Here is a 131,707-nt window from a genome sequence, read left to right as displayed (position 1 = left end):
TTATCTTTTATATCATATAGTAGTTGTTCTTCTAAGATCCATAAATATATTGCAGATAGCGGTGTGCATGACAGCACAGACAGGTGTGATACCGCCCGGCATATTCACAGAGAGCATAGCCTGGGGCTTGGCGTACGAACTACCTGACAATGCAACTGATTACAAAGAGTTGTACACCTCCACGAAGTATTTATTGAAGCGGAGACACAGGAGGGATTTATACGGGAAAATGGAAACCATTATGAATTCGTATGTTTATCTTTATATGTTTTCATAATCACAAACGATATTATCAAATAAATAGAAACTAAACATAAAGTGTCCCCAAACATAGTATATTAGAATAATTTTAGGGACAATGTTAAGGAGGTCACAGAAATATGCTCTTTTTATAATCGCTTCTGTTTCTAAGTTAAATAATAAAACGGTTCTCACTAAATCAGTTTCCTTATTACAACTTCCAGTACAGTTGACTCGCAAAGCTGATATTTTACGAAGATTCGAAAGTTACCAATGCACACATTCTTACATAGGTAATTATAATCTTCTGCAAAAACTGGAGTTTCTCTAATTCTAAGGAAAACATTCGGTGTAAGATTTTCATAAAAACTTGTATTAGGCTTTGTTCTGGAAAGTGTTCGAATAACCATCACCTTGCTAATTTGTTTTAATGGGATGAAGCCCCATCGTACATATACCACAAGCATCTCGTGCTTTGCAGGGATATATCCGCCAAAAACTCAAACATTGATGATTCATATTGTTGCTGAAATTATGTGGTAGTATAAATTCACCTCGAAATCTTTTGCACATGTTATAGCCTAAAAATTTTATTTAAAATGGTATTGGTAATGCTTTGTATAGTGACAGTGGTGGTGAATATTGGAAACTCCACGGTTGTTTCATCTGTAAATATAATTTTCAACAGACAGTCTTAGTTTCACGTTTTATAAAATCCGAAATGGGTAATCGAAAGATGGTATAAAATTTTTTAAATTCTAACCCTAAATGTTTTACTTGACGGTAACCTTAAACAAACCCCCATTTCTCTGACACTGTGTTTACTCAGACGATTGTAATTATGTACGTATACAAGGTGATTCAAAGCATATCCAAAAAAAATTTTTGAATGTACAGGGCACTACAAATACAATTTTGTAAAAAAAGGGCAGTTCGAAAGTGATTTAAAAATCTTCTGCCCGGCACTGGAAACTGGTCCACTGTAAAACCTGACCTTGCGCAAGGCATGAAGCACAAACAGACAAAAAATTTAAAGAATTTCTTTCCCAAGGAAAGAAATAAAATTTTATAACACACATTTTATACCAGCAAATTCAATTGCTTTTGCCGCTATTGTTATTATTAATTAATAAAATTTATTTATGGTTTTAATTAATAAAATAATTTCACGTACCTGATGTTACAACAACTGTTCAAACTTTGGTCCGCCGACGCGACGTGTAAACACATTTAAGCCCGTCTTACCCAGTTTCGAACTAACACAAATGTTGTCTTACTTCACCATAACACACATTTTATATCAGTAAATTCAATTGCTTTTCCCGCTATTATTATTATTAATTAATAAATTTTATTTGTGGTTTTAATTAATAAAATAATTTGACATACCTGATATTACAACATCTGCTCAAAATTTGATCCACCGACGTGTAAACACATTTGGGCTTACCCAGTTTCTAGGAACTAACACAAATGTTGTCTTGCTTCATAAATTAAAACGAATTGCTGTAATCGTAAGCCATTTTTGACACTTTAAAAACTAATGTAAACACTATTCGGAATCACCTGGGGCCACGTGGAAAAAATACATTGCGTACAGCGCATAACGCAAATGAGGCTAGAGACTACAGTAGCCTAGCGATGAAAAATATTTTTCTCGGAAACTATAAGGATTTTGCAATTTTTTTTACAATATTGACTCCACTGTTCATGACGCATTTATTCCCAATTTTTCTGGATAAGTTGTAAATCACCCTATATGCTTGTTGATAGTAGGTGAAATATCAGCTTTCCAAGACTACTGTAGTTGACATGGTAATAAAAAAACTGATGTGATAAATACAGTTTTATCTCGGAAAAAGAAGCGTTTGGGAAAATAAGGTTTCCATTTTCTTCCGGGTTATTAAAGTGAATAATTTTTGTTATTTCTAGGATGGGCTACGATGGAAGATCCTGTATACTGAGGTCGCTTTGTGAAGCTAGTTACAAATTTTTGCCGAGGGAGAACAACCTTTTGCATCATGTTTTGAAAATCATTTTTGGGTAAGTGAACAACGTAAATGTAATCAAATAAAAGATTCAGGTAGATACATAAGTGAAAACAATGAATAAGCTCATTTTGGTTGGTTGTTAGTTGTTTTTTGTACTAAACAGAGATATAGCTAGTTTTTAGTTTATTATTAAGTGGAATTATAACATTCCGCAACAAACAAAAGGTTATAGAAAAAGACAGTAACTGTTAAAAGGAATATTAAATTGGGAAATAGTTTTATTTTGATTAGTTGTTCATATTTTATCAATTTTATCAATTACCCGAAACAACTTGTTTAATATAGTGATAGTTTAATAATTTTAGTCTTGTTAAACAAATCTATTACAGTGTTTCATGCTGTTTTGTATACATTATCAGATGTTTGAAATTTGTTTTGGTAAAATTGCCTTTAAGCGTTTTGTATTAGTTTTATGTATCCACTTTTACTTTAGAAAAAGTGTTTAAATTTGGGCAGGTCTTTTTAAGAAATTCAAAAGTTGTAGCTTTGTACTGGACTCTTGTACCGCATTGGTTACCCATGAATCATATTTTCCAGGATTAGTGAGATAGTAATTTGATTTTTGGCACAAAGCTAACGCATTTTCATGGTGCAAGAATCATCCCGCAATAATAGTTCTGTTCTCTTTTTACTAATTTTTTCACATAACCATTGTAAAATGCGGTTCACTGATTCACCTTGTGGTAAGAATTCTATTAATGTCGAAAAACCAGTGAGCATCACTTTGACATTGGATCGAGGCTAACTTCTTGGGACGTAGAAATCCTTTGCTAATCTAGTGTGATGATTGAACTTTGTTTCAATGTCGTAGCCGTAATCCCAGCTTTCGTTTCCCGATATGATCCTTTGAATGAATGTTTCATTGTCATTGGATTGTTCAAGAAGTTGCCGACAAACGTCCACACGATTTTGTTTCTGTTGTTTGGTCATCAAACGAGCAAATTTTGCTGCAAATCGATGCATGTTCAATTTTTCAGTTAAAATTTCATGGCATGACCCAATTGAGATGCTAACGCCTTCTGCAGTTTCTCCGAAAATCAATCGGTGATTTGCTTGGATTCAGGATTCATCAGATGAGATCGAAGGCTTTCCTGATCGAAGATCTTCTTCAACTCTTAAATTGACTGACGACCACTTTTAAATCGTGAAAACCATTCGTAACATTGCGTACGACCCAGAGCATCATTTCCGTAAAATCGTTTAAAAAGTTCAAATGTTTTCGTGAAAGTTTTACCAAGTTTCACGCTAAATTTTACGTGCATCGTTGTTCCAGAAAATCGCACACTAACATTCAAACATGTTGGACTCAAGTAATAATGTCACGAAAAATTAAATGAGATATCGACAATTCAAGAACATGTGGTTACAGAGGAGGTTATAACCAATGCAATGCTGCCAACCGCATATAATTAAATATATGCATTAGCGCGTAATTCAAAAAGTTCTGATATTTTCTGAACAAACCCCGTATATTATCACGCTATGTTTCTGAGAGTTTTATTTAGGTGATTATTTATAAATCTATTAGGATACATTTTTCTGAGAAATATTTTTTAGATATAAACATAAATAACTATTTTTAATTTTTATCAGTATGTGCCAATCGTTATTTTTTTCTCCATGTAAGCCTAAGAATAGCTGAGAAGAAGATACATTTTAAATCACTTTAAACATTCTAAGACAAAAAAGTAGCTCAAGATTCTTGAAATATTCTTTTTTTACCTTTACTCTTTTAAATTCAACGTCTATTATTTTATAAACTTTGTGCCTCTTACATTTCCGCAGGCGCTTTACGAAAACTTCTGGCCTTTCCCGGCAAATCCTCCTCTTTAATCCTAATTAAATTTTCCATTTCATCCAATCTCAATTCCAGGCCGAAGGGGTCATTGAATCTAAAAAGATCTCTCGGCTGCCGCGGCTGATTTATCCCCATCTGACGTCTAAAAAGCTCACTCCTCGGATTCCGAGCCTGTAAAAATTAGCTTTTTCAAAAGGAAATATCTCCGCAATTTGTTTTGTTGCCAAGGAAACCGTATCGATTTTTCATTTCTCGCTTCTTTCGCCCTAGATGCGCCGGTGTTTATGTTGTTAGTTGAACGGATGGCCCGTTCCTGCAACAGGAAATACAAATAGAAGCGTTAAACGAAACGAAAATTAAAACTGAATGAGAATAATTATTTGTGTAACAAGTGTATAAACTTTCAGTTTATTTCACGAATGGAAATTTTGTTCCACGACTAAAATAGTATATTTCGTTAGGAATCTGGAAATAAGGATTTTTCCGTGTGCGTATGACAAATGCTTGGGGAAGAAATCACGGAAAAATCTATTTCTGAATATGTAGTGAACGATATTTTTTATTATACTTCTTTGAAAACGAAAACATAAAAACAAAATATAACAGAAAAACATACGGAAGAAACTTGGAACATTTTCATATGCATAACAGTTATAGGAATTTATTTTTAATTTAATTTATATAGTTATTAATGGTTATGTTTATTGTGCAATTTGTATTATTACACAGGTTTAGTCCTTTCATAGTTTCATTTTTGAAACTGCCGTTATTGAAGCAAACTCTTCGCAAATGTTTTGATTTTCTCGAACGAATGATACAATTATTGTATTTTGCAAGTGAGAAGGGTTAAATAGTTTCGTGAATTTTTCTTTATATGGATTCTTCTATAGGTATATCCTTCTGCTACATTGAAAGAATGCTATCCTCCGTGCCTTTTCAGGATGAGTAAATCAGCGCCACTTTCCACCAACACAGTTGCCGAAGAACGCCTTAGTCCATGCCCGGTGTATTTTCTAGGATCTTCTAGTTTTAGGTATTCTGCAACAATTTTCGGAACACCACTGATGTTCCACCACTGTTCATTTTTGGGTCGTAGAGCTGCATATTTACGATAAAGTGTGCAGGGCTCAAATGTACATCCTTCATTGGTAATAATGAAACTTATTGATGTATGGGATTTTGCATCTCGTAAAAACACGACAAAAAAGCGCTCATTATCTACCACATCGTCTAAATTTAAACGTATTAAATAATCTCTTCGACATGCACCAGAGATCCCATACACTAAAATTGCTTTTGGTAGTAGATATTGTTCATTTGGAACTTCACACAAAAATTTGGTTATTTGTTCTGCTGTTAAAACTTTGGACTTTTTTGGTATATATCCTATAGTATTCAAGAAAGCAATAGTTTTTGGATATTTGTTGATGTTAGCATTTTCTTTTATGGCCAAACAACTCTAGCAATGAGTTCCATAGGGTGGAAGATTTCATAGACTTAACTTTTTCGACAAAGTAAACTAAAACAATATCGTCACTTACAGTTTTGATTTTGTTCAGATTTCACCATTCAGTAAAAAGTTTATATTCGTGTTCATATCTTGACCTGGATTTTAGTGGTAATAAATTTGCGTTCGCTTGTTCCACTTGCTGTATGATGTTATCGGGAATTTCGGGATTTTCTTCTGAGTACATTTTATCGGCATAAATTTAATTGACAGAACATAAACAATGCTGACAATACACCTTTTTAGTAGTGACGTCACATACGCCAAATAATAGGCAACGCCCATAGTGCACATTGTCATGAAGAATTTCCCAATATTTTTACTACATCGATTTTCGACCTTATATACTTTGGACATGTGCCAAAAAATGTCTTCTTTATCATGACCTTAAATATCGCGATATGCTGGCAATATTAAAAATATTTAAGAAGTTTCAAACCCTAAGTGACAAACTAAAAGAGTTATAGAATTTATTTATTTAAATTTATAGAACAATATTGACTTTTATAGTAATTAATAAATTAAAATTATATTAATGTTACTGAGCATGCCCATTAAATATAATTTCATGTAAGCGAAGTAGCCTTGCAACAGGATATCATTCAAGAAAAGTTTGTTATTGGTTAAGATTTAAGAATACGTCTCTAATAAACCACTTGAAGAAAAAAAAACACTCGATAAACACGCTGACACAGCACAACTCCAAGAAAAGCAATAGTTTTTTGTAGCTATTTTACAAAACATGTGTTGGTTGTTCTTAAATACTTCTAAATTCATGTAAAAATAAATGAATTTGAAGTTGTTCATTTTTATCAGATTCGGTCTGTACAATTTCAACTATGACAATTTGTTGCGGGTTGCCTAAATATGTGACGTCACACTAAAAGAGTCTATTATACATTGGTGTTTGGCATGTATGACGCGTTTCCATGGTTATTCTCAAATCATTTCAAAAGTGATTTGTTTTAAAGTAGTATGTCAGATAAGGCGAACAAAACGTTACAGAAATGTATTCACATTTACGTATTAAAATACAAAATAGGTACATGTTAAATATTAGATAGAATACCTATGGACTTTCTTAAATTTAGTTTGCTTTGCTGTATACAGGGTGGCCAAATGAAAACGAAACAGAGTCATTTTCAGGAACTGCGTCAAGATTGTAGAAAAACGCTTAGACCCGTCGATTTTGGATTAAAGGTGGACATTCTTTGCTGGTATTTTTGACTCCGCCACTTTCACCACCAAGCAAGGGTAAGCATCACCCCAAAATATTTAAATGGCATTGGGGGTTGAGTAATATTTCTTCTAGTTGAAACTTATGTACAAACAATTAGTAACGGTAAAAATGTCAATCATTCGAGTTAAGTACGCCAATGGTATAAATTTAGTATTTCTTGCGTTACATTGGTTTTTGGCGATTTGTTATCACTTTCGTAAAAAAAAAACACTATTGTAAAAAACAGAAATGAATGCAATACACACACAATGAACGTAAAATTAGTGGATTCCAAATTATTTTCTATATTTGGAAGCGTTGGTTGGTAGTTTGATTCATTGTGTTTTTGAAAATTAAACACTATGGTTTATTCCATTGCGGAAAGGGTAGATATCATTCGCTTTACTTTATGAATAATAAATGTGCGAATAGAAGAGCTCAGCTATTTAATGAACAACATCAAGATTGACATGTCAGTAGGAAGTATGTTCTAGAGTTAGTAAAAATATTTCAAGCAATAGGGAACGTAGCCAATAAAAAACGAGAAATTGAAAAACTTATAGTTAATGAAGCTAGTGAAGTTGCAGATTTGGGACAAGTTCATCTTGATCCAACATTAAGTACGAGGCAGCTGGTATCTGTTCTGGGATCAATCGAACTAGCATACAAACCATTTTGAAGAAGAATAAATTTCATCCATACAAAATACATTTAGTCCGGGAACTTCATGAGGATGATTATGACCGCCGTTTGCAATTTTGCGAAATAATGAGTGGGCGAGCAGGGAACGATCCACAGTTCCTTTTTAACATCTGTTTTTCTGATGAATGCAGTTTTTTCTTGAACGGGACGGTAAATCATCACAATTGCCGCTATTGGACCGATTCAAAGAGTTTTTCACGAGGTGCATACACAGCAACCGGAAAAATTAGACGTATGGGCTGGAATTTTCAGTGACCGGCTGTTGGGTCCTTTTTTGTACCTGGTAATTTGTACTGACCAAATGTATTTGCAATTACTGAAAGACGCTATTGACCCTGCCTTGACTGATATTATTGAAAATGTTCCAGAGTATGATGAAGATCATTTGATTTTACAACAGGACGGTGCTCCTCCGCATTATGCGTTAATTGTCCGTTAATATTTGGACCAACGTTTTCTACGGAATTGGATTGGAAGAAGAAGCAGCATTGAGTGGCCTCCACGTTCACCGGATTTATCGCCCCTTGATTTCTTTTTGTGGGGATATACAGCGTCGCTGGAAGATTTGCGTCAAAGAATCGTCGAATGCCGTCGAATCACTCCTGAAATGCTTCGGAATGTGCGTGAACGTTTCGAACAAAATCTTTATTCTTGTATGGAAGCGGGCGGTCATCAGTTTGAACATTTAATCAAGTAAGTAATAAGTAAGCAACTAAACATAATTTAAATTTTAAAATGTAATTTTTTTTTCGTATTTGGCGGAATCATAAAATTTAAAGTCTTTTATAAAGAGAATTGTAAGAGCTTTCAAAGGAAATATTACTCAACCCCCAATGCCATTTAAATATTTTGGGGTGATGCTTACCCTTGCTTGGGGGTGAAAGTGGCGGAGTCAAAAATACCAGCAAATAATGACCCCCTTTAATCTAAAATCGACGAGTCTGAGCGTTTTTCTACAATCTTGACGTAGTTCCTGAAAATGGCTCCGTTTCGTTTTCATTTGGCCACCATGTAGGTATATCTATTTTAAAGCCATTTGGTATTTTTATTCAGAGCACCGAAAGAATCGGAGATCGGGAAATCTTTATGCGCTAGCCCGGAAAAGCCTTCTTACATTATTATTAATACAGATGAAAATAAGGTGTTTTCAAAGGATAAAGAAGAAGAAGAATAAAAAAAATAATTCGTACACGGGTTGCACACAGTAGATTATTTTTAATGTTGTGTAATATGTTAATAAGCCACTAAGTTTTATGATATACCCACACTTAATACGGATTTTTCCATAAAAATTGGACCAAATAAATTTCTTAATATTTTTAAACTATTTTTGATCATTCGTTTTGCCTCATTCATCCGGGAATTACCTACCATCAATTTTTCAAAAAACCCTGTATGCTATTTAATTTTTTAATTTCCTGTTGGTTTGAAGGCATCGAGTGCCAAATATATTTGAAGCTAAACAAGATGTGGTTTTCAGCATTCATTCATACGTAAAAAAACGTGCCAATAATTTAATAACAGTATACAATCATAAATGTTCAAAATGATTGCCATTTTTTCTTAAATTTCGTATCAACACTGAAAAATTCCAAGTACTTTGGTGGGGGGAGCAAACACATATCTACTCCGATCTGAATTCTCGAGTTCAAAACTGCGACGCTTGGAAAAATTTTACTTATCTCAGCTTCTAATGGACCAATTTCGATGTTTTTTTTTAAATCGATGTCTCGCAACTTAAAAAATTCAATTATCATATTTTCAACTACCTTTTATTATTAATTATTGGACTTTTGACATGCCGATAAACAATTACTTTAAAAATGATTAATTTATTATGTTTATTTATTTACTATGTTAATATTCACGACCAAAATTTTTGCATGTTGCACCAGGTAATACTAGTAAGTTTGTTTAAATATTATAAAATGTTTAAACAATAATTATTTAAATAAATAACTGAAAATTGGTATTAATTTTTAGTCGTACGATAAATTTCTAAAAATATTTCAAAAAAAATAAATTGTGAATAATTATAATTTAAATTTTTTCGTTTACTTTCAAAATATTTATCTAACATTTATTTTTTATTTATATAACAAATTATAAGAATCTTTTGGATACTTGAATAAACAGTATACACTTTTCATGATTTTTCAAATTTTAAACTATTTATTTCAATTTTTATTTATATTTAATCTAATCTAATTCTTTTATTAGTTGGTGATTTTTCACTAACATGCCTCATCTGTATTATCACAATCTATTTCGTCGTCGATATCCGCGTCCTGCAACTGCAAAATATCATTTTCTAACGACTCTGATTGCCGAGTTCACTTACACTTTCTTCTGACATGTCTTCTTCAAAATCGATTTCGAACTCGTCTACTTCCACTGTTTTGTAAGCATTTTTACACATTTGCCCTTGGCAATGAATGCAATACTCAAAGCATTTTTGAACTAGAGAATTCAGATCGGAGTAGCTGTGTGTTTGCTCCCTCCACCACTGATACCTCATTGATTTTACGCGGTCTTAAATATATTTGAGTGACATTTTAAATGGGACGCCCGTGATTGCAAATTTAGAAAATTTATATCTGGAAAGTACTCGGAATGGCAAACTTAATTCAGAAAACAGCCCTTATACTCTTATAGTTTTGCTGTAAATAAGGGTTAACCTTAACGGGCTATAACTCCGAAAATAGTGGGCGGATCATCAGGTTTTTTTTAAATACTCGTCTTTAAAATAAAAAAAAATTGAAAAACATTAAATTATTACAATTGTTTATAAGCGTGAAAATTGCGAAAATGTTTAAACAATCACCACGGCTGACCTAATAGTCCGATTTGAATTTTTCAAAAACCATTTTAAAGCTTGAGAGCTCTTCTTTTTGTGGTGAAATTTTCAAGTATTCAAAGGCTTTAGATTTTTAGAAATTTGATTTTGAAAATTTTTTAATTTAAAAAANGCTTTCGTTGATAAGGACCATATTTTGCTCCCTTGTAATTGAAACAATGTTTTCATTTCTGAAATGCCTAGAACTCGGAGAAAAAGAGTAGAATCCGCCAGACACGAAAAATAAAATACCTAAAGCCGCGACCAAGTTCAGGGAAGGTTATTTTCGTTTGTTTAGGAAAAGAAAATATTACACAAGTGGTGCCGAGTGAATATACAAAACTGTCTTTGGAGGTCTAATTTATATCAGCAGTTCTTAAAAGGTTTTAAATATTTACAAACACAAATTTATGGTTAGATATGGTAGGTTTATGGTAGATTTATTTCAATAAATTCTAGAATAAAATAGTGTACTTATTATTCATATGTTCTAATTAATCGTATGTTAAAAGCACCTAAATGAATGAAATGAATTTTTTTGCTATTTTTTTATACTTTTTTGCAATAACAATTAAGCCCACGTTTTTTTTATTTGCATAGAAAAATTATCATTTCTGATGTTATTTAGAAGCCGTTAAAACAAAAATCTCCGATCATATGCGTTTTACACAAGTATACCCTTTTTAAAACAGATACCGCCTGGACTATAAACATGAATGAACATCCAAGATACAAAGGAAAAGTAATGACTGAAGAGCAATATAAAATGTGTATGAAACAGAATGTGGATTGATGAGAAAAAAGTAAAATGTCCAAACCGAGAATCCATACGATACGATATAAATTATTACTACATATGTTTTCGACTGCAATAATTTTATAGTCTATAATCGAGCTATTCAAATATAGCACGTCAGTCGAAGCGTTAAATACAGCGAACAGTGTTGCCATATTTACTTTCATTGGAGCAGATGTTTGTTCAAATTTGTCAAAACGGTATATATTCATTCCATTATCCCAATAATTACATTGTAAGTACATATTTTTATTGTTTTAAAATGTTTAGTAATATTTAATTCTTTAATTACAATTTTATTTTTCCGATCCTAACCATTTTTAAGAGCAATATTCACGTTTGATAAAAGTTTTTTCCCAACTCGCATAAGAGCCTGTGTAAAAGAGCATAATTTTTAATATCATTTTTCAAAAAAACTATATTGGCAATAGATCTGACATTTTTACACGAGGCAGTTATATTTATTAACAGATTTAAATGATTTTGAAAACTTTCTTACCATTTTTTTTTGGTATCGAACCTCACTGTTCAACCCCTTAAATAAAGACGTACTGTTATGAAACACCCTGTATATTTATAGTAGAAAGTAGCATGTATTGCGAAAATATTTATTTTACTAAAATGTTGGATTTTTATGTAAAAGTTCTTTACACCTGTAGCTTTTACGTCTTAATGTTTTAAATTAATTAGCTTTAGTTCTGTTACATTATGCAAACATGTTCGTTTTGGTACAATCTTGGTTGCGAATAATTGAGTTACACGTTTATTTACTTACCATTCTTTGTTGCTTTCATATTTAAAATAAAACTCATGGATCACAGTTGTAGGAATGTTCTTATGATTTCAAAACTGTGCTTAGAAAAGCAACTGAACAACAAACCAAACTATTTTTGTGACAGAACATCCTGTATGTTTTTACATCTTTCACAAGAAAAATAAAGACGAACGTGTCTTTTGTTACTGCTTGAATTGTCGGACTTATAACACAGTTTTTACCTGCGTATCGACGTACATGTCGTAAGTATTTATTTCTCTAGGTACCTTACAACAAAGACTGATAATACTTATTTTAATAAAATACCGGTTTTCGAGCATAATAGAAAAAATAATAATGTTAAATATTTATTTTAGAAATGTTATAAAAAGTCTTTACATACAATTTTGTTCCATTTTATAACTACCATTTTTGTAGTTTCAGAAATTCGTGTTCAGTTCAATATAAGGGGGTTGACTCACCTCAATACAAAATATTTATTGTATTGTTGTCCAGATATTTAACATGTAATTATACAAACTGATTAATTTACAACGTTACATAGTTTTTATCATTAACATTTATTAGTATGTGAAGATAGACAACACAGCTTTCTTTGACGTGTTATTTGTAATAATTATTAAGCCGACTTTATATTATGATGCTGTTACTTGCCAAATATTTGTCAAACGTAAACAAATGCTGTATCATGTTGTCGGTACATATCCAATATTCGAAAGAATATGTTTACTTGTTCAATATTCGCTAACACATGTTGCTATGACTTCATCAGGTTCATTATCACAGACTGAAATTTATAATGCTTCTATTTTCGTAAAAAAATACTAAGTATATACAAGCATAGAATATCGTATACCTACAGCGTATCCCACTAGTGCGGGAAAGTCCAATATCTATGTTAAAATGAGGAATATATGGATTTTTCATTTTACTGTGTTGCCACATTTCTCGGAATGTACAAATTAAAAATATATTCAACTATACAAGGTGTTCCACTTTTCCTGGCCAGACACCAACTTTGGTTTTTTAAATGGAAACACACATTTTTTATATTTTTTTCGGATTCTACATCAAAAATAAAGGGTACTTTGTGTAGAATAGTTCTATTCTAATATTCACGGTTTTTGAGATATCTCGCTTGAAAGGTTTTTCTAGTCGATATTGGCTGCTTACATTTCTGATACTGACAGGTTATACTAATATATACTAAGCCCATTTTTTATCAGATGTTTAGTAAGGATGACTCTTCCGAATCATGCTCCAAAAACTGGCCTGCGTTATTCAGGGTGACCAAAATATCATGTCAAAATTGCCAATTGAAAAATTGAAAAATCTCGAATTTTTTAAATGCGACACCCTGTATATTTGCATACCATGAGATGCAGAATTAAATTCTCCACAACTTTGTTAAACCTGCTCCTATTCCAAAATTCATTAGTTTTTCTTGAAATCTCATTTCTATGAAAAAATGCGAAGTTTACATATAGCTTATATGTAAAATAACGTAGTAGGCTCATGTCAAAGGATAATCTGGAAAATTTTCGATTCCCATAAGGTTTAATAGAAAAGAGACAGTAATAAGTGTAATGAATTACTCTAAAGAAGAATTAGTAAATAAATAATAGAATAATTAGTAAAACTCATGGTAACTGTTTATTGACAAGTATTTACCAAACTAATAATCCAGATTTACAAAGATATCCTCGTACAAAATGTTTTGTAAAACTGAAGGAGAGGTTTGAAAGTACAACAAATGCAAATTATGAGAAGACAACAAGAACACACGCATGCAGTATCCTAAACAGTAAATTAACATCGTGCATTTCTAACAAAAGTAATAACGACCTAGTTAAATTAGTAATTAACAGGTAACCGCTCAAAATGTCTGCCATTTTTCTCTAGACATTGAGCAATTCTACGACGAAAATTGCTTGACACATTTCGCAGCATTTCCGGAGTTACGGTCAAAAAAGCATTTCTTATTTTTGCCCATAAATCTTCTACATCTGTCGGAGGAGTTTCATACACCCTGTCTTTTATATAGATCCATAAAAAGAAAATCAAGACAAGACGGGTCTGGGGATCGGGGAGGCCATGGAATTGGACCGCTATCCACTTATCTGGATACAAATCATTTAAGTATTCTCTAACCTGAAACAGTTTTTCTATGAATTTACATAACTTACATAATGAGAAAACTTACGGCCAGTGTGGAATGTGCAGGAGCACCATCATGTTGGAACCACTGACTGTTTCAGTCGTCCGGAGGAATATGTCCCTGCAATTGGAGCAAGTCGTTTTGTAAAAATTGCAAATACTCATTACCACTTAAGTTTCCTTCAAGAAAATGTGGTCCAATGACATATTCTCCGCATATTCCCGCCCAAACGTTGACTTTAAAGCGGTGTTGATGATAGTCTTGTCTTATTAATCTGGGATTATGATCGGCGTAATGGTGATAATTATGTCAATTCTCTCGACTAGTATTGGCAAAGGAAGACTCGTCAGTAAATAACACCTTTGAAAAAAAAGTTTCATCTTGTTGTAGCTTTATAGTTGCCCACTGACAAAACTGTACTCGCTTCTGAAAATCTTGCTGTGTTAAGAATTGGTTATGCTCAGAATGATAAGGGTGGAAGTGGTTTTTCTTTAACGTTCTATTAACTACAGTTTTGGAAATACTAACTTCATCACTAATTTCTCTGGCACTTGTAGATGGATTTTGGACTGCACATCCCAAAATGTCAATTTGACTATCCTTATTAATGCATGCGTGTGTTCTTGTTGTCTTCTCATAATTTGCATTTGCCGTTCTTTCAAAGCTCTTCTTCAGTTTTACAAAACACTTTGTACGAGGATATCTTTGTAAATCTGGATTATTAGCTTGGTAAATACGACTTGCCAATAAACAGTTACCATGAGCTTCTCCTAGGGCGTACACCATATTTACTAATTCTTATGTGAATCGAAAATTTTACAGATTATCCTTTGACAGGAGCCTACTACGTTTTTTTTACATATAAGCTATTTGTAAATTTCGCATTTTTTCATAGAAATGAGATTTCATGAAAAACTAATGAATTTTGATATAGGAGCAGGTATAGCAAAGCTGTAGAGAATTTAATTCTACATCTCGTGGTATGAAAATATACAGGGTGTTACATTTAAAAAATTCGAGGTTTTTCAATTTTTCAATTGGCAATTTTGACATGACATTTTTGGTCACCCTGTATAACGCAGGCCAGTTTTTGGAGCATAATTCGGAAGAGTCATCCTTACTAAACATCTGATAAGAAAATGGGCTTAGTATATATTAGTATAACCTGTCAGTATCAGAAAATGTAAGCAGCCAATATCGACTAGAAAAACCTTTCAAGCGAGATATCTCAAAAACTGTGAATATTTGGATAGAACTATTCTACACAAAGTACCCTTTATTTTTTANTATGCATCGCTGCCGTAAGTGGATTATCGAAAAAAAATTTTTCCCACATAACAAGATGCCCTGGATCAAATAAAAATCGACGGGTCTCACCGTTTTTCGAAAAAAAAATTGTTTAACGAAAATATGAATTTTATGCAGAACTTTTTTACCACGCTGCGCTGTATATATTTTCTGTCATATCTACATATTGCGCTGAACGATATTCACTTAATTAGAATTAGAAGAAAAAATACACCACTGGCGGTTTTTTGTAGAAATAATGTTAAATTCAGGTACTGTTACGTTGAATGAATGAAAAGTGTTAATTTACTTATTTGGGGACCATAAAACGCAAATTTAGTCCACATAGTCATATATTTTTTAAAATGCTTCTACAAAAATTTATTCTTTTGTCTACATTATCAGTTAAGCTTTACGATAATCTATAAGTAGCCTGATTAGAAGATGTCAAAAGTATATTGATGCGGAAGGATTTCGTTTTGAACAATATTTGTTGTAAGACTTGTTATTTCATTACTTACTCGACCTATTTGCTAATGATATTTTATTATTTAGTTTGATATTTTATCCAGATATAAAATTATTTCTACAAAAAAAAACGCCAGTGGCGTATTCTCTCTTGGGAAAAGTTAGTGGATGCTTTAGTAGTACGTCACTGGTTAAAATCAGAAGGTTTTTATCAAATAAACGAATTAATTTATTGGGAAAATTCAATAAAACGTAAAAACAAACCCAAATATCCCAACTATTAAAAAACACCAAGAAACATTTTTCATTCATTTAACGTAACAGTACTTGAATGTAACATTATTTTTACAAAAAAAAACTTCAGTGGCTTATTTTTTTTCTTGACAAAATGGGGCGGCACCTCCAGTAGCACGCCACTGGGTAAAGCCACAAGGTTAATATTACATTCAATGAAAGGTCTAATTATGTGAAAACACTGTAGTAAATTTCATTCAGTTCCGTCAGTGCATTATGAAGATATGGCACAAAAAATTTATTTTATTGTAAACTTTAACACCCTGTATTTCGAATATCAAGTCGCGCAGGAAAAAAGTTTATAGAACAAACTCTACTTATTTTCTGATAATGAATCTAATCCTGCAGCTTCTGTATTTAAAGTGAAATCACCCTGTATATTATGTTTTTATAAATTAGTANATATATATATACTGTAAACTTTAACACCCTGTATTTCGAATATCAAGTCGCGCAGGAAAAAAGTTTATAGAACAAACTCTACTTATTTTCTGATAATGAATCTAATCCTGCAGCTTCTGTATTTAAAGTGAAATCACCCTGTATATTATGTTTTTATAAATTAGTAATGATAACACCACTTGTTACATTTTATTTCCTTGAAACTGAAATAATTTTTTTCGTAGGTTTCCCGAGCAACGTGTGCTTCCCTCAGAACCAGATGAACATCACACCTACCACTGGGCCCATGAAAGAGGCAAGGAAACTGACAACTGTTTAGAAATGTTCCCGCAATGTCCATTTTCTTTGATAGATATGGCCCTTGGCCACTATTCGCAATTTGCAAATTGAAAAATTCGACATCAAACTTACAACCGTGAATTTCCTGAAGTTTATTTTATTACCCGTGAAGGGAAGAATACTCACCCTCGTTTGTAGTATGATAATAATTATTATAAAAATGTTACAGTCTCAGATCCCTTCAATAATTATTTTGACTTTGATATTTTCTGTATAGTCTATTTAAATTTCGTTATACAAACAAACGTTTATAAATTCTTCACTCAATAAATTGAGCTGAAGACAATAAAATGTTTTCGACCTGAATTGCTAATAGCCTTATTATAAAAACTTTAATATTTTTTTTACCCCAATAAATTAACCAAGAAATTAGACACAATAGAACTGGTTCCGGTTTATTGTAATTTCCCGCGTAAAGATATATTTTGTGTATTTTTTATTGATATAAGTAGAAACGATATAGGTATTGTTTTAAGATTTTAATTACGTACCTAATGTGGTATACGTATCAACATATTATATACTTAAAGATATTTTTACATTGTTTTACAAATTTGTTATTTAAAATTTTGTATTTAATTATTTAAATGCATGAAATGAATATCATAGTTGTTGGCTGTCAACAGAAGTTTTTTGACGTTTTGATGATTCTGTAGATATTTATTATTTTCATATCCATAATATTATTGTGTGTTTAGTTAATATCGCCTAATGTATAATTTGCTGTTGCGAGACAGGAATTGAGAGACGACGAGTACAGACGAATACTCCTCCTCGAATTGTTACTACGGTTATTTTCAAGAAGTTGTGTATTGTATTGCTAATTAAAACCCTAGACAAACATTAAAAAGCCTACAAATGTTAATAATTTTTTGCTAAATTCCTTGATTACAGTAATTACAAGGAGTAAAAATTAGGTAAACAATTTTAATGGAAAAGGGATTAGCCTGTTTGAACCCTTTTCAATACGGCCTGCAGACTATATTGTCTTCGTTAAATAATTTTTGGAATGATGACATTTTGAAGAGTAGATAATATTATTAGCATTTTACGAAATAAAATTTAAAAAATATTTATTAAAATTACATTAAAAACTATTAGAAAATAGTTAAGTTGAAACCAGTCCTTCAAAACATGAGTACATTTTAATTAAAGCACAAACGTGCCAAATTTAGCACTTGTTTTACGTATGGTAGTTTCCGTATGGGTTAAACGAAAAAAAAAATCGACCTCGTCGATTTTTTTTGGACCTTTGGAATGTTAACCTACTTTAAATTTTATGAGACCCGTGTTTTTTGTTTCCCCAAAAAAAATTTTTGGGAAAAAGTCTTACAGTATACAATTGTAATAGCAATAAATATAAATTTATTTTGGTAAAAGTAGCAGATATTAATATATCTTACTAAGTCTAATTATATAAAATAATATATTAAATGTGCCCTTATCAATTTTTACAAAACACTTTCATTCTATGTATCTATGTATGTATGTATATTTTATCATAGTACAAAACATTAGTTAATATAAAACTATACACGTTACTTTAACAATTTATATAATATAGTCTCAGATATTATCAAATATGTCCTTCAACACATTTTTTAGAACCTCACTTGAAAACTAGCTTTCTGGTAATTTTCGCTGGCTTTGAGCTCCGTTACTCTTTTTAGACGCGGCTACTTGTCTTACCTTCTTCGTTTTCTTTAATTTTTTTATTGGTATTAGATCAGGCATACCTTCTAATTTAGCAAGCATATACTCCAACGTATACGCACTCACATTATTTTGAAACTCGTCAAGTTGCACAACGTTCTTCGTCTTTATTGGATTTTTTATTGGTATCAAATCCGGAATACCCTCTAAATTAAGCTCCATGTAGTCCACCATATACGAACTCACATCATAGTCGTCTACAAAGCCTTCGTCTGTTTCTATTTCAAACATTTTGAATTACTTCGAGTATTTGGACTGACTGACACTGAATACTCTTTGAGAGACAGGTTAGATTTATTTAAATTTATTAGGTACTTCTTAATTTTATTATAAGCATCTAAGAGCCTTTTTTGCTGCAATAGGAAATCGTTATCTGGATTAAGGCCGTAAGTATCCCAAACAATTCTAATTAATCAATTAATACTAACTGTTATTTGCAATAAACTAATATCAGGCATTTTATTACTTAATCCCTACAATACTGCCTACAAAATTAGTTCTTCGTAATCATATCTCATTATAATACATTACATTAAAATGTAATTAATATTTTCAGTAAATAAACGTGTATAAAAGACGGATAGAAATTACGAAGATCAAAACGTTTTCTTGACAATTGATTAATTTTGATATATTTAATTAGCTACAAAAAACTTGAATTTAATTGTCGAAATGTTATACATATATGTATACAGATGAATTGAATTTTCACCAAAAGCTTTTTCAAATATATTTCAGAAAACGTTAACCGAAGTCCAGGTTCTATGTATTTCAGAGGAAGATTAATTTAAAAAACTATTAATTAAGTCGAATATTTTGGAAACGTAACATATCCCTGGAATAAAATTCAAATTTTCTCAAATAATTTTGAATCTGAAAAATCTGAAATAATTACCTTAGATTATAAAGGTCATGGTAAATACACTTGCACAATAACCAAACTAAAACTGTAGGGATTCTTCACTATACTCCCCACAGATTGCTCGTAAACGGTTAGGAAAATAGATATATAGATAAATAATAGATAGATAAATTTTTATTAATGTTACTTACACAAAAAGTGTTTACACACGTCAAAAAGAATAACAGGAATGGTATAAAGTTTTTAGGGAAAAAATAAATAATAAAACACAACACAGTATACACACACGTACAGCAATGTTGACACGTAATTAGTACAGAATACAAAGAACAAAAAAATGGAAATAAAATAACAGTATAAGTAGAAGCAATAAATGGTTGTCAAATGTTAAAACAAAAATGTTTGAAAGAAGACGTATCATGTTAAAATAATAATAAAATAAGATTATGAGTAATGTTTAATTTATAAGAAAAAACTGAAACAATGCAACTGAAATGTGCGAAACTACGTCTAACTTAATTATATTAGGGTGAGATCAATTTTTTAAAATTCTTGCGTAGTATAAAATGCGTTGGTTAAAGAAAGTGTTTTATTTTGCTTTTAAATAATATAGGGTTAAGATGACGTACTGTTGCTGGTAATACAATAAAAAACTGAATTAGTGTTTTACTTAAGCGATGAAAATTTAAATTTATGCCATTTTTGTTTCCAGTATTATGAGACTGGATTTGGCTACAGACAGTAGGTATACAACTCTTCATTTTCTTTAACGTATAAAAGACACTGGAGTATATATGAATGACCCCAAACCAGGATAGCATAGGATATTCGGGAGTGAGTAAGGCTATGATAAGCAGTAAACAAGCTGCGAATTAAATATATGCCTTTGAAGATTTTATTGTAGTGTTTATCCCATTGCAATTTCGGATCCAAATATATTCCCAGAAATTTTACTGCATCAGGATTGTTTACATCGTCCACTTCACGAAAGATGACCATCATTTTTTCGGTCTTGCTTAGATGCGTTTAGGCATAAGTTATTTGAAGTGAACCAATGTAATGCGTTATCCTCGATTATTGGAATGTCCACCATCAGATTATCCGAAACATTATTGACTACGGATAAGCTAGTGTCATCAGCGAAAAGTATCGTGAACACATCTTTACAGAAGTTGGGAAATCATTAATACATAATAGGAATAATAGTGGTCCCAGAACATAACCTTGAGGTACTTCGTAACTCAAATTTAATGTTTTTGATTTGTAGTTATTATGAACCACGGATTGTTGCTTATTACAGAGGTACGAATAAGTGATGTGCTTCGGGAGTACAACTATAAAATTGTAATTTATCAATAAGTACCTACATTGTGACAGATGCAATCGAAGGTTTTGTTGAGGTCAACAAACATCGAATACACATTCTTATCCCCATCAAACCCACTGTTTATAAATGAAGTCAACTTGTCTGTCTATTGCAAGTGTAGTTGCCATATTACTTCTGAAGCCGAACTGATTGGACCTGAAGAGATTGCTATTTTCTAGATATACAAGAAGTTGATTTTTCAATATTATTTTGTAAATTTTTGCGAAACAGGGGATGATCGATATAGCTCTGTAGGTTGATGGATCGTTGGTATCATAAAAAGCAATTAGTAGCCTATGTGGCACGCTGTGTTAGTTTTTTTAATATTCTATAATATTGTTTCTTGTTGTTATGTTAAAATTGCATTTCTGCAAAATCAATATTTTTCATAATGCTATATATCAACGAAGTACAGGCCTGTAACGTACGGTTAATTAGGGATCTACTTATTAAGTACGTGAACCACAGGGTATATTTAAATGAAAGGGCACAAATGATTAAAACTAGAAGAAAATAATATAAACTAAATGGCCAATGATTGTGAATCTATTATATGAGTAAGATTATATGATTTCACCAAGAAAATTGTCCAATTGGGCCCGTTGTTTCTTTTGTAAATTCTCCTTATAAATTTATAGTACAAGTTTTTAATAAATTTTTTAAAAGAAAGTTAAATTTTTCTTTTCAGTTGGCAATAATATATTCTTTAAATTTAACAGATAAAATTAAGAATGTATTTGTTTCTGAAATCTCTATCTTGGCTTCGCTTGATGTTTGTAACTGATAAAACATGTATGTACTAATGTCATTGCTTTTTGTTACAATGTGTTTAATTTATCTGATGATCTTGCAAATTGTATTTTTAGTTTACTTAAAATTTGTCCTAATCATATTTTTAATTTTAGTAATATGACTAAAAAACAAACTGATAGTCTTGGAATGGGTAATACATTAGCACCGTCACATTCGAATGTTTTTATAAATTATTTGGAGTTGGTTTTGTTTGTATCCGTTTTCGAATGTTAATATTCACAAAAATAAACTTGTATATTTTGTCCAGGCGGTAGAGCAGTAAAAGTAGGCTTTGGCGCTTGTGTTTGAAGTCATGTATTTTGTTGAATAAGAATCCGAGTTGGCCTATTCCAAAATACCATTGCTAAATTCAGGGGAACAACAAAAATACAAAAAGAACGAAAAAGGACCCGACTACGACGTTGTTTTTTGTGTGCAAGATTTGGTCGATGGCATAGAATATTTCTTGGACAATAAATAATTGTTTACAGAGGAAAATGTTAAAAAATTTAAAAAAATTCTAAATGATTATGAAAGTGTAAAAATAGGTAGGTATTTTTAGTATTGATCATTGTTTATTATTACAAGTACCCCTAAAAAGTGTGTGCCCTTTCTAAACCCTAATTTAAACCCACGTATGCGATAAACTTTTTGAAATTTTCTTAATAAACAATCCTGTCAACCCGCGCTATCGATCATTGGAAATTTTTTGGGGTAGAACTGAGAAATGTTTTACTATTTGTTCACAAAGTTTCATCAATATTAATTTATAAATATTTACTTACTTATTTTAAAAATTGCTCCAAATATAATATACATATTATGATTTTCTACTATTTTTCGCCCATTGTTAATACAAAATTTAACTTTTTTGATTCGTAGTTGTAACTTTATAGAAAATCGTCAAATAAACAAAAAATAAACAATGACCTCTTTTAGGCTTACTTTCAATGTTACAGTGTCGAAAATACGTATATGTCGAACAACGGGTCATTTTTCGTTCTTTTTGTATGTTTGTTGTTCCCCCGAATTTAGCAATGGTTTTTTGGAACAGGCAAACTCGGATTCTTATCCTATACGATATTAGGGATTTTTCTGTACAACAAAATGGATGACTTCAAATAAAAACGCCTCGAATGCTTTACCGCCTAGACTAATTGATACCGACATGTTGATATACTAATTTGTTAGAATGGTAATTTGGTTGAATTGAACAGTTTAGATCAATAACTCATTAAATTTTTTATATTAATTAATTTCAAAGGTTTCACATTCACATAAATTTAAAATATTTAGAAAACCTTCACAAATTTCTAATATAATGCCAATAGTCATTCTTTTTTTTCAAAAGATTTCTTCTCTTAATGGTTATATTTACAGAGTTTTTTATTTTTTATTTTATTTAATCAAGCTGTTTATAGTATTAATTTTAATTCGGATATCACTACTTATTTGTGTTTTTTAGTTCTATCTCATATAAGTCATATTATTATAAAGAAGAAACAGAAGAAAGTTAAGATTACACCTAAAACACCGTTTAATTTTAAAAAATGTTTTTGTACACACTGTAACCCTTTCTTTAGCATTAAATGGCTAATAATTTCTGGTGATATGATTACACTGTGCAACAACCAAAATCGGAATGGGATGAAACCAAAAGAAAATGAAAGTTGACGCTCTCCATAACAAAACCCTCATGGTTTTTTTCTAGTTCAGTGATCGTTTTTTTTTACACGCATTTGAAGTTTGTGATTTTGGAGGGCTGTGTAGCAAGTAAAAATCATTAAAAATTTCATAAAATAATGCTTATTTATTTTTATTATCCTAGAAAGTTGTAGTATTTTCCTGTTTTTGGGGTCGAGGAATCCATTTTTGCTTTTTATTTACATGAAACTAATGCTAGATGGCGCTGTCATACAAATTTAGCTATTTTTTCTAGATTTTCATAGGAAAAACGATTTTTTACTTTTTTTGAGGCTAAAAAATCAATTTTTGATGTTGGCTGTATTGTAAAATATATTTATGATAATATTACAAAGTACATTTTATTGTTATCAGTTTGTATGTAAGCAGTATGAAAGCAGTTTTATTATACCACAATAACAAAAAATCGAACATTCCAATAGCATACAATTTGAACACTAAAGAAACCTACGAATCAGTAAAATATCTACTGGAATCGTTGAACTATGAGAAGCATAAATAGCGTGTATGCTGTGATTTGAAAATGGTGGCCTTACTTTGTGGTTTACAAGGTGGCTATACGAAACACATGTGCTTTAATGCTTGTGGAACACACGTTACAAAGGAAACCAATATCGAAAAAGTGACTGGGAAAAGAGAGACGTTTTTCGTGTTGGAACAGCTAATGTTATCCATGAACCTCTTGTACCAACAAATAAAGTATTGCTACCACCACTTCATATTAAATTGGGTCTTTTCAAAAATTTTGTAAAATTGCTTTCTGTGAGTGGACCAGCTTTTACTACTTTAAGATCTACATTTCACGACTCAGTGCTAGCAAAGTAAAAGAAGGTATTGTATACAAATAAAATAAATAATTCAAAAAAATGTATTTACAATATACTTTTTTCTAATTTTACAGGTATGTTTAATGGTCCAGACATTAGAAGATTAATGAAAAGTAATTAATTTGACAATTCTCTGGATCAAAATCAATTAGTTGCATGGAATGCAATAAAAGATGTAATTGGGAACGTTCTTGGTAAAAAACGAGAAGCAGATAGTAAACAGAGAATTAAACGTCTCTTGCAAGCCTTTGATGAACTTGGTGTGAATATGTCTTTAAAAACTCATTTTCTCCATCACCATATGGATTGGTTTGAAAACTAACTTTCCACCGAGTCTGATGAGCAAGGTCAACGTTTTCATCAAATAGCTCTAACCATGGAAACTAGATATAGAGGAAAGAAGCTAGATTCTATGTTAGGAGATTTATGCTGGTGGTTAAAGAGAACCACCGATGAAGAGGATACTGACGATGAATAACAACCATACATAGATCCACAATCTACTGCTTTTGGAGAGTTTGGTACGTTAAACATGGAAATTCACATCATCATCATCAATATGATTTAGCGGATCCAAAAAGACAAAAATATTATTAAGATAAATGACCATTTTTTTAATAGTAGCGTACTGATAACAATAAAATGTACTTTGTAATATTATTATAAATATATTTTACAATACAGCCAAAAAAAATAACAAAATTTGTATGTCAGGGCCATCTAGCGTTAGTTTCATGTAAAAATAAATAGCAATAATGGATTCCTCGACCCCAAAAACAGTAAAATACTACGACTTTCTAGGATAATAAAAATAAATAAGCATTATTTTATGAAATTTTTAATGATTTTCACTTGCTACACAGCCCTCCAAAATCACAAACTTCAAATGCGTGTAAAAAAAAACTGAACTAGAAAAAACCCATGAGGGTTTTGTTATGGAGAGCGTCAACTTTCATTTTCTTTTGGTTTCATCCCATTCCGATTCCGAAAGTTCAATTTTGTGTCACAGTGTTATTAAACAAAAATCATTTTTGGCTAGTTTTCGAGATATCCTAACCTAAAATTGCCAAAATCACGATCTTTTGACATATTTGAGGTTATGTTAGCGCACCAAAATCCTTCGGAAAAGTACATTCTGGTTTCTGGTTTAGAAGGTCCGACAAATTTTGTCGGTCGGCCTGTGTTATTAAATAAAATAAAAAATGGATACACTTTAGAGCGCCAAGTGATTTCTTTAACTTCTAAGTACTCTCAACCAAGAAAAAGTATTAATTTAGAGAATTGTAGTTTTATTATAATATTCTCATAATATTTATACAGGATATTGCAACAGTTAGCAACAAGTCAGTTAGATTCTGCATATTGGGATAATATACGGAAGCACAATGAACAGGTAACGAAAAATCGTTATGTATTATCTAAAATCATAGATTGCATAAAATTTTGCCGAGCTTTCGAATTAGCACTTCGCGGATACGACGAGACAAAAAATTCAGACAACTCTGATGTGTTTCGTGGACTCATAAATTTTAGTGCAGATCTTGATGACATATTAAAAGAACATCTAGCCACATGGGTATAACCGGGATTTTCTGTGATTGTACCGGGAATTAGCTGTATGGTCCCGGATTTCGGATTTGCACGTATAACTCCCGGAATATAATATAATGTACATATTAAATAAAAAAAGATAAAGAAAAAATATATTTAGTTTATTTCAATTTATTTATACCGTCAGTAGGTAATTCGTGAATAGATATTTCAAAAGGGTATCGATTTCAAAAATCGTTCCTGTGAAAATCTGTATTTTTGTATAAATGGATTGTTCCTTGAAATTCAGAAGTGCCAGGAAAACGCGTGACCTTGAAAATTTTAAAATTTTTCGCCTGCGGCGCCATTTAGAAACTCTCCGGGCTCTTAATGTCCCGGGAATCAATTCAACAAATATAACAACCCTAAGCAGAACACATTCAATCAATGCTCACGCGCCGCCACTGCTTATGGATAATATTGATCTGTTGAATCGGTGAAAAAGAAGTCGAAATTATTAGGTATTGGGTATTTATCTTTAACAGGACACGTGATAAGCTGGCACTTTTTCCACGGGACGGGGAATGATCGCTGGCCGAGTGGGTTGTATTTAAACCTATCACTGCAATGGTTTCTTTTCCGACAGATCACAAAACTCTGTCTCGCAAAATCCATTCGTGAAGTTCTTCCAAAAAAATTGGGTGGAGAAAAAACCACTACCTCCCATGCAAATCGTATAGATAAAAATAAATAAATAATGTCGTTCTGTAATGAGTTAGGATTTTAATGATATTTTTACAAAAATTTCGTGCACGTTTACCAATAAGAAACTCTGGCGGACACTCAACTCAACCTTTTATACCCAACAGTAACGTCTTTTATTGCTAATCGTCGTTTCAATCCGAGTAAATCACGTATAATAATCATCAATTACAATTATTCCACCAACACCCAGGACAACTAACCATTTTACAAATCTCAAACAAAAACTTCCCAGAAACGCTCTTTATCCACGCGAGGCGACGTTTTTCGGCAACCGATAGTGTTATCTTCCTCTGTTTAAAACCTCTCCACTTGTCCATAGATGTAGTAGTAGTAGTAGTAGTAGTAGTAGTAGTAGTAGTAGTAGTAGTAGTAGTAGTAGTAGTAGTAGTAGTAGTAGTAGTAGTAGTAGTAGTAGTAGTAGTAGTAGTAGTAGTAGTAGTAGTAGTAGTAGTAGTAGTAGTAGTAGTAGTAATTTATTAATGCCAAATACAATTAAACATTGTTTTAAAAGTATTAAATTTATAGTGCCTGTATTCTTTCTTTGTCCGATTAGCATTTGTTTTCACTTTCATGGCAATCTTTGACCTGCTTATTATAATTTTTAGTTGTCCCATTTTTCGAAGTTTGGCACCACATAAAAAAACACTTAATACACATTTGTCGTTCACATTTGGTATATGGGTATTTTAATGGGTGTTGAATAGCCTGGTAATATTACCGATCTTTTTAATAAAAAATGCCTAATACTACTTTCTGGAAAAACGACCTTTTTAAAAAATCGTAGTAGGCGATATCAATAAAATAATTAGTAGAATACAACCTCCTTTCAGGGTACTATTTGTAAAAAAATTGGCTTGCGGAAAGTCCGCAGTCCGCAGTCCTTCTTCCCGATGACGGCAGAATAGCGGAACTAGTAGGCGGAAACATTATTATATTTAATTAAGACTCTAATTTACCCCATTATATCAGTCATATTATAACCTGAGGCTTATTTGGTAGCATTTAAATATGTACACTCTGTAGAAGACACGGAGGAATCTTAAAAAATGCTGACAGGAATTCTGATTGCTTTTGAAGAATTTACTGGCCTCTGTATTTCTCAAACGACTCGTACTGAACCTCCTAAGCGATGACCAAGTCCGGCAACATCTGCACCGGCCTATATCGCAGCCCAGGCCGATCCTCCACATCCTGCAGACGGCATCCGATCCATTTCCACTGCCAGCGATAATTCCGGCTCGTTCTCCGAGCCGCGCCCCCCTCTCCCCTCCGACCTGGTATTGACTGACTCCGTTCGGTCGACTCCGGTCTCCTTCGGCACCCCACGGCAGCCGGGGGATGCTGCACCCCAGTAGCAAGGGATGCTCCATCGGCCGCAGAACGCACCGACCGCGGCTCCTTAGTGACTACCCGCGCGATATGTGTGCTGCGATGCGGACTCTGGCTGGTTTCCCTTCTGGCGTTCATGGTCTGCGGAAAATGTAAGAGGTGAGTGGGTTGAATAGGCTAGGCACGGGAGGGTGGTGGATTTTGGCGGAGGCGCGGGCTTTTTTTCGGAGGTTTGGCGAAGTGGGCGTTCACTGGTCCACAGTCCTTTCAGATGTTCCAATTTCTGGTGCACATAGAAGCCATAGATCTGTTTTATTACTTCGGTGTCCCCTTTCATAATAGTCTGTGATAATTATTTTGTTTATGGTTTTAGAAATGATAAAATTATCCTCAGGATAAGGAAAATTGGACATAGTACTATAAAGTTAATATATACTCGGCCAGTAAAATAATTGTAAAACAATAGCAATTGCATTTTTTTCTTTTCTATATAGAAAAAAAAAACAATTTTTTGAAATATTTTAGGAATACGTAATAACAGCTTCACAAACACGAATCACACTTTACGAGAGGGGCTGGCCCTCGTATCTACGGCACTAAATGCAGAATTCTAACATGGTTTTGTAAGTACTTAGTGAAGAAATTACCGTTAATATATGAAATAAGTAGTTAAAAAGTATACTTTTATTTTAATGACCATATCCCGAAAAGGTTTAAAGGTTTTTTGCGTATTATTACCTTAAGATACTTACTTGCTTTATTTTTTAGTCATAACTTTGTGTTTCTGTAATTTTGTATCAATGGGACAACAAAAATTATATTAATTTAATATTATTTCAGTAAATAATTTGTCTTTATTTGATTTTTTAAGAATTGTTCTAATGATGTCGAATTTTAAACTAGGACATGTTGGTTTAGACAATTAGATGTATTTTTGTATCGGATATATTTTAAATGGTCTCAAACAATCTTATTAAACTTTGAAAAACGTGTTTAATAAGCATGTTTTAGCTTAATGTTGGGAATGCTCGGAATTAAAAAAAAAACACGGAAAAATCAATTTAATATTGCATAAACATACAATTTCATGACAATCTTGACTATCTGTTGTGCTGGGTCAGGAAATAAATCAAAATAATGTGCAAACTGTCGAAGAAAATATACAACATGCATATTTAGTTGAATCGAGAAAAGAGAGGATTTCAAATACCAAATATACAGGGTGTTTGATTAAATAAACACAAGTTTAGTTTTTATCTTCTAAATACAACATTCGACGATATTTTATGTATTTCATTGATATCACAAGAAAAATCCCGAAAATTTCGGTTGTTACTTATTCTCTTCGGACACGACAGGTAAAATGTTATACGAATATTTTACGTTCAAAGATATTAAGCTAATTCAAATCAATTCCAAATTTCCTAATTTTTTTATTTGGTGAAGTCTATTCATTGACACTAACATTTAGGTATACTAAAAAGCAACTCCAAAGACAAGCTTTTAGTTAATAATTAATGATTGTAGGAAACAATAATTCTGCGGACTAAAACTCCGTTCAACACCGAATTACACTGAATCTAGCAAACACGTTACATTCATTACCCATATTAATTAATAATTATCAAAAAAGTAAAAATAACTATCCAAATGTCAATACGTACTGAAATAATTAAATAATGTACCTAAACAACCAAATATTTTTTTTCTTGTTTCTAACATCATTTCTTAATGAGCGACATAAATGAGCTGACCTATTTCTGCGTTTTAAATATTGCATTTTCAATTGGTCTCAATTGTTATGTGAATATTTATAGATATGGAATTATACATATATAAAAAACAAGAATTTTACAAGAAAAATGAAATGTGAATTATTATTTTCATATTTTTCTATCCGATGGGGTGTTGGCCCCAAAAAATTTATAGTATTTTATTTCAGCAATTTCAGTAAATAAGTCCTTACATTTTTTTTTTATTTTAAAAATTTCTATAGTCTGTTTAGAAATGAAAGAGAGTAATAAAATCTTATTATGTATGCAAATCGTAAATAAATGTAGTACTGGTGCTTATATTCAATATTTTTATATTATGTATTATCGGTATAGATGAGGTGTACTTTTAAAAAAACTTTGTGTGACCGGGTTGTACTAAATTGTAGCAGGTAGCTAAAATTTAATCCCCGACAATCCGTCTTTGTCTATGCCGCTTCAATTTCTCGGTCCATTTCTCTTATAAGTAAACAATATAAAAACAGCATTTCAAAACATGAGGCTACTTTAAGCATCATAACCGGGTTAAGAGGGTTTTTAGTAATTCAAATAAAATTATTCAATATTATTATCAAAATATTTATTTAAATTTAATGAATAGACTTTTATTCCACACAAAAATATATGTATTTTGAAAATTCAAATTATGGTGAGTAAATGTAGTGTTGTATAAATGTACAATAAAGAAAATAAAAAAGTAGGTATATTAAAATTCATCCTCTGAATATTCTGATGAATTATCTTCGTCTCCTAGATTGATAACGATAGGTTCCACAGTAACGTCAATTAAATTATCGAGTTCCCACTTTTCCACGATGTCGTCAACACTGTTGGTAGGATTTTGGTGTTTCAATGCATTAAATACATTTAATATAATAATCTTCTCATTCTGAGACAGCGCACATCTTTTCACGCGTTTAGCAGGTACGTAATCTGATAAGCTCGACATTTTACCCAAACAATATTATATCCACTGGCACAATAGTCACTAAACACAAGTCGAATTTTACTCTACTGCACTAGCACGTCTTCGTATATTCAGCTCTAAGACTGGATTGATCTGTCACAATACACTGGCTCCTGCCCTATGATGTATCCAGTAAAATATACTAATGTACACCCATTACTTGTTCGCGTTAGTGTTACCCGATAATTACCTGAAACGAAATATTACCACGCCCATGGCCAGTTCTTACTCTCTTTCATTTCCAAACAGACTATAATAGAATCTACGCCATTATCATCAACCTTGTGTCGTACTAGATTGTGGATGGACAGACAAATAATGATTTTATACAATAATACAAAATAAAGGTAAATTCTTTTGCCACATCATTTCATTTTATATATTACAGAGGGTGTCCCTGAAAAGGGCGGACAACATTTAACCACAGGTTTCTTGGATGAAAATAAGACTATTTATCCTAACTTATCTATATACAAAAGTATATAGGTAGTAACTAAATATAGAACAGACAACCTAGTTTTTTGCAAATAATTTGAAAACTGTTTTTCTTAGAAATTTCAAATTTGGTACACATATTTTTTTATATAATGGCAATGTAAATAAAGAATTTGGTGAGAATACATGTACAGGATGTTCTCTTTCGATTGCTTGTGCGCCACTGGCTATCTTGTAACTTTTTTTATGTGTACGCCAGTGACGCCAATATTGATATTTTTAAAAATAAGCATTATTTTAGAAGATTTTTTTCATCTTACAAAAGTTTGGTATTGTTTATGGATTTCGACTAAACTTGGCATTATTTATACATATAGGCAAAAATTCCGATTATTATAAAATAATTTATAACTGCAGTCTCAAAGTAGGGAATAATAATGAAAAAACTTCACATTAAAAAAAAATTAACTACACATTTTTAGTCTTAGTATTATCAATCAATAAAATAAAAAATCAACACTAATATTTTAAATAAACAATATCAACTAATAATATAAAAAATCAACATTAACATTTTAAATAAACCTAATTTGATATTTGTAATCACATTAAAATAATATTACAGTAAATGCTCAAATACATATACAGATTGTTCTCTTTCTAGTGCCTGTGCGCCACTGGCCATCCCGTAACTTTTTTGTGTGTACGCCAGTGGGGCTAGAATTTATAATTTTAAAAATAAGCATTATTTTATAAGATTTTTTGCCTCTTACAAAATTTTGATATCGTTTGTGGATTTCGAGTAAAATTGGCATTTTTACACATTAAATAATATAAAATCAGTTTAAGATAATTACATCAGTCTAATGCGAGTGCGACATAACAAAGAGACAGATTCACAGCAATAATTAAAAGGTTCAGTGTCAAACTAGGTGTCATTTAATTTTAGCTTACTCTTTGTTTCTTAATATCTTCTTTACTATGGTTGCAATTTATACTTTTGCTGAACAAACTAATATGTAATTATTTTTGGATTATTGTGAAGGAAATTGTTGTGCTAGTGTTCGATCATATGCTGAAACATTTCCTAATCGAAGATTTCCAAATCACAAAACATTTGCTCACGTGGAGAGACGCCTTCGGGAACAGTTTTTTACCTATAACATTAAATCGTGACCAACGTACGGCTAGAACTATTCAGCTGGAGGAACAAATTTTGGAAAGGGTCGAAGAAATTCCGCAAGTAAGTACAAGGCGTTTAGCGGCAGAGGTTGGCTTTCAAAAAGTTCCGTTAATAGAGTACTAAAAGGCCAGTTATTACAACCATTCCACCTTCCAATCAGTTCAAGAACTTTTACCTACCAATAAATCCTCCGTCACGTCTTGCTTCGATAATAACCACAAGAAAATCCTGTTTACAGACGAAACCGCTTTTACTGGAAGGAATATTTTTAATTCACATAATGAACATGTTTATGTTTATATTTATGTTGTGATGACACGGAATCAGTAAAAGACGGTTCCGACATGAATTTAAGATTACTGATTGATCTGGTATTACTGGTAGTATTTTAATTGGTCCTGTTATATTACCTGCTACATTGAAGGCAGAAAATTATTTAGAATTTCTCCTATCTGCCTGAAGAGTTCCCGATAACACTACGAATGAATACGATTTTTAAGCATGATGGGGCCCTTCCTATTTTGCCTTATCGGTAAGGAAATACTTAGATGAGCACTATCCTAGCAGGTAGATAGGTAGAGGAAAGAAATAATGCCCAGTTAAGCGTTGAGGATAGTTTATAGCTTTTCAGTAAATATAGAAAATGAATCATGAGAAAGAGTACAAAATGAAATTAATATTATGAGATGTAATACACAATTATTGTGTAAATTTCATTTTAATTTCCTAAGAAGAATTAATGCCTGCGTTCAAGAACAAGGAAGTCACTTTGAGCATTTACGGTAATATTATTTTAATGTGATTACAAGTATCAAATTAGGTTTAATTAAAATATTAATGTTGACTTTCTTATATTATTAGTTGATAGGTATTGTTTATTTAAAATACTAGTGTTGATTCTTTATTTTATTGATTGATAATACTGTCTAAAAATGTGTAGTTAATTTTGTTTTTTTAAATGCGAAGTTTTTTCATTATTAGTCCCTGCTTTGAGGCTGCAGTTTTAAATTATTTTTTTGTAATCGGAATGTTTGCCTTTATTTAATGTATAAGTAATGCCAATTTTACTCCAAATCAAAAAACGATTACGTTTATTAGACACCAAAATTTTGTAAAAGGAAAAAATCTTCTAAAATAGTGCTTATTTTTAAAAATATAAATTCTGGCGTCACTGGCGTACACACAAAAAAGTTACGGGATAGTCGGTGGCGCACAGGCAATAGAAAGAGAACATCCTGTATATGTATTCTCACCAAATTCTTTATTTGCATTGCCCTTATATAAAAAAATATGTGTACCAAATTCGGAGTTTCTAAGAAAAACAGTTTTTAAATTATTTGAAAAAAAAACTAGATTATCTGTTCTACTCGTATATTTAGAAGGCTATATCTCAGTATACGTGCACCTTTGTATATAGGTAAGTTAAGCTATATAGTCTTATTTTCATCCAAGGAACCTGTGGTCAAGCGTTGTCCATCTTTTTCAGAGACACCCTGTACATTACATGAACAATTTTTTTTAAATTACGTAATCTTAATAATTGCTTTGTACTTTTACTTCACTTTAAAAGGTATTATAGTTAAATCTAAACATTTCCTAAAGCTCTCATCTAATTTAGTCATATATTGTCTGTGATACCACTATCTAGTAGGTATGCTAAATATATATATATATATATATATAATTACAGAAAAAAAAATTATTTAGTACACGAAAAAATATATTTTAAGTACATAAAATAGATATGCATTATAGAAAAACAACCTCTTCTTATATGAACCTAAATTTATATTCTATTTTCACTTTAAATAACTATGGTTTGGTGAATACAGATACAATTATGTTTTCAAAATCGCAACCATAATTATTATGTCAATACACTGTATAGGACAGCAAAAAGAAGACTCAATTACAATCTATATCAACATCCTAATTATAATTTAGAAGTAACTATCCTAAACTATAACTAAACCTATATCCTACGAGTATAACTAAACAAAATTGAGACCATGTGGATTTTGTTTTTCCAGGGCCTTCTATTTGCTATGATTTAAAAAGCGAGCACAGTAAACTAAACTCAAAGGCTGAAAGTTTTCTCATTTTTTCTCAAAAATTTCGTTATGCAAAGGCATAAAAATTTCATATGGTTGGAAAGAGATTAAAAAAATCTATCAAAACATGCAAAACAATTGTACAATTCCATTAAAAATATATATACCTATTACGTCACGACTCATCTATAGTATGACAAAAGAAAAATGTGCGTCAGTATAAAGAAAATAACTTTACAGGGTGTTCAAAAGTGGTAATTGAATATCTCGGGACCTTTATAATCAAACAGACTGTATGAAAAAAAATCAGTATAGTTTAAATATGTAATGAAATAAAAAAATAATAAATTATATTCAATATTTTTCATAGTAAAATAATTTGGCAGTCACAAGTAAAGCATTTTCTCTTTTCCTAGCATTTTCCAATGGAATTAGTTTTAGTGCATTTCAAAAATCGAAAAATTATACATTATACAACAATACAGAAATAATTAATATAATAAAGTAAGCATATTTTTAGGATAAATAATATGAAATAATTTGTAACCCTCCGAAACATTCTTTTTAGTATGGATGTATGGTCGCTGCAAACCTGGGATTTCTGCCTGCTAAGACGTATTATGTGTTGTATATGTAGGTTGTCTGCAGATGTAAAAAATAGCATCGATCGCTGAATCCTTAAACGTAATGTTCTCTTTGAATAATCTTCCACAGAATACACAATTTTGTATTTTTTCCTGCATATATCGAGCTTGTTTCTAAATATTTTCCAAAATATTACGACAGCTTAAAATTTACCTTCAAACAATCATGAATATTTTATGAATTTTTGTCGATATTGGATAACAAAAAAATAATTATTTCACAGTAGTATTTTTATTCTGTCCTCGGTTTTTTAATACATATTCTCAAGCAACAAAGTCTAAGATTATGAATAGTAAAATGTAATTAAATGTCAGTGGTTAAGGAATTTTATAATATGTCAAATTGCAACTATTCTTCGATAAATTCGAAAACAATTACCAACATATGGAACAAAAAAAATAATAGTTTGCAATTTTTCTCCAAACTGTAAAACGTTTTAGAGATTTTTTCCTCGAAAACTTTAATGAAAGTATTTAGATAAAGCAATTGTTTAGCTACGGAAAATCCGAAAAAATTGTGCTAAACCTATTTGCCGCAAATAAATTCATTTCATGTGTATACCTACACACTTGTGTTAAGAACGAAATTTGCTATTTCAATATAGCGTCCTAACATCGACTATTAGAACCCTCACTCGACTCATTTCTCACGTACTCCAGGTCTACTTTTCAGCCTCTCTCAGCGAAATTTATAACGCCCGACTGGTATTTCCACATGGTTTATATGTCATCCCCTGTGACAAATATCTACAGGAGTTTTTGCTATGGCTACCATTAACTTTCCGTTAGATGTGACGGCTAGCTCCAGGAACAGGAACAAAATAGATGTAGTAAGGCTCAAAAAGCGTCTACAGCTAACTTATTTGTTCCCTTCCAAGGAAAAACGAGCGGTACGTTCCGTAAACTAATTTGATACAATATACGCCTCTCCGTTTATTGTAATTGATGCAAATTTGGAGCCATATGTTGAGACGAGGAAGATCCATTTGATGGAGCTTTCAGAAACTACAACAGCGATTTGCTTTCATTATTGTTATTAATTCCCGTCACTGTTAAATATAACCAAATCTAATCTAATCCGATGTTAGAAGGCTGTTCAATATTTTGTCGACTGACTGGTCTGATCCAGTTATAACCAACTAAAAAAATTTGTCACTGGAGTTTGATTATGTCTACCATATATTTTCGGGACGCTGAATCCGAATCCATTTAACCCCATCACGTCAGAATTTTTCATAACCTCAACAAATAGGCCCAAAAACCCAATAAATCCTTATCCATTGACTACTCAACTCTTATAACCCTATAACCCTATATATCCATAACCCTTTAACCCCTTAATCCTATAACCCCATAACCCCTTAACCTTGTAACCTCGAAGTCCCATAACCCCGACACCCATAACCTGGTAAGAAAGAAACTGTCGTTGGAGAGGGCTACTTTTTGCCGAATCCAGGAATAACAACGAAAACGTAGAAGGCTTCTGTTCCCTTGTGGTGCTTTATTAGAGTGCGTTCCTCTTGCCTCACACTGTTCGAGATGCTTTATTAGAGTGTGTTTGCCATGGCGATATAAATGCCGTTATCCAGGGTCCAGGGTCTCTGCCGGATGACGGAATAACTCCGTTGCCCACCGTCAACTACGAGGAGGTACCTTGGATTGTAAATACATGTAGATCAAGCAAATTAAATTTTTACTCGAAAAAAGTCCTATCCGCGAGATTATTGTAAAATTGTCTAAAGGAAAATAAAACAAGACATCTCTCATCTCGTGAGTCAAAAACTTGTATTAGCTAACTTTTCTATTTAAATAAATAAGTGAGGAAAAGAGTTTTTTCACTTTGCAGTGAAAACCCAACAATTTTAGCGAAAAGTGACTCACAGACAGCTTATAGGGAGTAAAATTATGTACAAAATGAGACTTGTTAAATTAAAATCGGTTAATAAACAAAAAAGTTATTGCAAAAAACAAGAAATGTACCCATTTTTTAATTTGTTTATAACTATCGCATTTATTGTTAAAATTTTATAAAACCTATGACAAGTTGAGGGTTTTGTCATACTTCAAAAGTGTGCCAAAAGTGGGCGCTGTAGGTGCAATAGTTTTCGCACAATTCTATTTGTTTATAACGGAGGCTCCAAAAGTTATGAACTTTAAGACTCTGTACAGACGTTAATTTTCTGTACAGTCTGTGAGTCACTTTTCGCTAAAATTGATGGTTTTCCCTGTAAAGTGAAAAAACTGTTTTCCTTACTTGTTTGTTTAAATAGAAAAGTTAGCTAATAAAAGTTTTTGTCTCACGTCTTGTATTATCTTCCTTTAGATAATTTTACAATAATCTCGCGGATAGGACTTTTTTCGAGTTTCTCTTTTATTTTCGCTAATTTTCCTGGTGTAACGAATAAGTTGTACAACAATGATGTACGAAGTTTCGATTCATAAGAGTTCGTGCATAAGTTGACTGGGTTTTGAAGTTATGAGGCTATGGATTTATGGGATTATTGGAATATGGATTTAAGGCTCAAGAAGCACATATGGTTCGAACATGGGTTAAGGGGTTATGGGGTTATATGATTAAGGAGTTATAGAGTTATAAGTGTTTATTGGGTTTTTTGGGCCTCGTTTTTGAGATTATGAAAAATTCTGACATGATGGGGTTGAATGGATCGCGGATTCGAATTCAGCGATCCCGAAAACATAGATAGACATAGTCATACCCCAGAAGTAATTTTTTCGATTTTTTTGTGGAGCTGTGATTATCCACATTTCGGTTGAAAATTTTTACTTTTACACTCCCCTGGTGCCACCAGGGTATTTGGCGTAAGTTTATATGGAAGTTTTCTGCATATAAGCGAGAAGCTGTTGATTTATTTGGTCATAAATTGAAAAAGTATCCATTAATTATGTATTGCTATACGTATAGGCCATATTGAGCACTTGTAATACCGATGTAAGCCACCAACCACAGTAATAATAGCATTATGGAAACCATGGTAATGTTAAATAAGCAGACATTTGAAGAGCTCGGAAGAAAAAATTTATGAAGCTACAAAAGAAATATTTGAAGAAAACCTATATTAAAACTGTTTTTCATATCATGAAATTAGATATTAAAGGTTAGAAAAGCAATTCCTTGGCAAAAAAATTCGTTAAATAATACAAAAACAAAGGAAAAACTTAAAACCGCAAAAAACATATTTTTTAGAAAGTGTCGATTGTTCTACTGTAACCTCAAACATATCTTTTTGAGTTATTACTCCTTCAATTAAACACTTCTACTTGAATTCATATGTAGTTATCAATTGTACTGCTACCGCAATTTAATATAATTTTTTACTTTATTTTTAAATATGTTTTGTTTTTAGAATCACGAACATCACATGGTAATAAATTGTACAATCTTCGAGCAAGAAAGTCTTAGGCCGGCAGCACACTGATAATAAAAACGGTTTCACACAAAACGTTTTGATTAATTTTGATAGAAACTATTTTCCATTGTATTAAACAATATCCAACACATATTAAATCAAAATAGAAAACATTTTAAAACGTACTGAAACAGATAGAGTCAATATGTGTTTGCTGGAAGGTGGTTTTGTTTAATAAATGTGTTTTACTTTGAAACAAAAATGTTAGATCGCCTCACAAAACGTTTTGCTAAAGTGCGTTTTTTTTTACAGTGTGTTTACGGTGACAAAGCGTCTTAATATGTTTCTTGTCTTCGGAGGTGCAATGGCGACCACTCGTTTTATGTGAAAACATTCCATTTTGTATTTACTCGTGTTACTGCTGGACTAGAGAATGCTGATGCTTAATGCTGAATTTTACTACGTCTTTTTGTAGCTCTAATAAACAGCTTTAAACTATTTTGTTTTATTCTCTTTTCAGTAATAGGATGCATCCACTAACCTCTTTTATTACTATTCTCTGCTTCACATAATAGCAACCATTGCTACAGACACAAAACTTCAATATTTTCTAGCTCTGACGAGTCTGACACCATTGCACCGACTGAACGTGATTGTGTTAAAAACTTCAAACATTTTTGTATAATTTATTTTATTTTATCAGTATACGTTGACAAGGGAAAACTGTCTTAATTTTTAACAAAAGTGCTTCGTTATTTAATGTTTTTTTCACTTTAATGTGTGTTGAGACGTTTTACAGTACAGTAAAACGTTTTGTATGGAATTGGTTTTGTTATCCTGCTGGCCTTAGGAACTCTTGTTCAAAAATGGAATAAGCCATCGAAATATATACTTACCGATATATCTGTAAATTCGTCTTCGAATGATTCACTTTCTGTAACATGATGATAATCTGTGCTTCCACATTATCACCTGAGTCGAAATCAGAAAAGTCATTATCACCACAGCTATAAAAAAAAACAGTTTTATTTTAACTTAACGCATCCTCCATCTTGAAAATATCCCGTGCCTTGTTTTCAAAGAAACAAAAGAATGTTTCTGCTTATTTAAATTGACAATAAAGAAACTTAGATCTAGTGGTTCCATCTTTCAACCAACTGCGAAAATGTTCATTTTGTAGCTGGGTGCCTATTATTCTAGAAAACTGTGAGGTGAACTCGTTTTGCAATAGTATATGGGTTTTTTACCCCGAAGTGGCGCGCGCAAGAATCCTATGTTATATTTTATTAAACGTTCTACAAGTAGATAGTGCTTTTAGACATAACTTCATACATTTTTTTCTCAATATCTGTAAATAACTCTTATAAGTTTTTGGTAGTATCTATTCTAACTTTTATGGCGCATACATAATCCCTAAAGTTATTTTTTTTATAAATTGTACATCATCCTATATAAGGTTAAGAAAGGAACTTAAGATCGATTACAATGCAACATTAATATTGAGCATCATAAAAAACCAACAAATTATTGTTTACATTGACATTCAGGCAGTGCTAAAGGCAACTCAGTGATACCAGATCAAATATTAGCTGATATGGCTTTGTTTCACGTTTTGGAAAAACCAGCGATTCAAAACTATGCTTAGATATGGACCATCGAGGTAGCGAGAAGAATTATGAATTAGCCACAATAGAAAATTCATGTAAAATATGTGAAAGACAATGCCCAAATTGTAACCTGGATAGTGGCAAGCCAAGAAATTCTTAAAAGTATCTTCGAAGGAATTCAAGATAGATCTTATGAACCATTAATGATAACAATTAGACTACTAAATAGACATTGCAGACTCAAAAAACATCATAGTAGTGGGATGTTGAATAAGTTCTCGCTATTTTTTCGTTTTTCAAAAAAAGTTGTTAAAAATCTGTCACTGAAAATATTATCCATGGCTAGCTACTACTTTCTCCCTTCTTTCTGGCAGCTTTTTAATTTCACATTGGAAAAATGACGCGTCTTTTGAGGCTATCCAAGAGTCGACCTATTTTTGGGCATCTTCATAAGAATGGAAGTCCTGCACAGCCAGGCCATGTGCCCTCGACCGGAACAAGTGATAATCGGAAGGGGCAATGTCTGGTGAATATATGGGATAGGACTTCCCGTTTAAGAGTTTCCAACTAGGTTTTCAGCGTTATTGCAACATGTGAGCAAGCCTTGTCATGCTGCGAAATCACTTTGTCGTGCCTCTGCTCTTATAGCGGACGTTTTTCCTTCAATGCTCGGCTCAAACGCATCAATTCATCAGCTTATCCACCAAATGCAGAACAGAAGCTTGGAACCATGGATATTCCGCTTTGTTGATGATGTTGATGCATGGCAGAGCTTGCCCCACGCTTTTTACGCTTGGGATTATCGGAGCGTATCCATTTTTCATCTCCAGTTACGATACGATACAAAAGCCTTTCCTTATCTGCCGTTGAAGCAGCTGTTTACATGAGTAAAAACACCGTTCGACATTTCTCAGCTCGACAGCACCCAATGTCCTTGCTTTTGAATTATTCTTAATGTTTTCAAACGTTTCGGAACTGTTGTGTAATCAACTTCTAATGATTCTTCATAAAGTAGTGCCTCCAATTCTTCATTTTCAAACTCTTTCAGTGCGCCAGAGCGTTCTTTATTTTCAACATCAAAATCGTTATTTTTGAAACGGCTAAACCAATCTTTGCATGTTGTTTGCGACAAAGCATGGTCACCGTAACTCTCAACAAGAAATCAATGTACTTCACTGCAGATTTCTTTTGAATAACTTATGACTTATTCAACATCTCATTAGTATTGCTCTGTTAGAAAATACTGTGTTCCAGGGAGCAGAAGAAACCGTATAACTCACGTATTGTGAGAATATGTAGATATAGGTCGTTATTCACTATTCAAAGCATGAAAATAGGAAGCTAAAATGTGATAAGAATTTCTCATGACGCATGACGTGGCAGACAATTTGTTCTCAACAGAATGTACATTCCTTTATCTAATCCTCCAAAGCAATCGACAATTATCTACTCAAACATTTGTTAATAATTTCGCAATAAACAGAACAGTTCGTAACACAAGAAGAGAGCTACTTTTACGATGTAACACGCAACCAAATCTTTTCATAACTGAAGTCACAACAAAGCAATCTCTAAACTCACTTTGTCATCAAGGAATTGCATTATTCATTTCTCTATTTCTCTATATAGCCGGTTTTGTGACAAAGCCATGACCAACGCAGTTTATAATCTTTCCATTGGTAACAATTTCAAAATGCTTTTTTTAAATATTCATAACACTTTAGAAACAGAATCGTTTTTCCGTGGAGGGAAAATAACCTATCCAAACAACTGCGTCTCTAGAAAAGTAACAACGTTGTTTCTTTATTTTCTCTCTCCTAACTTTTATTTGAAAATAAAATAACTTCCCCCTGTAAATTCTCAAATAAACATAATACAGATTTGAACATAATGTTCAACTGGCTCTCTTCAATACAATTAATCCACCAATATGAAAAATTAGAAGTAACTTCATAATTAATTAAACAAATTTCAGTAACAGTAGCAATATTAGTAATAGAGTTTCATAAATCGTTTTCATGTATGTCATCTAAACAATTAATGATGGCTTTTAACAGTTAACACCCGTAAAATACCATTTAATCCAACCCCCCACCAAAAGCTGAGCCCTGAACGCACGTATTTCACCCGCTTGGCAATATTTCATCCTGAGATCGCATTTTTGCGAGCCGGTTGGCTTCCGATATTCCCAGAAGCACTAGATGCTCGTGTGATAAGAAACTTCATAAATTAGTCTTTTCAAAAAGAAACAACGCACGTCTTAACGAGATACGGAAGCTCCGTAACAAGCACCATCAAACAAGCATTATCTCATCGATTTCTAAACCTATGAAGAGCACTTGTGCCTCAGTAGACTCCAGTTGCGACGATAGGGGAGAGTGGATGTCATCAATAGTCTGAAAACGGCATCCATTCAGTACGTTTCACTATTTAAACCTTGAGGAATAATTCAAAATGCACAATTAATTATGTTAAAGTCGAAAGTCACTTTGGTATTGGATGATACTGACGTGTTTTCTTGGGCGTGGAGATCCTTTGCTAATCCATTGTAATGATTGAACTTTTGTCGTAGCCCAGCTTTCGTCTCCCGTTGGGATTATTTGAATGAATGACACATGACAATGATAGAAATATGGGTTTCCATTTAAAAAATTAAAGTTGACCTTGAGATTACCTTGATAATTAACTTTAAGGTTAATTTCAAGTTCATGGTAATTTGATTTCCACAAAACCTGACAACTTTTATTGGAAATATTTTTCAGCACCCTGCTTATTTCTTGACAATTAAAACGGGACAGTAAAAGTATAGCGCATTCTGGCGTGAGAACGAAGCATTTTCAAACAAATGTTTCATACAAAAGTTATGTATTTTTTCCAGCAGAATACGAATCTGCAATAAAAAATCTAGGTTGACCTTGAAATGCCCTTAATAATTGACTTCAAGGTCACCATAATGTGACCACCTCGAACCCTGATAACTTTTATTCGAAATATTTTGTATAAAAGTCGATTAAAAAAATTATGCGGCCTGGTACATTAAAATGGGAACCTTGTATATTTTTATTATTAGCTCATATGCCTTGAGTTTATTTCAAATTAGCTGACCCGACAAACGTTGTCCTGTCTAAATTTCTATAAATTTGTTTGTGATCGTTTTGTGAATTTCATCGTTTCGTGCAGGAGACTAGACAAGGAGCACGAACTCATACGGAAAATTTGACAAAATTTGTCAATGTAATAGTAGAAATTACTTATAGATTTTACCGCGAGGGTCTCTAGTATTCCTTGTACACCGACATATTTTCATTATTTATTGATTTATTTATGTAATTCAAAGTAGCCTGCATTTATTTATTTTAAAATTTTTAACACATTCCAAAAACGGCCTGATTGATTTTTAATTCAAACTGCCGCTTTCTTTATCTCCCCCCCCCCCACTATTTCGGTGCATATGGGCCCTCTAATTTGGTAAGATATTTGTTTACATGGAGTTCGTGCTCTATGGTCTCCTGAATTTCATACAAAAATCTCATAGGAAAAAACACTCAGTTTTTCCTTAATTTTCCAATTTCTCAGGCAACTTTTCCAATTCGTCTTTCTCTAAAAAACTTATGCGGACTATTATGAACATTTAAAAAAATTGCCAAATCGGTCCAGCATACCAACGAACAGCATTTAATTTTTATTTATACACCGTGTCCACCTAGTGCGCGTAAGTCCAATATCTAGGTTAATAAAAGACATAACTTAATTTTTTTTCTACAGAGTTGAATACTTTCCTGAGCTGCACAAAATGAAAATATATTTGCATATACAGGGTGTTCAGTTTTTCCTGGGCAGGCACCAACTTAATTTTTTTAAATGGAAACCTATATTTTTATGGCATTATCGAATTCTACGTGAAAAATTAACGGGACTTTGTGTTATGATCCCTATTAAAATATTGATAGTTTTCGAGATAATCGCCTTTTCATTTTTTTTCTTATGTTTCGTCACTTCTAGTAGCTGACATAATTATGATTGTATGACAGCTACAAATTATTTTTTTTCAGGAACTGTAGAGTCAAAATGGCTCAAAAAACGTTTCAAAAGTTGACCTGCGATATACAGGGGGCAAAAAAAAATCGTGCCAAACCTGATAATTTAAAATTTGAAATATCTCGATTTTTTCAAATAGAACACCCTGTGTTTTATGATTTCATTAGATGCCTTTCTGTAGACCCTACAATTTTTTAATAGCTTTCACTATACCTAAGTTGCGTATTTTTTGCAAAAAACCCATTTTTATGTAAAATACCGGATTTGCGCCCGTACCTTTGTCGGGAAAAATATTGTAAGGGTATTTATTTTTATTAAATTTATTAGTTGTCCACCTACACTATTTAAAATAAAAATTAGTAACTGAAAAATTTAGATATTTGAGATTAAGTTTAATAAATATGTCTTTATGGAAAGTTACCATTTATTTGTAAATAAGATCGAAAAACCATAAAATCGCTACAAGCGATTAAGAATTAGCAAAATATGGGAAATGTTTGCTAGCAGCACGTATTTACAAAGCAAATAATCCAAATTTACAGAGATTCCCACTGTTTTGAAAATGTGAAGGAAAGGTTTGAATGAACAGCAAATGTGAATTATGAAGAAACTACCCGGAGACATGAAAGTAACAACGATAATATTTAGTTTAAAGTTGTGTCGTCTGCTGTTGAAAATCCAAATATTAGTGCTAAGAAATTAGTAATAACCTTGGAGTTTTCAAAAATTTGACAAATAAAATATTGAAGAAGAAGTTTCATCCGTATCATATTGAAAATCAAGCACTGTTACCGCAGTTAGGAAAGTTATTAGTGAAATTAGATATTAAAAAATTTGGATGAATAGAATTTTGAAAAAAGAATTCTCATGGTCGCAAGATAACTTAAAATAAATACCCTTACATTATTTTTCCCGACAAAGGAACGGGCACAAATCCGGTATTTTACATAAAAATGGGTTTTTTGCAAAAAATACGCAACTTAGGTATAGTGAAAGCTATTAAAAAATTGTAGGGTCTACAGAAAGGCATCTAATGAAATCATAAAACACAGGGTGTTCTATTTGAAAAAGTCGAGATATTTAAAATTTTACATTATCAGGTTTGGCACTATTTTTTTTGCCCCCTGTATATCGCATGTCAACTTTTGATACGTTTTTTGAGCCATCTTGATTCTACAGTTCCTGAAAAAAAATAATTTCTAGCTGTCATCATAATTATGTCGACTACTAGAAGTGACGAAACATTAAGAAAAAAAAATGAAAAGCCGATTATCTCGAAAACTATCAATATTTTAATACGGATCATAACACAAAGTCCCGGTAGCTTTTCACGTAGAATTCCATAATGCTATAAAAAATATAGGTTTCCATTTAAAAAAATTAAGTTGGTACTTGCCCAGGAAAAACTGTATATGCAAATATATTTTCATTTTGTGCAGCTCGGGAAAATAGGCAAAAAATTAAGTTATATCTTTTATTAACCTAGATATTGGACTTACGCGCACTAGGTGGACACGGTGTATACTCGTAGATAGATACTAATGCCAATGCCAATTTATTTTAAAAATGCATTTTCAAAATTGCATTTTCAAGTGGTCAATCCTAAATATGTAGAAATAAGTTATAATATTTATCGTAAATAAATTTCGTGGTTGTTGTCCAATTTGATGTTTGTATTAGCTACAAGAATAGGAAAAAATTTTTACAGATATTATTCAATAATTGCTAAATCTGTATTAAAATTTTAAACTAAGTTGGTGGTTTTATTAACCAAGCAAAACTTTAGTTATAATGATGTAGAACAAGCAATGGAATGAATTAGTCATATAAATGGCTAACAGTAAAGGGCCTAACACACCTCCCTGTGGAACACTAGATATTACTTAAATCTACAAACGCATTTTAAAAATTTTATCAATTACATGTAACAAAGATATAATAGTGCCTACTGTGGTTTGCTCGGAATTTACATTGAGTAGATGGTAAAGTATGATTTTTTTTCCACTACATAATAAGTTTATTTATTTATTTATTTATTTATTTATTTATTTATTTATTTATTTATTTATTTATTTATTTATTTATTTATTTATTTATTTATTTATTTATTTATTGAAATAAAATACCCAACGGGCAGAGCCCAATTACAGGATAAGTTACAATTTAAAATTAAGTCACAATTAAAAGAAAAAAAACAAGTGGAGGAAAAAAAGTGAAATGTAAGGTCAACAGTACAACAGCTTAAAAGTAAAGCAAACAATTTAAAAAAATGTAGAACAAATAGTGCAAAAAATTAAAAAGCATGTAAAAAAATATGCACCAGTACAATAAGTTGCTCATATGTTGTTTTTTATAATATTTTTGAAAAGGTGAATAAAATTCTGATTCGACTAAATATAATATTTCTATTGGTTTACAAAGTTTAAGAATAATAAAAACAGTTTTCCACGGCTTAGGATACAGGGCGTTTCAATTAAAACTTACCATCTGGAAAATATCGGAATTAAAAAAAAGCCAACAAAGAACCTGGAGACACGTCGATTTTCTTTTCAAGGGGGGCACGTGATGTATGTATGTATGTATGTAAATGTAAGTTTTGGTGTCTTGGAAGCCACCTCTTAGGCAGGGGCGTAAAACACCCTTAAACTTTAAGTGACACCTATATTGAGAGATCTCATTTTAAAGCTTTTTGAATTCTGCTTTCTGGGAAATATTAATTGAAACACCCTGTTACCATGCTACCATTAGCATTCGATTTAATAATGCTTATTCTTCGATGCTAACAGGATTTTTTTTACCAAAATGATTAGAAGGATTAGGCAATTGGTTACTAAAATAATGATTAAATTCCTCAAACGCTACTATATCTGTAATTTGTTTGGAGAAATGTAAATTGTATCTGTTTTTTAATGTGTATTATACCTGCCTTATAATTGGTCTCCGTCCCGTCTTGGCAATTGTTGCTAAATAATAAATAATTGATTTAATTAATTAATAAATTTCTATATTCAAATGATTTTCAGTTAACGTAATTGGCTTTATTTTGATTTAGTAATAATCGAATTCCGACACAAAAATATGATCGCTGTCAAGTTATTACATATTAAATAAAACCGTACTAACGGAGTATTAAGGGATAACACGGTACATCAAAATACACTAATTGCCATATTGTGTTGGTTGCGCTTCATTTAAAATTTTCATTTACGTTTGTTCGGTTTATAAATCAGGGGAAATAAAACTGACCTTTTGATTTGATTGTACATTTTTTAATGTTTAACCATAAAGCACTTTGATTGACTCCTAATCATGAAATTTAATTACTGTAGCATTCTGTTGCTACCAATTTAATCAGATAATTTGCTGGTTATTGACAATATTAAAATTGTTATTGTCCCTCTTTGCTAAAATTATATTTGATGTAACGTTAAAGAGAATAATTATCATGGCATGAAACTCGCTGAGTAATAAACAATATTTTTGCACGCTAAGGTCATTTGACACCTTTGCTGAATTTGTTGAGACATTTGTAAGTGATTTTTACAAATTAGCGATCGATAGTGATTAATTACCGATCAGGAGGCGGTAAGTAATTTAATAAATGTAGAATTTAAAAAATCAAGAGACAAAATGAAAATTACAATTTGAACAATTAGTAAAATTTATTGGAGCAATAGAATTCGGGTTTAAAACAACGTTCTCTTCTATAATGATGCTATAGTTGCTGCACATTTTGTAATAACACTGTGGGCTGCGATATCACTTTCTGTCAAGGTAGAATTGCCTCGAGAATTTCCATGTAAAATCTTGTGTGAAAATTTTTATTTTCTACGGAATCTTCGATATAGCATTCACCTACAGAGGATGATCACCAGACACCAAGGCTTAAAATATATCTTCCTTGGTTTGTCAGAATAGTGGCAGAACTCCTTCGCAATGCGTGTCCGGTATAAGTTGAGGGATCCGGCAATTTTAAGCACTGTGCAATCTACTGAGCCAACCTCCTATGATATTTATATTTCCACTACCTGGTACGTGACCTTCCCATCTCGCATTGCCAAGATAAGTGAACTGACTGCCTATTTTGGTTGTAGTGAAGGTTATAAAATTTTAAATAATTAACTGTCTTGTTTCCTTGATTTTTTATTATAAACGTTCGTGATATATGCGTTTTAGTATCTGTAATGTTTACTATTATACACGCACCTTTATCTTCAATGTCATTTATTTTCAAATTATATAGTTCTTCCCTTCTGCACGCCCCTGCTGTTCCAAATATCATTCCTCCTTTTGTATTTAAATAGACTTCATCAGAAAAATTATTTAAAAACTTGTACATGTGTTATCTGGTAAAGATTCTTAATTTTTCACTTTATATCCAATATTTTTCCTTTTAAGGAAAGCAATTAAGGTAGCATATTTTGGAATAACAGCTTTATGCAAATATTGTAGCTTTGAGCATAGAGTATTCAGCGCTTCCAGGAAACTTTAGGGTTTCATTTTTTGAAACATAATAGGCTAGCATTACCTTTTCTGCGATATTTTCAAAATTTTTCGCTGCAAATAGCTTGAAGATTTTCTCGCATCTCTGTTTGGATTTATCGGCAATTATGGCTGGACGAGACACGAGACATCCTATAAATGTTCTACTAGATTAGCATTTGGTTTATTTTACTTATTATATTAGTAGCCTCAATAGTATTAATAAAAAGTTATTGTCAGCAGAAGGAACTCTGCCTTTTTGCAATATTTTCAATGTAATCTGTTGAATTGGTAAGTAAATCAATGTATATTACAAACAAAACCATTTTTTATTTTTTCCACAACTTGCACCGGTGTATCCTCCCGATGATGAAGGAGCCAAAATCAAGTCCATCAGAAGTTCATTTTTGGTTTAAAATAGATCGTGTGTATTACATGTATGAAATATTACTATGCTTTTTGTGCAATTGTATAAATATTCTGACTTAAATCGATTTGCGCCAGATGTTTATAAACAGACTTACGTATACTCGTTTTCGTTTTCAAATTTTTTTCATTTCAAGTATATTGTTGTATATTGCGTCGTCCTTTAAGATATGTTTTTATAAGCGACTATGACTTGATCTTGAATTGCAAGTACATGTAATACCTTCAGTTTCTGGGTATAACTGACCTTTCGGTAGGAATTTGTATGTTTGATCTTTAACTATCTATTCCTGATTTACATTATTAAAGTGTCTACCTACAATGATGTGGTTTGGGTGACCAACTTATTTTCTTCTGTTGAAAACGAAAGACTGTTCTTGAGTAAATAGATTTAAAGGTGTGTAGTTTTTATCTACTGGTACCATAGGCTTATGTAATGGGTACTCTTTATTATGGAAATAGGATCTTAAGGATTTATCTGTTCTCAGTTCTTGTAGCTCTATCATTCCTCTTCTTCCTTCTCTTCTACTCAATGTTATTCTTTATTTACATGAGTTAGAGTGTAGTTTTCTATTTTTCAATAATTGTGTTTTAGTTAATGTGTTAATATTTTCTAAGTCTGTAAGTGTTAACAGCTTTAAACAGATTTTTCGGGTATAGTTTTGACTTAAGGATGCAGGCACAATCTCCTTTTGTATTGCTGCTCAAGATATCGTTTTGTTGTGGCATGATCCCATTAGTTAAAATCCTAAAAATCCAAATATTTGAATAATTCACTTTTATCTATTTGAGACACTTTTTTATGTGTAGTGCTTTTTCTATATGTAATATTTTACATTTACTTACTCCGAACTCCATCTGTTATATCTTCCAATATAATTTATTATTATTATTATTATTATTATTATTATTATTATTATTATTATTATTATTATTATAATTATAGAATACAGCGAATTCTTTTGAAGGAATTTACCAAGCTAATACCGTAAGTTTTGAAGTAAAATTAAATCGATTTTCGCATNTTCTAAGTTTGTCATATACTTTTGTAAATAAACTTATTATTATTATTATTATTATTAATTTGATCAATCCAGTTTCGCTTCTTTTACGGTATTTCTATTATTTTACAAGTCTCCCCATGATAAGTAGTCCTCAAACGTCCCCTGCGTACGCCACTGAGCGACATTGTACCCCCTACTTCTGCAACAATATCGATGAGAAGGTAATACTTTCTGCAGTTTACGAGGAAAACTCAATTTCCGTCAAAAATTCACACTGCATCTGTGTCGGATCTTTCCGCCAGAGCAGATGAACTTCCTATTTTATTACTGAACCTCCACCCCTCACTAATTACTCCCTGGAATTCGGTTTTTCCGACTCTGCAGCACGGTGGGCTCGTACAAGCGGAATCGCGAGACCGTCGATCGATGGCCGAAACTTCGCAGGCTAATTATTGCGGCACACAAAAAGCTTCCGCGTGGAAATTCTGTTAGCCAACTTGGAAATGAATTTGCCTTGGTGGAGATAGTGGGACAAATCTGATTAATTTCGGAATGTTGCGCGTAAAATGCAGCGACGCGAAAAATTTCCATCGGAAAATTTATAATAGTATCCGGCCAAAAAATAATTTGAGCTTAGTAAAATTACGTTGACATTTTAAAATTAATCACTCCAATAATTCAATGTTGCTGCATGAACACGTTATGTTCCCAAAGTTTTTTAGATATTTGTGACTGTATGTGGACAGTACTTCAAGTATTTAGTAGGTAAAGATTACCAAAACAGATACTGTCCGGTATTTTGCAAAATTGGGTATTTAAATCCAAAGTCAAAAACATCGATACACTCAAAACCAAACACAGATGGTTTAACCATAAAACAAACCAATGTTAGTATTACGAATTTCTGGGTAAGGGAAATACAAAGTTACAAAGTATTGTAACTGGAGGGGTTATTTATTTATCTATCTACCGTTTTGACGATGACACAACATTATTAATGATTATTTTACACGCGACAACGTAAACCAAGACTCAGAGCACGCGGATTCATAGCAAAATTTGGAAAGACTTTATCCATTATTAAATTAACCCAAGACTATAAAAGTAAATAGACTGCCCAATGAGGAACTGCCTTTTTTCGGAGACATCCCCGCCTTCGTCTTGCTTGCTAATTCAGACGTGGTCGGTTTGACTCCCTCTCTGAATCTCGGATACGCTTTGAGAAAAATTCTACTATATCATGTTAATAATTACATAACTGACTGAATTTACAATGGTATGAATAATTATGTGACTAAACTGAACTTACAAGTAACCCTACACCTTCCTCTCGTGACTATAGCAACACAGCTTGGAAAATCCTCCTAAAAACCAACTATTTGATCCATTATTATTTTCCTTACAACATCCTAACAATTTATTTAAATATCTTGGAATTCCTGCACCCTTTCGAACGTGTATCGCGTGTTATTAGAAATATCAATTTTTCGCCTTACCATGGGCTAAACCGACGATACCAGCTGCCCAACATATGGCCCCGACAGTCTAAGTCAACTTGTTCAAAATCACTGCTAAATTCTATATCCTTCGTCGAAGGCAGCAACGGATGTATTTTGGAAATTTATTAGTTTTTGCGACATCACTTAACGACAGCGATTCGAAAAATCTATTCGAAAACCCTTTTCTTTCAATGGTTATTTCTTAGAAGCGCCTAATAGATTGGATCCCAATCTTTCTGAAAACCGCCTCATAAAATATACACATTTGACTTCTGTTACAATACAAACAGATACTGACGCGTAGTTTGGACTCTGCTGTCAGACAACAAATACATTTACATAATGCAGTCACGAATTGATTTTAGTTACTAGTAGGTATAGTATACCAATATGACACATGACTAACTCAAAAGTTATTGAATGAGTTGTCAACATGAGATTTATTTAGGTAATAAATAGTTGAGTGGACATTACTCAACAAATAGTGTTGTTATTTCAACACAAATGGTGTGGACTCGTTTTAACACAAGATTTTGTTGATTTGTGTTGATACCAATAAAAAATCTGCGATGCAACACAAAGTTTACCTATTTATAATTTAATAAAATGAAATGAAAGAAACGTTAACTACAAAAATGAAAGTTTATTCTTTGTTTTTTTTACTTTACGTGCGGAAAATAATGTACTTTAAATGTGAGCCTTTAGGATTAAAACAAACATTTTATAATTTTAAAAAACCACCTCGATAGTCCGATTCATGAAACTGATAAAATTTTAAATAGTGATTTACTTGAAAGCAAAAAATTACTGAGCTGGTATATGAACTTGCCATCTAGAGGCACAGATACTAAGAATCATTGTCGCGAAGCACCCCAGAATGTCAATGCTACAATATTTTGTAAATTAGATGGAAGTACATCTAATTCTTAATATTATTTCTTTTTTTAATTAAATAAGCTTTGTAACAGTTTACTAATAATAAACTTTAGGGCATTGTAAATGCAAACCTTTGGGCAGCTCATGTAAAATAAAATGAATGCATTTAAAACATAAGATGACATCTTGTATAAGAGATTAAAAGCAAATGGTTGTGCAGTGACGGATGATATACACTGATTTAAACAATAGTAAAAACTAAGTAAAGATAAAGTTTTTTGGGGAAACGCCGAGCGACGAGGGGTCCGGCGAAATCGCGAGAACAGAAGATTAAGCTACCTAGTAGAATATATGAAAGACTATTTAATTCCACACAGAAATATTCGGAACTTATTTCTTCAAAATATGCTTTAAATACTATGCAACTGTCCAAGAAAAAAACAGGTTTGGCTTTAACTCTTTCTGATATGATGATATCCCTTTGCAAAGGGTTTTCCGCTACCATTTCAAGCAAGTTTTCTTCAATGTCTAACGCTGTCCCTTATGGTTTACTATATATACTTATTTTCTACATCTTCCGTTTATTTAGATTTGATCTAATTGTTTTTAACAGTGTCTGATTTCAGAACTATCTATCAATCTATTACTACTGTCAGTTGTTCTATCTGTTACGATCACGATGTTTTTAATATCATTCAACCATATTCTTTATCGACTGCTGTATATACTCATTTTCTACATCTTCCATCTGCTCTTATCGTATTCCGTCCGTCCACTACCACTTCCCTCGATGAAGTTTCCACCTCGAGGAACTGGGTTACTACTAAAGCAATGTGGATCAGCAAGTCGGAGCCTGAACTCGCAATTTATTTGTAATAATATTTTGTATCGATCTACTGCTTCGTAGAAAGCTTAATAAGCAATTTATTTTAAAGTCGGCAAAGCAACTAATACCTGTTATTCTTTCCACAGTGTACTGAGATGGAGCTATTGCTCGCCCTGTCATGGATAATGCTAGGAGGACTGGCTCCGACGCCGAGCGTCGCCAATCCAGACGCCAAGAGGCTCTACGATGATCTACTCTCCAACTACAACCGCCTCATCCGACCCGTAGGCAACAACTCGGACCGACTCACCGTGAAGATGGGCCTCCGGCTTTCGCAGCTCATTGACGTGGTGAGAAGTTTTAGCATGGTCTTAATTTCACTTGACAGTTGGATAGTTTGCACAATATTTTGATGTATTTGCTAATTCTGCACAAAAAATATTACCTCGGAGTCAGTGTGTAGCCATGATTTTAAATTCTTCATTAAAAATGAGACAGAGTAAACACAAAATGTAAAAACTACAAGGGACATATATTCTAATCAAGTTCTCAATATTTTTAATTCGTAAAAAATATTTAAAAGAATACTCTTTGTCTAGAACCGGGTTATTACAAGACTCCAGGATATGGACTAGTTCTATAGCAATCTCGACTTTATCCATTGTGGAGTAATAAATAAATCAAAATGTTATGCAAACTGCAAATATATAGTGTCTATACAGGGTTTTCCTTAATTATATGCGAATATTTAATGGGTGATTCTGCATGGAAAATTAATGATAGTTTGCTTTATAAACTATGGTCCAAAAATGTTCCGTTGCGAAAATACGGAGTGTTAAAATTTTAGAAAAAAAATGAAATTGAGATATTTCAGTGATAGTTAACAAAGGCGCATGTTTTTCAAAGCAAATAGTAGCGAGCGTACGATCACTAATATTTTTAAAGAAAAAAATGGTACGCCATTTTTTCCCAAATAAAATTATTTTTGAAATGCCAATTCAAATCGAAAGATGAGAGCCCTCTTGAGTTTTTGTTCTGTAATGCGCCGTTTTTTGGTTAAAAAGTAAAACTCGTTGTATTGTCCGTAATTAATTAATGTAATTGTTGAAGATATCACAATCTTGCCTTGCCAGATAGTCAAAACTTTTCTAATATTCATCGTCTTGTTGGAACTGGTAGTGTCCAAAAACGTACATTTGAAGGTAGACCTCAAAATGTAAGAACACCTGAAATTGAGGAAACGGTGCTACACGAAGTTGAAGAACATCCTCAAACGAGTACGAGAAAGATCACTATGTATTTGAATATTTAGTACCAAATTGTTTGAAGGATTTTAGTGGATTTTTTGTTATATCTGTACCACATTAGTAGTACAGGCATTCCTAGAGATTTTCCAAAACTTTTTTCCTTTTTTCAGCGGTATCTGCATAATGTTGCGCATAATCCGCAGTTTGAATCACACATTCTGTTCACGGACGAAGTTAATTTTTCAAGAAATGCCAATCAAAATTTTCACAATAATCATTTGTGGGCGGATGAAAATCCACATTCCATAACGGAAACCCAAGTCCAACACCAATAGAACCAAAATAGACTGCTTTTTCAATAATTTTTGAAAATGGATAATAGTTGTAATGTTATGTTTATGTTGTATGTTGATAATTGTTATTGTGCATTACACGCAGATGCCAATCTGTAATGTATTAATTTTTTCTATTAATTATTATTATTAATAATTCTGTAATTTTTTTTCTCAAAAACGGGGCATCGCAGGACAAAAACTCAAGAGAGCTCTTAGCTTTTGAATTGAATGGGAATTGCAAAAATAATTTATTTTGGAAAAACCATTGGTATACCATTTTTTTCTTTAAAAATGTGTCAGTTCCCGTACGCATATCACTGTTAGAGTTCAAAATTATGTTTGTACACTGTAGATATAGAGCTTGTACAACTGGAAACTGCAGTATATGCTACAAACAAACGATATATTGATATTTTTCATGGAAATTGTTGTTAGTTATTTTCAATTTCAGACCTGTGTTTATAGGAAATGAAATTTTATTATAAAATAACCAACAAACAAATAAAATTACTACAAAACTTATAAAAAAAATGACCATCATGTGCAGACCGATAAATAAGTTTGCGTCTGAGATAGCTCCATCCACAAATGTAAATCCACTATCACAAATCGCTACGCCTATGTCTATGTCTTCAATCTCGTGCAAGCTCTGTCTGAGTCAGAGGCACAACTCTTCCACGATTCAGTCACAAAACCCTCTCACAGCCTGATGGTGGTAAAGGTAGAAGCATTTGGCATAACCCGTTGTCCAAAAAAATAAAGTGAATTTGTTTAAAAAATAAAAAATGTTTATTTATGCTTCCAAATCAATTTCGTCGCCTTCAAAGTAATACCCATCCGATACAGTGCACTTATGCCAACGTTTTTTCCCACACTCAAAATAGTCTGAAAAGTCCTTTTCCGGTATGGCCTTCAATGCTTTCGTCGATTCGGCTTTTATTTCCTCGATCGAGTCAAAACGGTATCCTCAGGGTGGTGTTTTGAGTTTAGGGAATGGCTAGAAATCACTCGGTGCTAAATGAGGCGAATACGGTGGTTGCGGAACGATATGATATCATGATGGAAAAACCAAGTCTTTCCATATTCCGGCCTCCTGCGGCGAATAGCATCACCCAAGCGACACATAACACTCAAATAATTCCTTGTTAACAGTTTGGCGGGTTGGAACAAATTCATAGTGCAATACGCCGCGATAATCAAAGAAAACTGTCAACATGACCTTGATTTTTGAATGACTGTTTTTTTCGGTCTTAATTCACGTTTTGCACGATATTCACTCGATTGATCGGCTGCTTCCGGGTTGTAAGTGTAGATCCAAGTCTCGTCGCCCGTAATGATGCATTTCATGACGTCTTAGTAGTCAGAAATCATTGTCACACAGATGTCAGCGCGTCGCTGTTGTTCCAAAAAGTTGAGCGTTTTTGGAACTAAACGAGATTTGACGCGTCTAAGGCACAAAAAAAATTAAAAGTTGTATTTACCGAACCTTTCGAAATACCAACAGTATCAACAAGGTCTCTTATTATTAATCGATGGTTTTTGAGCACAAGATCTCTGATTTGATTGTTCATCAGTTGACATTGATGGCCGTCCGGGACGCTGTTCGTCCTTAACGCTTTCTCTGCCTTCTTTAAAATCTTTGTACTGCTTCTAAACATTTTTTTGTGGCATAACCTCATCACTAAAGGCCTTCTGCAAACAGAATTGAATGCAAATTCTTTGCTCAACAAAACTCCCTTTGCTCATTACACATAAGCCATATAAAACAATTCTAAGACTGATAAATAATAAACCACAGTAATAAGAGCACTATGAAATCCACAGTAACACTGAATAAATAGAGGTTTATCAAATCAAATATTCTGAAGCTACCTGAAGGGATACATGCAAAAAACTTAATGTACATTTTAATAAACACACTACAGTTTTTATGGGAAATTATTAATACTACACTATAATTTTTTGTGATATCGATTCTATTTTACTTAGACCCTGTAGATATAAAGATTGCCTAACTGAAAACTGCAAAATATCCTACAAAAACACGATACGTTGATATTTTACATAAACACACAAATTTTAATATTTAAAATGTTGTTAACAATAGCAACCCTTGATCATTTTTCACTAACTATATGGAAATGGTTTTTTACTTCTGCATTTTTCTCCTAATTTTCCTTTTCCCCTCCTTCTCTTCTACTTTCATCCTTCTCGTAGTCTTCTTTTCCTTCTTCTTTTTGCTAAAATATGCTAAACTTAGCTATCGGTGTAACTCATTTTGAGACGAGGCCAGCAAAGCCGCTGAACTGTTTACTTGTCATGTCAGAGCCGCCTAATAAATTCAAAGTGTCTCCATTGCTTCAACCGTCTCGACAAAATGCCTCTGTGAATCTGGAACATTCAACGTTTTTCTCGAAATTTGCGATATGAAAATCCTTGAGTGAATATTGGAGAGCTTCCGTCTATCGATTATGCGGTCCAGAATATACTGAAGATTAAGGCGAAAACAGTCCGGGTATCCGTTCATGCATGTTTCATATGGCAATTTGGCTAGGGGCGCAGTGGAAATTGCCCTAAGTCAAGGAGAAAGTTACTATAAAGGGTGTTTCCAGAAGAACGTCATATGCTCCTTTTTCGAGGTCATTTTTATCTTATCCAAAAGTGTATAGCCATTTTGCACGTATTAGTAGGATTGCTATAAAAAATACAAGCAAACATATGCCACTTGTTTAGAGAAACCTGCAGGTCAAATGGATTATGTACCTGGTTGCTACCTGATACATACATATTTACGTTATACTTCCTTAGGCTTAGCTGGGGCTCTTCTGAGACATTTCGTAATGACCTCTGTAGCCGGTCACATCCAGTGCTTCCAAACGTTTAGTCGTTCTTCACTGTTGGCATCTTCAGTAGTGACCCTGCAAAAAAATTGCATATCTTTTATGTTTATTTCATGTCTCATTGTTACTGTTATTGATATCAATCTCGTTCAGATTTATATGCAGGGACGTAAAATCCCTTAAACTTTAAATAGCACTATGAGAAGTGACACCTCATTTTAAAGCATTTTGAATTCTGCTGACAACGACATACTTACGCCTTTTTAAATTTTGGTTTGGATATGACAGTAAAATCATCAATTAAAGAATATAATATCAATGAGTTAAAAAATGTTATTTTATTAAATGTTCAAATTAGTTTCCCTCCAATTCCATACAATAATAAGATTTTTGTGGATTTGGAAAGTTCTGATTAAGAAAAGCACAGCTACGGCATAATGTGGCGGAGCACCATCCTACTGAAACCACACTTCCTCTTCTGGCAAAGCGTTGTCATTTTCCAATATTTCCACAATCATCGGGTAGATATTCGTTTCCAGAAGATTCAGATGCATGTTTCCAACGAGATTTCCCGGTATGTAGGAGGGCCCTATGAGGTGATCTCCTAGTATACCCATTCAACAGTCAATTGCCTCGGATGCGACGTATGAGTTTCATGAAAAATGCGTGGATTTTCATCACTCTAGTAGCGGCAATTATGCCAGTTGACTCGACCATCCAGTTGGAACGTACATTCATCGGAAAAACAGATTACGTACAAAAAATCTGGATTCCTTCGAACACGATCACTCACTTCTCTACAGAATAGCAAGCGACAATCAGGATCGTCTTCATTAATTTCTTGTACCATATTAATTTTGTATGGGTGATACTTATGATGAATTTTTAAGATTCAACGGCAACTAGATACAGAAATTCCTGAAGTACTTGTAAATTTCTTGAGACTCAAATTTGGTTCCATTGCGATGTGACCCAGGTTCACGTTGATGCTTTCTGTTTGCAACCAATCCAGTTTCCGAAAATGTATGCACTAAATCCGGGGCGTACCGATACGAAGTGATTTGTCAGGATGACGATTATTAAAAATCTGTGCTGCCTGCCGTGCACAGTCATTATTCTTGAAGAACAAACTAATTATTTCCACTTCTTCAGCAATTGTATAAACCATTTTCACGAATTGGATTTCAGTCGACTTTGTCATGATTTTACGGGATATGGTATCGACAAGACAAGACGAGACAATATTGTCTTGTTCAAAAGTAAAACGGATAAAAAAGTTGAACTGATAGAATTTTAGTATTGACAGATAAACGAAAAATAGAAAGAAATTTTATCGAGAAATTGTTGAAGAATGTCGTCAGATAACTCCCGAAATGCATCGAAATGTTCGTTCTGAAATGGATCAATGATATTATTATTGTATGGAAGCGGCAGGAAACCAATTTGAATATTTAATAAAATAACATTCTTTAATTCATTGATATGTTGTCTTATTCTTTAAGTGATGATATTATTGTCATATGCGAACCAAAATTTAAAAAGTCGTATGTCGTCGTGAGCAGATTTGAAAAAGCTTTAAAATGAAGTGTCACTAAACATAGGGCGCCATTTAAAATTTAAGGGTATTTTGCGCCCCTGTCTAAGGGTAGCTTCGAAGATACACCATGGTGTGTACCCCTTGGAAAAGAAAATCGACGTGTCACAGTTTTTTTTTTGTTTTTTTTTTAATTTCTATGTTTTCCAGGTGGGAAGTTTTAATTAAAATATCCTGTATTTTCTTTTATGTAAACTGAAGTAGTTCACAAAAACATGCCTTTTATATCTTTATTTTCTTTTCGGAAATAATGAAATACGAATTCAAATTCCAACAGTAAATATTTATTATGCTACTGCAAACATTTATTTTCAGAGTAAATACAGTTATGAAATAAGTAACAAACATAATAAATTATCTCATACAATATAAGAGCTGAAAACGCCAAAAAGAATAAGAAGTTAAAATGTAGGTGCCACTATTTTATCATATGTTTTATTAGAATCAGATGCGATGTTTGCGTTAGAACTAGAACAAAAATATAGTTTTTTAAGATGCTTTAAATAATGTATAAAATTTTCAAAATGTAGGTAACTTTAATGGCATTGTAACTAAACAACTTTTAGAATTTAGCACTGCTATGCCTTGAATGAGCGTACAGCCACAGAAAGGAGTAGATCATTCGTGTCAGTTTGTGACAAGTTCAGAGATATTTAGGAGAACATGATTTATTAAAATGAGGAAAATGTAAAAAAATATTTATTTCTAAACTTAAAAATATGTTAATCTCGCATGTTTCTGGTCATACTTTTTAATGGTACAATAAGGAAAGCAACACTTCCCGACCGATGAGAAGGCTTATGAGAACCTCCATCTGTATTCTACGTTTATTCAACTCTCATTTCTCACAGTGAGAAAAAAAGGACATACTAGTGCGATTTCGCTCCAGCGTTTTTTTTTAACAGCTGGCATTTCTCAGGTAGCATTTGCCGAGGGTTCCTCCCACCACGATAATTCCTTCTATAGCCCAAACAGTCGAGCCGTACCACGGCTGGCCTCAGTCGGTTTTTGTTGGCCAAACTAGAGAGTCTGAAAAATTCGATCGGTGCGAATTTGCATTAGTGTGACTTTAATAAAGTGAATTGAAATGCAAATTTCCGATTTTTTTACCTCATTTTACGTGTCGTATAGACTAGAACATTGTTTATTTAGTTATTGTTAATAATTGTCAAACATTTTTTGTCATTAATAGTTTAATTGTAACATGTATTTGTTAATATTTATGGATAATATTTGTATGCAAAAGAGTGCAAAATAAACATCAATTTACAGAAAAGAAGCCAAAAATCATAACTTCAAAAAGTGCCTATATTCGATGTGTCGGGAAAAATCGAAAATATCATTTTATTAATTTTTTTCTTAAAATTATAGACTTTCAACTTTCAACATTAATTATAAAAAAAAAGTAGGAATTTAAAAGAAAGTCATGTTTCAAAAAACACACGCATTTTTTATTAACAAATAATTTTTTTCAAAACTAATATCATTCGATTTCTCGGAAAATTTTACCCCAGTTTTAATATAAATACGTTATGTTTTCGTTAACAAGTAAAGAGGACATATAGGTTGAAAGTTGTCAAAATCCCAATTCGCACTAGTGTGACCTTTAAGGTTACCCACCCACCTTTGAGGGTTAATAACGGACATATACTTAAAAAATGTTGTTTCTAGTACTTTGTTGTTACAGCCTATTATTACTTTATTCAATATAGATGTAGAATGTAATTTTCACTTTGAAAGAATGTTTGACCAAATAGTGTCCCAAACGTGTTATAAAATGTTTTCTCTTTAACTGAATTTCGTTGGTACGTAAACAAATATAAACACAATTTTGTTAAGTTAATAAAACAACAATTTTTTTCCATCAATCCATACTAAGAAAAGCAAAGTATAATTTCTAAAATTTACATCACGCTGCAAAATACATGACTGAATTATGTTCTAGCATTATAGTTACATAAAGGAAGATAAAATACAACAATAACCATGATAGGTCAATTTCAGCAATTTTTAATATTGGTGTTTCTTTATTTTGTAGAATCTCAAGAACCAAATCATGACCACCAACGTATGGGTCGAACAGGTAACTTATTTTGTCACCAAAAAGGTTTTACAGTAGTCCATGTAACACAGCCAACTTTCAGGAATGGAATGACTATAAGTTAAAATGGAATCCTGACGACTATGGTGGTGTGGAAACTCTCCACGTTCCTTCCGAACATATTTGGCTTCCAGACATCGTCCTTTATAATAAGTAAGTTACATACTTTAGTTTTACATATCTTTAGAAACTGTAGATAATAGAGCGTCTGTAGAATATTAAATACTTCGGAGAAAACAATAAACATGTTTTTAAAAATACACCTCATTGTTTCATGATGGAAATATATTACACTGAAAAAAAAAAATTCACTCAATTTCTGTCCACACCCGATTCAGTGAAATTTTCACTCAATTAGTATGAGTACAACTAAAATTTTATGAATGGAACTATTTATTGCAACAGAAGTGAGTGAATTTTATTCAAATCTGAATTTCTGCTAACTATCAAGTGAGTGACTCTTGACTGTATTCTGAGTACGAAAAATCAATTAAGAGTTGACTTTTCTTTAATATGATTTAACTATTATTGAATAATTTCCAATGAGGCGGCGCCCCAGAGCTCCCCCGCACCAGCCGCCTCTATTTCCTTTTTGGATAATAAACCAAAGTAGGTAAGTAGGATATATCGATGTTATGTGATTGTCAAACATTACTCGCCATCATAGATCCTATGGATGGGATGTAGAGAGAGAGGGCAAGGGCCAAGATGTAAAGTGAGATGAAACTAGTCTAGGGTAACATGACTTAGAACAATTTTCAGACTTATCGCGCGATTTAGTCTATCTAGTATCTAAATAGTTTTGTTTTATTGCATAGATTTGACAGTTCTATATCTCATGTACGTGTAATCCATTACACTATCCACATACATAATTCTAAATTGGATTAAATACCTATGCTTCCTGAACATAGGCGGGATTTCGCCCAAATCATTGAGGGGGCAAAAATTTTACTGAACAGTATTAAATCTGTATGAACTACATATTTAGTCTTTATTTAGGAATGTAAGTAGTGTAATAAAGCTCCATTTATTAATAGTATATTAAACAACAAGGTTTGAAAACGACTCTTTGCACACGAGCGAGACATATTAGTGGACCGAGCCGAAGGCGAGGTCCACAAGTCGAGCGAGTGTGCAAAGAGGTTTTCAAACGAGTTTTTTACGATACTTTTTATACGACTGCAAACAGAGACCACAAAAATCAAATTTTAATTTAAATCGTTTTTATTACTAAAATTGCCAACGCATTAACAAAATAAATTAAATACAACTTTTAATTTAACTCGTTTTTATTAAGAAAATTGCTAACGCATTAACAAAAGAAACTAATATTTAATATTTATGGTAACATTTGAACATTCCTTCAAGGTTACGCTGGGAAAAGCAGTATTATTGTGCACCTTGTTTTCGGTAATAGAGAATATTTTTGGTGTCGTGTTTTTAGTGCAGTTTTTCAGCGTGCGGTCGTTGTTTTCTTGTTGTATTCCAGTAGACGATCGTTGTTCTGGTTCTGTGGCAGCAGAAGACACTGAAGACTCTATCTTTTTCGAAACTTCCATTTTATTTCTCAAACAGTCATCAACGTAGCCTTCGGCAACTGTACTGGATTTCCACCCTCCATGGCGTTTGAGGGCAAGCAGATTTGAGCCAGAATTGACTAAAATTGTGGCCGATGAACGCCGAAAACAATGTCCCGTGTAACTTTCTGGATTCTCTAGCATCAAAAACTTGGCGATTTCCCTAGCCATGTTTCCAATTTTGTTGATGCCAACGTTTTGGCTTGAACATTTTCCGTTTTGATAGTTTAAAAAAAACCTGCCTGTCTTCAGATTAGGAGGACGAAGAGCACAGTACTTTTTTAAGATAGTGTAAAGGTTTCCTGTAATTGTAAAACACCTTGGTACCTTTGTTTTTGTATTCTTCAGTTTAATCAGCATAGCACTGCCGAAATCTTTGGTGTCTTCTATTTTGAGATAACATAATTCCTCCCTTCGACATGCCCCAGATAGTCCAACTGCCACCACCGCCTTGATAAGTAAATATTTGTCGTCTGATGCTTTCGTCAAAAACCGGCAAAAATCATCTTCTGTGAGGATTTGGGACTTCTTTGGGACGTAGTTTTCGGATTTTCGTTTGATTAGCGCTTGCAACTTTTTATAGCTTCCAAGATCTATGTTGTGATTGGCACTTAACGTTGACTTGAGCATCGAAAAAATCGTCCACAACGTCGAAGATTTATATTTCTTAGATAGTTCTTCAAAATACACCATTACTGCGTTTTCTGAGAAAGTTTGGACATTTTTGGCTAGTCGCCAGTCCATAAATCGGCTTAACTCAGCTTCATACCTGCTTCTGGATTTTGTGGGCAGCAGTTCCGAACATATTTCGCTTGCTTTCTGTAAAATCTCTTCAGAATCACACATTTTCACACCCAAACTTCGGGAATTCAACAATTTTTGAAGTATGTAATCAACAAAATAAAGGAGCCGTGACGGTTGCTATGAAACTCTGCCAACTTGAAACATTGCATAATTTGGGTGACAACATAAAACAAAAATCACAATCTGGAGACGCGTGTGCAAAGATGACATAACCGTGTGCAAAATGTTTAGCACACGGCGTGTGCAAAATACCGTTTTCAGAGCGTGTTTTCCGTGCGCAAAACCCCCTTTTGCAAGGCAGTCGTATAAAAAATATGTTATAATCATAGATTTAATAGTATACTATGGTTATAATTATGTGCGGATAAGTGGAACTCGTATTTATAAACGTTTTATATTATATTTACATATTGTAATTATCTATTGTATTTATGCGAGGATAAAAATAAAAGTATTTATTTCCTTATTTATTAATATTAATATTACTATTCACAAATTATTCCTTGAACGATTGTAGTTGTGTACTTATCTATTTGAATAAAATAATAAATTAGTAATGCCTTCTATTTATTTCATTTTTTAAAAATATTTCATGTAAATATTGTTTTATAAAGTATAAAAATTTAATAAAGCTTATTATTGTCTTTAAAAATATAAATATTTTCATATTTTTAACACTTAATTGTTATGCTAAAAAGAGTCAATTTGCTAATAAGAAATAGAGTTCCTCTTCAAATCAATGTAGCGCGATTTACATTCTAGGTCACGTTCACTGTTCATGTTGGAACAGCTAAAATGCGCAAAAAGTTGGCTTTGACTCCATCCATATACTATTAAATCTATGGTCGCCAGATTATTGATTGAGTTCATTTGTGATTGTGGTTCAATTTGCTGAAAAAAAAAAGTGTAGGTGTACCTGAGGAGATAGTTGAGCGTGCGAAAGATGTTTCTTTGAATATTCTCCCAAAGAAATCTCGAGAAATTTATTAATGTGTCTTGGAGCAAAGGAAAAACATTAAGTTGTATACAGAAGATATATTGATGGTGTATTTCTCAAACTTAGCAAATAAAATGAAACCGTCAACGCTTTGGTCACAATATTCAATGTTGCGGTCAACGTTGGATATAAAGAAGGGGTTGATATAAGCAAATATTCAAAATTACATGCTTTTTTCAGGAGACAAAATGTACCGAAAAAATCGCGAGTATTTACAAAGGAGCAAGTTGATTGTTTTTTGAATAGTGCATCTGATAAAGCACATAAAAGCTTTAAAAATAAAGGAACAAGATTTTTATAAAGTTTCCCTTTAAGTCGTCCTAATATTGGGGGTTGCAGGCACGTGCCATTAGTCAATTTAGCAATTGATAATGTTGAAGATATGAAACCCGTCTTAATTACAAAAATTTCCAATATCAAACCCAAAAGACCACGTTCATTTACTGTGCTGACAATTATTTAAGTTTCTATCGAAAATATGTTGCTTTAGATCCACCCGGATTGATAGAACGCCGATTATTTTTCAGATATGTTAGTGGAAAGTGTCATCGAATGGTGGTCGGTATTCATAAAATCAGTGCCGTCTCGCAAGAAGTGGCAAACTTTTTGAAACTGGACAACTGGAAAGAGTACAGTGGACACGCATTAGGGCGAACGTCTGCTACCATTTTAGTTGACGGCGGTGCGGTGGTGACCCCACTAGTCACGAAGACACGAAGAATGGAGATCGAGCACTGTGGTGGAAGGCTCCATTGAAGACTCACTTTTGAATAAAGCAAATATTACGAAAAGAATACTGAAACTTGATAGTTGTAACGATAAACCAAGCACCTTTGTCATTTCTGATTTCATAACATCTGAAAATAATATAACTAAGTATTAATAAAAACGTGTTGGACTGCTTTGAGAATTGCTCCAAGATTAAAGGCAGTGGCGGTTTGAGTGGTTTATTTAATTTTAATACTTGTTCAAACTATGTATTTAATATCAATGTGGATAAACAAAAATTATTGTAAATATTGTTGAATAAACTTTTATAATTTAAAACTTGATTAACACTTTTAATATAAGAATTAAAAGTATTAACTTTAGCTCCTAAGATTAAAAGTGAATAATTTTGTTGCAAAGATACCATATTTGTTTCTCAGCAAGTATGGTATTTTTATTTTAATTGTATATTATGGTAGTTGTATTTAATATTAAAGCTGTTTTGTATTACAGAAGCAACACATATAAAATAAATATAATTCTCCATATTAGTTCAAAACGTCCCCTCACTACTAAACCAAATAGAATAACAATCTTGAAATAAAATTCATTATGAGCCTGTTTAGAGCTCCTGGTTGACCTAGTAACAACTCGACGAGAGTAGTCGTTCTCTTAAATCTATAAATGTACTTTATCAATATCTTATTTCTTTATAATTCAATAACTCATATCTCTTACACTTGTAACTCCTAAAACTCCTTACTCGTAAAGTGTTATTGAATATATAGCGTATAAAATGCCGTACAACGCTTCCCTGTCTCCTGCTGATTGACGTCTTCAAATTGCTTCGGCTCTCGTACACGCTGAAATATTGAGCGTTGTCGGAGTGAGGAAAATTGGTAACAATAATTCTCTCCGATTCTGACAGAAAATAGAATCACCTCGGGTGGCGCTATAAGCCAATATCTTAAATAAAGTGCTCTCTATATGTGTATATTGAAACGGTAAATAAAATCGAAAGCGTACTGAAGATTTTTTTATTAAATTCGGATATATATTTCTAGTTTCACGGACGTTTTCTAAAATCTTAAAAAATCTAAAAAACTGGTATTCTTTATCAATAACAAAGCAGCGTTATAGCAATAAAGCTATAAAAAGGGTAGTAGAAGGAAGGATATACAAAGTTACAACTTTTTAATTGTCTAATCTTTTTTATTTTAAGAGATAAGTGCAGAAATGGTTAAATGCAGAAATGTGCAGAATTAGAACATTAGAAGATATATCCAAAGGAAACCGATTTTATGCTATTTCTTTCAGTTAGTCATATTTCACATGTTTTTCAAAATTTTAGGGCAAAAGACAGTGGCGGTTCTCATTTTGAGCATTTGATTTAATTAAATTTTTATGATATTTCCAGCTCAAGTAAGTTTAAATGCGTTTTTCATGGAAACGGTTGCTCCTAGCTACTTCATTATTGGCGCCCTCAAAAAAATACACCTAAATTGACCACAGCTGTGAATTTGTCATTCCAAAAAACCCCCGTGTATGAAATTTCATTAAATTATTTCGAATCAGTCGAAAGATATTTAAGAAAATGCGATTTATTTTCCCAACTTTGACACCCTGTATCTCGGTAATGAAGCACTTGTGTACCGATGTTGATATTCACTTTTTTGCTTAAAATATGACAAGGAATCGCCCCTTGAAATTAAAGTCATCACTTAAGATACACCCTGTATAATAGGCACTCTGATTAGTCGTTGAAATACAAAAATTTTATTTTTTTTACTCAAAAAATTTCATGTTAAAGTTGAAGAGATGAAAAAGTTTCTAAATTAATCTGTCTCTCCAAAAGATGTATTGCAACAATTGAAATCCTAACGAGTCAAATGTTTTCATGAAAAATATACAGGGTGTTGTTGATTTCACCCGTTCCAAATAAGATTATTTTAACGAAAAAATACTGGTTAGATCGGCCTGGATCAGTATAACATCTGTACCAAAATTCAGTATTTTATCTGTTTTCAAATTTGAGAAAAAAATTTAAAACTCGATTTTGACCTCCATTTTTAAACGGCCGTAACACCTTAACGAATCGTTTCCGGACATACGTCCATAGGAACATTTTTTCTTATTTTCCGATTCCCAATTCGTATTTAAAATTTTTGCATATAATCTTGAAACACCCTGTATACATATAGGCAAAAATTCAATATGGCGTCTAGAACAAAAACAAAAGTTGACCACCGATCAGCGCACATTTTTAGAGATACGTTAATACCGACAGCAAAAATCGATTCCTCACATCATTTAATATCAGACTACACATTTTTGTCGTCAAATTTTGAAAAACAAGTGAAATACAACTAAGAAAAGGAAATAACATAAAATCGACTTCTTTCGAATATCTTCGGAACTATTCAGAATTTTCTAAAATTAAAAACGAATCCGTGATCGGCATTAAATTCTGCAAATTTTTGCTCATTTAACCATTTCTATACCTCTTAAAATAAAAAGATGTCTATAGACAATTAAAATGTAACCCTGTATACATTTTTTCGATACTATTTAACAACTTACTTTACTTGAAAAAAATATATATATTCATTTTGTTTGAAAAGGGGAAGAACTTGTTTTTCCAAACAGAAACATTTAGGTACTAATATTATCAACAACAGACAAGAACCAAGAAGTGTGCCTAAAAATTACTGGCATTTCACAATTTAGATAATGGCAAATATTTTACGGTTTTGAAAAAGTGTCAGCTTGTTTGGATGATTTATTTTGAACAGTAAGGATAGCAAACATTCAAGATCTCATTTATTTAGCAAAATCATAAATTCGATATTTTAATTTTGGTCTTAAGAGACTTAAAATAACGTTTTCGACTTAAGAGAGAACGTCAGTTTGTATCAACTAAAGCTTGTAAATACCCTTACTGTCACATATATGAGTACCAAAAAAATAATGTACGCGTAACTGTATATACTGTACAATGAAAGTAGGGAATAGGATATTTCTCTTATTCTTGTAAAGCCTAAGACTTAATTACATCTTCTATTTTTCCCTGTTTACCGAAATATTTTGAGTTATATACCATATTGGTTTCCTAAAAAAGTCCACATTTTTGGTTCTATATTTATGTAAATGTATCTGTATGTGTTCCATAACTGCAAATGTTAATTACCACTTTTATAATGTTTAGAAAATATTTAACATACGTACATACAAGGAATTAAACATTTTGTTATTGTTATACAGTGTGGAACAGCCAAATGGAATAAATTCAGTATCTCAATTATTTTGAATATTTATAAAAAAATCCCGAGAAACGTCGGTTTTGGATTCTGAAGTGACTGACATCCTGCAACGTAAAAATTTCATCCCTAAATTCAATCCCCTTCATAGCAGTTGCAATCCCTAAATATTTAAATAGGAAGTAGGGGCTTGTGATACCCCATTTGAAAGATCTTTTAATTTTTTATTCAAAAATGCTATGGTTTTAATATTAATTGCAAAAAATTAACAGTCTGCTTGATGAAATTTGTTACAAAAAACAAAATCATAAAACTTACAACTTGTTCTTTTTTCCAACAGCCAACTGTGATGTACCAAAATATTCTAGAACAACGCAACTATTATTTTAGTATGTATTGTTATATTTCATTTTGGTAAGCAACATGTTTATAATTTCGCAGTATTTTTGGTGATGATTTACTATGTCTACTTCATGTTACATTCTTTAGGTCCTTGGTATCCGAAAAAGAAAAATTACTGTTAGAGTAAACAAAGATTTTAAATTGGTTCTTCTGTTATGTTATGTTCTCATTAAATATTAGATTTAGGTATTATAAATATATAGGAATCCAACTAGAGTTTAATAATGTAGTGCTTACCTCAATTCAGTTTGCAATTTGTTTATTTGTTTCAGTTTACTGTTGTTTATTCCTAGGTTTTTGACTAATTCTGGCTGTAGTTATTCGCCCGCTTTATCGGACGTATCTTATGATAGTTTTCTGTACTTCTTATCTAGCGTCCGTTTTTCATGGACAGATGGCACTACCAGGCTTATTCCGAAAAGTATTTTAAATATCGAAAGGTATGGCTTGTGACTTTTTCTAACTCTTTTTTTTTTATTAAAGTTAAAAATCGATTTTTAACGAAGAGTAAAGAAATTTTTAGAGTTTCGAGTCACGTTGGATATTGAATGTGATTCTCACGTGGATTTTCTAAGGGTTGTAAACTTTGTGCGGATACAATAAGTATTTATAGTGAGTGAGTTTACTCATCTTTCGTAGCAAAAGGAGAATTGACCCCACATTACTGTCTGGCGGTTCCTGTTTTGGCATTTAATTTTGGATATTTTTGGAGTTGCGTTAGCAAGTTCCTGGAAGCTCTTTGCCGCCCCGGCGCGGCGGGAACATTTATGCCTTTCCACACCACGTACATCACATTTCATCTAAAGACCGCTGTCATCAAACCACGAGTTGGGAAAAGTCTGTCAGAAGAAACCCTTTAGTTATTGTGAGGTAACAAGCTACTTTCTTTCTTATATATTTTTTTACCAACACGTGTAGTAATGTTTTAATATATTTTCTGTAAGATATATTCATTTTATAACATAGCTGGAAATAAACTGAACGACACAATTTAGGGATACTCATTCAGGTTTCCGATTATAATACAGCTTGTTTATTATCCAATCAAGTGTCTTAAATCTTCAACGCTGAATAATTCCAGTCATTTTCTATAACCTAAGTTGGTCGGTATGATTGCTCATACAAAATATCGTACTCCTAGTGTTTTCTTGAGGAGTTAACGAAGTTTTGGTCTGGTAGTAAGCGATTTTGTTGGCGCAGTGGTCCCTACAGAAATCCTACTGTATGATCTGCATCACCACGTGGCAATTACTTACCTGCCTGTTCAAACTGATGACCGCCCGCTTCCATACAAGAATAAAGATTTTCTTCGAAACGTTCGCACACATTCCGAAGCATTTCCGGAGTGATTCGACGGCATTCGTCGACGATTCTTTCACGCAAATCTTCCAGCGACGCTGGCTGTGTTTTATAGATTTTACTTTTTAGATATCCCCACAAAAAGAAATCAAGGGGGAGATAAATCCGGTGATCGTGGAGGCCACTCAATGCTGCCTCTTCTCCCAATCCAATTCCGTAGAAAAGACAATTAACGCATAATGCGGAGAAGCACCGTCCTGTTGAAAAATCAAATGATCATCATACTCTGGAACATTTTCAATAATATCAGTCAAGGCAGGGTCAATAGCGTCTTCCAGTAATTGCAAATACATTTGGCCAGTCAAATTACCAGGTAGAAAAAAAGGACCCACCAGCCGGTCACCGAAAATTCCAACTCATACATTTAATTTTTCCGTTTGCTGTGTATGCACCTCGTCAAAACTCTTGGGTTTGAATCGGACCAATAGCGGCAATTGTGACGATTTACCGTCCCGTTCAAGAAAAAACTGCATTCATCAGAAAAACAGATATTAAAAAGGAACTGTGGATCGTTCCCTGCTCGCTCACTCATTATTACGCAAAATTTAAAACGGCGGTCATAATCATCCTCATGAAGTTCCTGGACTAAATGTATTTTATATGGATGGAATTTATTCTTCTTCAAAATGGTTTGTATGCTAGGTCGATTGATCCCAGACACAGATGCCAGCTGCCTCGTACTTAATGTAGGATCAAGATGAACTTGTCCCAAAACTGCAACTTCACTAGCTTCATTAACTATAGGTTTTTCAATTTCTCGTTTTTTATTGGCTACGTTCCCTGTCTCTTGAAATTTTTTTACTAACTCTAGAACATACTTCCTCCTGACATGTCGATCTTGATGTTGTTCATTAAATAGCTGAGCTGTTCTATTCGCACATTTATTGTTCATAAAGTAAAGCGAAATGATATCTACCCTTTCCGCAATGGAATAAACCATAGTGATTAATTTCCAAAAACACAATTAAATAAACTACCAACCAACGCTTCCAAATAATACTAGAAAATAATTTGGAATCCACTAATTTTACGTTCATTGTGTGTGTATAGCATTCATTTCTGTTTTTTACAATTGTGTTTTTTTTTACGAAAGTGATAACAAATCGCCAAAAACCAATGTAACGCAAGAAATACTAAATTGATACCATTGGTGTACTTAACTCGAATGACTGACATTTTTACCGTTACTAATTGTTTGTTGAAAATTGCTATGATCAACCTAGTCGAAAAAAGTACTCGTCTCAACTTCACCTAATTCCACTCAGATTAAACAACTTAGATAAAGAAGCTTTGAATCTTGCTAGTCACAAATTAGAAAAAATTGAATTTCATACTGATGAGTTAAAATCAAATAGTAAATTCACACAATTTCATAATAACGCTTATTTTATTTATTTCATTTGTACATACACAAGTTTCAACTCTAAAATCAAAATTCTTAAATAAGTATTGGGCGGAATTATAAAATTTAAAGTCTGTTGTAAAGAGAATTGTAAGAGCTTTCAAAAGAAACATTACTGAACCCCCAATGCTATTTAAATATTTTGGGGTGCTGCTTACCCTAGCTTGGGGGTGAAAGTGGCGGAGTCAAAAATAATCTAAAATCGACGGGTCTGAACGTTTTTCTACAATCTTGACGTAATTCCTGAAAATGGCTCTGTTTCGTTTTCATTTGGCCACCTTGTATAGATACTGACCTAAAAAAAGGAGATACTTTTCTTTCACAAAAATATAGAACTGATTTGATAATTTACTTACCTTAAAAGTAGTGACACCCTGGGTTTTCTTGGTTTTAACCGGATAGTATAACAGCAGTGCTAAACCAAGTGGCGCTCAAATATTTATCCCATTCCACCCCGCCCGTCTTCACTGTAGCTGGCAGGCCGCTGCTATTATACTAGTAATACTTAGGTGAGTAGTTCTATAGGAACGTCACACAACTAAAAAGAAGACATAAACATTTATCAAAATTCTTCATAGTTAGTAATACCATTTTTATTGAAAACGCTGTACCTACTTACTATTTAATTGACAGCAATAAATAGTTGTTAGTGGTTTGCGTATTTAAGTTTTGTTAATGCAATTACTAACCATCCTTTAACAGAAATGCTTAAAACAACAATTATACAGATGATTGGTTACGGAGATAGAACAAGCTGAATTTGCTCGCCAATTTGAAGAAAATTTTCTGACTTACAGCCTCTCGATGTATAATTAGCAAAATTGAGAAGCAGTTTGGCGAAAATAGACTTGTACGGCAGATAAAAAAGCTTCTAATGCAATGGGTAACGGTACCAAATTAAATGTACCAATTTGAAGAAAACCCACAGAGTTCAAGTCGATAAGCAACTTCAACATTGAATGTTTTCCATTCCTCGATTATTCATGTTTAAATAAAAATAAAATGCATTCCTATAAACTGAACCCAACTCAGAAGCTTAATGAGGAGGATTTTGCCAGAGGGATATATTTTTGTGAACAAATGAACAATGTTAAGCTTCCATTTTCACTCTTCACGGCCATGTTAATCGTCAAAACTGTCGCTACTGAAAAGATTAATGTTTGAGCGGTAATAATTGGAGACTATGCCATTAGTCCTTTTTTCGTTGATGGTAATTTGAATGGAGATAATTATTTATTTCTACTCCAAAATAATGTCGTTACAACTTTCACATACTTATATCCTGCTTAACCAAAACGACAAGTTCCAACCGATGTGATATGGTTCCAGCAGGACTGAGCACCACCACATTACTGAATCAATGTCCAGCAATACATCGACTTAACATTTCCATATCTGTGGATAGGGAAGCGCGGATCATTAGAATTGCCAGCACGTTCTCCTGATCTTACACCGTTAGCTTTCTTTCTATGGAGATATATGAAAAGTATACAAAACCAAACCACGCGGTATAGCTGATTAGGAAGAAAAATAACGGTTGCGGTTAGGAAATTAAGTTTTTTTAGTGTGCTGTAGCGAATTTCATCAAAAAGATGAATTTATTTTTTTATAATTTTTGCTTTCTTTTCCAACTTTTTCATTCTCTTTTGCATCAAATATGAAATCCATAGCATTTTCGAATAGAGAATGAAAAGACCTTTCAAATGAGATATCACAAGCCCCTATTTAAAAATGTAAGGAATTTAAATTTAAGGATGACATTTTTACATTGCAGAATCTAAAATCGACGTGTCTCGGGATTTTTTATAAATATGCACAATAATAATTGAGATACTTGAGATTCCATTTGGCTGTTCCACGCTGCATAATATACCTACCTAGCAGATTTGTAAATAATGATTTAACTAGTCATGAAATTCTGAATTAAATAAAGCTCAGTGAAACTTATTGTTAATCTTTGAAAACTGTTCATGAATGCAGTTTTTAATTACAATTTATCTGCGAATGAGAAACAGCTTGCTTTTTTCTGTATTTTGGCGAATGCGCCGATCGTATCGTAATAAAATATAAAATGTGTAGGTACTAAAAGTTCTGATCTGAAACCACTGATGTACAATAATAACAGTTGATCTAATGACGTATCTAATTAACCAGTGATGGAAATACAGTAAATTACTATCACTTAGAATTTCTTAAATTCGACGCTACTAAATATTTTGGAAATTGGATCACTGCTTTTAATTTCTGGGGTGTATCTTAAAATCAGATCTCTAATTTTATGTGAAAAACTGACCTTAATCAAGTTAATATTTTTTTGATTAACATTAAAAACTTCAATAAACCTCTAATCTGCAAAATCTCTAAATCTATAAAATATTTAGAATCTGAGAAAATGAGCCTATAACTTTTGATACATTTCTGACAAAAAATAAACTATAAAATCTTTTTCTGACACTATGAGCTACATATTTTAGCTTCAAAAGTGTTTGGTAAGTTAAGAAACGTAATAACATGAAAATTGTCCATTCCTTTTTGAGATTTACTTGTTATTATATTTGACAATTCTATTTCAAATTCTAGTTTAACTAATTAATCTTAAAACATCATATACAAGGTGTCACCTAACGAATATTACATACTTCGAGAGTATAATCTAGAACCCAAATGGTGTCGACTTAACCAAACTTGCTTACACGAAAAATGCGACAAAAAATGTTACAGGATGTTAAAGTTTCTTTTTTATTTTCTCCTTAACTCAGAACCAAGTTAACCGATTTGAGCAAAATTTGCTGTTGCTTAGTTTCTCTTCATGAAGTATGTATTGATTGTGTTCCTATTAGGTTAAATCATACAGGGCGTTCATTTTACTACAACCCTTTGTGAATATTCTTCTGTAACTTTTTTGTACGATTAAATTTTTACACACATCTATCAGAAATAGGTCGAGAATTTTATTCTACACAAAAAATGTATACTTAACAAAAGTCGAAATTATACTCAATTATGAAGATATTTTAGAAAATATTTATTAACGCAAACCCCATATTTTTTTGGAAATAAATACGTATCCATAACAACATGACAATTTCGATAAGTCATTGTCAAGTTTGTATTTTGCAAAGATTTGTTTCTGAAAATCCTTCGTCAGAATGAATTTACGAATTATGATACGAATTATGAAATGAGGGACATGATAGTGATATATGTACAGGAACATTTATTCATCAGAGTAGGAGAAACTGGAAACTTTCGGTCTAATTCACGAAATGGAAGGTGCAATCAGAGAATGGTACAAGAACAAACTCTAGAAAGAGTATAAGAAACTCCCGAAATTAGTATTCGTCGTTTATCAGCAGTCACAGGAGTTGGCCGAAGAACCATTTCAACTATACTCCACTCCCAGCAGTTACAATGTTTCCATTTTCACCCTGTACATAACAGAGATCACATTTTTCTCGAGAGAATTGCCTTTACCGATCAAGCTGTTTTTACCTGTAGAGGTGTTTTTAATTGAAAAAACTCTCACGTGCGAAGCGAAGAAAATCCACACGTAATAAAAGAGCAACACGAATTTTCAATTAACGTCTGGTGCGGGATTATGTAAAATTTTACTTTGAGGCCTATCTACCTGCAAGGTTGAACGGTTAAAATTATTTAGAATTCCTTCGGCAAGAACTTTCTGGGGTTCTCGAAGAAGTACCCAATAATACTAGCCGACAAATGTAGTTCAAGCACGATGATGTCCCTGCTCATCGCAGCCATTTAGTGAGAGATCATTTAAATCAAGTATTGCCTAACCAAGCAACAGCAAATTTTGCTCAAATCGGTTAACTGGGTTCTGAATTAAGGAGAAAACAAGAAATAAAAAAAAACTTTAACAACTTGTAACTTTTTTACGACATTTTTCATTTAAGTAAGTTTGGTTAAATCGACACCACTTGAGTTCTAGATATCCTTCAAGTATGTAATATTCGTTAGGTGACACCCTGTATAAACATTATTGGATTAAAATCATATAGGTAATGGATTGATAAAGAAAACTTAAAAGATATACATATTATGTTGTACATAATTTCATTATGTATATTTCGCAACAAGTATCAAACCCTGCCGAAATTGGTCTTTAAATTAAATGCACCGATGCATATTAATCGGTAATTGCAGCATCCGACACTGCAAATTCGTTATCTGACTCCCGATCCGGCGGCAATACAATTTCGGCCAAAATTAATCAATCAAGTTGCTAGAAACTTGCTATTTATCACCGTATTCAATTCAATCCAGTGCATGCCCGTAAATAATATCTCATTACGGATATTCCTGCGTCGTCCCTGAATCACGGAATTGGTCTAGAGGTCGATAACCGGCGTGGGAGAAGGGGCGGCGTGTTATTGCTGTATAAGTCGTAAATGTAAAACTGTAAAGGCAAATGAATAATTGAAATATACTCTAAATACACTCATAAAATTCTATGTAAAATTACATACCATAACTAGATCACTGGTAATTTTGAGACTACAGTGGGTAATGTCAAATTACACCCTACAAATAATAAAGTTACGTTGACCTTATAATTTTACATTTTTATGAACCTCACGCAAAATGTAAATTTACATTAGCAATATACAGTGTGTTTCAATTAAAACTTCCCACCTGGAAAAGATCGAAATTAAAAACAAACAAAAAAAGAACAGAATAATAAAGTCTTTGCTCCACCCGAACGAATATTTCGAAATATTTCGGGCGTTATCCGGCGTTCTTCAACAATTTCTGGATAAAAAATTTATTTAAATTTTTCGTTTATGTGTCAATACAAACACTTCATACTCTATCAGTTGGACTTTTTTACCTGTTTTACTTTAAACGAGACAATATTGTCTCGTCTTGTCCTGTCGAGACAATATCCCGTAAAATCATCACTAAGTCGATTGAATTCCAATTCGTGAAAATGATTTATACAATTGCTAGAGAAGTGGAAATAATTAGTTAGTTCTACAAGAATAATGATGTGCACGGCAGGCAGCACAGATTTTTAATGATCGTCATCGTGACAAAAACATTTCGCATCGGTACGTCCTGGATTTAGAGCATAAATTTTCGGAAACTTCATTGCTTTCAAACAGAAAGCATCAACGTGAACAGGTCCTACGTAATGAGGGTAATCAGGTAACTGTCCTGAGTCACATAGCAATGAAACCAAATTTGAGTCTCAGGAAACTTGCAAGTACTTCAGGGATTCCTGTACCTAGTTGCCGCCGAATCTTAAAAATTCATAAGTATCACCATAGAAATTAATTTGGTACAGGTAATTAATGAACACGATCCTGAACGCCGCTTGTAGTTCTGTGAAGAAATGAGTGACCGTGCTCGAAGGAATTCAAATTTTGTGTTCTCAATCTGTTTTTCCGATGAATGTACGTTTCAACTGGATGGTCGAGTTAACCGCCATAATTGCCGCTACTGGATTGATGAAAATCTACGCATTTTTCATGAAACTCATACGCAGCACTCGAGGAAATTAAATGTTTGGGCGGGCATATTAGGAGACCACCTCGTCCTGCCGGGAAATCAGGATGGAGACATGCATCTGAATCTACTGGAAACGATGAATGTGGAAGTACATATTCGAAAATGACAACGCTTTGCCAGAAGAAGTGTGGTCTCAGCAGGATGGTGCTCCACCACATTATGCCGTAGCTGTACATGATTTTCTTAATCAGAACTTTTCAAACCACCGGATAGGACGCAGAGATTCAATTGAGTGGCCTCCCAGATCGCCGGATTAACGCCCTTTTTCTATGGGGACAGTTAAAGTCGAAAATTGTCTTATTCTTTAAGTGATGATTTTATTGTCATATCCACCGCAGGTTGTCGTGAGCAGAATTGAAAAAGCTTAAATGAGGTGTCACTCAACATAGGGTACAATTTAAAGTTTAAGGGTATTTTACGTTCCTGCTTAAGGGGTAGCTTCCGAGACACCAAAACTTGCGCAATCACGTGTCCCACTTGAAAATAAAATCGACGTATCTCAGATTTTTTTTAATTCCTATATTTTCCAGGTGGGAAGTTTTAATTGGAACACCCTGTATGTATATTTACGATACCTGAAGTGTAGTTTTACTAAGAAACAGTAAAACTACATAATATTTTTAAGAAAAAGAGAAAAAATCTTAGCATTGTTATTTTGTAATATTTTTTAGAAAGAATGCCTTCTTTAACATACTTTTTAAATATTTAAATATATTTCCACGACAGGTTGCGGCGTACTTATGTAAAGGGAAAATAACATAAAATGAATAAATTTAAGAATATTTATTATGCCTAAAGATAAAAAGTACATACATTATTTAAACCAATTAAATATACAGCTTTCTTGAAATAATAATACAATGAAAAACTTGGCGCATCAGGTTGAAATTAACTTAAAAGTAAAAAGTAAGTAAAAATTAAAAATATATAAAATGTAATAATAATAAATAAAACAAACCTCCCTACTTATTTATCCTTTATCCAATGTTTAAATTTAAAAATGAGCTACCTAATACGTTTTCATACTCTCGAGAAACGTTATAAAGCAATCTTACACTTCTTTAACGATGAGGACTAATTAAATAAACAATATGTACTTATCTACAGCAAGGTAGAGTAGTTCCAAAATCTCATGAGCCGCGAAATGCGCGAAAGGCATAGCGTATCCGCATAATTCTTCTAATAAGCACGTTGTGAAAACATTGACTCAGAATTAGACCACGTGCCCCATTACAACCAGGAATGAACTAAGGCGCTCGGACATCAATAAAGTCAACTGGCGAACGTTGGTTATATATATTTCTATTGCTTAAATTAAAATAATAAAGAATAGGGCATTTTATTATGATATTTGTAATCGGATCAAAGTTTACGCTACGAGAGCTCGAGATAGACTGTGAATAATAGATGTAATGTTTTTAGGACGTAGAATAATTTAGGCGACGGTCGGAATTATGTTTCTGCGCATATGAAGGTCAAAGCTCATAAGATTTTGAAACAACTCTACATTTTGTTCCATAAAATTGACTTCTAATTTAAAATAATTAAGTATAAGGAAAACATTCTTCATGTATTTTCTGGGAAAAGTTTTACTGAGGTTTTAATTTACATGAAAACTTTTTTTGGACGTTCTCCCGTTCAGGTGCATTTTGAGATGGAATTTTTGAACCATTTCTAGAGCAACAATCAGATTATCATATACACCTCAACTGAAATCTTTTGAGACAAAAATGACAGAACAGTTTTGTCTTAAATACAGGTTCATAAAAAATAATGTTAATTTTGAGTGCGTTAAATACGAGTATCTAGTAGTAGAACAATGATAGTTGCTACGAAAATACCATTCAAAACACATTTTTTTGAAACTATTCCTTTATGTCAAAAGCCCCAATTAACTGAAACGAAAAAGACACTTTGGTTCTTGATTGAAGAAAACCATATATAGCCATTAGACGAAATATTTAACAAAATATCATCTTTCTCTGCCAGATCCCAATACTAGCGTTGTTCATGTCATGGAAATCGTCGATTTACTGTTATTTTTTTTATATAACTTCGCATTTCTATTTGCAAATGTTTTCGAGTAGACGTAAGAAGCATTCCGATATGTACCCACAAATTGACAAGCCAACAACACCTCGGACAGGTGTGGAGGTGTGGTGTGTGAACAACTCCCGCCTGGACACCACACAGTCCGAGCGCGTGTCCTGGGGGTCACCACTGAGTAATCGGTTTGTCAGAGTCGCGGTAGACAGAGCAAATATCCTTAATCCGCGAGCGTCCACTGTTGGTTGAGCTCGATTAGTGCAACGGAGGCAACAAATTGCCATTCATAAAGCTGTTAAAAGGAATTTGTCCCGTCAAGCAACATACAAGGCATCTTCAAATATATTACAGCTTTAAATAAAACATTTTAATAATTTTAAATGATTAGGAATTAATTAAGAAATAATTACACTTTGTTCAATGGTCGCATTTTCTATTATAGTGTTACATTTGGTCACAGAAAAAAATGTGAAAATGTCGATGAGACTGAAATAGGCGTATTTTAAAATGTTATATACAGGTGCGGCATTAGTGCGTCGAAGTACGATATCTCCTTTATTATAGAAGATATCAAAAAATGTTATTTACAAAAATTGTAGCCAACTTAAAATTGCACATTTTAAAATTATTTTCGTATATACATGGTGTTACATGTTACCAGAATGAACCAAACATATTATTTTTTAAATGGGACACCCTATATATTATTTCAAATTTAGATTAATGCTTCCAGTATAAGGTTTAATTATGTTATACAGGGTATTTCAAAAGTTATGGTCAATTGTATACGAGAATCATTCCCATTTCAGCGTCTTGTATACCCCAAACAGAACAGCTTAACAATAATTTTTTGCAGGCATAACTTTTTGATACTTATTGGTACAATTTTACGAGAAACTGCTATTTCTTTATTATTGCAACAGTTGGTAAGCCAAAACTCGAGCTCATAATATTCTCAATTTTTTTTAAATGAATCACCCTGTATTTTATTTTTAAAACTGAAAATACACTTTATGTTCTTTTATTTTTATAAAGCATTCCCTATAGCTAAAATCATTAATTTCTGAGATATGTACCATTTAATAACAAAAAGAGAGTTTTTTAAAAATTCCTATTATAACAAGTTGGCCGTGGGCAAATGACAGTATGACAAATTGTTACAAAACATTACAAAATATCCATTGTTAAGACGAAATTCTTATAATATTAACCAACTTGTTATAATAAGATTTTTTTTAAAACTCTTATTTTTTTATTAAAAATGGTAACTATCTCGGAAATTAGTGATTTTAGTTATAGGAATTGCTTTATAAAATTGAAAGAACATAAAGTGTATTTTCAGTTTTTAAAATAAAATACAGGATGATTCATTTAAAAAAAATTGAAAAAATTATGTGCTCGAGTTTTGGCTCGCCCTATATTCAACTGTTGCAATAATAAAGAAATAACACTTTCTCGTAAAACTGTACCAATATCAAAAAGTTATGCCTGCCAAAAATTATTGTTAAGTTGTTCTGTTTAGGGTATACAGAACGCAGAAATGGGAATGATTTTCGTATACAATTGACCATAACTTTTTAAATACCCTGTATAACATAAATAAACCCTATATTGGAAGTATGGGAGAGATGAGCTTAATCTAAATTTGAAATAATGTATAGGGTGTCCCATTTAAAAAATAGTATGTTTGGTTCATCCTGGAAATATTAATACTCTGCATATACGAACATAATTTAAAATATGCAGTTTTAAGTTGGCTACAATTTTTGTAAATAACTTTTTTTGATATCTTCTATAATAACGGAGATATCGTACTTCGACGCACTAATGCCGCACCCTGCATGTAGGCTGTCGCAGGAACGTGACGTACCATTACTCCAATCGAATTAGAGGTTGAACGTGAAAAAAATATTTGTAGACATTTTATTGCACTTTATGACGGGGAAGGGTATGTAGAATGATATTATCAAAAAAGTAACTTAAAAGAAGTGACGCTAAGTTGGCAAATTGCAAATAAGTGGTAAATTTGCGTGATTTTTTCACTTTTGTTTACTGCCCACGAAAATAATAACAATAACAATAACAATAACAATAACAATAACAATAACAATAACAATAACAATAACAATAACAATAATAATAATAATAATAATAATAATAATAATTTCCAACAGGTAAACCCAATTACAGGAAATACATAGCAAATGAAAAATAATAATAAAGAACAGTTACCAGATAATCATAACAAAACCACTGAGTTTATTTTGACAAAATCTATTCTGTATAAGAGAAAAGTTGAAAAAATAAATAAATAAATTTGACTAACTAGGTGTATCTAGAACTGCTCGTTATTGTAAACAACGTGTATTGTATTTAGTGATGAAAAATTAATATCACACTGATTACAGATTTTATTAAAATGATAACATGCATTATAAATAGGTGCTTTAAGTAAAATATTAGTTCTAGGCCTATCACAGTAAAAAGTTTGGTTATATTTTGAACCCGTATGCGGTACTAAAAATTGTATCTTACTAAGGAGACTACTACAATTTACGTTATTATGGATTAAATTATACAAAAATGATATAATTGACCATTTCCGTCGCCGATCAAGAGAAATAGTATCAAATCTGTCCAATAATATTTGATTATCAATACCCCTGGCGGAATAGGTGCCATCTTCCTTAAAAGAAATATATTTTAAAAACCGCCTCTGAACAGATTCTATACTATCAATGTGACACTGATAAATTGGGAATTGGGAATTGATCCATACTCAAGCTTACTCCTAACCAAGGTATAATACAAAATTTTTAAGGTGCTAATATTTCTAAAATCTTTGCAGTTCCTTAATATAAAACCTAAAGTCCTATTGGCATTACTAACTAAATGATTAACCTGAGTAACAAAGGTAAGTTTAGAATCAAAGAAGATCCCTAAATCTTTTATGCAATCACTTCTTGAGATTGTAATATCATTAAGTGTATAATCATAATTATAAATTTGTTTTTTCCTGGAAAATGATACTACATAACATTTGTTTATACTTAACATTAAACGATTTGAATTACACCATTTGCCAATTAAGTTGGCTTGATTCTGCAAATATCTACAATTTTCCTCATTCTCAATACTTGTAAAAATCTTTAAATCATCTGCAAAAAGAAGATTATTACAAGATATAGTATTCGGTAAATCATTAACAAACAAGAGCAACAGTAAGGGCCCTAAATTCGAACCTTGTGGAACGCCAGAAGTAACTTTAAATTTTGACGAAGTGAAACCCTCACACTTAACAAACTGTTGTCTCTCTGTTAGGTACGATTTAATAAAATTAACAAAATTATTTGATAACCCAATGCTATCAAGTTTAGCAAGTAACACGTAGTGATCAACCTGGTCAAATGCTTTGCTAAAATCCATATATAACACATCTAGACAACTATAGGAAATTTAGTCATTTTATTCTGTAGGCAATTAAATTATCTGCAATTTAACGTATCTAAAGTCATATTTCACCAATTTGTTAACTATAAAATAAGGGTTGAACGCGGAAAAATCAGTTTTCGAAAATTGTGCATTATTATTGCAAAAAACCATGGATGTTGATGAAATTTATAGAAAAGACGGTCAATCCAAAGACCAACATGTATCCCAAAGCCCAATTTGATTGAACCTGAAATTGTTGCTCCAGGTATTTGTTAATTAATTTCGTTCGTTTTCTTGCAACTAATTGTTTAATTACTAAACGTTAATTTTAGAAGTTATATCATAGATATAAAAATTTCAAAAAGTTGAAATTAAGTTGCCCTCTACAACCAACAAAGGATGACATGTAAAACAGCGTTATAAACAAATTGTCCCAGGGTCAGTCAAAATCCGCTCGGGAATTCGCTCTTTTTGCATTAAATAGAGCTTATTTTTACGGTAATTAAAATAAAACAAATGTTACAAGGTAAGTTATTTTACGTATAGAACCAAAATTTTTCAGACAATTAAAGAAATAATTAAACTTTTATTTTCAGAAAGTTAATAATTAATTAGTAGTTCATGTAATAAACGCGCTAGCAGCAGTAAAAGTTAACGTTAATGAACGGCCTGCTCGCGGGAGAAGGAGCGCCAATAAAGTAACAAAAAATCATTTATTTTGCAGCTAATATTAAGAAAAAACATGATAGTGTTTTTGGTCATTACCCCCAGATTAAGGCTATTAATGGATTGGGACGATTTAATTACACCGAGAAATACCCTGAATGCAGGAAAATATACCTAAATGCACAATGCAGCAACTGTAAATACTATTCGAAATGATTTAAATAAAAATATTTACATGGAGATACTAATCTTATTAATAACTGGAATTTTTCATTTATTCTAGCTTACGCCGAAATATTATTTTATTATTTACGTGAAAACAGTGACGCACCAGGAGACTGGTGTCCTCACAATATTACTAAAACCTTGTCTTTAATGTGAAGTATCGACAATAATATATAAAATAAATAAATGAATAATTTAATCAATCTATTTATTTTCTAATTTATTTCATCAAGTTAAGCGTAAATCTATATGCGTCTTTAATTAAGATCTATTTTTTCTTCGTGTTTATTTTTAGTTTATATTTACTTTTTGTTACCTCTTCTGTATAGTGTACACACATTTCCAATCTATTGAAATTTTTGACAAGATACTTACCTTAAATATATAGAAGCTTTTTGCCCTATTACAAATTCATCACAAAAAGTTCCATAGCGAACACATGGTTCGAACATTAAATTCAAGCAACTTATCTTGAGAATTCAGGCGTCGACTCCTTTTTTTAATCCTGCCTCTCGTTTGCAGCGCTGATGGGAACTACGAGGTGACGATAATGACTAAAGCAATCCTTCACCACACGGGCAAAGTAATATGGAAACCGCCCGCCATATATAAATCATTCTGCGAGATTGACGTGGAGTACTTCCCCTTCGATGAGCAGACGTGCTTCATGAAGTTCGGCTCGTGGACTTACGACGGGTACATGGTAAGGAATTTGTCTTTGTATTACAGCTAACACATCGGGACATCCGGATAATGTCAGTCGTGAAATGTCTCAAAGATCTTGTAGCTTTTACAATATGTGGTAACGTCGTCTAGATAAATAATGGCCATAAATGCTTTTATAGAGTTCTAAAAAAGGATAGAAATTACCAGATAATACAAAGCTGATACTTAACTGATAAGGAGCATCGAAAAAAATGAAGCCACCAATCCGAAAATAACCCTTACGAAAATTGTTGGGTTCTAAGGGGGACACGAATGGTGACCTTCAATGTGACCTTGACGAAGAAGAAGTACCTTAAGTACCTATCTAAACGTAAAATTTTACACTCTTTCTGAAGCCTGGGTCAAAAATACAGGTTCCTATTTATAAAATTAGATTTGACCTTCAAATGACCTTGCAGGTCAAGATTAAGGTCAAATCGAAGGTCACCATCCGACATCCCCCTTCGAACCCAATAACTTTCGTAAGGGTTATTTTCGGATTGATGGCTTCCCTGACGAGATATTCAGATAAGTAATTTAAAATATTTTGTCTTTGAAATAACCTTTTAAGGTCATTCAAAGAAGAGCCTTAAGCACCTACGTAATATTTTGCTCTCCTTCCGAAACCCGTGTCAAAAGAAGAAAATTAAAAAACATTAAATTTGATCTTCTGATAACCTTGGAGGTCAGTATAGATATAGAATATCTATACTTTGTGACGACAATCAAGTAAATAAACAGTAGTATTCTATATTATAAACGGCAGTACTAAATAGAGATAGGCTAAATCTGCGATCAAGCCACTGATACACAGTGCTACTGACGGCCATAAAAATACGTGCCATACACTCGACCAAGCAAAGCGTCATACTCACTCTCACACGCACAAACGACAATGAAATGCACATCCAACGTCCCCAGCAAAAAAAATGGGATTATTCACCGACAATCCAGGTCGACAGGTAGGCATTAGGGTGCCGCTAGATACGCATTGAATAAATTGATAGATGCGAAGCTTCAGATCAGAGGCAGACATATACAAAAGTGTAAATAAACATCTGATATCACTAAAACACCTAGTACTTTTTTATTAAAGATATGTCAAAACACATTGCAGCTGTGCAGATTAATATTTCAACTAATTAAGACAACTGAGGTGTTTAGCTATATTTCCAAATTGAATCTTTTATATCCATAATTTCAAAATGCCTTACTGCATACAGGGTGGTGAAAATTTACAGCGAGTTTAGGTATTTTCAATTAAGCTTCCACTATTTAACGATCTTCATGTCCGATTAAAATTTAAAAACAAAAAATGGTGGAGGCGCCTATCGATGTGCACTGTGATATAAAATTACAAATATTTCCTAAACTGTTAATTTTACCGAGTTCGAGCGAGAGGGTATTATCGTTGGCAAATTCTTCAGGGAACTTATTTTTTATACAGGCCGATTGCGACCGTCATCTATGCAAGAATTCTGGGTTGTTTACCATTGGGCACAGTCCGTCCCTTGCGTTCTGGCCATAATGAAGTTTCACTTACAACATCAAAAACGAACTGTACCTACGCATGTATTATCGATCACCAAATTCGCATCATGCTGAAGTTAATAGTTTAGAGACTGTAAATAAAAATAAATTTTTAATTTTCACCTTTGAGGGCCCGTAACTTGTTAACGAATGCCCATATGAAAAGAATGTATATGAAGAACTGATATTATTTTGATCTCATCTATTTGTACCCGACTGTTTTGTATAAAGTACTGGGACACCCTGTATATACTATGGTAAGTTCCGTGTAAAGAATTAAGTGTAGAAAAATTGACACTGTCCCTTTTTTCATACTATTATGCAAGTACTTACACATATATTGTGTCACTTTTTGTTACCTAGCCTACAGCCAACCCTGTACCACATTGTAGCCGCATCTCTAGACATAACCTAACCTTTTTGAGGTTATGTTTCATGCAGTGTCTGTGTTGTATTATAATGTAAAATTTCATTGTACAGAAATAAAGTGCTCTAGTTAAGTGTCACCGAGAACGACTGTTTTTGAGAAACACGCAACTGACTATCCCATAGTCAACCAGCCTCCGTTGCTCAATGTGTTTGGAAAAAGAAACGAATGGAGGACACTTCAGGGAAGTTTCCTTGGATGAAAATAAATCGATTTAGATTAAGTTGCCCTAATACACTTTTACTTTTCTAACAAGTTAGGGGCCTTTAAAAAAATTAGTTTACGGAATCTCTGTATATTAAGAATAGAAGGGTCTCGATTTTATGGCAGTTTTCAGAAATTTTAATTTTTTTACCTTTTTTGTGTAAAATGAAGTATAGGACATACACTATAAAAAAAATCTAACCTCAAAAAGTTGTCATATAATATCAGTGAGAGACATAGTAGCTAGCGCCCTCTAGCACTCTAGCAGAAAATCTAGAATAAATATATGAGGTCACTAAACCATTTGCCAAGAACTACAAAACTACGATATAATGTAACATTTTCGAGTATATTATAAATTGGTTTTATTCTAATATTGAAAATAATAATTCATCTTCATTCATCGCTTTAGCGTTGGTTATCACTTTCATCGATTTCCATCTTAGAGAACACCACTAAAATCCAGATTTATGTCGTCTACCGACAACTTCGACAGGAATTCGATACTCGCTACTCCGAATACAAAAATAAAAGTCTCGACAAAGTTAGCTAGTCACAATGTATTTACAGAATAAAACTTGTATAATGACTTTGTAAACAAAGGCCTGTTTAGTGTCGTTTCCATTTTATGGCTTCTTTTCCTTTACATAGTTAGAAGGACAGACATCGGAGCGGTACTTAATTAAATGTTTGAACGCTTCCGTTGTTAGTTTCTTTTATGAAGTTTAGAGTAAACTAATTATAATGGCTAGTCATTAAATAGTAATTTTTTCATTGAAAAGCGTTTAAGAACTAATCGAGGCTTTAACTTTTTTATTTACGCTCAAAATTGCTTGACTTAAATATAAATCACATTTAAAAATAAACTAGTTTGGTAACCACGTCATTAGTTGATGATTCTAGAAACGTAGCGCCTTCTTCAGAAAAATTTGAAACTGAAGATTAATTCATCAAGTCAGTATTGGTATTTGCTGTGTTTATTTCTCCATGATGTTCCGATGCACGATTTAAAATCATTGGTCTGAACGGTTCCATGTTTTTTACGGATAGATCATTTTCTTATTTCAGTTTTAAGCCTTCATCTTAGTTAAAATTATTTTGTTATTACTGGATTCCTATTGGTTCCCTGTAAAGATTTGGCCAAAATCTTCTATCTTTATAGAATTTTGGCATAACTTAAATATGTTGAATGCCCTGATTGCCCTGTGTAAGGTACCTACACTACAACAACTATTTTTTCCATTAGTAGAGCTAACTTAAACCTAGTCGGAATAGCACACTAATACGCGACCTCGCGATTTTCATGGTCGTTGATTATATAAATTGAAAAACAATTCAAAATCTTATTATTCTAAATAAACTATGCGCTCGTTAGAATTGTTAGTTCCAGTATCTAATAAAATGCTTAATTTTTTTAGTATGATAAGGTTGCGAAAGTAATTCAAGCAAGGAAAACAGTAGGCTTTCTCAGATTGCTTTCAGAATTTCTTCAGAAGAGAGATATATCTTTAAGCATGGTACCAAAACTGTAACCAATTTCCATCCAACAGAAAGAAAGGTCGTTCATTGGAATGATCGCTCTAATAACAGAGCCACACAAATAAAAATTTTTTCGAGTCCGAATGTCAGACTATTTCTACGATATGTTTTCGGGGTCGCTGAATCCGAATCCATGATCTATTTAACCCCATCACGTCAGATTTTACCGATAACCGCATATCACCTCATAACCCAAGCTGTCAGGTCCTATTACACACAAGGGTCCTGTAAAGAGAGCTGTGCACCTACAATACAGTCAATATCATATATATTCTGATGATGAAACTGGAAGCCAATAACGATATAGACTAGATTCCTTGCATCAAACAATCGAACTACTGCGTAACGTGATTATGGGGTCATGGATTTATAGGGTTGGGGATTGTAGGGTTAAATATATTCTGTTTATAGAGCCCTGATATATCACGCAATGAGAGAGCAAACTACTGAATAACGTAGTTATTGGAGTTATCGATTATGGCATTATGGGAATATATGGTTATGGGGTTAGGAAGTTTGAGGTTAAATGTATTAGGATTATGGAATTATTGTGGGTGCACAGTCCCCTTTACAGGACCGTCGTGTATAATAGGGCTTAACATCTTGGGTTATGAGATGATATGGGATTAAACATGATGTGATGAGGTTAAATGATCACAGATTCGGATTTAGCGACACCGAAAACATATGGTAGACACAGTCTGACTTTTTTGTGTGGCTGTGTAATTTTTCCTCTCACAGGTCGATCTACGACATCTACAACAAGTCCAAGACTCCAACAAGATCGACGTAGGCATAGACCTGCAAGATTACTACATATCAGTGGAGTGGGACATCATGAAGGTCCCCGCTGTACGCAACGAAAAATACTACTCCTGCTGCGAGGAGCCCTACCCTGACATCATCTTCAACATCACCTTGAGAAGGAAGACCCTCTTCTACACGGTGAACCTCATTATTCCCTGCGTGGGGATATCGTTCCTGTCCATACTGGTGTTTTACCTTCCTTCAGACTCCGGGGAAAAGGTGTCGCTCTCCATCTCGATCCTGCTATCTCTCACTGTGTTCTTCTTACTGCTGGTGGAGATCATCCCTCCTACTTCCATTACAGTGCCTCTGCTAGGTAAGTAAAGTAAACGGTATTACTGATTATACATATCTTATATCAATAGTTATCCTTCGAATAATATCAAAAATATGCTTGCAAACATATAAGATATTATTTGCATGAAATATTACCAATGCGTCATTCAGGATTTCGTCTAAGTTATAGTTGTACAACAACATTTTCGCAAGTACTAGATGATATTGTAACTGCTATTGATAATAATTTAACTGTCTTACTGAATTACATATATGTAGTAAAACGTCTAATGGTGTTAATCTTTAGCTACTTTTTGCAATGCCCCATTAAATTACTAGTACTAGATGATATTGTAACTGCTATTGATAATAATTTAACTGTCTTACTGAATTACATATATGTAGTAAAACGTCTAATGGTGTTAATCTTTAGCTACTTTTTGCAATGCCCCATTAAATTAATTTTAATTCTAAATCAATGTCTCTAATTAAAAATTCTGTTACTGGCTGAAACATTGTGTGCATAATAATCAATATTGTCATTACCAGGTTATTTAATATCGAAGGGCCGCAAATGTCTGTTTTAGGCCCCTTATCTTTACGATTTATATCTCTTAGTTTGAAAAAGTTCTATCTCTCTGCAAGTCGTACTTTTAAGCTAATGCCACACAAACATACATATTATTCTTTCAATGAAAATACTTTCAGCCTTATAAAATTTAATAGTATATTGTTACATTAGGATTAAAAGTGTGACTTTTGTGGCGAGCAAATTTTGAATTTTCGAGACTAGGCGTAACGTAGCCGAGCGGATGCAAAATTACGAAACAAAAAAGACACTTTTAATACGAATAAAACATGCTATTTTTTCTCTAACCGAAATTCCCCCTTTAATAATTATTAATTTGTGCTTTGAAATTATTCAAACCAATTTGAATAATATAGCAAAATATGTAAATACCATGTTCTTTTACTGCACTGGTTGACAATTATTTAAGTTTTTATCGAAAATATGTTGCTTTACGTCCACCCGGATTGGTAGAACGTGGATTATTATTTCCTAGATATGTTAGTGGAAAGTATCATCGAATGGTGGTCGGTATTCATAAACTCAGTGCCGTCTCGTAAGAAGTGGCAAAATTTTTTAAGCTGGGCAACTGGAAAGAGTACAGGGGACACACATTGCGACGAACGTCTGCTACCCTTTTAGTTGACGGCGGTAGTGACCTCACTTATCTTAAAAGTCGCAGAGAATGGAGATCGAGCACTGTAGTGGAAGGCTACTCACTTTTGAATAAAGAAAATATTGGGAAAAGAATACTAAAAGTTGAATAGGTACTTGTTCAAAGCTTATCAATGTGAACAAACAAAAATTTTTGTAAATAATGTTGAATAAACTTTCATAAATTAAAACTATATTAACACTTTAAGGATTAAACTAGAAAGGTAGGCAAACTTCGCTGACGCGAAGTTTGACCTTTCTCTCGGGCCTTCGGCCCTCGGGGCGCGCTGCGCACGGCCCGAGCACCGCTCCGCGGTGCTCTCCTCGCTGGTTAGTAGATACATTTTTTTAAACACCCTGTACTTTGGTTTTTTACACACCCTGTATATAAAAGTTATATAAGAAATACTTTTGTTGCTAAGATAACATTTTTTCTCCGTAAGGAAAATGTCAATCTTAAAGACTTCTGATGACAGTCAGAAAATGTCATAGTTTTGTGACGGTTGGAGAAAAAACAATGCTGTTTGGAGGACACTGCTAAAATTCGATCTAAGTGAAAATCGAGTTGATATTTAATTCTTATATAATCTAATGATCATCTTCAGCCAAGGTTTCGCTGCAATGATTCGAAAATATATCAAAAAACAACAATCACATCTAATATAATTTTTGAGTTACAATCTTAAACTCAATACTGATCCCAACTTTCTAGTTCTTTTTTAAATACTTATTTATGATGCACATTTTTTGCAGGAAAATACCTCCTCTTCACAATGTTGTTGTGCACACTCTCAGTCGTTATCACCATAGCCGTTTTGAACGTAAACTTCAGGTCGCCAGTGACGCACAAGTTGGCCCCATGGGTGCGAGCCTGCTTCATCGACTTCCTGCCCAAGTTCCTGTTCATTGAGAGACCCAAGAAAGACGACGACGACAAGGGGCAGGACAGTATGTTAACGGACGTAATCCAGGTGCCCATAATGGACAAGTGTAAACCCTTCGAGAAGACATCCTTCGACAGCTTCGATTTAGGTGGGTAGTGACTATCCATACTTTAATTCTAATTTCAACTCAAAAAAATATGATTTACTTACTGTCTCCTTAACTGTTTTTATTTGAAATCTGTTAGGTACATAAATATATTATAAATAAATATATTTACGATATGCCGGCCCAGCATGAAAACGAAAGTTTTCCGTAATCAATCTGTAACGACGTCGTATAACAATTATTTATAAAAGCAGATGGATTGTCAAATTGATATTACAATTTTAATACACTATTTTAATTATTTGATACAGGGTGGGCCACCAGTAACGCCTCGGTCGCTAGGGACCAAACGGCAAATGTTACAGAAACCTGTTTAGGTGGGTATGTGTAGATTGATTACGGCTACATTTTAAAAAAATTTTGAGATATACAAGGTGTCCAGGAAAAGCGTACCATATCAAAGTTATGTATTTTTAAATGGAACACCCTGTATTTTAATGCATTTTTGAAAGCACCGTCAAAAATTAGGTGAACTTTATTAAAGGTTCTGCATACCCAGAACTTACCGTTTGTGAGATATTTCAATTTTAGTGAAAATGCAGGCATAGCGTAGAAATTTAATACAACAATAAAAAAATAATTTTAAGGAAACAGCTTTGGAGTGTCTATTTTAGATCCTTGAAGTTATAAATTGTCATATTTGTCGTCACTTATACTCGACGGCCGAAAATATAGAGAGTGATTCATCGCTAGCTCTTGGACTAGTAAGGAGGATGAGGCGTACGGGGATCAAAAATCCATAGGCGTGTATACGTAAAAGGCAACAAGGTGTAGAAGATATGGAAAAAATATAATAAAACATAACATCTATTATTTTTAGAGGTTTTATCGAGAAAACTTCAAAAATATTTTAGTAACATTTTGTTTTTAAATTTTAAGTGTTTTCTATAAAACGATGCCCTCTTGGCTTACTCCGCCGCAAAATATTGTAATGTTTACTATTGATATATTTATTTAAGTAGGTACTTACATATTTTATAATAATTATCTCACGAATATTATCACTGTCACACTTTCACTTCACTGCCACATAATCACTTCACTATTAATATATTTAAATACTTACATATCACATTATTCACATTATATATTTCACATATCACTGTTGCTATCACTATCACTAGAATCATCTTCACCCAAATGAATAATGACTGGTTCTATGAACACTTCTACCGTTGTATCAAGATCCCACATACGTTGTTCCTCTTTCTGTGCATGTCCAATACACTTACACCATGTTTCAGCAGTGACGTGATTAATAGCATCCTGTAATAATAATTTCACGTCGTTTATTTTAAAGGTGGTGTTTTTTCGTGCGATTTCATTCTTTATTTGTGCCCAAACCAACTCAATTGGGTTTAATTCACAGTGGTATGGCGGTAAACGGAGTACACGAATTCCTCGATCTTTGGCCATCTCATCCACTACATACTTAATGTATTGACCTTTTTCTCTTTGGACAATTTTTAATAATTGTACTTTTAGCATGGTTTCTGTATATTCAATATTTTTCGATTGTAACCAGTCCATAATATTTCCTTTTCTCCATGCTGATGTCGGTAACATTTCAACTCTTCTACTATGATAAGGTGCGTTATCCATCACAACAACTGCTCCTGGCTCCAGATATGATAAAACATATTCAAACCATTTTTCAAACACGTCGCTGTTCATATCTTCATGATAATCTCCCGTTTTTCGTGACTCAAATACATGCAAACCATTTTCTAAAAATCCCGTATCGCTTCCAATATGTGTTATAATCAATCTTCGTCCTTTTCCAGAAGGTGCCTTTAATCCAGTAGAAAATCCATCTAAAAATGCTTGTCTCTTACTCTTAACATTACCATCCTGCCAAACTTTTGATACAGTATGACCTTCGTTTACCCATGTTTCATCCATGTAATATATCTTCTTACCAGATGCACGAAGTTCTCTTATTTTTTCTAAGTATTCTCTTCGCCATACCACAATTTCGTCTTTTTCAACGAGCATACTATTCCGATTCCGTTTCAAATATCGAAAATTCATGTCACGCATTATTCTTCTAAGAACCTTATCAGAGAAATTAGGAATATCCTCATCTTCAGCTATTGCAGCTTGAATTTTCTTTATCGTTGGTATTTCATTTCTAAAGAAAAATCCATGAATTTTCCTACGTATGGAGTATTTCACGTCAACGTCGACTTCTATTTTCTTCCTCCCTCGTGTTTCCACTTTTTTCTTCTTTGGATTCACTTCTACACTATTTTTTATGGCACGATAAACAGTAGCAACGGATACTTTTGTCAACGAACTACACATATCAACAGCTTCACTTACACTTGTATTAGAATTTCGCGACCGAATTCCTTTATACACGTTTTTTACCATTATTAATTCCGCATCGCATAGGTTAGGGCGTTTATGAGCAACAGACCGTTTGCTACAACCGGCACTTTGATCCATTTTAATTATTATTCCTACGTTTTAAAACGTCCCGATTGTATTTTTTTAATTTATAAATTTACTATAGTCACGGAATATGCAAACCCTCGCGCGCGCTTATAGTTTGACGTTTCTAACTACGGCTAACTCGAATTCTACGTACGTCCGTTTACACCCACTAAAAAGAGCATTTCCCTATCTGTAATAAGTGCGATAGACAGAGATAGGAAATAAATCGCGTTCAGTGTAACTCAGTCTATGACTGTTATAGATCCTATCGATGTGCAAAGAGAGCGGCACATCATTTAACATAAGCAAATAATATTGAACCGTTATAAAAATCATTTTAAGTTTTATACACTTTACGGTAATAGTGTTTCTATATTATGTATGAATATCTATCTATATTTTCGGCCCTGGAGTATAGTATTATATAGGGTGTTCAAGTACTGCTGAATACTTCTCTCAACTTTAAACAGCAATGACTTGGTTATTTCAAATGGGACACCCAGTATATTTTTACTTTGAGAGTTAGGAAATTTAAAACTCTTTCAAACTGTGTATAGGTTCCCTATACCTATCTCAAACGGTATTGGAGATATTTGTGCCGTTTCGTTTTTTATCTAATTTTTAAGAAGTGAATCTTATGTGTGGAAGGGCGAAATGGGCGGTGACTATTAGACGCCTTCATTGTAGCCATCTTTCTTAATATGATAATTTTAATTGTTTTTTTTGCTTCTAAATTATTTCGAAGGTATTCAGTTTAGATTTAGCTGCAAATATCAATTCATTGGATTCAGACTACGTAAACATTCATGTTTATATTGTAGTTTATAGATTTCCACCAATTATGGTTCCAAAACTTATTTAGTTCTTCCTCAACGTTATTAGTCTTGGGTATTCGATCTGAAGTTAATTATGAATACGAGTTCAAAATATATATTTAACTTCTGAATAAGGCAAAAATAATAAATCAATTCATAGGGTGCTTTTAGCTAATGGTCGGACTAGTTCAGTCAAATGTCTTTAAGTCAAACAATTCGCTGAACGGGCTTATTAACTGTTCCACCTTGCCTTGTGTTTAGTCTGTTTTGCACACAAAACAACACAGTTTTTGTTTGTGGTTTCATAACCTTTCATAAGATGCAAATCCTATAATTTGATTTTACTGTTCATAAATTAATTGCAAATCATATTTTATTATCAATTTGTTCCAGATTAGCAGATAATAAAATATATTTTTATAGAGTATTGACACAGAAGGCAGACGGTCATACTCCCTGAACAATCCTGACCACTGTAGTCACATTTTAAAATCTGCCCAATATTCCCAATCAACTGATTGAGCTGACCAACGAAATATTTGTCCGCTGAACGACTTTGACCGGTCCGACCATTCGCTGAATGCAAAATGTTAAGTATTATTATAATTCATAATAAACGAAAAATAAAAATATATTTTATCTTCTGCGATCTGGAACAAATTGTTAGAGTCCGCTAAAATGGTAGTGTAGCAGATTTCGCTTGGCCTTGACAATCGGCGAGGCGTTGGCATAATATTGCAGACTTTGCGTTTAGTCTTTTGTAAACTATAAATGAGATCACCTTAGAAATGCTTAAGGAAGTATTATTCAGTCAGTTGGTTACTGTATCAAGAGGCGTTGGCATAATATTGCAGACTTTGCGTTTAGGCTTCTGTAAACTATAAATGAGATCACCTTAGAAATGCTTAAGGAAGTATTATTCAGTCAGTTGGTTACTGTATCAATGGATAGACCGAGCTTGATCTGTATATCTTTTCCTAATTAAAATAGTTTGTTTGAACTCGGTGGTGTCTTTTACAACCCTATTCATCTTATATATCAGAAGTGGGATATCTGCCCTAAATTCACCCACAGTATAGTGACGTTTGTGTTAGCAGTACATCATGTCTGTAAGGGAAACTACAACGCCGTCTCTTTCCCTGCGCCCGGGTCTTTCGACGTCAACAACAGTGTGTCAGTCAGTTATACAAGCGGAAAAGGCGTTAAGTGTAGCTAAACGCCAACGGGCCAGTTCTACAAGTTCGACGTCGACTTCGACATCGAGTTCTTCAACTAGCGACAGTAAGCAGCAGAAAAGACGAAGGACAAAAAGGCAAAGACATTCAAATCATCATAGGCGTTTTCCTTCCCACCCAAGTTATAGTGATGAAAAGTTAATACCTACGTTTGATCCGCAGAGTGCAGAACAATCGATAGATTTCTGGCTTCGCAAAGTTGATGAGTTAGCGGAATCCTATAGATGGGACGATTTAACGGTGATAAAATTAGTCGCAAATAGACTGAAGGGTATGGCTAGAAGGTGGTACGATTCGCAAGATCACCTGACCATAAGTTGGAGAAAAATGAAGAAGTTGCTAATTAAACAATTTACAAAACCGCTGCCGTTTGCTAAATTGCTTCGAGAAGCTGCATTGTACGAAACACGCGGAGGTCAAGATTTAAGTGAATATTGTTATAATAAATTAGATAGGCTGAAATCTTTACAACTGAATATTCCACAAAGTTATCTAGTTGACGCAGTGATTGGAGGAATTACTGACGAAAACGTAGCCAGATCTGCTCGTTCGTCAAGATTCACAGATACAAATGAGCTGTATGCCTATTTAAGCACATTGGGACGCCTTCCGGATGAAACGAAAGATAACAGCTGGCAAAGGGTGTTCAAAGGGTTGTCACGGCGAAGAGATGTGAAAGATGGTGCTACTATGAGTACTACCCAAAAGTCAGAAATTCGATGTTATAATTGTAACGGACCTCATCGTACAAAAGACTGTTCTAAACCATGATTAGAATGTTTTCAGTGTAAGCGTCTTGGGCATAAACAAAATAGGTGTCCTTACAAAAACATAAACGAGTAAAGGTAACAATATCAACGAAGTTGCAGTACCAAGTCAAGTGGTATCCCTATCTAATAAATGCTGTTATGAATGGAAAAAAGATTTAAATGCCTAGTCGACACCGGGAGTTCATGTACTATAATTCGCCGGTGCATTGTCGATAAACTAGGCGTTGAACTTAAAACTGGAGGACATAATGTGGTTAAAACATTAAGGGTAGTTGTGTGATGCCGGTAGGAACTGTGAAGTTACATGTGCGTGTCGGACAACCCAGCGCAGTGATAACAGCGACGGTGTTAAAAAACAATCAAATGAATTATGATTGCATCATCGGTCGGGACTTTATAAACCTACCGAACGTGAGATTATTGAAACTGGGAACCAACGTGTTTATGCGAGAACTATAAATGAAAGGACCTTCAGATAGCGACCTTGAGTGTTTTGAAGTTTAAAGCGTCGACGTTGCAGTAAATATCGGTAACGTTTCTAATGAAGAAAAGGGAAAATATGCGAAACTTTTGGATGAATTTAAAGATAGGATTTCAACACCAGTGACGCGAATTCTGCAAAGCATAATGTGTATTTTTGGAGTGCAAGTGCGTATTATTACGGACAGAGGCTCGGCTTATACTTCAAAAACATTCCGTATATTTTGTGAATCTTACGCAATAAAACATGTCTTAAATGCAGTCGCTACTCCGCGATCAAATGGACAGTGTGAAAGATATAATAGAACCATACTCAATATGTTAGCCACTACAAGTATTGAATCAGACAGTAATGAATGGGACATTCACGTAAAAAATGTGCAAAGTGCGTTGAATACAGCATTTAATAATAGTATAAACACCACGCTAGTTCGGGCATTATTTGGTTATCAGGCAAGCCCGATGGCTGAAGCAAAGTTAAATTCAATACAAACAGCTGTGGATCGCGTAAACATCTCTGATTTGAGAAGTGCTATGAAAGAGCATATTGATCTTGATCAGCGCAAGCAAAAGGAACGTTACGATAAACAGAGACGTGACGCGATGCGTTTTGATACCGGCGACTTGGTTCGTGTTCTGATTACGAGTGCTGGATGTACCGGGTCGAGTAAAAAACTGTTACCGAAATATAAAGGACCATTCAGGATAACTAAGGTACCTTTTAATGACAGATATGAGGTGGAAGATTTACGGGACAATCAGCGTTGACACAAAGGCCGTACAGTGGTGACAGCTGATAAGATTGAGAAATAGATAACTATGATACAAATGTAAGGTTAGTAAAACGTAGTTAGGTCACAAGACGTCAAGACAAGGATGATGATAGCCGAGGCCGATACTGCTTGCCTATTGTTTGAGTCGAGGCGTGTGATGTTATATAAAGATGTTTGATGTATTAATGCGATGATGTTGGAAGGGTGTGAGACGTTGAGGCTGGGAAGATAACAACTGAGGTCGGTCTACCTACTTGTTGTCGGAGCCAATACGTAGATACACCAGGTATATAATGGTTACACAAGTGACTGAGGCCGATACTGCCTCTGAGTAGACAAGTGACTGAGGCCGTTACTGCCTCTGAGTAATTTGTATGAGTTAAATGAAGTATACTAGAAGTATAAGTATTAGAAGTTGATTACAGAAAAGAAAGTTATATTGCCTGTGACTGTAGTAGTCGGTCAGGCTATTGTATGTTTTGTTGACAGGTAGCTGGACGAACACCATGGCGGCGCAGCGGGCGGTCTGGGACAGTCCGCATGTACGGGATGGCCGAATGTTAGAGTCCGCTAAAATGCTAGCGTAGCAGATTTCGCTTGGCCTTGACAACCGGCGAGGCGTTGGCATAATATTGCAGACTTTGCGTTTAGTCTTCTGTAAACTATAAATGAGATCACCTTAGAAATGCTTAAGGAAGTATTATTCAGTCAGTTGGTTACTGTATCAATGGATAGACCGAGCTTGATCTGTATATCTTTTCCTAATTAAAATAGTTTGTTTGAACTCGGTGGTGTCTTTTACAACACTGTTCATCTTATAAAATTGATAATAAAATATGATTTGCAACTAATTTATAAGCAGTAAAATCAAATCATAGTATTTACATGATACATTTAGGTTGTGAAACCACAAATAAAAACTGTGTTATGTTTTGCGTATAAAACAAAAAAACACGGGGAAAGAGGGAACAGTTAATAAAAGCCCGTTCAACGAATTGTTTGACTAAAGAAATTTGACCGAACTAGACTGACCATGCATTCGCTGAACGCAGCCTGTATCTCTAAGTCTTTATTCATCATCTAAATTATTAGTCTTTGCTAAATAATCCGAAGTTATCTATAAATACTATAGACTGTGCTGATTTCAGGAAAACGTAAAATATTAAAGAATTATAAAAATAAATTCTTAGATTTTATATACAGGGTGGGACATTAGTGTGAGAAAGTACACTAACTCCCTTGTTACTTATAATACAGAAAAAAAGTTTATATAAAAGTTGTACAGAATCAAGAAACCTAAACTACAAAATTAATTTCAAACATACAGGGCGATGAGTAAAAACGGGACACGCCAAACATTACATTTTTTAAATGGAACACCCTGTATATTTTTAAACAGTTGGATTTCTGAGAAAATTCTATATATGGCAATATAAACAGTTTATCATTTTAGTGCGGGGTTGCCAAGTTATGTAGAAAATTCTTAGAATTTTGGAAAAAACATGACCTCGAAGAAGTTGTATTAACTTTCAACTACTAACACTTGGAGGAAAAATATTTGACAGAGTTATAGGCAAATTTTTTAAATGGAACACCCTATATTTTATTGTTTTATTTTATTCGCATATCACTCCACTTCAAATTTTATTAAGCATGTTCTATACCTAAAATTGTTAGTTTTTAAGATTAGAAAATATACCGCTAAATATTCGTCAGAGGATGTGGTATTTACATGATGGAGCCCCTGTACACCACACGCAGGAAGTTCGTAGATTCTTAAACAATGAATTTCCAGAGAAGTGGGTTGGAAGAGGTGGACCAATTAGTTGGCCCGCTAGGTCGCCTGATCTGACAAAATTGGATTATTTTCTGTGGGGATATGTAAAATATCGGGTAAGTATATCAAACTCCCCCTACTACTAAAGAGGATATGAATAACCGAATTCGACGAGTTTTTCAAAATATCAAGATTGATATTCTGAATAATGTTAACGCCACATTTGAACGACGTGTAGAGCTGTCTAAACCAAGACGGCCGTCATTTTCAACACTTGTAAAATTAAATATTTGATTTATTTTCGTATCAATTTTATTATTTTATTTTTAGCAATGGTCAATACAAACAGTATTGTATACAAACAGTATTGTATTGACCGTTGCTAGGCGGTTGCTAGAAAAACTGTACGATATTTTTACCAAGCTGTGCGATTTTTTTACCGTACGTAATAGGAATATTACATTGATCGCAGACGGTGTGTTTTTAAGTATTTACAGTAGTGGTCGTAGGTAAAATTATTTTATAGTATAGACAAGTTGACACAATGTGACAGTTTTTTCCAAAGTCATCTCCTGCGACCGAAAATAATAAAAATTAAGTATTTTCAGAAATGTTGCCATATCTTAAAAACTAACAATTTTAGATATAGAACATGCTTAATAAAAGTTAAAGTGATGTGATATGCGAATAAAATAAAACAATAAAATATAGGGTGTTCCATTTGAAAAATTTTAGAAAATCAAGTTTAAACTTTCTATAAATTATCGTCTTATAAAAAAATGCCCTGTATAAAATATCGATATTAGCTAATATAGGAGCCTTTGTATAACATTTGCCTATAACTCTGTCAAATATTTTTGCTCCAAGTGTTAGTAGTTGAAAGTTAATACAACTTCTTCGAGGTCATGTTTTTTCCAAAATTCTAAGAATTTTCTACATAACTTGGCAACCCCGCACTAAAATGATAAACTGTTTATATTGCCATATATAGAATTTTCTCAGAAATCCAACTGTTTAAAATATACAGGGTGTTCCATTTAAAAAATGTAATGTTTGGCGTGTCCCGTTTTTACTCATCGCCCTGTATGTTTGAAATTAATTTTGTAGTTTAGGTTTCTTGATTCTGTACAACTTTTATATAAACTTTTTTTTCAGTATTATAAGTAACAAGGGAGTTAGTGTACTTTCTCACACTAATGGCCCACCCTGTATTTAAACATGGAATCACATGCCTACTAAGTGGTTATTATTCCAATTTATCTTTTGTCTTATTTAAATTATTATTAGTCTTTGGTTTTTGTTGGCGCCATAAAATGTTCAAGAACTGTTTGAAAATGAATTCAAAATTTGTTATGAATTTAATCAAGGACCATGTACTTTCTAAGTGGTTCTGCATATTATAAATTACTCTATGGAATTCGATCTAAAGTTAGATACAGAATTGGTTATGGGACAACGCAAAATGTTAAATGTTATTATAATTATTAAGTCTTTGTTATATGTACTGAAGTTAGATATAGATGTAGACGATAGTTCTAAATATAGAGTTTATGACAGAATATAACATTTTCAAAAATTATGATTAAGTTTAAATTTCTGTTTTAATCAAAACTGTAAAGAGCTTCATCTTCTTAATTATTACTTTTATGTAGGTATTCGATTTAAAATAACTTTTAACATACTCTCGAAGCAGAACTGGCTTTTGGACTACGTAAAATATTCTAGAATTACCTATGACAAATTCATGGTCAATCATGAGATCACTTATATGAATAGTTTTTTAATTATTTTAAATTATTAGTAGTATTCTTTAGTTACTTATTAGTATTCCCTCTGAAGTAAGTTACAATCGCCAGCTCTCAACACAGAGAGAGAACTTCAGGGCAAAGTAAAATGTTCAAGAATTGTGGAAGTCAATTCATTGATTTAATAATTCCTGATCTATCATGATATGATAGTACCTAACATAATTCTAAGTCATTTTCCATCTTCTAAGTTATTAGTCGTACGCTTCGAGCATATACTACTGGAGGTAACGTCCCAGTGGCCGAAAGTGTAGCGGAGGTTGTAGAGAGAGAGAAAGGCATAGGAGGGTAGCCAGTAGAATGTGCTCTAAGGTTGTACGTTACTATCCAGAAGTTAGCTATAAATTCCAGCTCTCAAGGTGGAGTTGCTTTTAGGACAACATAAAATGTTCAATAAGTGTAACAATCGAATTATCAATATCTATTTTCATTATGGTGTCAGATTAACGATGGTTTTTTTCTTCGGAATTATCAATAATCTTTGGTATTTGATTTGAAGTTTGCTCCGACTGACAGCTCCCAAGGCAGAGTTGACTTTAGATAACGCAAAATGTTCAAGAATTGTGAAAAAATTCATTAATTTAATACGTAATTAATCATGGAGCACATGTTTATCTAATTGGATAAGCATCTTCTAAATTATTAGTCTCTTATTGTATATGATCCAAAGTTAACTATAGACGATAGTTCTCAATATAGAGTTTATTTCTGGGCAACACAAAATTTTCAAGAATGATTCGTACGTTTAACATTTGTTTTATATCGTACCTGTGCAAAAATCTTCTTAATTATTTTACGTATTCGATTTGAAATAGCTACAAACACACTGTCAGGGCAGAACTGACTTTTGAACAACTTAAAATTATAACAATAAATTTATAAAGCCACCCACTTACATGAATAGTCCTTTAATCTTTTTTATTACTAGTTTTATGTATTCGATCTGAAATAAGCTACACACAGTGTTGACTTCAGAGCCAAGCAAAATGTTCAAGAATTGTGATATTAAATTCATAGATTTAATAACGATAGTAGGATGGTACTTAATATACATATATTTAAGTAGTTTCCCACTTCTAAATTATTTATCGTAGGTTATTAACCTGAAGTTAGCTACAAACTCCAGCACCCAACACAGAGTTGACTTTAGGGCCAAGTAAAATGTTCAAGAATTGTGATAGTAAATTCATAGATTTAATAACTATAGTGAGAAGGTATCTAATATATATTTAAGTAGTTCCCCATCTTCTAAATTATTTATCATAGGTTATTAACCTGAAGTTAGCTACAAACTCCAGCTCTCAGAGCAGAGTTGTCTTTAGGACAATGTAAAATGTTCAATAAATGTGATGTACATTAATCGATTTAATAATATCTATCTTCATTATGGTATCAGATATATCTAAATGGTTGTTTATCTTCTAAAGTATCAGTCTCTGGTGTTGGGTTTGAAGTTTGCTCTGAAATTGTGATAAATTTATAATTTACTTCGTACGTAGTACCATTGTATAAGTAAATATAGTATTATATTTCTTATGGCCGAATAGTTGATCAAATTTTAGTTCTCGAATTCGTTACAAGGAGGAGCCATATGTATGTAAACTTGATATTTAATCGTTCACGTTCAATTTTACACTTTCGATACTGCGCCATCTTATGGTCAACAGTTAAATGATCCATTACACAGATATTTGAAAATACAGTTTTCTTGAGATGAAATGACGGGGTAACGGAATAAATTCATATCACATGACATGGATATTAGTAAAATACCAGCTACCGGCAGATACGACTAAAAAGCTTCAGTTAATGCTGTTTGAGTTTTTATCTAGGGTTTGAGAAATTATTTAAATAAGATAATATTAGTTACATCAATATGTGTGTAATTTAAGCAAGATATTTATTTTAAATTCATTAATCCGCTTCATAAATACATAAAAAACAATTATGAACGCATATGATATCAAGGAGTTATATAAAAAAACAATTGAATGTTGCGTGTTAAAGATATAAACAAAATTAAATTTCTCTACTTTTTCTGGTTACAGAAATATATACATAAGAATATGTCATATGTTTGCTTAGACACATTGCATAATATTTTGTTATTGAAAAGTAAGAAAAATTTTTTAAAATTTTAATTTTAATTTTTAGGGTTTTTCATGTAACCCGTTCATTAAATTTTGACAGCTATATGTGTTCAATTTAGTCTTGAAATACTTTCAAGAGTGGGATACTTCCGGTTTCACCGGAAGTGACGTCATCTCCATTGTTTTAAATGGAATACCCCATTTTTTTATATTATTCGTCGATTCTATGAGTTATTTTGAGTAATTTTTGTCACCACGTCCATGCCTTGAAAATTTATGGTTTTCGTTTTCGAGATATTTAGATTTAAAAAAAAATGCTAGATGAAACGTCGCGAATAATATTAAATATCTCTACCATTTGTATAATTGGACATACTTCCATTATTAGTAGTATTTATTATGTATTCACCGAAAATGTGTCACATTTGACCTAGCTATGCACAAGGTCCTCAAAATTTTGCGGCCAACACGGTAATTTTCAAAGATTGAAAACTAATTTTATTCAAATGAAACAGTAACAATTTTATCAGTCAGGAACATGTAGAATTAAATTCTGCGTCGACTGATATAGAGGTTTCCTATACTTATCTTCAACTGTTTTGGAGATAATCACGATTATTTATAAAGGACGAACTTTAACGTGCGTTAATTTACTACTATAATTTTTAGGTAGGGTGTGCCACCAAAAGATATTTTCTTTTGAAAAATATATGTACGTCCCAAAAAACTCTTCGATGAACTTTATTTGCTAATAAATTACATCGTTTAGTATTTTTAACGGGTTTTTGATTTTTGTAGCATTGTATGGGTCGATTAGAGTAAACTGAAACACACACCTAAACCTAAATGGAAAACAAAAAATTAAAATAAAAAAAAANCCGTGATATTTTTTAATAGGTCGCTTAATTGCGTCTTTAAGATTACAATGACGCTTTCAGAATCATGTTTGATTGAAAATTAACGTTTGTACAGAGGCTTAAAGTTCATAACTTTTGGAGCCTCCGCTATAAACAAATAGAATTGTGCGAAAACTATTGCACCTACAGCGCCCACTTTTGGCACACTTTTATAGTATGACAAAACCCTCAAATTGTCATAGGTTTTATAAAATTTTAACAACAAATCCGATAGTTATTGATGCTTTTCCCTGCAAAGTGAAAAAACTGTTTTCCTCACTTATTTGTTTAAATAAAAAAGTTAGCTAAAGAAAGTGATTCACGAGACGAGAGATGTCTTGTATTATGTTCCTTTAGACAATTTTACAATAATCTCGCGGATAAGACTTTTTTCGAGTTTCTCTTTTATTTTCGCTAATTTTCCTGGTGTAGTAGATCTGCCACCGTGTATAGTGTATACAATATGATGTTATGATGCCCATCGAGATGCGTATTTTAAACGGAGCGAATATACCCCCCGGCGACGACACATGCGACCCTTTTATAGAATGATACATTAATTCCCCAACCATCTGGAATGGTCAATTACAAAATTTTTTGGTAGACCTAATATGTTTTATTTCAATAAATATAAATAAAAATAAATTTGTCAAAATTACATTTTTTTATTTTTTCGCATAAGTATAGGTATCTCTTATATTTCCAGAACTAATTTAGATAGAGACATCATTCCGATGGAAATCGATGTAATATTACATTGGGAAATTTTGCTTTAAATTTCCCACATTTATAATATTGACATATATTTCCTGCCATTATTAATTTATTTTAAATACCTATGTATACAGTAAACAGAACACCGATTCAACACCAGTTTTTTATGCATTGTGTAGTGGCGATTTTTTTTATTCCAGTCTTACCTAGAGCCATCTACAAACGAATTACTATACCCCTTGTATAATAACAGTATAGTAGAGACCGCCTAGACCTACAGTTAGTTCTTTAGCACAAATTTCAGAAATATTAATAAGGAGACAGCCGATAGATGTCCACACTATCTTTCGTATCATTCTACTGGTTAACAAAATTTGCATGGGGATTATATTACTATATTTACTTATACAATGGTAGTACCTACTTAATTTTTCATCTTCTAAATTCTTAATCTTGGATATTTGATATGAAGTTAGCTACAAATGCCGTGCCAGTTTCCAAAACAGGGTTGGCTTTCATTGTAAATTGCAGAAGATTTGTAAAACAAAATTTATAGTTTTATGGAAATGTTTAATATAAATATACCAAGCTTTTCTACTGACGACTATTTTTTAAAGACAATTACGAACCTTTTTTAAATATACACCTTTAAATACAAACACTTATTTTTTGTCGTAGTATATACAAATACTGATCCTTATTATTCAAATAAATATAAATCACAGAATTAATTATTAAGAAATATTTATCAGGTATGATTACCAATATTTTAATATTTGTCAGTGAAACAGTGAAATTAAAAAGAAAATGCCTGAGGGTATAAAAGTGCTAATTCTTCAAGTCGATAGTCAATTGTTTCATACTGACTGAAGTTAAGCAATTAATGCTAGCTCTCGAAACAAAGTTGGCGTCAATATTATCATGTAATTTCTTATAATTTGAAACAGTATGCGAGCAGAAATAGGCCATTTACACAAACAATAATTATATTTCTTTGTCAACACAATAACACACAGAAATTCACTAAAAAGCAAAATAATGGTAATTGAAAGAAATAAATTGTAGTATTTATATATGCACATATAAATTTACATACAGGGTGGCCCAATAGTGTAACAAAGTTCAATATCTCCCTTATTATAAAGATTTGAAAAGAAATATTTTATGGGAGTAATGTACTTAAAAAGTTCATATTTTAAAAATATTTTGAATTATACAGGGTGATGCATTATAGGGCGGACCATCATCAAGGTGGTTTTTCTTAAATGGAACACTGTTTATTTTTACAAATTTGTATTCTACTGAAAATTCCCTTTCCAGCGATGTCTTTGTTTCTGTATTCGATGCGGCGATTTGAAAAATAAGATAATTTTCGCTGAGTCAGGGTTCTGTAAATCTATCCACTGTGTTGGTACTACCAGTAATTAAGAAAAAATATTTTATAGGCATGCGAACCAAACATGTGAACAAACAACAAAATAGCAAAATCTATATAATTTTGTACAGGGTGTTCTACACATAAGACCCATTTTAGAGGATTTTGAAGAACATTTTCTCGATTTTTTTAAATGAAACACCCGGTATATTATTTTATGTTTGGATTAATATGTTAATTGCCTACAACTTTTGTAAATGTCTATGCCTAAAATCACTATTTTCGGAAATATTTGCACTTTTCTAGCAAAACCCCTTTAATTTTGCAAATTTTACTTTTTATTAGGTACTCTCTAGTAGGCCATGAGTTTGACATAAAATAACAAAATTTATAATTTATCCTTTATTTACCAATAGTAACAAAATTAAAATTGTTAAGCTAAATTGTTTTTGTCCGGGGCTAACTTGACGGTAATTAAGAAGAAATTGATAAAAACCATTGAAAATCACAAATACCTTAAAAAGTTGTCAGGGCTTAGTCCAGGCCGGATGGAAAGTGTATATTTCTTTCAAAATAATAAGTTAGCAAATTTATTTATTTATTTATTTATTTTTTATTTATTTTAATTACAATATCCAACGGGCAATGCCCAGTTACAGGATAAGGTTACAAACTAAAAAAAAGTAATAAAAATAGGTGAAAGAGATAAAAACTATTCTTAAACAAAATAAATACCAAAAAACAATATCTAAAACAAACAGGGAACAGACAGATAATATTAAAACGCTATAATACAATACAAACAAATGCAAAAACATACTTATACGAACATAAAATTCAAAGGAACACTTTTTTTAATTTGAGTAATACTGGAGCAGAGTACCTATATCTATGCGAGATTCAATATTAGAATAACCAATAAATCATTTGGTGAACCGGGGACGCTTTATATAAATTAGTACGATGCTGCTTGATCGCGAAGAGGTGTCTGGTATAAGTTCTAGGAATATGAAAATTGATCATTTGTAATATATCTTCACATATAATGTTATTATTCAAGATCTTGTATAAGAAAATAACAGAATTTAACTTGCGTCTTTGAGACAAGCTACTCATATTGAAACGCTTGAAAAATGCTTCCTGAGGAAATCCTTGAGGAAGATACTAGCCATCAATAAAAAATGTAGCTGATTTAAAGACTCGGCGTTGAATTTTCTCAATAGATATTATGTGTGTAGCGTAAATAGGTGTCCAGATTACAGAGGCATACTCAAGTTTAGATCTAACAAATGTATTAAATAACAAGCAAAAAGTATTAATTTTCATTAAAATTGCACATGTTTCGAACAATAAATCCCAAACTTTTGTAGGCATTCAGTACCACAATTTCAATATGCTTGACAAAAGGTAATTTAGGGTCAAAAGCCCAAATCTTTAACAAGGTCAGGTCGTTGAAGGGCAAACCCATTCAGATTATACTCATACTGAATTTGATCACATCGTCGACTAAAAGTCATGACATTACATTTGGTAGAATTCAGAGGCAGCCTATTAGCAATGCACCAAGAGTTAATTATATCTAGATTACGTTGAAGATTGATGGCATCAAATACATTATCAATTAGCGAAAATATTTTTATATCATCGGCGTATAACAAATAACGCACATTCAGCTGAGAAGTAATATCATTAATAAATAATGCAAACAACAAGGGACCAAGAATAGAACCTTGCGGAACACCTGAAGTCTGGGCAAATTCAATCGATTTAACACCAGAAATTTGTACAAACTGAGTTCTGCCAGTGAAATATGAATTCTTTAGTTCAAGAAAGTTTGACGATAGTACAAAAGCACTTAATTTATCTATTAATGGTCGAGACGGTCGAACGCCTTCGAAATATCTGTATAGACTGCGTCTACTTGACTTCCCCGATCTATAGCCTCGCGGATAAACTGATTGTGAGTAATGCATACTAAATTCGTGACTGTCGACCGTCCTTCCATAAACTCATGCTGTTCAGGAAGTATAATATTTTTTAATTGAAAAGAGAGGACACGATGTATAGCAGTTTCAAAAACCTTACTGAAATTACACAGTATTGCAATAGGTCGATAATTAGCGATGTCATTCTCACTTCCTTTTTTATATACGGGGCATATTCTTTAAATTTTCCATTGATCAGGGAATGTATGTGATGTCAGAATTAAGTTAAATATGGTGAAAAGAGGCTCTGAGAAGACGTTAGCGCAGTCTCTAATCAAGAAAGCGGGTATTAAGTCCCGACCCATAGTCATTTTAGGCTTTAATTGTTTGATAGAAAATAATACATCATTGGGAGAAATTGAGTTATATGCAATAGTAAGTGCATTGTTATAGGAACCCTTGTCTTTATTGAAACTACTAGATGCGATAAACGAAGTTGAAAAATAGTCTGCAAAACCATCAGCGATTTGTTTGTTGTCACTACACGATATATTATTGTAAACCATTGTAGATGGGATAGTTGAGTTACCTCTCTTTGAGTTGACGAAGGTCCAGAACTTTTTTGGATTTGATTTCAATTCTAATTCCGTAGCAGAGATATAATTTGAGTAAGCTGTTTGACTTTTGTATTTCACGGCGGAACGCAACCGCTTATATGTATTATAATCTTCCCCATTTAAGGAGGACCGATATGTGTGCCACGCATTATTCTTCAGCTTAATAGATCTAATTAAATCACCATCAAACCATGGCGGATAGCATTTATTAGAAAATATCTTACGTGGAACATGTTTAATGAAAATTGAATTTAATATTTCATAAAACTTAAAAACAAGTTGATTGACACACGTAAAACTTTTTAAAGGAGACCAGTCAACCAATGACAGTTCCTGATATAAAGCGGGAAAATTAGCCTTTTTAAAATTAAAATTAAAATCCACCTCAGAGGGTCCCCGACTTCTCGTTAATTTATTTGGAACACAAATGCTGACAAGCAATGCAGGATGAAAAAGATCTTCAGGGAGTAATATATCAGGGGAGTGCGATACCACACAATCAATATTGGAAATAACCAAATCCAGAATTCTATTGTTACAGTTTAAGACGCTGTTATATTGACTGAATTCGTAAAAGTTTAAAAAATTTCTTAACAAATTAATTGTTAAATTGTCTGATTTAGGGGTATAATCCGCATAATTGGGGATGTTAAAATCGCCAACGATTATTATATCAGAGTTATATATCTCATACAATGATTCGAGGGCACAAAACAGTTTTTCATAAGAGTCTGTAACAACTTTAGGCGGTATGTAAATAACAAACATATATACATTGCGGTTATTTACCTTAAATTTAATAGAGACAATGTCAATAAAGTAAATATCGTCAAAAATATTACGATCGAATTTGTAATTGAACTCGGATGCGTTAAATTTCTTATTAATTGCCAGTAAGACACCACCCCCTTTACTAGTACCAGTAGAGATAAAATTTCGATCTGTGCGGAAAACATCATAATGATTGTTATCAAACAACTCATCATTATAAAAACTATCATTCAGCCAAGTCTCGGTAAAAGCAACAACATCGTAAAGTGCAACTGAACTGTTAACAAATAAGTCATTTATCTTAGTGCGAACGCCTCGAATATTTTGGTAATAAAATGNGGAGACGCTTTATATAAATTAGTACGATGATTCTTGATCGCGAAGAGGTGTAAATGTCGGGTATACGTTCTAGGAATATGAAAATTTATCATTTGTAATATATCTTCACATATAATGTTATTATTCAAAATCTTGTATAAGAAAATAACAGAATTTAACTTGCGTCTTTGAGACAAGCTACTCATATTGAAACGCTTGAAAAATGCTTCCTGAGGAAACCCTTGAGGAGGATACTGGCCATCAATAAAAAATGTAGCTGATTTAAAGAATCGGCGTTGAATTTTCTCAATAGATATTATGTGTGTAGCGTAGATAGGTGTCCAGACTACAGAGGCATACTCAAGTTTAGATCTAACAAATGTATTAAATAACAAACAAAAAGTATCAATTTTCATGAAATTGCACATGTTCCGAACAATAAATCCCAAACTTTTGTAGGCATTCATTACCACAATTTCAATATGCTTGACAAAAGATAATTTAGGGTCAAAATATACGCCCAAATCTTTAACAAGGTCAGGTCGTTGAAGGGCAAACCCATTCAGACTATACTCATACTGAATTTGATCGCATCGTCGACTAAAAGTCATGACATTACATTTGGTAGAATTCAGAGGCAGCCTATTAGCAATGCACCAAGAGTTAATAAAATCTAGATTACGTTGAAGATTGATGGCATCAAATACATTATCAATTAGCGAAAATATTTTTATATCATCGGCGTATAACAAATAACGCACATTCAGCTGAGAAGTAATATCATTAATAAATAATGCAAACAACAAGGGACCAAGAATAGAACCTTGCGGAACACCTGAAGTCTGGGCAAATTCAATCGATTTAACACCAGAAATTTGTACAAACTGAGTTCTGCCAGTGAAATATGAATTCTTTAGTTCAAGAAAGTTTGACGATAGTACAAAAGCACTTAATTTATCTATTAATGGTCGAGACGGTCGAACGCCTTCGAAATATCTGTATAGACTGCGTCTACTTGACTTCCCCGATCCATAGCCTAGACAGCCGATAGATGTCCACACTATCTTTCGTANGAGTTATATGCAATAGTAAGTGCATTGTTATAGGAACCCTTGTCTTTATTGAAACTACTAGATGCGATAAACGAAGTTGAAAAATAGTCTGCAAAACCATCAGCGATTTGTTTGTTATCACTACACGATATATTATTTTAAATCATTGTAGATGGGATAGTTGATGAGTTACCTCTCTTTGAGTTGACGAAGGTCCAGAACTTATTTCTTGGATTGGAGTTCAATTCTAATTCCGTAACAGAAATATAATTTGAGTAAGCTGTTTGACTTTTGTATTTCACGGCGGAACGCAACCGCTTAAATGTATTATAATCTTCCCCATCGAAGGAGGACCGATATGTGTGCCACGCATTATTCTTCAACTTAATAGATCTAATTAAATCACCATCAAACTATGGCAGATAGCATTTATTAGAAAATATCTTACGTGGAACATGTTTAATGAATATTGAATTTAATATTTCATAAAACTTGGAAACAAGTTGATAGACACACGTAAATCTTTTTAAAGGAGACCAGTTAACCAATGACAGTTACTGATATAAAGCGGGAAAATTGGCCTTTTTAAAATTAAAATTAAAATCCCCGACTTGTTAATTTATTTGGAACACAAATGCTGACAAACAATTCAGGATGAAAAAGATCTTCAGGGAGTAATATGTCAGGGGAGTGCGATACCACACAATCAATATTGGAAATAACCAAATCCAGAATTCTATTGTTACAATTTAAGACGCTGTTATATTGACTGATTTCGTAAAAGTTTAAAAAATTTCTTAACAAATGAATTGTTAAATTGTTTGACTTAGGGGTATAATCCGCATAATTGGGGATGTTAAAATCGCAAACGATTATTATATCCGAGTTATATATCTCATACAATGATTCGAAGGCACAAAACAGTTTTTCATAAGAGTCTGTAACAACTTTAGGCGGTATGTAGATAACAAACATATATACATTGCGGTTATTTACCTTAAATTTAATAGAGACAATATCGACAAAGTAAATATCGTCAAAAATATTACGATGGAATTTGAAATCGAACTCGGATGCGTTAAATTTCTTATTAATTGCCAGTAAGACACCACCCCCTTTACTAGTACCAGTAGAGATACAATTTCGATAAAAAGCTTCATCACTTAATTCCTATAATAATTGGACATGGTATGTGTGGTGTCCTTGTGCACCTCACAACTTGTTAAGTACTGGATTAGAAATCATATAAACGGTGTTTTCAATATTAACATATTTAAGAATATTGTACAAAAACCTTTACAATAGACATTGATTAATAATAAATCAATAACTACCACGGTCAAATTGGGAACACAAAATTATATATTTTTTAATAAATTAAACGATTTGGTGGTTTGCGTATACGTTGAGGTCGCTGTATACCTGCACTATAATCTTCCCTAACTACATTTTCATAACTAACCTGTTCCACATACTTATTTCTACTACTAGTTACATTATTTCCTTTATCATCTACTAGAGTAAAATCTAGATCACTTTCTCCATTTTCCATAGTCGTATTGCTTGTTAAATCTGCCTGCTCTAACTCGTCAAAACCCAATTCGCACTCGCGAATTTGATTAATATGTCCTTTCCAAGTCAGAGGCGAATCACACACATTAACAATGAAAGTATATGGTCCAACTTTTCTTACAACTTTATTCTTTGTCCAAACCGGATTAATCGTATCTCGATAGTCCTTGCACATTACAATTTGTCCAATGTTAAATTGTACCTTCCTTCTACCCCTTCATTTATAATTTGACGTCTTTGACTATTTTTTACATTATTAATCACCTTATTATCTACGTTTTTGTTGACCCACTCTAATGGATTAATTAAACCAAAACGAGTTCTTACGTTGTGTCCTAACAGTAACTTTGCAGGAGTTTCTCCCGTAGTACAATGAATGGTGTTTCTATAATCGAATAGAAACTCTTGCAATTTAATATTTAAATCTCTACCTGGACTGATTTTTTTTTAAAATTGTTTGATTGTTCTGACCGAGTTTTCAGCACTACCATTTGTACTAGGGTTAAAAGGTGAAATTGTTTTATGCTCTATATTATATTGCTCTAAAAACTTTTTAAATTCGGATGATATCAGTTGTGGCCCATTATCAGAAACTAGCATCTTCGACAAACCAAGTCTAGAAAACAATTCGAACAATTTTTCTATTGTACTTGTGGATGTAATATTGTTCATTGGAAATACCTCTAACCATTTTGAAAACGCATCTCTAACAATTAAATACATTTTATTTTTAAAAGGCCCTAAAAAATCTATATGTAGACGTTCCCATGGATTTTCCGGATAAGGCCAAGGAATAAGAGGACTTTTCTCAGGGTTATTTTGAAATTTTAAACATACTTCACAAACTTTACAGATTGTTTCAATATTTCTATTTAATTCTGGCCACCAAACGTAGCTTCGTGCCAAAGAGTTAGTCATGTAATTCCTCTAACATTTTTTTTTTGTAGATTTACCGGTACAATTACTCGGTGACCCCACATTAATATCTCTTTTTCAATAGCTATTTCATTTCTCTTTAAAAAATAAGGTTTGAATTTGTCGTCGACTACCGCTGGCCACTTATTTTGAACATTAAAAATTTCTTTTAAAATTAAATCATTTTGTGTCTCAATCTTGAGAAGTTCAAAACTCAATTTTGTATTCGCTGTTTCGAAATAATTAATATATGTGTACTCATCGTCAAAAATAGTTAAATTTTCATTATTTAACGGAAGTCTACAAAAACAATCTGAAACATTTTTTTCTGACTTAACATATTCAATGTCATATACATAACCAGATAATAACCACGCATATCTTTGTAATCTATTAGCCGCCATTTGGGGAATACCTTTTTTATTTCCAAAAATTGCTAGTAATGGCTAACTGTCTGTCACTAATGTAAAAGTACGCCCAAAAAGATACTGGTGAAATTTTAAAGTTCCAAAAACTAAAGCCAGCGCCTCTCTGTCTATTTGACTATACTTTTTTTCAGCGTCCGTCAGTGTTCTAGAAGCAAAAGAAATAGGCCGTTCTAACCCGTTCTCGAAAACATGTGATAACATCTAATATTAACATATATTTAAGAATATTGTACAAAAACCTTACAATTGACATTGATTAATAATAAATCAATAACTACCAAAAACAACGTATGCGCAGCCGCCCAGAGGCGGATTGGCAATGCGGGAACTCGGGAGGTTTCCCGATGGGCCGCGGTCATTTTGGGCCGGTCCGCGCTGTAGAAGGATGAAATATATTTTTGAAATAAAAATTTAAAAAAAAAATTGAAAAAAATATGAAAAAAAAAAATTGAAAAAAAGATTTGAAAAACAAAAATTGGAAAAAATTTTGAGCAATAAATTCGAAAAAAAATCAAGGAAAAAAATTTGGAAAGAAATGAAAAAAAAAGTATATATTAACCTAAGGCAGTAAAATAAGAAATGTCGACTTCACCTTGGCCGACAATTACATGTGATCTGAGGCTTGAAAGCTTCAATTTTTAACAAACTGTGTGAGATTTTGGTCATATATGAACCAGAAATAACTCCTCAAAAACTAAGAGATGAATTAACGAGTTTAGTACACCAGTGGAAAAAACTTGTACAAACTCCATTGGACGAGTATGAAACACGTCAATGTGATGAAAGTGAAAGTGAAGAAATAGACTAGGCGAAATCGCAAAAATGGGGTTAAAAAACAATACTTTTTAGGGAATTTTTTTGTGGTATGTAAATTGGGTCAAGAAAACTTCATGTTATGTAGAATTATCACACCAAATTTCATCAAAATCGGTTGGATAGATTTTGCATAATAATTTTGCAACCCAGATTTTGAAAAAAAATTTGCAAATTTTCAAAATTTTGCACAGCAAAAACTAAGGCCCTTAGATACTTGAAAATTTAATCACATATAGAAGGGCTCTCAAGCTTTCAAACTTTTTTTGAAAAATTCGAATCCGTCAATTAGGAGAGCTCTGGGGCTTGTTTAGATATTGGTCGAATTTTTGTAATTATAAGCAATTAGAATAACTGTAAATATTTTACCAAATCAAATTTTTTAAAGCAGGTTTTAAAAGTTCTTAGAAAGACGCTTCTTTTCAAAAAACAGATCGATTGAGGAGTTATAGCCGATCAAAGTTAACCGTCATTTACACTAAATGTACTGGGATATCTGGGCAAATTTTCTGAAAAATACCTTTGGTATTCCCAGTACTTACCAGGTCTAAGATTACAATACTTTTCTTCATTGGCAACCTACTTTAAAAAGTGTTGAAAGTTATTTATGCAAGCGAGAAATTCAAGAAAATCGTACAGGTGGTTTCAAATACCTATCGTTATTGATCTTTCAACAGTCCGATAGTTATTTATCTTTAAACTTCCTTTACTTGTCAACTTTATTTTTCTATTGTATCAAAGGTAAGTTCATAAACTTATATATTGTATTTGAAGACCAATTTCTCGTTGACTAATATGAGGGTCTTCATAGTGACAGCCAGAAGAACGTTTAATTCATTTTCTTCAGTGAATGTTATTTTTTCCTAACATTTTTACAATAAGCTACAGTACCGGAATTATCAAGACGATCTTTTCTAAAAATTTGTACACTGGACTACCTTCTCTGTGGACAGCGTTGATGATAAATTCGTATAGCTGCTAATAAAGGATTTTTATCACTTGCACCCAATCCATAAATTATATCAACCATTTCAGCTTGAGAAAAGTTCATTATTTTTATGTATTTTTAAACTTACAACCCAGCACTTGTCAGTTTACACTACTGATAATTAAATAACAACAGTAAATTTGCAGATTTTGTTATTTTATGTCGAACTCATGGCCTACTAGAGTAATAAAAAGTAAAATTTGCAAAATTAAAGGGTTTTTGCTAGAAAAGTGCAAATATTTCCGAAAACAGTGATTTTTGGCATAGGTTATTATTTACAAAAGTTATTGGTAATTAAGATATTAATCCAAAAATAAAATAATATACTGGGTGTTTCATTTAAAAAAACAATCGAGAAAATTTCCTACGAAATTCGCTAAACTGGGGCTTATGTGTAGAACACCCTATACAAAATTATAAATATTTTGCTATTTTGTTGTTTGTTCACATCTTTGATCCGTATGCCTACAAAATATATTTTTTTAATTACTGGTAGTACCTACCTACACAGTGGATAGATTTACAGAACCCTGACCCAGCAAAAATTATCTCATTTTTTCAAATAACTTGGCATCGCCGCATCGAATACAAAAAACAAAGACATCGCTGGAAAGAGAATTTTCTGTAGAATACAAATTTGAAAAAATATAGAGTGTTCGATTTAAGAAAAATCACTTTGAAGATGCTCCGCCCTAATGCATCACCCTGTATAATTCAAAATATTTTTAAAATGTGAACTTTTTTAAGTACATCACTCCCATAAAATGTTTTGTTTGAAATCTTTATAATAAGGGAGATATTGAACTTTGTCACACTATTGGGCCACCCTGAATGTATATTTACCTTTATTTTGTTAATTACTGTTATCATTTTTCTGACTTCATTCAAAAGTTTCCTTTTTTCTGTATACATTTAATGGATATATTTCCATCTTGAACAAATAACAATAATCTAAAAAACATTAAATTTCAAGATTTTTTACTTGCCGTTACACTCAAATAAAGCTAGAATACTTTGATCCAGGTCTTCCACCCCCTAGGTTCGAGGTGCCACCGCCAAGCGGTTTGGGATCCTGCTTCGGAGAACCGCCATTCCCCCTTCCTCTCTCAGGTGGCGACGAGGAATTATATAGCCCTGCAAGTTGCAGGACGAACACCTTTGACGGCACCAGCGACATCAGCCCGTCCTTCGACAAGATGGACATCCACGATATGGAGAAAACAATCGCGGATTCGAGGTTTATTGCTCAACACGTTAGAAATAAGGACTCTTTCGAGAATGTAAGTGATTTACAATAAAATCGTAACATCGTAACCTAAGTACTCCCTTTTTAAATAACACCATATTTATATCCCATAGAAGAAAATATAAAGCTAGAACTACTTTTTTGCCGGAGACTATTGAAGTGAATTGCCATTTCATCTTATGATTTTCTAGGTAGAGGAAGACTGGAAATACGTGGCAATGGTCCTGGACCGATTGTTCCTTTGGATCTTCACCCTAGCCTGCGTCGTAGGCACAGGCATCATAATTTTCAACGCCCCCTCCCTCTACGACACCACTAAGCCCATCGATGTACTCATTTCAAAAGTGGCAAAGAAAAAAATGGCGCTGCTCAAAATGGTGCCGGAAGAGTTGTAGGGAATCTCCTGATTCAGTCGCCGTCGAAGACTCAATTTGCGATAACGATGATAATCACTAACATAGAAATTGTTATGTTATGTAATTGATAAATCAATAATATTACAATGTTGACGCTGTTTCATTTATATAAGATAATGTAGAATAGTCTCGATATTAAATAAATCTTTTTCAGTATAACATTATCCCTGTATTTTTTATTCAAACTTCTACTTGAATCCTATTTCAATGACTACAAATGCCTTACTTAATTGTTTATTGTTGATAGTTGGCGACTGGATACGATCTTTTCCAGGTTTTAATAGGATATTTAATTTTATATTGTCATCCACTCTTAAGGGGGCGATTTAGTATGTATATTTTTACCATGTAACAGAGCTTCAGATGAGGACACAAATCGTCGAAGAAACTAACATAATTGAATATTATTATATAGCAATGTATTCGCAATGGTTCCCGCTAGTGAGTGAAATAAATTTCAATGCTCATGAGAACAGAAAAATAATTTAAATAAATGCCAAAGTACCTCAATTTTAACCATACTGTTAGTCTGCCAATATATTGGATTTACGACGGAACTAGGTCAGGCACAATAACCAAACTACTTCACTCACTAGAACGGACACTTAGGATCATTTGTATTTAATTTTCAGATTAATATTTATTAACAATTCTATAATTTGTGTCCTCAAGTAAGATGACAACATTTTACACACGACTCCATGTTATATTATATTATATTATATATTTAAACCAGAATTTTAGCGGTTTCTATCTTCTACAAGAATTTCTAAATAAAATTAGTTTGTGTACTCTGTCACAGGTGTCGCTACCCTTGAAAATGAAAGCGAAAACACAGAGTTGGTTTATTGTAAATTGTATTGGCCGAGAAATAGTGAAATTTCTGGCGTTTTTAGGTACTGAAATCTTTAAAAGTAAAACGTGTAGAACAAAAGTAGGGGTAAGCACAAAAATAAAATCCTTGATGTTTTGTTTATTCATGGTTACCGTTTAAATTTACCCAAATAAAATAATAACTAAAAAAAAGCGTTTGCAAAACATGCGTTTGCTATTATCCTAACCCCACATTTTAACAATTATTTTCACGTACTTATAAAAAGTAAACAATTTTATATGTAGGACTAAGCAAGTAAATGTTATAAGAATATTTACATGTGGAATTATATATAAAAAAGATAGTATTTTCGTAGATTTCAGTACCTAAAACCTTAATGGTTTGATCGTTTTTTGCACCTGTTTATTCGTTTTACTGCGGCCGGCGTCTTTGAAAATACTCAGGTGGCATGACATAACATTCCTATTATTTGATAAGCTTTAGATTATTCAGTTATTAAATGTTTGAAATTATTTGTCTTTGCGGAAAACACTATTTACAGAATATGGGACCCATAATGGTCTGATATTATCTTTGATATATAAATATGGGTAATATTTTAAAAGTAGGTAGGTACCTAAGTAATAAGATTTTGTAAAGCTTAAGTAGTACGAAAATATAACGCATAAAAAACCAATAATATGTACTAATTTTTCTTTATTAAGAATAAAGATTAAATTTTACGTACAGGGTGTCCCACATAAAATCGTTATTTATATTGTAGCCTTGGTAGTTTCAAAATAAATTTACAGCTTAAAAATTGGTCTGGCTCAGGTAGATTTCTGTTTCAATCTACAAATCAGTAGCTACTTACCGATAAGAAGGAAACCACTAGTCTAGTCGAGAAGTGAGTTTTTTTTGCGAAAAATAGTTATTGTAATCCTAAAAATATGGTTGTTAGTACATTGGATTCGGAATTAAATTCAGAGAAAGAAGTATTTTTAAATTTATCCGCAATTAAAAATAGCAATTGTTATAAACAAAAAACGAAGAGAAAAAAGGGAGTCTCCGTTTTTTAACTATAACTAAAAAAATATTGAAGATAGCTGAAATTTCAAAAAAGATCCTGAAAGAGGAGAAAATTTCAGCAAAATAAGTCAGGAATTGTAGCTCCATTATTTATAATTTTAATTTGACGTTGAAAATATAGCTCCGCGCGGCGGCGGCGGTTTCCGCGTCGTCGCGTCGCCGCCAAGCAAAGTGTGCAACACAAAATAATTTTTTTATAGTATTCAATATTAATTTAAAAATCTAAATAAATTATAGTGTCATCTAGACACTTGAAGGAACACAGCCCAGTTGGAAAATAATTTTTAACTTGACTTATGTTAAAGTTATTCAATTGTTAATGAACTAATTTTTCGTGGTCCTAATCTTTCATAAAACTTGTTGTAAAACTTTAAATAATGTATCTAAAATTTTTTTTCTTTCTGGGAGGTCTTTTTATATACATAATAAACAAGATTCCGTTGTAAAAGTTTATAAAAGTTTTTTCATTTGTTTATAATGATTTTTTAAAGTTAACAAAAAATGAAAAATCCGGGAAATGTTAAAAATTTTTTTTTTACCAAATGTTTGATTTTAGTTGTTTTTCTATTAATATATTGCGTTTATTAGCTTAGCTAAAAAATTTTTAACGTTATTTGTTTATAAATTTGTTATAAACAAATGGACAAGTTTAATATTTTTGAAACATTTTTTTTGCCATTTTATTGTCTTGGTAAAATAATGATTTTTATAAACAAAAATGTTTCTTAAATAAATTTTTTAATTGTTTATAATCGTTTTTTTATTTTTGTCATTTAAATTATTTATTAAGAAATCATTTTTTTTAATCATTATTTGCTATTCTTAACGTAATTATAAAAAAAAAATTTATTCAAATTTTCATTGTTTATTTTATAAACAATTTGTTATAAACAAATTCTGATTGTCATTTTATTTTTTTTTTCGTAACTTTAAAAAATTATAAATACAGCTATGTGCATCAAAGTGGTAAATAACATTTTTTTCTAATTTTTATTGCATTTTTAAATACTTTATCACATCAAAGCTGAAACGGTCACCTATTTTATAAACTTATAAATTGTTATAACTTCTAAACTATTGATGATACGGTTTTTGACATTCAGGTAGATCTTTTAGATAATTTATTGATCTATAACATGAATTTTTTTACCTGCTTCATATCTACAATGGTTCTATTTTTATAAACATTTGTTTATAAAAAAATGCATTATCTAATTCTTTAAATGACTATAACTTTTAAACTATTGAAGTTACGGATTCCACTATTCATGACAATTTTATAGAGTAACTATTGGACTACTCAATAAAATTTTTTTTATATTGCAAAATTAGCGGTGAATAGAAAAATGTACTAAATTTTCAGAATTAAATAAAAATAACAAATTTGACCGAAATTGGATGAAACTACAGGAAAAGATAACTGTTGGGGTGGTTAACAAATACCTGCAATCCGGACCCCCCAAAAAAAATGGCGGCGTATTGCAAAATTATATTGTCGAAAACGCTAGCGCGTGTATCTTCTGCCCAAGTCAAGATATCGAAATTCGACCAGAAAGGATCTAAAGGTAATTACATTATCTCGCGTCTGTGTAAATTTCAGATTTTTAAGTTGCAAAATAAAAAAAATTTGCGAACTTCCGCAAAAGCCTACCCTTGTAGCAAATTTCCTTAGGAACAAAATCAATAAGTATACATCATGTCGATTAGAGGCTTATTTTCGGAGATCTAAGCGAAAAACTGAAAAAATGCAATTATTTTATTTTCTTTTGTTATAAACAATATGACGCTCGACATCTGCAAATACACAAATTTAGGCTTTTATTCTGTGTATTTTTTACTTAATTTTAAACCCATAAAATTCGAGGTAGGCCCTATTATTGAAAAAAAAAAACTAATTCGCCCGGACTACTAGGCTTATTTTATTCATTTCAAAATTTAGAAATAAAAAGTTGTCATTCTGGGAACAATTGTTTATAAAAATTTTGACTTTTTTTATGAACAAGTATTTGTAGAATTGGCTTTACTAGTCAATTTTTCAGAGAACTACAGGGTGTCCCGAAATTGGGGGCAACATTTCTACAGGGCGTTCTATGTCGAGAAATAATACTTTTTCTTTATATAAACGTGGGCCCAAAAATTCTTCCTAAGGAAGTTATAGCTACTTAAAGGGGACAATCTGATGATGGTTTTTTCTAAATAACTCCGAAACCAGTAGAGACAAATTTATAAAATTTGGTAATTAGCTTAACTCTTACGTGTTCAGTCCGCTACTGAAACGAAATTTACAAATTTTCATCACATACGTTCCAACACTGGGGGGAAAATTTACCATAACTTTTTTATGCGTTGACTTTTTTGACTTTTGACTGAAAAGTATGAAATTTCAGTTTTTTAGTAAAAAAAGGTACTCTTGTTTCATATTGGTAGAATGTTCCATTTTTGTATAAAATCCATTAAATACAGGCAATACAGCGCACAAATTTTCAAAATAGATTTGCAATAAATTTGTGAACAGGAATTTTAGGGGACCTAGCTACTTGGACCAATCCAGTTTCCCGTTTGTCTGAATACAGAAGGATACTTAAACTTTCTGCAAAATGATGTAAGAGAACTATTGGATGATACACCGTTAAAAGTACGCTTAACATTACACTATCAACAACCTCTCTTTACCCATAATGTCATAAATTGGTTAAACGATAATTTTCCTTTCAAGTGGATAGGTAGAGGTGGTCCCATTCCATGGCCACCTCGGTCTCTAGACCTATATCCTCTAGATTACTTTCTGTGGGGTAGGTTGAAGGCTGTAGTTTATGCTACAGAAATAAATCATTTGGAAGAATTACAACAGAGGATTCATTTATTTGGCTGCAAATAATTTGTTTTTTTTTTACTTTGTCAAATAATCATTTACTAAAGATTCGAGAATTTTTATGAAGATAACAATTCACAAAAACTAAATAACTGAACTGTCAATGCAAATAACGTCAAACGCATATTTGTTATTCAAAATCTGCGATATTGACAATTTCAATTCCCGATGATTAACACATATAACATTATTTTTAAACGGATTTTACACAAAAATGGAACATTCTACCAATATGAACCAAGAGTACCTTTTTTTAATAAAAAATCATGAAATTTCATACTTTTCAAAAGTTAAAAAAAGTCAACGCACAAAAAAGTTATGGTAAATTTAGGAAGAATTTTTGGACCCACGTTTATATAAAGAAAAAGTAATCTTTTTCGACACAGAACACCCTGTAGAAATATTACCCCCTAATTTCGGGACACCCTGTATATTTCATTTTTGCAATAAGTATTTCATTCTAAAAATTTTTTTCTGTTCATTCATTAATCATTAGTAATATTTTTGGTTTTTCATTTAAAAATTAAAGTAGCAAAAAAAAATCCACTACAACTGCAGGCTAATTATATTTGAAATCGCATTATATTCCAAACAGGCACACCTGCTAGAGCTGTCGACTGCGAGTCAGCCGATACATGTAGGGTGCGCGCTGTACTACTCCCCACCGCCGGAGATATACACTTCCCCTCTCGTGCTTAGTAATTGTCCAAAAGATGACATAAATTTATTTAATTTTAATAAGCAATAGCATAAAATCGATGTAAAATTTCCCTGGGAACACGATGGTGCAATTATTTTTTTGCTACTTGCCGTAGTTTACGAGATATTTGCGAAAAACCTTATTTTTTACGGTTTTTTGACCTTTTGACCCCTTTCCTGACCACCTAGGTCAAAAATTTTTGCGGATTCGGATTCCTGAGGGTCGAATACATATTTGCGCCCAGGTTTGATCGACAGAGGAAAAAATGGAGGTTCAGCCTTCATTTCAATGGACTATATACATACAGTAATATTATATATATATTTTATGCCTATACATATTATTCTCCAAACGCAATTAGTAGCAAGATTCTATATATTTTAGTAATTAAGCAGTGTTTTTAAGTTAATACGACTCGTCAAAGTAAAAAAATATTTCAGGTTAGGTATATATTTTTTTTACTGAAAATAGCAGTTAATTTACATTATCGGATTGTTAATGTGAAAATATAAACATTAGACTGTTGACTATTCCATGTTATACGTGTTTTAAGGTCACTTTTGAAGAAGAAACTACATGTAATTTTAAAAACCGTATTTCTGTTTTTATAATGAAGGAATAGTAATTATAAGATTGTTTAAGCTTATTAACTAAAAATTATTGCCTACTCAATAAAAAAATATTATTGTCCTCGATAATCTATTACTGATTAATAAAATATTTACTCTCTTTCCTTATAAGATTGTATGTACGCAAATTGGAGCCGTTCCTGAAAAATCGGGCGAATGTGGCTGCAGTTTAAATTATTAGACTTGAAGCGTTGGCCGCTAGAACAGCACCTGCCGGGGTCACGTTTCGTGACTCACGCTGGGCGATATTTTTTGTACAAAATCCCGTCCTTAAGAACGGAAATTGAAGTCCCGTTTCATCTAACAAAGTACTACAATATTCATATAGATGTCGCTTATAGTAAAAATGGTACGATTATTTCATTCATTCAAATTCCGGCAAAATACACCTAAATAAAAATGAGAAAATGCCAGGTGCACATACACGTGCGCGATAATGAGTTGTCCGGCCTATACGTCCATCCCACTCTCTTGCTATCTCATAATTGCATATGAAAAGAGAAGGGTGATAAAATAATAAAAACTCCAATTTGCGGCCGCCGGTTTTTTGTTCTGAAAATATTTCTATTTTCTGTCTTCTACTTATTATTATGTACATATTTACAAAAACGGAGGATGGCAAGTGGTTGTACAAATTTATAACAGCTGCAACCAACTAAAAGTTTTATTTGATATTATTTTCTACATTCTAGTACTTATATGGATTCGGACTAGAGTAGGTGCGAATATAGTTATTTCTTGTATTAATGGATCTTTGAGCTGTTATCTTGCGTTGTGGCGGGGAAATATTTTATTTGTGGAGTTTACTATTTTTTAAATGAAGGAAAAAATATTAACAGAGTAAGTATTACAATTTGCTAGGCATAGTTGTACTTAGTACTAAATTCAAGTAAATAATAGGTATTAAAATAAATGTAGGTATTGTATTTGATTATTTGAAAATAAAAATTACATATGCTACAATGGGCTTTCCGCTTACTTAGCCGTAATATAAAATATGACATATTGTTGTTGCAATGCACATACAGGCTGTTCCAATAGTGTGACAAAGTTTATAATTATTTTCAGTTATTATTATTGTTATTATTATTATTATTATTATAGGGCAAAATTTTCAGGCCAAAAACAAGATATTCTGAATGTTTAATTCGGTCTGAAAATAACGAATAATGCAAATAATAATAAATTAAATGTGAATCTGAGCAAATAACTTTTTTCGTATCACTACTACAGGCAGTTATACTAAACTTTATCGCACTATTGTGGCACCCTATATATGACTAGATATATAATTATGGTAAATCAAAAGCATAATAGGTAAAAATGTATAATTATCTATGTTTATAACAAATATTCAGGCCGAGTATGTAGCCCATTTTATCATAATAACAGTTATGTTATTTCAGGGTTGTTAATGTTAACTGTTAAGATATAAAGTGCACGTTATTGAGGAATTAAGACCACTTTTAGCAAATACTCGTATTGCAATTTTGTTGTTTTTTGAAGACACTTTTGTGTCGACATTTTTAATAATAATTATGCAAACAAGAGTCAGTATTAGACAAAAACACATATAACTGACAGATGTCTTTTAGGTTATGAAACATGAAACAAATGCAAACTCGTAAATAACGGGTAAGTACAACATAAGGCTTTTTTTCGCGACTGAATATTGGTGAATATCTGACTTGTAGTCACTATTTCCATCTCTTTTGATCTTAGTTGTCATATGGTAGTTTAAATCTCTTCACTCACTCATACTACACATACCACAACATACATTTTCACTCGCGAAAAGAAGCCTATAAAATAGTTTGTAACACGTTATCTTAAATTATAACAGAGTTTCTTAAAGGCAAAGAATTTGGTGTTGCTATAGTTTAACGTAGGTGTTATTTGTCTAATGAAAATGAAGGGCTTGTTAAATTTCCATTTACTTGCAGGTTTTATAAACGCACATCGAAGGTAAGTTGTAAAATTTAAGTAACTTAGGGCGTGTACCATAATTCCAACATTTTAACCAAGGTTTTGGTTCGCCGTTCCGTAAATCTATAGGCCTGAAAAATANACTACTACAGGCAGTTATACTAAACTTTATCGCACTATTGTGGCACCCTATATATGACTAGATATATAATTATGGTAAATCAAAAGCATAATAGGTAAAAATGTATAATTATCTATGTTTATAACAAATATTCAGGCCGAGTATGTAGCCCATTTTATCATAATAACAGTTATGTTATTTCAGGGTTGTTAATGTTAACTGTTAAGATATAAAGTGCACGTTATTGAGGAATTAAGACCACTTTTAGCAAATACTCGTATTGCAATTTTGTTGTTTTTTGAAGACACTTTTGTGTCGACATTTTTAATAATAATTATGCAAACAAGAGTCAGTATTAGACAAAAACACATATAACTGACAGATGTCTTTTAGGTTATGAAACATGAAACAAATGCAAACTCGTAAATAACGGGTAAGTACAACATAAGGCTTTTTTTCGCGACTGAATATTGGTGAATATCTGACTTGTAGTCACTATTTCCATCTCTTTTGATCTTAGTTGTCATATGGTAGTTTAAATCTCTTCACTCACTCATACTACACATACCACAACATACATTTTCACTCGCGAAAAGAAGCCTATAAAATAGTTTGTAACACGTTATCTTAAATTATAACAGAGTTTCTTAAAGGCAAAGAATTTGGTGTTGCTATAGTTTAACGTAGGTGTTATTTGTCTAATGAAAATGAAGGGCTTGTTAAATTTCCATTTACTTGCAGGTTTTATAAACGCACATCGAAGGTAAGTTGTAAAATTTAAGTAACTTAGGGCGTGTACCATAATTCCAACATTTTAACCAAGGTTTTGGTTCGCCGTTCCGTAAATCTATAGGCCTGAAAAATATGGTAAATATGGAACGCGGTTTCCTGAAAATGGTAACGATTTACTTGAACCAGAGCAACCGCTAAAAATCATCGGTTGTTGGCGGTATACTTCTTTACTCACAGTATTTTTGTGGTTATGTTTAGCAAAATGGAGGTAAGTAAAAGTATTACCTTTTTTTTTGTTTCTTCAGATAAGAAAATATAAATAAAATTAGACTCTACTGCGGTAATAAATCACTTTTTAATTAATTTAAGAATAATATTAAATGTGGATATTGCAATTTCATACTGGGGACAAGTGTTGATACTGCCACAAAGTTTTTTCCATTACATTCTTGCCTGTCAGGATTTGAACATGTCGTTATTGACGAAAGTACTAGCGCAGTATATGAGTATACTCCTTTATTGGGAGAGAAAAACCATTTAGAAACTAGCAACACAGCTTCCACATGAAGCAGTGAGAAACAAGGTAAGCTAAATATTTTAAAATTTTAAAGTTAGGTTTATATAGTATTGAATTTCAGAAACTAATAGTGACAAATGGAGTCACGAAGAAATTTTATTGCTCATCAGTACATATCAAGATCATTCGCATAAATTTTCATCTCCACAGTATAATAAAAAACAAGTTTGGTCAAAAATAAGTGATATGTTACGTGAGCACGGTGTGATTAAAAGTCACATTAAATGTGATTAGAAGTGGCGAAATTTAAAAAAACAATACGAGAAAGTACTTAACTCAAATCAGGAAACAGGAAGCAGTAGAAAAGCATGGATTTATTTTGAGGTGAATATGGTATATTTTTGTAGTCGTTTTAAAAAATAAAATAGGATATTTCTCTTTTATTGTTCTTATTAGTCATTAGCGATTTTCTAAATTTTGATATTAACTGTGTACTATGTATTCTGTGTAATTTGCTTTAAAGAATTATTACTAGGTATATTAATTATTTATTTTGATTTATACCTGTTATAGTTTTGTTTGTACTATTTTCAGAAACTTCAAGATATATTTATGAAGAATCCTAGTATAAACCTTCATTTACTTTATTTAGTACAGGTTCTTTCAAGATACAAGGAAAAGTAGTGGGAAATTCCAGATTAATGCAATAAATAACAGTAAATTGGAAAATTCTCCAACAGACTCTGACCTTTGTAAAGGTAATAATTATTATCAGTATATATTGTATCCACTGCTGTTGTATATTTGTTTTTGCTTTATAGTAATGCACACAGAAGACAAAGAAAATAAATACAAAAATAAGAAACCAAAAACTGAAACGAAAGAAGAAGCGACGGAAAGGAGATATCGGGAAAAATTAGAGCAAAGGGAACAATTTCTTAATTGGATAAAAGATAATGGCGGTTGCTACAATCAGTAAAAAAATGTTCCAGTATCTTCTGCAAAGAATTTTTAAGTGACGGTTTACAAAAATTAAACATTCATTTTGTATTATTTTTAAGGATGTGCTAAAAGTTTTATTTTTTACACAATGTTACAATTTAAATTTTATTTATTAAATATTTCATGTTGGATTAACAGTTTTATTTACAATTATCATTTGAGGAGATGATTTTCAAAACGCAGTTTTTGAAGCATAACACATTTTGAGATTATTACGTAATAATCATATGTGAAAAATTGTTGGTGCTATAAAGATAATAATAATTAAGTGTATTAATCACCTGACATTAGAAAATATTTTTTGTGGTATTTTGTTTAAAACTTTTTTGAATACGAAAGAAATGCGTTTTGAAAACCAAAATCGAAAACTGCGTTTTGAAAATCAACTCATTTATTACAGAATAATACTGTAAATTATTTAATTACCTATACTCTATTTAATTGTTCACAAATATGGTTTCTTTTTTCAATACCATATGCATGTCTCTGTCGGTGGTCATTTTCATAATGCCTTTCCTCTTCTGTTACTTCGGGATCAACATCTGGCTCAAATTCAAAATCTATATATAATTTTACACCCCATTCTAGATTTCTTATGTCCATAAATTTCAATATACGAAAGCGGCCTTTTAATAATGCAAATGCACGTTCTATAACAGATCTACATTTTGAGTGTAAATAATTAAAATGTCTGCTCATTATTTAAATGGCCATTGTCCTTGTAGAGAGTAATTAAAGTTGGTAACAGATGGTATGCTTTATCTCCAAGAAGATGAGTATTTTCTGGAAATTTTTCATTGTTCAAAAGAAAATCCCATACCTCACTCCTTTTCAAAACAGTTGAATCGTGGACAGAACCAACTTCTCCAGCATAACAATGTGTAAATAACATTTTATAATCACATACTCCCTATAATAACATATTTATAACATTATAATACATAAATATTCCACCACAAGCATACCTGAAGAATTAAACAGGGAAATTTTTTTCTGCATATATAAGTAATCCCATGATCATGTGGTTGAGGAATTGGAATATATGATCCACCAATGCAACCAATAATATTTGGAAAACCTTTTTCAGCAAATTCATTTTTTATTATATTCATATTATCACCATCTGGCCAACGTATTATTGATGGACTCGATTTGACTAAACATTTTGTCACTCTTCTCACAATTCTCAGTCCTGTTGCCTTTCCTATATCAAAGCGGGTACATATTGATCTGACAAATGAAAATATAGCTAATAGCGATTAATACACAATGTAAAATAATATATTTACCGATAACTATCTGGTGTGGAAAAATACCATATCGCACATAATAATTGACGCTTTGCGTCTATTGTTGGATGGCCTACATCTACAGATGAGGATGAAATGTGTTCTTTCACTAAATTTAAAAGATAATTGAACGTCCTTCTGTGCATTCTAAAATTTTCTTTGAATTCTGTGTCTGTATATTTATTAACAACATCCTGAACAAAGTTTTGTATTCTCGGCCTTTTTGCTGCAATATAATACAGGTTTATTTACATTATAGATAGCACATCAATATTTTTTATTACCCCTTGATTCATCACTATCACTTTCTGCCGACGACGTTGAAGAAAATATAATATCTACAGTTTCAATCATATCCATATCAGATAAAAATATTAGAAAAAAAGTATTTTTAGTTTAAGTTTAACTAGTTAAACTAATTACACGAACTGAGAAAATTGTAAGGTTATGTTGAACAACCTAAACGTTCCGTAATTCAATAAAGAATTTCAGTAACCGACGGTTACCATAACCGTGGTTATGGTAATGTCCGTCAATTTATGGTATGGCCTTAGGTAGTATATACGTATACGTATATACTACTATATAGTATACAGGGTAGGAAAATACCGATGGTCTATCTGAAGTTACATGAGAGCGATAAAGTAAGCCATAGAAATCCATGCGATGGAGAAGGATGGCTATAATGAAGGCCTCTCATAGTCACCGCCCGTTTCGCCCTTCCACAAATAAGATCCACTTCTTATTTGTGGAAGGGCGAAATGGGCGTTGACTGTTAGACGCCTTCATTAAAGCCATCCTTGTCTATCACATGGATTTCTATGGCTTACTTTATCGCTCTCACGTAACTTCTGATAGACCATCGGTACTTTCCTACACTGTATACAATTTCGGGCTGTTATCTGTGAGCTGGACGAGAAAAGTCTGATTTTTATGGAATAAGTCACTTTGATCATCATCCGGGATATTCCAAAACCGTTAAGGTCCGAATGATCTTCATTTGTTTCTTTTTACTAATTAATCATTATAAAAAAATTACACGTGCAATCTGTAACTAAGACTTAGAATGGATAATTTTTAATCAAAGAGAAGTGGATAACATTTATTCATAATGATTCATGTTCTATATGGTCTTCAGCTTTTTGAGAATTCACTTCCTGCATTAGGGTCTTGAACTTTCTATATAAAACCACGTTCATCCCGTCCAAATCGGCTAGTCCTACTCCCGACCGCAGATATCACGTCTAATTTGTTTATAACAATCAAATAAAAACCGATAAACAAATGAAGATCGGTGGGGGTCCTTTACAGTTAAAGTACAACTAATAAGAAGAAGAATGAGCTTTACCGCATCAAGATTGGCCGTTTCCACCCCACGTAATATCCGAAATACGATTATTTGTTAATAATAATTGATTATTTATAAATAAACAAATTAGCGCCGCATGAGACGTTGTAGACTTTGATGTACATGCAATTACGAAGAGAACGCACTTTGTCCCATCAAAATNTAAACAGCAAATTATTACATTCAAGAACTTAAGGTGCATTTTTCTAAAAAAAATTGTTATGTAAGACATCGAAATTTTCACACCGTTGTTTAGATAATTATCACTGTCATCAATTTCGAACGAAAAAAATATGCGTTGTCATTAAAAAAAAAAATTATGTCATCGCTGCCGTAAGTGGATTATCGAAAAAAAATTTTTCCACATAACAAGGTGCCCTGGATCAAATAAAAATCGACGGGTCTCACCGTTTTTCGAAAAAAAAATTGTTTAACGAAAATATGAATTTTATTATTTATTATTTTTAACTTTTTTACCACGCTGTATAAGTATTTACCCTAAAATTATTGTTAGGTTAAATCAAACGAAGAAGGATCTAACAAGGAAACTACCCCAACCCGAACTCTCCGATTTCCCATATTTTTATATATGTTGTAGACTCGGTTGTAGAACATTAAAAATTAAATGACATATTTTTTTTATCGGCGGAAAATCATATTTAGCGGGTCAAATACATCCTCAAAGTTCGCTCCCCAAAACAATTTTTTCTAAATATCTGGGGTTCTAATCAATATTTTGGAATTAAAAAAAAATGTAAATTGCTTTTTAGAAAAAAACATATGTTTCACATTAGATTCCGTGTTTGGAGGCTGCTACCCTTATTTTTTATTTCAGAAAAACTATATTTTTCAAACAGTTTTTATATATAAAAAAATTCATATCAAAAAAATAAAAAATATGATATCTGTAAACAAATTGACAAAATAAAGTTCTCTTTTTAGGGGGTGAACAACCCTGTAGTGTGCTAAAAATGTCTGTACGATTAGAATTAACATTGCAAAATAAAAAGTTTTTACTTTTTCTCTAATCATACGAATAATTTGTTCTATTAGCCGCAAACAGATTTAAACGGATGCAAAGTACCCCTCATGTTCACCCCCAAAATATTTCTGTGACATCTCAATATTTTGAAATGAAATAAAATGGAAATTAATTCTTTTAAAAAAATAAAATGTTTCACAAGTGATTTCGTGTTTGGGGGTTGCAACCCTTATTTTT

At 32.4% G+C, this 131,707-nt stretch overlaps 3 protein-coding genes across 5 annotated transcripts; 2 read left to right on the top strand and 1 right to left on the bottom strand.

Moving 5' to 3' along the window:
* Positions 1-55: 55 nt before the first annotated feature.
* Positions 56-17,046, top strand: LOC108913357 (the record flags this gene model as incomplete). Its single annotated transcript, XM_018718906.1, has 3 exons — positions 56-249; positions 2,173-2,283; positions 16,758-17,046. Coding segments are annotated over 3 exons (471 nt in total), but the record flags the coding sequence as incomplete, so codon positions are not given.
* Positions 17,047-53,093: 36,047 nt separating this feature from the next.
* LOC108913360 (acetylcholine receptor subunit alpha-like 1) lies at positions 53,094-117,428 on the top strand. 3 transcript variants are annotated; one of them, XM_023455689.1, is made up of 10 exons: positions 53,094-53,288; positions 60,993-61,037; positions 61,099-61,208; positions 83,985-84,165; positions 88,609-88,990; positions 90,926-91,162; positions 91,847-91,855; positions 101,035-101,054; positions 116,792-117,067; positions 117,225-117,428. In XM_023455689.1, the coding sequence occupies exons 1-10, from the start codon at positions 53,094-53,096 to the stop codon at positions 117,426-117,428; spliced, it is 1,659 nt and encodes a 552-aa protein (XP_023311457.1). The 3 variants fall into 3 exon arrangements, with proteins under 3 accessions (XP_023311457.1, XP_023311456.1, XP_018574426.1); XM_023455688.1 differs by lacking the exons at positions 91,847-91,855; positions 101,035-101,054 and having other exon boundaries at positions 90,926-91,160; positions 116,761-117,067; XM_018718910.1 differs by lacking the exons at positions 91,847-91,855; positions 101,035-101,054 and having other exon boundaries at positions 90,926-91,204; positions 116,811-117,067.
* Positions 117,429-128,533: 11,105 nt separating this feature from the next.
* On the bottom strand, positions 128,534-129,500 carry LOC111692021. Its single transcript, XM_023455687.1, has 4 exons — positions 129,425-129,500; positions 129,141-129,366; positions 129,033-129,081; positions 128,534-128,761 (listed from the first exon to the last, which is right to left on the bottom strand). Exons 1-4 carry the CDS (start codon positions 129,498-129,500, stop codon positions 128,534-128,536), a joined length of 579 nt encoding a protein of 192 aa, XP_023311455.1.
* Positions 129,501-131,707: the final 2,207 nt, after the last annotated feature.

Source organism: Anoplophora glabripennis, unplaced genomic scaffold (assembly GCF_000390285.2).
Source record: "Anoplophora glabripennis isolate ALB-LARVAE unplaced genomic scaffold, Agla_2.0 scaffold843, whole genome shotgun sequence".
Classification (NCBI taxonomy): domain Eukaryota; kingdom Metazoa; phylum Arthropoda; class Insecta; order Coleoptera; family Cerambycidae; genus Anoplophora; species Anoplophora glabripennis.
This window is presented reverse-complemented; position numbering and strand designations above follow the sequence as displayed.

What these genes read in the sequence shown, in the direction of transcription:
- LOC111692021 (XM_023455687.1), bottom strand. Translation starts at nt 129,500, where the DNA reads ATGGATATGATTGAAACTGTAGATATTATATTTTCTTCAACGTCGTCG. An exon ending in TGATAGTGATGAATCAAGGG is followed by an intron (nt 129,367 to 129,424) that starts GTAATAAAAAAT and finishes ATTATATTGCAG; the next exon opens with CAAAAAGGCCGAGAATACAA. An exon ending in AGGCAACAGGACTGAGAATT is followed by an intron (nt 128,762 to 129,032) that starts GTGAGAAGAGTG and finishes ATGTTATTATAG; the next exon opens with GGAGTATGTGATTATAAAAT.
- LOC108913360 (XM_023455688.1), top strand. Translation starts at nt 53,094, where the DNA reads ATGGAGCTATTGCTCGCCCTGTCATGGATAATGCTAGGAGGACTGGCT. An exon ending in GGACTTACGACGGGTACATG is followed by an intron (nt 84,166 to 88,608) that starts GTAAGGAATTTG and finishes TTCCTCTCACAG; the next exon opens with GTCGATCTACGACATCTACA. An exon ending in CATTACAGTGCCTCTGCTAG is followed by an intron (nt 88,991 to 90,925) that starts GTAAGTAAAGTA and finishes CATTTTTTGCAG; the next exon opens with GAAAATACCTCCTCTTCACA.